Source organism: Arvicanthis niloticus, chromosome 16 (genome assembly GCF_011762505.2).
Source record: "Arvicanthis niloticus isolate mArvNil1 chromosome 16, mArvNil1.pat.X, whole genome shotgun sequence".
Lineage (NCBI taxonomy): Eukaryota > Metazoa > Chordata > Mammalia > Rodentia > Muridae > Arvicanthis > Arvicanthis niloticus.
This window is the reverse complement of record NC_047673.1, coordinates 43,905,219-44,049,397: the sequence shown is the minus strand read 5'-3', so window position 1 is coordinate 44,049,397 and position 144,179 is coordinate 43,905,219.

The following is a 144,179-nucleotide window of genomic DNA, read 5'->3' as shown; positions in this document are numbered from 1 at the left end:
ATGTGTAGTAGGTCTGTCCTACTGATAGGTGTTGACTGAGCATTCTGGTGACAGTGACTGGATGTCAGTGTTTGCTTCTGTTAGGAAAGGAAGTTCTAGCTGGTTTTGTTTATATGTAAATTTAAAAATACCTTTAACATTATTAAACATTGAAAACATTGTGTCTTATTAATTAAAGGCATTTTGTGGGAAACATGTTAGCATTTTAAAGTATACACTAGCAGTACTACTCTTTTGACATTAATTTTAGCAAATGTATTCAAATGTACCCAAGTGCAATTTAAGCACTATAATAATCTGGAACTTAGAAACATTTTCTAATAAATTCTTCAATAATGGTTAACATGTTTCTTTTTTCTCTTTTATTCATATTCTTCTCTTTAGCAAACTTTTACTCTATGATACTGAGAGAATGTTATTTTGATCTTCTTTAGTGATAGTGTTAACTACTTGAAAAACATTAATGTGAGTGTATAATGCGCGCCTCCCATGTCGCCCCACGCCTGTGGAAGAGAAACACGAGAGACAGTATTTGGGTAGTTACTGCAAAACGAGGCTTTACTCTGTAACACAGACGAGGAAAACGCGGAAGGGGCCTAGCTTAAATACAGCCTAGAGTGACGTATTCACTTCTGATTGGCTGTTCGCTCACCACCCAATATTATGCCTCGGGATTGGCCATGACTTTGGCGTGCCTTTTGCCTTTTGCAACTGCGCAGTCAGTTGTTTACTTCTGGAGAAGACACGAGGCCATCGCCATCTTGGGATGGCAGATTATACCACCATTAACAGCGGCTTCCTACATGAGTGTGTGTGTGTATATACATACACATAGTTATACACACATATATATTTATGTATATATGTATATATACATATGTATATATACACACACACACACACACACACACACACACAAACACACATATATGTATATATAAACTAATCTCTTTGAAATTTATCTCCAAAGTTTCAAGTATTTCTTAAGAGGGAAAAAATAAATTATTTACAATATATATCATATCAGTATCATTACTTATAACAACAATAGTAGGTCATACAGTTAAGAGCAAGACTCACCACAAGCCTATGCATTATTCTCAGAATTAGACATTCTCATCAGTCACTGGTAGACCTGGGCAAATATTGTGGAATTCTCATAAAAACTTAAGAGGAGTCAGAACATCAAAATATTTGTATCTGATCCTGGGCAGATACATAGCAGTACAGGCCTAAAAGCAAATGAAGATGCTCAATCTGTATTCTTTTTATTCTTGGATCTATTTTTATTTATTAATTTCATTTTACTGAAAATGGATACTCCTCTCATACAGTACATCCTGACCAGAGCTTCCCCTTCCCCACTCCTCGCACACTCCACTCTCATCGCCCTTCTACTCCAGATCCAGTCTCCTGCCATTTTCTCTTTAGACAAGAGCAGGCCTCCAAGAGAAACAGCCAGACAGGACAAAGCAAGAAATAATAAAACAAGATGAAAACCCTCAGAATCAAGACTAGACGAGGACCTACCAGGAGGAAAAGAGTCTCAAGAGCAGACAAAAGAGTCAGAGACACTCATGGCTACTGGATATAAGTCATGGTGAGACGAGTGTAGAGAAGTGCACAGGGCAGTTTTTGGAACTCTTACTAAGCTCATTGTCTGATTATCTCTGTTGTCAAGGCTTTACGCCATAGTAAGATTCTGGGTAAGATGTGCCTTTGTTCTATGAAGGGCAATCATGAAGACGTAGGAAGTGCACCTCAAACTTGGACATGACCTGAAGCTCACTTTAGAAGGGTTGCATATGGAGAACACACCTGATGCTTAAATGCAGCCCTGCCTCTATGTAGAGTCCTGAGCTCCTCCTGACTGAAGAACAATTCTTTCTGAATACACCTCAAATTGGGAATCTCAGGGAATTGCTGCCAGTGCATTTTAATCTGTATCCTGAAACTTTCCCTAAGTGTAAATTCTTCAGTTCTGCATTGCTTCCAGTTGGCATTTGCAAACTTTAGTTTGGGCCAAGATGGCACCTATCCAGTGCTATCTTATCTTATACCATTTACATTTTCTTTATGGCTAAAAGGTTAGACTTATATCTGTGTATTTGGGGGGGGGTAACTTTGATAACTCTTGTCAAATTTCTGTTGTCTGATTTACTGACTTATTGGATATTAATATATTGCCTCTCATTGTAGCTTAAATGTCTATCTTTTTCATAATAAACAACTTTTTAGTATTTCCTTTTCAGCTTTTAATTAGTTAGTGCTCTTTTAGCTAATTTCCATCATAGCTATTTACCACACACCATACTGTAACACCTATAAGATAATATATCTGCTTTGATGTCTGAAATATCTGGATTTGGATTTTGGTACCTTCACTTGGCCACTATCAGAACCTGAATCAATTATATGTAGTTTTCTAACATAAATTTCTTTGCCTAATCATGTTTGATATGGATTGAAATGCATATGTACTGTTGCACAAGATATTTAAAATGGTGTCATTCAATCTGGCTTTTCTTAATCAGCTGCCATAGTCCCCACTAGCCTAGGCCTGCGGCCACGAGCCAGAGGCAGAGGTGTGTGCTCCCTGCTGCTGCAGCTTAGGGGACGGAGAAACTGGCTCTGCCACCCATGAGACACCAGCATGGGAGATGGCTCTACCAATCTTCCATGTTATCTCTACAAGGCTGGGCAGTGCCCAGATCATCCCACCATTCACAGGGGCCCAGTAAGAAATGAGACTCTAATGCTTAAATATTAATCAAAGGCTTTATATGTTTGGTAGTGCTCAATAACAATATGCCCAGACAATTAGAGGTGTTTTCCAACTAGCTAACCTAAATATAAGCTGTTACCTAGGACTGCTCTCCATACCTGTGTATCTCTTCATCCTCCTACATTTCTGCCTTTCCCTCCTATTCCTTCTCCTCTTCTTCCTTTTTCTCCTCCTTTTCCTCTCCTTACTCTTCCCACCTTAGCTCCTCCCAACTTGTGGGAAAAATATCCCACTACAATGTACCATATATAACATGTATTTAACTCATTCAGTATTCCAAATAATTCTATATGGTAGATACTATTATCATCCCTATTTTAAAGAGGGAAACGCTGATGTAGAGATGAGTGAGACATTTGCTCATAACCATCAGAATAGCTAGTAAAGCCAATAGTTGTTAAAAGTTAGCACATAGTTGGTTAAACCAATATCCAAATTCTGGAGTTGGCACCAGACTACAAACTGTAATTCCCAGCTTTGCAGCCTTTTCCTCAGAAACAAGAGGTTGGCCAGGCCTTTCTTTCAGAATTGCTGTGGGGAATTTGTGTAACGGGCTTCCCAGTGCTGTTGGCGCACAGCTGAGTGATTATCTCCGTGAAATACCAAGCATGTGGAGCGCTTCAGGAACTGTACCAAACTGTACACAGTACAGATTCCAAAGTCTGTTGGTGAAGCACATGTTCTCCTTTAAACAAATTATCATATAAAGCAACGAGTCTTGTTCCAGTGTCTTATCTGGAATAGGAAACAAAGGCTCTGGATAGTGCACTTAGTGTTTAAGGTAAGCTTCGTGAGAACTCTCTTAGTTCAATCATGAAATTCATTAATAATCCTGAAAAAAATGGAAAAGTTTATTTTCATTTTTTTTTTTCTGGCATCTGATGTAAGAATGACCAGAGGTAAACAGCCAATAAGAAAATTGACCAAAAGTTGGTGTGAATAACAAAAAGCACCAGGAACTGAAGATGCCGTTTATCCTGGTTGTGATGATAAAGAGGACATTCAGGTCTACAGCATCATGTATCGAAGGAAGGGAGGATGCTGTTCACAGAGGCAGGCCAGCAAGGAAATCATGAATAGGAGACATACAGATGTTCAGTCTTAATTGGGTTACAAGAGGTTGTAACTTATGCTTCAAAGGAATGTGACACAAACTATGATTTATTTATTAGGCTCTGTGCAATTACTAGGGGATTACCCCTAATCTAATTCTCTAATGCTAGACTGGCTACTTCCTCAGCTGTACACTCCAAACACTGACTGTTTGAATTTTCCTGGGTTATTTCTGCTCCAGAAGTCTGGTGTCCTAGGGAGGCATTTCATGTGTTGCTGGTCCATCATGACTAATGGAGACCTCCTGTTCTGTTTCCTCTTCCTCTGCGCCTGTGGTCCCTACCTGTGACCCACTAGCCCAGTATCTCAAACTGTACCTCTCTCTCTATTCTTCCCAGTATTGGCTGTAACCATTTTTATTTATCCAATGGTTTTAAATTGGGGAGTAAGGCTTGCACAAGAAAGGCTGGTATACATGGCATTTGCTTGTCTTGGGGCAACCAGATCTTGGGGTACAGAATTTAGCATATGAATACACCGGCACCAGACCAACCCTCCATAGAGGGTTAGTGATGTCTTGGAGGAGGTTTATAAATTTAACTGTTACTTGGAATATAAGAGGTGAGGAGTTTTAAACCATTGCCTTTTTTTGAGTGCACAGAACTCCAAAGCTATTTGACATTGTCACTGCTGTCAGCAAAACGAGGCAAACGTCAGATTCTGTAGTATAGCAAGGCCATAGTTAGTATCCAGAATGTGGAACAGTGTAGGAGATCCATCACAATGTAAGATGTCTTATTAAACCCAATCAGAAGACCAAGGTCCTATAGAGATAAACAGTGTCACCTCAAGTGCTTTATGTCATTTAACTTCAAGAGTAGTATTATACAGACCTCTGGATTTTTATACTTGCTTATAATCATGAAATTAAATATTTATCAAATTAGGATCTAGCTCACTGGGAGGCTCCAAGGCCTGACCTTATTAATGATGCTATGGTGTGCTTACAAACAGGACCTTAGCATACCTGCCCTCTGAGACCCAACAAGCAGCTGAAAGAGTCAGATGCAGATACTTATACTCAATCAATGGACAGAAGCTGCTGGCCCCTGTGATTGAATTAGGGAAAATCTGGAAGTAGCTGAAGAGGAGGGTGACCCCATAGAAAGACCAGCGGTCTCAACTAACCTGGATCCCCAAGATATCTCAGACCCTGAGCCACTAACCAAGCAGCATACACCAGCTGATATGAGGCCCCAACACACATACAGCAGAGGACTGCCTGGTCTGGCCTTAGTGAGAGAAGATGCATCCAACCCTTGAGAGACTTGATGGCTCAGGGAGTGGGGAGGTTTGGTAGGGTGCAGTGAGGTCAGGACATACTCTTGGAGACAGGGGAGGAGGAATGAGACGAGGAACTGTCAGAGGGTGGACCAGGAGAGGGATAATGACTGGACTGTAAAGATTAAAGAATGATTTTTTAAAAATTAAAATATTTACTCAGCTTTTTTCTCTTTATATCCATAGTTTTAACATTTTATATTTAATGTGTAATGGCCGAAAGGGGGAAGGGAGGAAGTAAGGGTGAGAGGAAAGGATTGTCCGTGGGCAAGTCCTGTGCTTCCTCTCCTCCTGAGGTAGTCATGTTCCATATAGAAAAAGAGACCCAAAAGTCTCCATGAGATCTGAGAGTGACAGTAGGATTCCTTTAGTACTTTCCTACTCCCATGACCACTCCTACTGCATTACAGTTTCATAAAATAATACTTGGACTTTGCGGTTCTATTAAATCATTGGTCTTACTTAGAGGAAATTGTTTATCGTCATGTAGTCAATCACTTTCAGGATCCTTCGAGAAAAAGCAGCCAGCTCAGACTTGAAATCACAATAGAAAATTAGAAGCCTAACAAAACTCCTAATTTCATTTTTTTCAAATTATTAGCCATGTATTATGGGAGAGGTGACTCTGTAAGCAGCAGGATTTCTCATAGCTGTATTGAGATTTATTCAGTCAACAATGGCTGCTGAGTGCTGTTTGCTTAGTACACTGCCTGCTAAGTAGAGTCAGAACTACAGGGACTTGGGGTGGATTTTGCTCTTGTGGGACTTAGGTATCTAACCTACACACACACACACACACACACACACACACACACAATCAAAGCACACTCTGTGCAAAATGTAAAAATAACCAAGGCAAAGGGATAATGAAGTGTGGTGAGGCAGGTGAGAACAGGGGTAACTTAGCAACCTCTGCTAAGTTTAAGCTCCACACCTACTCCCTTGCCAGCAAAGCACTTAGCAACCTGGAACCCACTCCATTAAACTGCATCCACACCCCTCTTTAAATAAAGCCTTACAGTTCCACTCACTCACAGCACCCTAGAATGGTTAGTACACTCCTCTGCCTCTTTGTGGTCAAATACATGTGAGAACATATCCAGGATCAAGCGGCAATGCACCAATGTTCTATCCTGGACTGGCTTAAACCTCCCTCATGCATAATAAGGAAAACTGTATCTTTTGAGTGAACATTTAAGTGAAAATTACACATTTTCCACCTTATGCCTATATATAATTGAGGATGTATGCATCATGGATAAAAGGCATGCACAGTGAGCAAAGGATTGCATTGCCCAAGCCTGTCTATCGATCAAGACACAAGGCCACCCAGCCTCTGGCCTCAGTGGGTCTCAACCTTCCTAATACTGTGACACTAAAAACAGTTCTTTATGTTGTGATGACCTGCAGCCATAACATTATTTTATGGCTACTTCATAATTGTAAATTTCAATACTCTAACGAATCACAATGTAAATATCTGATATGCAGGATATTGAATATGCAACACCCAAAGGGTAGTGAACCCCCATCCCCCGTTCAGAAACATGGTTGTAGGGTTCTCCTCTAAGAGCTGTGAGTTTACTAGCCTGGCTAGTTTGTTAGATTTCCAGTATTTTCTTATTTAGGAACGTGTGTGTGTGTGTGTGTGTGTGTGTGTGTGTGTGTGTGTGTGTGTGTGTAACAGTAAAAATAAAGGGAAGCCATAAATTTGAAAGGTAGCAAGAGGCGGTAGATGGGAGGGTTTCGACAGGGGGAAATAAAGAGGGACATGATGTAACTATAATCTGAACAGAAGAAGAAAGAAGGAAGGAAGGAGGGAGGGGAGAGGAGAGGAGAATGCTTCAAATGGCAGCCCACTGCTGTTAAGTCTCGCTCAGCACTTGCAGAATTCTTCTTGTGTGTCTGGCCTGGACTTTTGCTTTGCTCAGAAGTGAAACTTGTCACTGCTTTGCTATTTGTGTGCATGTTTTCAATCCTTCAAATAAGACACCAAGAACATGGACACCAAGTCAAGACAACACCCACTGGAAACACTGTAAATACTATTTTAAATCAAGCAGTGGGGCTGGCAAGATGGTTTGGCAGGTCAAAGGCACTTGCTGATCAGCCTGGTGACCTATGTTGGGTCCCCAGGGCAAACAAAGTGGAAAGAAAGAACTAATTTCTGCGGTTTGTCCTCTGATCTTTTTATGCAAATACACACATGTGCACAATTAATAGTGTGGATTAATTTCACAGGTAATATCTGGAGAATATAGTGTGTGTGTGTATGTGTGTGTGTGTGTGTGTGTGTGTGTGTGTGTGTGTGTGTGTAAAACGTTGCCATAAACAGAAGTGAGTTTTCAGCACTTGGTTTTCCTAATTTGTTTGGTTTCAAATTTTGTTTCTTTACTTAAAAAAGTACCCAGCCATTATGACTTGGGCTCTTGTATTCCATTTTATTTCAATGAGCTGGAAATACTTAACACAAACCAGAAACACTGTGCAAAGTTCGGGGATATTCTATCAACTCTCATTTTTTCTACAAAGGCTCACCATTTGGTCATAGCTTGTCATTTGGCGTCCTCTGGTGGTCTAAGCTGGTAGAAACAACAGCCAGTGTTTTTCATACAATGTAGAAGCATGTGCATTATCTTCCCCTTTCTCTCTCTCTTTCCTCTAGCCCTCATTTCTCTACAACCCTGTCTAAAATGCACAATTTTCATCCTGAAAAACGAATGCGCATATGTTATGGATAGTTTTGTATCAACTTGACACAAGCAAAATTCAACGGAGAAGAGGAAAACTTAATTATTAAAATGACTTTATATGATGAGATGCCAGCAAGCCTGTAGGGTATTTTCTTAATTAGTGGTTGGTGGAGGATGGCTCAGCCTATTGGAGGTGGTGCCATTTAAGGAATTATGGTTCTGTGTTTTATGAGAAAGCAGGCTGAGCAAGCCATCGGCGCAAGTCTATAAATAGTCTCCTATTTATAGACTTCCACAATCTCTGCCGCAGGATCTGCCCTCTTTAAGTTCCTGTCTTGACTTTCTTTGATGATTAACAATGATATAGAAGTATAAGCCAAATAAACCCTCTCTTCCTCAAGTTGCTTGTGTCATGGTGCTTCATCACAGCAATAGTAACTCAAAGATAACGTGTGTGTGTGTGTGTGTGTGTGTGTGTACATACACATATGCACACACGTGCACAATTTAATTTAAAAACATTAAAGAAGGGGCTGGAGGGATGGCTCTGTGTTTGCAGGCACCTGCAATCCTGACACTTAGAAGGTAAAGGCAGGAGACATGAATTCGAGGCCAGCTGAGCTGCAGGAGCCCTTGTTTACCCCCTAAGGGGCATCATTGTGAAAAGAAGCCACTGGAAAACAGTACAGTAAGGAAGGACGGTAAGATATGTCGACACTGAGGCTTATACTTCCTGTCACTTCTTACTTTCTTCCTTTTCTTATCCATAGATGTTAGGTGTTTTCTTTTTAAAAACCATTTCATTATTTTTCATGTGTGGGTGTTTTGCCTGCATGTACTTCTGTGTGCTACGTGTGTGTGTGTGTGTGTGTGTGTGTGTGTGTGTGTGTGTGTGTGTGTGTTGAACCCATGGAGGCTATGTGAGGGAATCAGATTTCCTGAAACTGGAGGTACAGATGGTTGTGACTGGCCCTGTGGCTGCTGGGGATTGAACCAGGGTGCTCTGAAGGAGCAGCCAGTGTTCTTAACCACTGAGCCACTTCTTCAGCCTCAGATGTCTCTTTAAAAGCAGCAATACGCTAGATTAAAAAAGTATGATCAGATACATTACTCTTCTTAATTGGTGAGTATCAAAATATGTGGGCATATTTGCTCCCTCTGAGTTTGGTATATAATGTGTTTCTGTGCTTATTTTTCTTCGATATTTTCTTTTGAATTAAGAAACTTCTACTTATTTTTTATTATGTCTTATCACTCATTGATTTAAAACTTTTAGTGTTAAGCGTGATATGTTAACCACAGGTGTGATAGATTCATGAATTAGCAGCTTTTAGTGGTTAAGGGTGAGAGGAATTCAGGACATAAGCATCATGACTTGAATTTTTTGTCCGGTGACCGTATTCTAAGTCCCTAAGCTGTCCCAGCAGTTTAGCCCTTACATTGTTTTTGCCACAGTCATGTGCTCTTGATCTGCAAGCTGCTCACATCCATTCCCCCTGCCCCCCACCCCGTTAGGTAGGACATCGTTGTCATGGCAATTGTTCTTGTTTACATTTCCTTCTGTATTTCCCATTTTACCTACTCACCACTGCTCCTTGTTTTTCAGATTCCTTTCAATATCTACTTCATGGATGTGTCCTAGTGAGTGATTGGAGGAATTAGTCATTTTACACCTTTTCTCACCTTGAGCAATACTCTGAATAACGTTTTGATAAGCATTACTGAGAGCTTGACAGTAGAATGGCTTGTACGTTCTCTCAACGCTTTTAAGATAACGTTCTTGTTTGTATCTGTCTTTGGCCTTCTGTTTCAGCTCCTGAGAATGTCTCTCTTAGCCTAATCATTGTCTTATTCTGCTGTTCCACGACTATTCCAAAGGTCATTTCTCTCTTAAATTGTATTTCTTGATTTAAAAAAGTAAATTCTTTTTGTGAATTCTGAAGACATCTCATTGTTTTTTTTCAACTCTCGCCACTCTCCCCTCTTTTTGATCTTATAAAATTCCGAGTAAAGGAATTGGTTTTAAGATGTGGGCATTTTTGCTACTGGACACTGGACTACACTGATAAACTCTCTATTGAGAGACTCATGATCAGTGATGGACATACTGCATGATGGGTAAATTGGGCTCTGTTCCATGATGATCTGATGATCTTGCTACACAGCCAGGAGGAAAATCCAGGCAGACATTTTGCCTTTAGTTCATTGGTCAGTCATCTGTATGAGAACATGCAAATAAATTTAAATATGTCTGGGCCATTTGTCTCTGGGACATTCTCCAGCACTCTTCTCAGCTCAGCGTCCCTGATGCACTGACCATATTACTCCTATAATAGAAAAATGCTTTCTGTGCTTGGATGACAGCCTATTTGGGCAGCTGTGTCAAAGATCTATAGACTACATGGCTTCAACACCAAGAATTCATTGACTCAGCTCTACAGGCTAAAAGTCCAGAGTCAGTGTGCCAGGAGCAGCGTGTTTTCTTCCCACCGAGTGACACCTGAGCTGATAAGAACACCAAATGAAACCAGACACACCCTAGTTGAGAGCAGTGAAAATCACTGCACAAAGCAGCAAGAAATGTAAAACAGCAAGGCAGCGGGGCTCGGCTCCCTGTTTACAACTCTTCAACAACTCAACTCAGAGATGCTGCAAAACAGAAAGATGAACTTAAAACTTTTCTGGTAACAGTTTAATGACCTGAAGTTGGAATAGACAAAGAAGTAAATTCAGTGGAAGACATGGGAAGGGATGCTGAGAATCGAAAGGGAAAGGTCAGCAAAACAGATGGAAAAATAATCAGTATAGACAGCAAAGCAAATCGAAGAAAAAGTCAGCCAAGGAAGCTGAGATTTTGAGTAAAATCCAAGTAGAGAAAAACAAATACACTCACCCAAGCAGAAGAAAGAGTAGTGAGTGGAGAGCAATACCGACAAAATACTCCACTAGTTGTCAATAAGGGAGACGATACATGAGCACAACATCCATGGACTCTGGGATACAGTGATACAACCAAAAGAACAAGATAAAGACCAACAAGGTAGAAGGAGCTGAAAGAGACACTAAAGGCATGAGTAATCTATTCAATGAAATTACAGCAAGGAAGACATGGGTAATCTATTCAATGAAATTACAGCAAGGAAGACATGAGTAATCTATTCAATGAAATTACAGCAAGAAACTTCACCAATCCAGGGAAAGAAATACACACTCAAACACAGAGAGGTATTTTGAATCCCAAATGACATTACCAAGGCAGAATTACACTATGACGTTTTATAATCAAGATGACAAAAAATACAGAACCATGGAAAATATTAAAAGCTGGGAGGGAAACATATCAACTCATCTTCAAATACAGAAATGACAAAGTAATATCAAACATCTCATCTGCAGCATCCCTTTCCCTCCAGGAAACCCTGGAGGGACATAGTTAAGCCCTGAAAAGAATTGACTACCATCCAGTAAATTTGTCTTTTAAAATGGATAGAGATAAGGGCATTCAAGACAAACATGAAATAAGACAGTTTGTGATTACCAATCTTGATATACAGGATATGCCATGGGCTGCAAAGAATAAATATTAAAAGATTCAGTAAATAAATGGGCTAATAAACAGAATAGCTAGTTTTCTTTCTATCTTTAATTTTGAGATTCTGTTATAATTACCTTACTCTTCCCTTTCCTCACTCCAAACCCTTCCATATGCCCCTCCTTGTTGTCTTTCAAATTTGTGGAGTCTTCATTCATTAATTGCTCATACATGTATATATATATATATATATACACACACACATATATATATATACATATATACACAATTACATTTCTAAATATAACCTGATGCTCAGCCTATACAATGTTAAAATTGTATATGTGTTTGTTTTTGGATTGAGAAAGACTATTTCTCAAGTTCTCAGCATTCCTTGGTTCCTTGTAGTTCTCTGTGTAGGACTGAGGTTTCTTGATCTTTCCCATATCCGATTTTGCATGTCTGAGTAGATAATTTTCAAAAAAAAAAAAAAAAGTAATGTAAATTGCCAACACATCCTTTTAAAAGTATTCAGCAATACCCTCTTACCCAGTCAGAATGGCTATAGTAAAGAAAATCAATTGAAGATGTAGGGAAAGAGGAACAATGTAATCCATTACTGGTGGGAGTATAAACATACACATCTACCATGAAAACTGGTGTGGAGAAATGAAACTGGAACTATGACCCAGCTCTACCACTCCTGGATCCATACCCAAAGAACTTCAGCATATAGCAAAAATACTGGCACCACACTTTCTGCTGCAGCAGTCAAAACAGCCTGGGAATAGAACCAACCTCGATGTCTGTCAATAGATGGAAGGATACACAGAGTGTGCTACATATAGAAAATCTACATACAGTTTTACATAGATGTAAAGAAAATCACAGCATTTGTAGGAAAATGGGTGGAACTATAAATCAATGTATTAATCAAAATAAGCCAGACTCAGACAAATACGATGTATAGTAATCTAAGTTCTGCATCTAAAAGAAAACATATGTTATTTGTCTGAGTCCTGCATAGTGCAATATATATATATATATATATATATATATATATATATATATATATATATAGTGTGTGTGTGTGTGTGTGTGTGTGTGTGTGTGTGTGTGTGTGTGAGAAAGAGAGAGAGAGAAGAGAGGGACAGGGAGAGAGAGAGGGAGAAGAAGAGGGGGAGGGAGGGAGAGAGAGAAGAGGGAGCACAAGTCATGAAACTAGACAGATGACTCAGAGGGGAGGAAAAGGTTTTAACACAGGGAGAAATAGACATAGAGGTGGTAATAGAACTTGTGTGATAAAATAAAGCAGAGAGAGAGGACTGTCTTGGGAAAAGAAATCAGCTGGTCAGAGAGCTTAACCCCTCTGTGTGTTCTGGGCAGTGGGAGAAAAGAACAAAGTCTAATGATACATACATATGAAGATGTCACAGGGAAACTCATTACTTCTTATGTAACCTAAAATTTATTTTCAGATCTTGATTTGCTATGTGATGTGTGTTGCACATCACTATCGTTAACCACCCTAACTCTTTTCAGCCATATTTGGACATGTAAATACCTTAATTTCCAAGGCTTTCTACAAGCTTCAGCCCTGAATTCTGAGTCCCTACTTCTCTTCTTAGTCATGGCTTGCTGAACAATTTATTACTTAAAATTCTTTCTGTTTTTATAACTGTGACCTGCCTTTAAAAAAAAAATCTCTTGGTCTTTGCTCATTTATTTGATTCTATTTTATTTATCAGTTGACTTTATTTGACTATTTTATGTATTTTCCTTTTTTTTTTTGTTTCCAAAATTTCTCATACCTGAAGTCATCTTTATTTCCTCTGCTGACTCTGACTTATGGTTTATGTATTTCTATTTCAACCAATTTAAGTTTATCTCTGACTAGTTTACAAATAGCTGAGGAGACTTTGGTTATTTTACTTAGTTTTGACAATTACTTGGGGGTAACCCCTAATCTACTCTTCTAACTCCTAGCCTGGCTACTTTCTGATCTGGTGTACCCCAGATACTTGCTGTCTCTCCTGGCCATGTGCTCATTGTCCATTTCCCCTCATGGTGGCTTCCTCTCTTCCTTTTCTTCTTTCTCCTCCTATCTCTTTCCTCCAATCAGATCACTCCAAACCCATCTACCTCTAAGCCCTCCAGTAATTAGCTGTAGCCAATTTTGTTTAACCAATAGTTTTAAATCAAGGAATGAGATTTGTACAAACAAAAAGCTTGTAAACAAGAGATGTCACTCGTAGGCCTAGACCTTTAGGTAGAGAATTTAGCATTCCAGTACATAGCAATAGACCAACCCTCAGCTGGTATTGTTGGATCTGCAGAGATGGCTTAGTGGTTAAGGATGCTAGCTGCTCTTGCAGAGGATCAGAGTCATTTCTTAGAAGGTTCACTGGGCTCCAACTCCAGGGGATTAAGGGAGCCAACATGAACTCAGGCTCACACATGTATACGCATAAATACAAGCAAAATACATTTAAAAAATTTGAGGCCACATTTGAGATAACAGTGTAAAAAATGCTGACTTGCTAAGGCTGATGAATTTCCTCTAAGGCAGTGGTTTTCACCATGTGAGTTGCAACATCTTTGGGAAAGTGAATGAACCTTTCATAGTGGTCACCTAAGACCAAGGGAAAACACAGATGCTTACATTGTGATTTATAACATTAGCAGCGTTACAGCTATGAAGTAGCAATAAACATAATTTTAAGGTTGGGGGGTCACCACGACACATGTAAAGGGTCACAGCATTAGAAAGGTTGAAAACCATTGCTCTAAGGAGAATCTTCATTTGCTTTTGCCTTGATCCAGTTTCCTTCTCTGTCCTAGAAAATTATGAGACATTTGCAAGGCCTTAGATTCTATAGGCATATTCTAGCACTATAGCCCCCTTCACCAAAGATTCTTATTTTAATTATTTAAGGACAAATGTAAGGTACAAGGAACAACAGGGAAAGCTTATGCCTGCAGATTAGGCATAGGTCTAACTAACTACCTGTGGCAAGCCCTACAATAATATCAGAACTCTATGTATGGGTCAAGGGGAATAAACCATGGGCCTACCCACCAAGTAAAGAACCTCAATCTGTCAATAAACAAAATATTTGCCTTAGCATGTGTTCCCTCCTCCCCCACAAAATAAATACAAAGTACAATAAAATCAGTTTTAAAAAATATAGTCAAAGGCAGAAATAGAGTTTGGCCACGGCTTTATGACTAGTTATAGAAATAAAAGCTGTAGTGGCTGCTTTTATTTCTTGCATGATTTGGTGTATGCTGACTTTTTCTGGTTCCTTTTGCATTGCTCTTGGTATTTGCTTCTTTAGTTCATGACTCACACAGTATTAAAGTGGTGATTTTGAGTGACACTGTTTTATGCTTTAAGCGAATCTTGTTTCTACCCACCCATCCAAGGGAATCTTTAGATCCGAAAATGGAAGACACACACACACACACACACACACACACACACACACACACACACACACACAGAGCAGTTAATTTTAAAATGCCTTGGCTACCTCAAAAGCTGGGCACTCCTAAACTTTCCCCTGCTATTCCAGGTCTAATCAGGGAAGTGGCCAGTGGGTGCTGGCATCTTTATTCATCAATTATAAACCAATTGGAGACAAAGAACTTTAGAGTTTGGACACACAGATTCCCTGTTGAATCAAAGCATTAGAACCAAGCTCCAACATTAAAGTGAGGGCTTCTGTGAATTGGAAAGGGAATGATGAATTTGGGTTTCCCATTTCATGGACAAGGTGGACATATTTGTGCTTATATCAAGGAAAGTTTCATTTTCCTAGAAGAAAATATGCCTTAAAAGTGAATAGTGGAAGAATTTTTTTTGTATAGCTATTGTGTTGACAAGTGGAGCAATTGCCAAGGGAATGGAGTTACCTACACAAACATTCATTCTCACAGTCCCTATCTTGAAGAGATGCAAACTCATGTATTCTCAGACTTGTCTGTGTTCAGTGTTCACTGCAGGTGATGATTTATATTCTAACAAGCTGAGGGGCTCACACAAGACTGATTCAGGCTTCCATCGTGGAAGAGAGAGGCACAAATGGAGATGAGTTTCCGTATTAACAACAGTGTGGTCACATCCTGACCATGGCAGAAACAGCAATATCACTTTCTATCCAATTTTATATTATCATTTTGGAAATTGTTTCTGCCATTTCTTTTAAAGCTTTTCAGCACAACAACTAAGACTTTGCCATTAAAGAATGACATTTTCTTTATTATTCTTTAATCTTTTTTTTACAGTCTAGTTGTTATCCCCCTCCTGGTCCGCCCTCTGACAGTTCCTCATCCCATTCCTCCTCCCCAGTTTCTAAAAGGATACCCTACCCCCCACCCTACCCCACCTGACCTCTCCACTCCTTGGGGCCTCCAGTCTCTTGAGGGTTAGGTGCATCTTCTCTCACTGAGATCAAACCAGGCAGTCCTCTGCTGTATATGTGTTAGGGACCTCATACCAGCTGGTGTATGCAGCCTGGTTGGTGGCTCACTGTCTAAGAGATCTCGGGGATCCAGGTTAGTTGAGACTGTTGGTCTTCCTATGGAGTCACCCTCCTCCTCAGCTTTGTCCATTTTTCTCTACTTCAACCACTCTTTAAAAAAAAAATGTTCCCTTTGCTCTTCCAACAGAATGGTGAGACTTTTAGGTATCCATTTCCAGAAGCTGGAAAGAACCCAGATATTCTTCAACAGAGGAATAGATACAAAAAAAAACATGGTACATTTACACAATGGAGTATTACTCAGCTATTAAAAATAATGAATTCGAGAAATTCTTAGGTAAATGGATGGAACTAGAAATCATCATCCTGAGTGAGGTAACCCAATCACAAAAGAACACAGGTGGTATTTACTCACTGATAAGCGGATGTTAGCCCAAAAGCTTGGAATAGCCAAGACTCAACACACAGACCAACCACATGAAGCTCATGAAAAAGGAAGACCAAGTGTGGATGCCTCGGTCCTACTTAGAAGGAGTAACAAAAATACTTAAGGGAGCAAATATAGAAACAAAGTGTGGGGCAGAAACTGAAAAAGGAGCCACCTGGAGAACATTTCACCTGGGTATCCATCCCAGGTACAGTCACCAAAGGTAGACACTGATGTAGATGTCAGGAAGTGCATGCTGACAAGAGCCTGATATAGCTGTCTCCTTAGAGGTCTGCAAAAGGCTGACACATTCAGAGGCCGATGCTCACAGCTAACCACTGATCTGATCAAGGGTTTCCCAATGGAGAAGTTAGAAGACAGAAGGAGCAGAAAGGGTTTGTGGCCCCATGAGGAGAGCAACAATACCAACCAACCAGAGCTCCCCAAGGTCTAAACCACCAGCCTGGGAGCACATAGGGAGGGACCCATGACTCCATCTGTACATGAAGGGAAGGATGGCCTTGTCGGGCATAGGTGGGAGAGGAAATTCTTGGTCTCATGAAGGATGAACACCGAGTGGGGGGGAATTCGAGGGTGGGGAGGTGGGAATGGGGGGGTAGGTGGGGGCACATCCTCATAGAAGCATGAAGAGGGGGGATGAAATAGGAGGTTCCTGGGTGGTGGGGGGAGGGGGATTAGGGGATAAAATCTGAAATATAAATATAATATCCAATAAAAATATTTTTTTTAAAAAAGGAGGAGAAACTGTAATCAGGAAACTGATTTAAACTAACAGTGCAAAAGAAAAGAAGCCATTGGTCGCCAGGGATTAGGAATGTGAGTAAGATATTATTCGGAGGAAAGTTTTGGAAGATACAAAACTGTATTGTATTTTTAAAAAAAATTTGGTGTCGGTTACATAAACCCATATATGTCTTAAAATTCATAGACTTGCAATAAAAAGAAGTAAAAAAAAATGCTCCCTTTGCTCTTCCAACAGAATGGTGAGACTTCTAGGTATCCATTTTAGTCATCATTTTCTGTCTAAGCATAGTATTTAAAAATGCTTAAAATTGGAAGCACTGGCCAATACTGAGTAGGTGACAGCTGGTGGGCTGACTAGGTATCCTAGTCAATACTCAAGTGTGAGGATGGAGCTCAGGTAGTGAATGCAATCTATTTTATATCTTGGAGAGTTTTCTTTTAGCAGTACCATTTGTGACTGTGACACACTGTAGAATCACTTGGGAAGAGAGTCTCAGTGAGGGCTTGTCTATATTGGATGGGCCTGTGAGCCTGTCAGGATGGATTTGTCTTAATTGATTGATGTAAGACCAATCCTACTGTAGGTGGTATCATTCCTTAGGCAGGGATCCTAAAGAGTATAGAGTGGAGAAAATGAGCTGGTCACTGCAATCCAGCAAGGATATATGCCTGTATATAGATTTCTCTCTGTTCTCGATGATGACGTGATGCGACATCTCAAGCTTACTGTAACTTTCCTGTTATGGTTTACTGTGTGACTGTGCACTCAGCTAAGACTCCTTCTCCTGTAGTATTTTTAAAAAATGATTGGGTTATTTTTTTGAAATTTCAATATGATTACATCATTTCCTCTTTTCCGTTCCTTCCTCCAAATTCCTATGTTCCCCCTACCTTGCTATCTTTCAAACTCATGGTTTCTTTTTCTTGTTTTTGATGTTGTTATTGTTGTTGTTGTTGGTGTATGAGTGTGTATTCCTAAACATATGAACACGCTCAGCTCAGTCATTCAGTTGGTACTGGATACCCAATTGGAGGGCTCGTCCCCAGGATAACTAATACTCAGTATTCCTTAGCTGCCTACACTCTTCTTTCTAGGGCTGAGGCTCCTGAGCTCTCCTTATTGTCTCTCCATATTAACATGTCTATTGGAAACATCCTTGCTCAGGTTGTATTTAGATTGACTTGGCCTCAAACTAATTCTGGCAATCTATTCTAATCTCCTTGCTCCTTCTCCTTCTCAGGCTCATTCCCTGGTTCTGCCTTCACCTGCAACCATTCACAAACCATCTCAGTAAAACTGCTCCATCTCCTTCTCCATATACCTCTGCACATTTCTCTTAAGTTGCCTCTCTTTCCTGTGCCGTTCTCTTGATAGTTGGGTATGTCCTATCTCTGATTAAATCAGTCAAATCTTTCTTTGTCTGACCCTCAATTAGAGGTCACTTTCAAACATGGCTTTGTCCTTCTATAAACTACACTTACCAACCTTATTTGGGATTAAAGGTGTGTACTAAGGCTGTGTCAGCATCCCAGCCAGATCACACAGACCTAGAAGGCCTTTGGATGTGATCCCTTGCCAGAGCAACCATGTTGCTGGATTAAAATTCCTCTACATAATTGCTAATTTATCAATAAAAACCTAACATAATTTCTTTGATTAATATTAAATTAATGCTATACACACATATCAAATTTAATCAAAGATATTGTTTCTTTTGCTCTTCCACCATATCTTTGTGATAACCTTTTTACCATCCAGTACTGCTTTTCAATTTAGTGGAAAATACTGTATTTGCATCACTAAATTACATTACTTATTCTTAGTCTCAGTTTTCTTATTAGTTCAATAATAATTCCCCCCATGCAGTGCTATGGAAGCACAACACTTTTTCTATGACAAGGTCCATTATATAGTAGGTAATCAAGTAATCCCTTTGTGTTTACCTTCATATGTTTTATGGTCAGAGCTAAACAATTGGGGGAACTCTCTGGTGAGCTAACGTAAGACTTAGGTCCTATTAAGCTTGTGATCGATAAGACAAATAAGATGATGAAAAAGAATAAAGTCACTGATATCATTGAAATCTAAAATTTTCTCAAAAACCAATAGTTTAGGGCTATCAAAACATCATCTCTCTTAGAGTTTTACTACTGTGAACAGAGACAATGACCAAGGCAACTCACATTTGATTGGGCTAGCTTATAGGTTTAGAAGTTCAGTTTATTATCATCAAGGCAGGAACATGGCAGCATCCAGGCAGGCACAGTGCAGGAGAGCTGAGAGTTCTACATCTTCATCTGAAGGCTGACGGCAGAATATTTGCTTCTGGGCAGTTAGAATGAGGGATTTAAAGCCCACTCCCACAGTGACATGCCTACTCCAACGAGGCCTCTCCTTGGGCTGAGCATATACAAGCTATCACTGCATCTCACTGTAAAAGGTGATGTGATATTTATTCAAGTAACTGATGATGCAGAAAATTGCAAAAAGGGGAGGAACTACACTACCTCTACAAGCTGGGGGAAGACACATTGCCTTCCCATTACTCATTATTGAAAGCTACACTCAATGTGTTATATCTCCAGTATATAAATATTTAATTAGTGTGTTAATAATCAATATGTCCTAAGTTTTACCATGTAAACATGCTTCAGACCTCTGATGACATTGCAAATGGTAGCAATCCTCCCACATAGAAAACAAAGAAAGAAAGAAAGAAACCCAGAGACTTACATTTGTCAGATATTAAACATGATGAAGGCTAAGTCTCACAGACCCACTCTGGTTATTTGTGAATGTACAAAATGCATGCCATCTCTTTAAATATTGATTCCTTGATGGCTTCATTCTCTCTCTAACCTCACTTTATATTCCCTTTAACCTAGAGAAATAACTTATGGCATTGCAGGTCATTCCCACTGGAACTACTTTGTACCACTTTATCTGTAGCATTATAAACTTTATAATAATTAAACCAACAAAAACTCTTTTAGGCAGGTAAAAATATTATTTATAAGATTTTATAGATAAGTCAGCTGTTGTAAAGGGAGTTAACTATCCACACACAGACTCTGACTTTGTTTAGTCAGTGTGTCAGAAAGTCTCATGTCATATAAAATATGCAGTATCCTCTGGAGACATAGGATTTGTACAACCCAAGGATTAAATAATACTCCCACTTCTTTGCCTTCATTATACTAAAATTTGGTTTTGCATATCACATTAATGAATTTATGGATTACACTGTATTTTCAAAATTTAATTAACTACTTGATTCCATCAGAATTGGTTGTGTCATTTTGCAAATATAAATAGCCCCAAAATTTCAGTGGCTTGTTAGAACGTACTTTTTTTAATCGCAATACGTATCAGAGAAATGAGTCAGGTCCTGATCTTTGTAACTGAGCCTCTGTCCTTGGCAATCTAATTATAAACACCCAGGAATTTGAGTTAGGAGAAGGAAGTACAGGATGGGAGATAAAGAGGCAGATGAGGACGAGAAGGAAGAAGAGGTTAAAAGAGAAAGAGGGGGAGAGGAATAGGAGGAGTGGTAAGAATAGGGTATGGTGACTGAGGCAGCAGAGTCTTTCAGGTCATTGTTGAGTGGATGGGTCATATGTACGTACAGTCTATAAAATATGAGCACAAAATAGTTATAGAGCCTCTCCTTCTGTTTCTTCATTTGTCCACCCCGCCTTCAGTTGTTTATCAGGGATAAATAACATCTGTTTTTGGCAGGGGTTTTCTTTCTAGTGGCATGTTATCAAAAAACCAAGTCAGTAACTTGGCCCTGCCACCACGAAGAATTAGCTTTGATGATTGTTTCAGTATTCGCCTGCACAATGAAGGCACATGTGTCATAGAATAGGGTGATGGGATTTGTATAAACTGACCATAGCTCCAACCAGCTTGGGAGTCAGTTTAGGAAACATCAGGGAAAAAAAAAACCCAAAACAAACAAAACAGAAGGAAAGGCCTGGAGAGATGGTTCAACAGTTAAAATCATTTGTTCCTATAGAGGACCCAGCATCCACATAGTGGCTCATAATTGTCTGTAACTCCATGTCTAGGGAATGTGACACTCTCTTTTGACCTCTGTGAGCGTGAGGCACGCATGTGGTGAACCTACATACAGGAAAACAAAACAGCCATTCACATTCGTATAAAACAAAGATATCTGAAATAAGGAGAGAAGAAGAGAAAGAATAAAGTTCAGGATGGAGACCTCTGGTGTCACATGGCCTTAGTTTTAGTGTCTGGAGGAGGAAAGTTCAGAAGATTGTAGGATTGTATTCAAGAACACTGAAGATAAGGACGGCGGCAAAGTAGAAACCTAACGCTGTAGATGAAGTAGTAACTCAAGGTTGAGTGGATGAGTAATATATGGATAGCATCTAACCCCTTAAAAGACCTCCACAGATGAAGCAACCTCTTCTGTTTTGGATGAGTGAGCTGAAACCCACTCTCTCCCCACAAAGTGAGTTAGTAAACGCAAGTGAACATGCTGCTGGGTTACTTTAGGCCTCTTTGACTCAGTAGCTCAGGGTTTTATTGCTTTAGATTCTTTTCAATGAAAAGTAACATTTTGACCAGTCCACTTCTTCCCCATTAAAGAACATTTGTCGATGTCTGACAAAAATTTGGATATCAAGAGATCAGGGTTCAATACTTTGCTATTTTTACAATCATATTGTTTGGTATCTGATGTAAGTAAGATAAAGATACATTTAACAAATCAGTATTGTGGAAAGTTAACACTTATTTCGAGGGCGTTTCCACATTCCGGTTGATCACTGTATTAGTTATTGAAAGAGCAGCAATCCTATATAAGAGAGTGAATAAGAAACTACAGCATTTCTGGCCGATGTCCACTAGGTGGTGGTATTGAGCTCAAGATTCAGTTGGCTGCATATTTTAATTGAGGAATGTGACTACAGAAAACATTTTAGTTTGCTGTTTTCTCCTTGTGGATTACGCCCTAAACCTATGCCTAAGATATGTTTTTTTTTTTTTTTTTCAATTTAGAGACATGTATAATGTTTGAAATTTTAACTTTAAAGCTTTTAGCATTTCAAGGGTGTGGTATGGTAGTAATTTTTTGTTGTTGTTTGTTGTTGTTGAAGGGCATATAAATGAACTTTTCCCATTCTTCCCAGGTTTTTGGTTTTGTTTTCACATTTAAAATGTACTTTAAATTCAAAATGTGGCTATTTTACCTTTTGGACAGAACATAGACTTCATGTTCAGACTGTAAAAGACTAGACAAAGCTAAAGTATTTCCTATGATTTTTATCAAGAAAGATAACATATCAAATGGATGTGTGTCTAAAAATGCCTGTCACTGAGATCAGACATTCCAGTTCATTGCCTTGTGGCATTCTGAAGAAAACCCCAAATGCTAAAGAGTAAATAACGTTTCTTTCCACCAATTCCACCAGTTGATGGTGAATATATCCTATAACTGGGTTTACAGCTCTGTGAATATGCTGTGGCAGAGTGATGATGAGCCCGATGGTGAAGCCCACTTTTCTTTGTTATACTGGTGAAGAAACTGAGCAAAGGAGAAGTCTCTGAAATCTTTATGGCTACTCTCTTGTCTGCCCGTCTTTAACCCAATTCCTGCTTGAGGAAGGAGGAGGATCTTTAGTAAGTGCTCGTAAACACCTACCTACCTCTTTACTAGAATTCTCACAAGTAGAATACAAGTGACAGGTGAAGAATACTGTGTCCCTTGGAGTACCTTGTAGTACTTGTACAGACCATGTAGCCCTGCAAAACCACATGGGCTGGAGCTCTCTTGCTTACACTCTCTGTGAAAGTGTCCAACTTTCTATGGTTATCTGACACTCTGGCTTTCCATCAAGAAAACAAAGTTAAGCCAGAGCAGGGCACATGTTTGTAGTCACAGTGACTTGGGTGTGACTTGAGAAAATTACTGCAAGTTCAGAAGTGTGTATGTCTCGGGAAGAGCTCAGATGAAGTAAATTAACAACTGATAAGCTGCTGCATGAATGAATGAAAAACTAAACTACAAAGGAAAATCACATCGCAAAATGGAATTAAAAATTCAACTTTATGGAATCGTCCTGTAATCTAACTGAAATAACATCAGGCCCTCAGTAAACTGTGGTCTTCTTATCTCACTAAGAGATCACTTTGAAATGTAAAATGCCTTTAAAAGCTCTATCTGAGACATGGAAGGGCAGCACTTGGTGTTGTGGACTGTTTTTCATGTGGAAGTTAGGTTGTGTTTGACTCTCCTAATGGCCAATCATTTGGCTGTAAATTGGCACAGCCTATATGACTGATTGCAGAGACCTGGCCAGACTCAAGCTGATAGAAATCCAGAGGCTGCAGACATCAGCATGAAGAGGTAGAGAAGCCACAGGCAGCAGGCACACACTATTTTTAGAGGTTGTGTAATTGCTTTTGGCCCAGTTACTTTTAATGGGATTTACCATGATGACACCCACACAAAGTCACTCACTATGCTCTTGTCCATCCTGTGACATTACTTTTTCAAGCCTAGAGAATTATGGACAGTAATGTTATGTTTTATGTTGTAAGCAAGGATGCATGCTGAAGTTGTGACCGCTTACACGCTTGCATATTTGTCGTTCCATTTCTCAATTTGCCCAGCAGATGGCAGTCATTCCCTTTGGAATCTAAATGTTAGCTCATGAACGTTTATTCCTACCTGCTTAGGACCAACAGAGGAGAAATCACCTTTAGTTACAATAAGTGACAATGATCTGTCACAATAACAATGTCTCTTATTAGCCTATCCAGAACTTGAGGGATTTCACATCCATACAGTGATGAATTTTCATTCTTATTTTCTCTGTTAGGTTTTGTTAACCTCTATCTCATTTTTTTTTTTTTAAACTGTGTAACCAGGAAGTAAATGAGAAACCAGAATTTAAATTTATATTTGTAGTAAATAGTTTTTTGTATAAGAAAAGAAACACAAATCTTGGATGCCAACGTGAGGCTATGATTTTGCTGTACAGTTTAAATACATCATATGGTTTGTGGTATATTGTCATCATTCCAATACTGTGATAGCACATAGCCCTCATCTCATATTCAGTCATTTGAACTTGTCATGGGTATGCAAGATGAGAGTAGACTTCGAAGTATCAGAGCAATGCAAGCTTCACTTTCAGGAGGTAAGTTTGGATCAATATCCAGACATGGAAAAGGGCCTTTCATTCTCTTTGGTTACAAGTCATAAAGATGGCTTTAAAATGTGTATACAGCAAATGCAAAAGCCAATGGAGTCTTATGTAGTTCTCAAAATGTGTTTTAATCCTACCTTCTCTAATAACAATGAACGGTTTATCCTCCATGTTCTGTGTCTATGTTCATTAAAGGGGAAACACTTTTGCCAGCCTTTCCTTAAGATCTCTACATTGTACTGTTGAGGAATGATTTCTCTGTAACCTCTGGTGATCCTTGCACTTTGCATTAGTTTATAGAACCTGTTTGATTAAATGAGACATTTTCACAAAGGACTCGGTGCTTATCTAGTGACTCTCTCTGATGGATGCCTGTTAGCAATGCTTCTCAGAGGGTTCCCCTCAGTCTGCTTCACAAGTCCTCATTGTTGGCAGGCTGCTTGCACACACATGAAAGAAAAATCATGTTTCTCTTCCATATATTGAGATCTGTTTCGTTTAATGTTTGATATATTTGTCTAGGTTTCATATATCAAAGGGGTATATACCATGCAGTAGTGACTTAGCAGCAAACTCCAATGATGAGAAGCAAAATATGTAAAGCTGGGGAAAAAGAGGGAACAATAAAGTAACCAAAGAGCAATGAGCTATTAATAACCTTATGAAAAACAACATGGTTTCATCACGAGGAAGAAAATACTCTTTTGCTAATTTTGGGAAACCTCACATGTAAAGTTAGCATGATGGTGAAGTTCAATAGACTTTGAGAACTGTTTTATACCAGGCCTTTTTCTCACAGACTTGATGGTACCTCAGGTGTTACATTATAGATGTGTCCATCAGAATTGATGAATGATGAGAACATTTCTCTTGCTTTCGATTTTTCTCACTTTATCTACTTTAGAGGTCATAGTATATACTACATAATCTAAGTGACCAAGTACTTGGGTTACCCGACATTTGCAGTTTGTGGGAAAGTGGGCAGATAGCAACCCAGAGGGGGAGCCATGGGGCTGTCCAAGCTGTGGGGGTGGTCAAGGGGGTTAGAGCTTGCAGGATGAGGCCGAGTGGGAGCTGTGTATGTTCCCCAGGGTGGACTCTGTACCAGTGAGCTGCTAGCATTTGAGAGCGCTGAATGCTCAACTTGGCTGACAATTGCTCTGCAGTGACCCTCTCATAAGAAGTCACAAGTGTTATCATGGTATCGTTGGCATGTTCACAATCACACTGCTCTCTGCATGAACTTGAATACTGAATGTGTTAATGAAGAACACAGGGGAAGTTAAAAAAAAATCCTCTTTTGATTTCTCTTCTTCCTCCCTTTGATGGAGTCGTCAGTCATTCGATCATGGTCCTGGTGGTATGAGATTTGAGGTCCCTGTGGTTTATTCTTTTTTCAGCATTGGGTTTGAAATAAAATACTTTAGAGATCTCTTGACTGTGGGATTAATAATCCAGACGCTCATATTACGAAAGGTTTGCTCAGTTAGTCTGCCACATGAAATATGGGCTTTTAAGATGCCGTATATAAATTTGAAATTGAAACACTGTCATAATCTCTGTCTATAGAATTTGAAGCTTGTTTTTAAATAATAGTAACTGTCCTCCTCCAAACATCCTGTCAGGATAGCTTATATCTCTGAGGACTGAGAGACTAAGCTTACTTCAAACAAGATGGCTGATCAGAACATAGTCCTCATTTTGTTTTCAGAAATTTTAAATTACCTCTGTCTAGATGTGCAGCTCAGCCTTTATATGGGTTTCCTAATATCTGGAGCAGGGCTTGTTCTTAAAACTGTTGCCTGCCTGTGAATTCCATTCCCCTAACTGGGTTGCCTTCTTTGGCTTCAATGGGGAGAATGTGCCCAACTCTCCAGAGACTTGATGTGCCGGGGTGGGGAGGGGACTTGGGGGGTGCCCACCCTGTCAAAGAAGGGGAACGAAGTATGGAGGGGAGTGACTCTTCGAGGAGTCACGAGGAGGGGAGGCAGTGATTGGGATGTAAAATGAATGAATGAATGAATGAATAAATAAATAAATAAATAAATAAATAAATAAATAAAATTCCTCTGCTTTGTTCAGAGTCAGGCTGAGAAGGAGAGAGAGAGAGCTGAGGGTCAGGTTGTTGGAGCAGTCAGTTTGGACAGCACAACAACTGGACACGGAGGTCAGGATTTAACTGCCTTCTAAGCTAGTACACACATACAGCAAAGTCTGCAGCTCCATAATAATACGTCATTTCCTTGCCAAAGGGCACCGAGGGAGGGTCAGATGTATTAACACACACTGCAGCTCTGTCACTGTTACCAAAAAACTGAAGACAAGGCTCTGTTAGTTTACAGAACCAGGGCTCGAGGTTAGAGTCAGCAAGAGAGGAGTCAAGGAGTAGAAAAGCTTGCATTCGTAGTGCATGGAAAACCAGGTGTTCATGTTCTCTCTCAAGTAGGAAGGAGTCAGAGGAAGAAATGGATAAACCGTTCTGTGAAGGGAGACACCCAGGCTAGACAGAAAGATGTAAAGAACATGGCTTCTGGGGCTGAGTGAGGGATCTGGATCCTTGGCTATACCTCAGAAAGGGTAGTACCATGGCTTGGCACTTGGCCTGGGTGTGAGGAGACCTGCTTTGGCCTAGGAGGCCACTCAGGGATACCCTTGGTAACTGTCCCCATATAAATGCATATTTAGATGCCTTAGTACCTTATTCCTGGCTTATGTTGTGTTGGTTTTGGATTATTGGAATTACCTTATACTCTCTACCTACTTGGATATTTTCTTCGCTAACATTACCTAATATATCTTGTATTGCTAGGTTATTTGCCTATAAATCCCTACTTTTACCCCATTTTTTTTACTTTGAAATCTAGTGAGTCTTACAAGCCCGACTCATGCTGGCTAGTACTCACTCCTTTCAGTTCCATAGTTTATTAGTTTAAGGGAGTCTCCTTAGGTCTAAGATTTTTTATTAATGGCTTCCTCCTTAGCCCTTGTCATTTAATAACCCTTAAACCCTCTTTGACTGCAAACTCCACCCACCACCTAACTAATGCTACCTTTTTAAAAGCCCAGCCCCTATTTTTTCCTATGTTCTATCTTCCATTGTCCCTGAGCAGGGTTGCGGGGTTCATGCCCAGTCTTATCCTTGCTGGTTTATGAAGTCTTCGTGCCCTGCTTGTCTTGCTTTCCTCTGCATTACTCAGCAGGAGTGAGCACTTGTTTAGCAACAATTCAGCTGCTTCCCTTTTTGATGTATATTCTCATCTAACATTGTTAGATGTTAGAACCTTGTTAGAAGGAGTTGATCATTATGAGTTCCTCTTATTCCAGGGCCTTTGACAAGATACAGTGGTTGTAGGAGACCCACAACAGTGACAAAATACTGGAGATGTAATAGAAATTTACATTTATAGTGGAGCATGGGAGTACACACCTTTGATTATGGCACTTGGGAGACAGAGTCAGGTGGGTCTTTGTGAGTTCAAGGCCAGCCTGGTCTACAAAAAAGAATTCCAGTATAACTAGGAGGGCAGTTACACAAAAATACCCTCTAGCAAAAAAAAAAAAAAAAAAAAAAAAAAAAAAAAAAAAAAAAAAAAAAAAAAAAAAAAAAAACCCAAAAAACAAACAAACCAAAAAACCCACAACAAAAAACAAGAAAACAAACCAACAAAAAGACAAAAACATTTGTATATTCACTATTTTAAGAAAATGTGCATTTATTCATCTTTTAAGAGGTACTAATTCTAAGGTTTTGTTACGCAATAAATTATACTTAATGGAGGTGCTAGTAACAATAAAGGCAATTTCACCAAGTTACAAGTTGGGAATTGAAAAATCTGACAGTTCCTTAGACCATGCCATTTGGCATGGCACTAAATACACTGCCATATCCGTTGGGTTTGGCTTTCTCTCTTGACAGCTAGGATTATATTACTGGTTTCTTTCCAAGTGCAAGAGTTTCATACTAGTTTTTATTGTACGCATTGAATTTTATTTATTTATTTTTTTAAAAAATCTTCAATCTTCCTTCCACAACATCACCCCTATATCTCTACAATCTACAGTGTAATCCTTCTGTCGGAGATTTTGGCCCGTGACCTGGAATGTGGCACCTTTGTTCTATTTTCTGTCACACTGTGCCAAGTGTCACATTTCACTCCTGAATTTTTAAAAAGATTTTGTGAAAATGTTTGTCTCTTTACCCAAAACTTTACTCTAAGCATACTTGTTCGCTTGCTTAACAATCGTTCTTACTGCCATAGAGGTCATAATTTCTGGTTTCAAGTTCTATAGAGATTTGGATTTCCTCAGCTTCTAGAACCTAAAAAAAATGTTATCATTTTCACTGCCATTAAAAAAAAAATGTGTTTAGTAAGGATCTTCAGCAGAAGGATCACCGAGAGCAAACGTGTCCTCTTCCCCTAGTCCTAAATGAGGAGAAGTGGGATCTTACCAACCATGCTGCTACAGGAGAATTTTGCATTCGAACACGATTTCTGTAAAAACTCTTAAATAGACTCTCATGGAAAGTTAAAGCAAATTTAGCAGATTTAGACTATTCCTTGCTGTACGTTTAGTGCGTTTCAAAACACTGATTTGTTTTTTCATCGCTCCTTTTAGTTCTTGAGAAAAGGGAAGCAATGCAGGATGAGGTATGAGAAAGGTTAAAGGAAACAATGCCAAGGAGTCACGGTTAAGCCCGAGATCTGCAGATTCCCATGGTTAGCAAGAACACTGCAGAGGGCTATGAGAGAAAAAGAAAAAAAAAAATCCAAGCTGTTTTCAAAAATAATAGTAGCCAAGAAGAAAGTCGAAAAATTTAAGGACCAAAATGCATTTCCACGTCATTCCATGCCACCTCATTTCCTTGAATTATGGCCGTGTGAAATTGATTTCTCTGTAGATTGGATTCACGGGCAGTTTCCTTTCTTACAAAGGCACACAGTTCCTTTTCCTCCCTTTAAAGAGCAGGAGTAGCCCTTCAGATTTATTAGCAGCCGTAACGTCCATCCTCACCACGGGAACCGGTCTGATAGAAGGTTTGCTAGCTGAACAGAGGTGGGCTACTGGGACCTCCCACGTTCTTCTCTGACCTGCATGCTTCTGATAAGAGAGGCAACCGCTGCCTTAAAACAATGCTGCCCAAGTTTACACTGGCAAGTGGCTTTTCCTTATTGGTGTGGAAACGTAGCCTGGGGACCTCTGTTTACTGGGTTTGCCATCAAATTTCTGAAATTGTGATCTGGCAAACGAGAGTTTCTACTGATTATAAAATGAAAAGTTCCCTGTACTACAAAATCAAAACAGCCTTTCTTCTTGGGAACCTGGACCTTCACAAACATTTTCTTTTTTTTTTTTTCACTGTTGCTAACCTTCTCTCATTTCTGCATGTGGATCTTGTTAACACAAGGTACAGCACTGAAGACCTTTCTGTTTTAATCAGCATAAAACTATGCTGGCAAGATATCTTAGTAGGTAAAGGTATTTGCTGGCAAGCCTGACCACCTGAGTTCAATCCCCCCGGACTTGCATGATCTAAGAAGAGAACTAACTCTCAAAAATTGTCCTTTGTCCTCCACAGCCACACTGTGGCACACTACAGTGTGTGTGTGTGTGTGTGTGTAACACACACAAACTAATTAAATAAAAGTAATAACAATTAAAAGTAACCTTTAAACATGAATGGTGATACTTCAGTATAGAGTTTGAAATAATCTGACCTTCCTCAGTGATTACAAATACCTAAAGCAAAGCCACCTAGCCACACTGGTTAAATTCACTATAAAGAAGGGAGACAGATACCCATCCATATTCTCACTAACATTTCTGCTTTCTTATTAAGCTTCTCAATTCATTTTAGGACAAAGAGACAACAACTTTGCTTTAGCTCTGAGTAAAGTCTATCTTGTGAGCTTCCTTTTGATGTGAGCAGACTCAGACAAAACTCTACATGGAGGATCCAGAAGTGTTTGGCTAAATATCCAAAATGGAGCAGAGGCTGAAGGAAAGGCCATCCAGAGACTGCCCCACTTAGGGATTCATCCCATCTGCAGACACCAAACCCTGGCACGATTGTGGATGCCAAAAGTGCTTGCAGACAGGAGCCTGGTATGGCTGTCCTCTGAGAGGCTCTGCCAGCACCTGATTAAGACAAATGCAGATAAGCACAGCCAACCATTGGATGAGCCCAGAGGATCCCAATGGAAGACTTGGGGAAGAACTGAAGGAGCTGCAGGGGATGGCAACCCCATAGGAAGAACAACACTATCAACTAACCAGGCCCCTCAGAGATCCTAGGGACTAAACCACTAACCAAAGAGTATACATGTGTGGGCCCATGGCTCCCGCTACATATGTAGCAGAGGACTGCCTTATCTGTCATCAGTGGGAGGGGAGGTACTTGGTCCTGGAGGCTTGTTGCCCCAGGGAAGGGGGGGTGCTAAAGGAGTGAGCCAGGAGAGGGTGGGTCAGGGAGGGAGTACCCTCTTAGAGGCAAAGGGGAGAGGCAATGGGGTGGGGGGTTAGTGGACAGGAGATTAGGAAGGGGGATAAAACATATGAAATATACATAAAATAAATAGATTAATTAATTCCTGGCTATTAAATTGAATTAATTAATTAGTTAGTTAATTCCTGACTGGTAAGTTGACTCAACAGCTAACCCTCTCTGGTACCCACAAATTTTCTCACCTCCACATGCACATGCCACAGTGAATGCTCACATGCAAGTATGTACATGCATACCTTAAATAAATAAATTCCACATAATGCTTTATGTGGCCTTGCCGTGTGAGCATAAGGATGTAATTATTTAAGTGCCACACCCTCAAGGATTTTGAATAGTTTTATAATCACAAGTTAGCACACTATGCATTGTGGAAAACAAAGGACATAAAGATAAAAGGGCAAATTAATTAACCATTTCACAGAATTAAAAGAGTTTTATAATTCCGATAGGTTTTATGCACACTACGGACATTTTCTACATAGCACAGGCTCCTCCTTGTTGTGATAATATTGAAAAATAACTTCACAGTCTTTCCAAGTATCTCCCTGTCTCCCATGTCTAACGTAAAGTTAAATGGTTTATTCAACAATTGCGACTGGATCAGCAGATTATCCAACTATTTCCCTGAGAGTCTGTTTTACAGCATGAACTTTTTGGCAGAGTTGGTGTATGGCTACTGTTTTTAAACACTATGCTTTGGTTCTTAGGATGGCATAGTTAAAAAAAAATTCCATGCACCAAAGAATAGGTATTTTTTTTAATTAATATTTTTGACCTCTAGGGTTTACTGCTAAAACAGATCAAGTTAAAAATCTGTGGCATTAAAGACATGGCTCACTTGTTAAAGTGCCTGCCATTGAAATATTTGGACCTCAGTGTCATTATGTATAAAGCTGGGTATGACTATGCACATCTGTAACACCAGCTCTGAAGGGAAGAGAAGTGAGAAGTGAGGATCCCTAAGTGAACTGGCTTGGCAGCCTCACTGAAACTGTGGGACCCTGTCTCAAACAGCAGGAGGTGGGCAACTGTCAAAGAAGGTGCACACTGTCAACCTCTAGCCTTCAAATACATGTGCTTATGTATGTTTTTACACCCATATGCACATGCAAATAAACATATGTAACACATACAAGTACACCATATATGACAGCATTATGTAGTAATTCAATTCATCAATACAGACTCAGCTGACAACCAAAGAATATACATAGAAGGAGCCATGGTTCCAGCTGCATATGTAGCAGAGGATGGCCTTATCTGGCATCAATGGGAGGGGAGGCCCTTGGTCCTGTGCAGGCTTGTTGTCCTAGCATAGGGGGATGCTAGAGAGTGAGGAGGGAGTGGGTGGGTGGGGAGCTCCCTCTTAGAGGCACAGGGGAGGGGGCATGGGGTGGGGAGTTTGCAGAGGAGAGGCTGGAAAGGGAGACAACATTTGAAATGTAAATAAATAAAATAACCAAAGAACAACAACAATAATAATTATAAGAATTATTATAAGAATAAGAATAAAGGTTGGATTGCCTACTCTTCACCAACTCCATGTAACTTTTTCCTCGCAGGTGTTACAGCTGTGACAAAACTATTGTAAGAGGCAATATCTTAGTGATTATCTTAATTGATCATATCCTTTGACTTTTCCTTCAAAATGAGAGTTTTATTTTTGTCTTCAGCTACTATTAACCAATTCTATGGGCATGTGAAAATATAAGGTAGTATGATTATTCCCATTTTACAAATGAGAAAACGAGACTCTGAAAGGTAAACTCTCATATTTACACAATTAGTAGCTGAACCAGCATTTTATCCTGGACTTATTCTTGTAGGTGAAGCTAGAATCCATGCCTGTGATCTGGTGTACTGCATCTATGTCATTCCTTTTATGGGGCACCAACACAGCAGTTTCTATGAGACAATCTTTGACTTTTTCATCTTTTAAGATAGGGTCTCACTATGCTTTGAACTTGAGCTTCTCTTGCCCCAGCCTCCTGCCTCAGATTATAAGCATGTCCCACCACACTTGACCCCAGCTCTGATGAGTACCCCTAAGTGAACTGGCTTGGTAGCCTAGCTGAAACTGTGAGACCCTGTCTCAAACAGCAGGAGGTGGGCAAGAAGGTGCACACTGTCAAAACTACCATGCATTAGCTCATTAAATCTGCACAAATAGGGCTTAACATTTAGATGTGAAGAAACAGGCACAGAGCTATTTATGGCTCCGTGATATCCACTGAGTTATCCTGAGAGAGGCTCACACTCTACCCTCCCTCCAAATCATTTTCTTATTGCCCCTAGGAAAGCAAATCCGTCAATAATGACTCCAGATATGTAATTTCACGTTATTTAGGTACAGCAAAAATGTACCCAATTTTCACCTCCTGAAGCTGTAACCAATTTTCACCTCCTGATGCTGTAACACCCAAGGAGCAATCACAGGTTACATTAAGCATACATGAAAAGCAGCGGAAACCTCAGGGAGTCACTTCTTGGGTTTGATTATATAATTTGAGGAAAATGGAAATATCTGATAAAACTGGGCTGGAAACTGTCATAGTTTAGGCTTTAAAGGTTAAATTCTATTTTGGTTTAAGCTGTTTGTGAAACTTAGTAGTCTTGAGGACCCTTAATCCTGAAATCTGCTTTAATTAATTTATCAAATCCCTTTGTATGAATATGTTCAGTGTTTCTGTGCACCTAACACAAACAGAGCCTTCTTAGTCTTTGTTAATCTTTAAATTAGGCTTAGTCATATGATCTAATATTCTGTGCATATAATCTAATTGGTGGAAACTTATCCAAAAGGGAGCTCCAGTCCTCTATTTAAATTTCCAGTTGTGTGAAGCCTCCTTAGAAGATTCTTTGTTTATATACATTTTTTCTTTATTGACACACACACAAAGCACTTGATGCCACATGTTTACACAAGTACTATAAGATGTAACCTACAAACATGCTAGGATTAATATTTGTTTGCTATACTCAGACTGAGGACATGCCCAATAAATATTGATAAAAGCTGACATTTTTGCTTCAAAATAGAGTCTATTTATGCTTAGTGCAACTTTTTTGTTTTCTTTTCCTTCCTTCCCTCCTTGTTTCTCTCTCTCTCTCTCTCTCTCTCTCCATATATATATATATATATATATATATATATATATATATATATATATATATATGAGGAGGTTGTGACTCTTACACGTACTAAGCATTGAGTTACACACCAGACATTTTAAGCTTTAAAGATCCATTGATAGTGCATCCAAACATTTAGATACATTCTTGTACCATCTGAATAACAACCTTGGCTTTAATTTTGTAATTTCTCTGACCAAGTCTCTTGCAATGTTTTGTTGCTGTCGTTTCATTCTGGGTTTGTGTATTTATATATTGATAGTATTTTACCATGCAGCTTGGGCAGGCCTTGATATCAGTCCCTGTAACCAGGCCTCCTAAAATCGAGGACTTCAGTGTGCATCATCATTCCTAGAATTGGTAAACTCTTCATATATTCATATATAAGAACAGGAGGTACAAGATTATATGTACTGACAAATGTATTGCATTACCAGTATTTTTTTAAAAGAATTTACATAGGAGGATAGCTAAACATTTTTTTCAAATAATCTTCTGAAATCATCTATTCACTAGTCAACTTTATAATTAAGCCTTTATAAAACCTTGTTTTTACAGTCAAGTAACCCAATTTTGAGTTAAATTTAACGTAAGTGTTATTTGTCAAGTGAAGAAACATTTTCTTTGGATGAAAAGTATGGTTAAGTACTTATTTGATAAGTGAAGAAACATTTTCTTTGGATGAAAAGTATGGTTAAGTACTTATTTGATCACACTAAAAGACTTTGACTCATTTAAAAGTTGTCCATGTGCACTTTGAAATAAAGAACCGTGGGTAGTATATTGAGTGAAGAATGGAGTAAAGACCAGCGATTGCTCTCTTGAACAAAAGTGTTAGAAAACTCAAGTCATTGGAGAGTTAAGAGAAATTTGGGGGTGGGGGGGAGGTTTATATATAAATTTAAAAGAGAGGAGGTAACTTTTAAAGAGGATAATTTGAGAATATAGCACTATAGATAGAGGGCCCATAGAAGATGACACGGTACATTATTGGAGATGAAGAACTTTGGGACAGAGGAACCAATATAGAGGAAATCAAGAAGTGTGGCCAGGAGGCACGCATGGATCATCTGTGGGCGGGTAAACAGTGCCAGCAGGAAGAGGAGACTATTGAACCAGGAGTCCCAGCTCACAGAATCTAATTGAACCTCAATTAAGGGGCTTTGAGATCCTGAAATGAAGATAGGAACGTTACACCAGAGGATAAGGAAGAACACAGGTATTTTGGAGGATGCTGATAATTTCGTAATTTCTTCCTGAGAATGTTTAAAAAGGAAAATAGGACCAACTGGAAGCGTTCAGTTTCTGATAACTGAATGTATCCTGGGCACATCCTTTAACAAATGAAGATTTAAAAATTGCTTGTTTCCTGAAAGCATAGTAAGGCAGAGTAGACATGACTCAAAGATGACGTGAGTAAAGTGGCAGAGGAGAGAACCCAGCCCAATTTTGTTGAAAGCTGTAGTTATTTTTTCTCCGGGTTGGTGAAAAATTGAAAAGCTAGGACTAAGAGGAAAGTGCATCATGGGAGAAACGTTGTAATGGTGGGATGTGTCCTCATAGGGAGCTAACCTTGCTGAAAGAAATCTCAGAGCACACTAATTTCCCTGTTACAAAATCTCACTGGTAAAACAGCTAGCATTGAATTAAAACTACAGATTCAAATCACCTCACGTATCACTTAAGATAAAGATCCTCGTTCTTTATGTTTTAATTTTAAACTCCAAATTTTATCCCCCTCCCCCGCCCACCTCCGACTGTTCCACATCCCATACCTCCTCCCCACCACCTGTCTCCACAACAATGTCCCCCTACCCCACCCTCACCCCCCACCCCACCCCACCCCACCCCAGACCTCTAAACTCTCTGGGTCCTCCAGTAAGAGCCTGGTTCTTAAAGGGTACATGATGTGGCTGAGATCATGTGAGAAGAAAAGGCTAAAACTTGCACACCAGTTGGTTTCGCTCCAGTTTCAAGCCTGTGTCACAGCATTATACCGAGTGCCACCTTAAAGAAAGCACCGTGTAAAGAATCATGTCCCCATTGCTCCTTGGAGTTCTTTGTTAGATTTATCTTGCCAGCTGCGTAAAACTCCAAATCATTGGTGCCATGCAAAGTCCTTGTAGATTTGTTCTAGGCTGTCTGTGAAGACTCATCTTCCACAACTCCATCTTCCAACCTATAGGTGAGATCTCTAAGTCTGTCTGCAGGTGCAAGTGCCAGAGACCTGACAAAGACTTCCTAAAAGGACGGGCTCAAAGATGGGAGCAACAGAGTTCTGTGTCTTTAAATCTTTCAGTGTGTGCCAGCTGTTGGTAGAGCTGAAATGAGTGCAAGCAAGCCTGTGAGTTTGCATTATACAGCACTTTGAGAGGACAAAATTCTTGTCGGCCATCCTCAGTTATAGAGGAGTAGCTAAGGAATGGTTTGCATAACAACTGGTTTACATGTGCGGCTCACTTTGGAAAAGTCAGCATCTTCTTTGTTCCTCAAGAACTCCCAAGGTTATTGTGTGTCGAATTAGGTTGCAGATTATCAAAGTATCAGATTATCAAGGATTCCAATTGCTTTCTCCAGCTGAATGGTTGCTTCTGTAGACAGAATGACCTCTTGAGTTTCCTACAGTGCCACCTTGCAGCCAAGATTGTTTTGGGAACAAGCATCCAATTTAAACTTGTGTGTTGCTTTTGATTGTTATGCTACTTTCTATCTAGAATATTTACTCTGTCCTTTAGAATTAATTTATTGCAGGGATTTGGAGAGATATAAGGAATTTCCTTTTTCAAATTTAAAATATTCCAAATGGCTTCTTCTAACTTTAGGACTTCCTGCTAACTTGTACTTATATTGAAAGTCTTATTTAGATTCAAAGTAAATACATTTTGGCAGAAAAGTCTTACATTATCTTATAGTTAGATATATAATACCAGTACCCACCTACAATGCCAGGTATGGCCTCTTTGTTAAGAAGTGACCACTCTTCAATAAAAAGCTATAGTTCTTCTTTCCAGATAACAAATAATTTGTGAACAGCAATTTAAAAGCATCCTTTCCTTCGATATCTTTCACATTTATGTTTTTCTACTGGTTGCCGAACAACTTATTTATAATACTCTTTGGAGTCTGAATGTCACTTTCCAAGTGAGACAATATTTGAATAGAAACTAAAAAATCCAATAGGAATTTCTTTTATTTCCATTTTCTGTTCACACTCAAACAATCTGTCTGTGGCAGTGCTGATCTCGCGTTTTCATGACTTAAGGACTCCGCTCTCCTGATTTATGTGTGCCAGCATCTTCACATCTGTCCTTGGCGGTGTGCTCACTCTTCCTGCTGTTGTCCCGTCTATTACCTCCTTAATTCACTAAGAACACTTTACAGAACTCATTTATTTCTTCATTTCCTCTCCTTTTTCTGCCTCATTGGGACGATTAGTTATTGCCTTGATAATTACGTTTTTAGGGCTTTCAAACCCTCTTGCTTTGTCATTCTAATGAGAGAACCAGCATGTAGAATCAAACTCTTGTCTTGTTTTTGCAGTTTTCCTCAAAGAATGATATGAAGTACTTACATGTCTGTTCCTCATAATTTTCCCATAGCAGATTTATCTCTTCCTTTGGTTAGGATTAATTCTTGTGCTACATCACCACATATCTAACTTCAATGTAAATATCGGCAAGGTCAAACCTTGACAGATGTTCCATTTTGGGTTAATGACTCTGTCAGGTTTTGGAGAAGGGTGCAGTTTGTGATCACTGCTACTTATTGATTCCGTGTCAGCCTCACTGTCTGCTTCTTCTTTCTCTTGGACTTATCCAAATGGACAGGCATATTTTGCTTTCTCCCGTGACACCCACTCCATTCTAATGAATCTATAATAATTACTTTTTTCATTGCTGTATCAAAATACCTGATAGAAAAGAAACTGAAAGGAAGAGATTTAGTTTGCCCCAGTTTCAGAACAGAGTCTATCCCATAGGCAGAAGGCTTGGTGGTGGCTGTGGCAGCCCAGACACAGACACCCACCTTCACCAGATCAGGAGTACAAAGCAGCACTTCTTCATATCTTGGAGGATTGGGAAACAGAAAAGCCCCAGTGTGGACTAGAAACAGCAGTCTAAAATCCTGTTCTCACAATCCCGTGCCGTTGGCTAAGCTACACTTCTTCCATATTCTACAACCTCCCGAAACAGCATGAGCACCCAGAGACTCAGCATTCAAACGTGAGATTCCAGAGCACATTTTACATTTAAACCCTGACAGGCACTCTCTGGATCTGTTTTTTCGTCTTCTTCTCTCTTCTCTTTGCTCCTCCATTAAATCTACTTTACTGTGGTAAGATTATATCAACACAGTAATTAGACATTGCCAGCACGTTGCAGATAAGTTATGATATGAAAGCCAATTTGGTCATATATACATTGCCTGTCTGTCTGTCTGTCTGCTTGTTTATCTTTCTGACAGAGAAAGAGCTTCGATTAAAATTGATAATATATTTTACTTGAAAATTGTATATAAAGAAACCTAAGACAAGGACAGATAAAGATTTCTGTCTTAATGACATTTATAATAATAACATTGTGGAAAATACTTTACCATAAAAATTTTGAATCTCAGTGTGTCTAGCAAAGGGCATTCTATTATAGTTAAAATTATATGTTTATGTTATATTGCCTTGATAGGAGGAAATGAAGGGCACCCAACGTTTGACTTTTAGTAGGTTGTCTTCCCTGTAAGCTTGGTTGTACAAGAATAACTTGTTGCCTATTACCTAAAATATAGAGTATAATTTTTAATACTCATTCTATTTTATGCTTATTTTAGAGAATCTTCCAGAGCAAAACCAACATTTAGTTACACCTCATTCTTCTGAAAGAATTAAGGTATGTAACTAGTCAGGAAGTGGAGGGCTAGTTGACACTGTTCCAACATTCTTAATGACCAGGATGTACACATGAATTTTCCTGAAGAGCATCACAGGGAAAGGTTATAGCAGACTGGCCATCTTAAGAATTTACAATTGTCATAGAGAAAGAGTACATTTTTCTAATGCTATTACAGTTTCATTTCTTAGACACCAAAGGTGCTTTCAGGGTCCTGTGTGCTTGAATCTGCTATTGGATGACAGAAGAAATGTTTTGCAAACCAGTGTTCTCAGCTGGCTTTTATCAAATTTTGTGGGGCAATAAAGGGATTCCATAGATAGCTTCTTTTCCTGGTGATATCTCATCTCTGACAGACCTGTACCATTGAAGGACCATGAACTTTCAGTTTCTTGATCTTCAAAATTATTTCTCCACCCATGCTCAGTCACCCACACCTAATTACATCATGTCTGAGGATTTTACCCATAACTCTATCACCCGCATCACCTACCAACAACGATCTCCTTCTCTGAATACCATATCTTATTTTTCTCATCCTTTTGTTTCTCTCGATATCAAAGACACCAGCTACTCTTGTACTTGCACCAATCTGACCCTGTTGTGTTCACAGTGACCTATTCAAAGACGTTCAGTCCTTTCTAAATTATACTCTTTGGATTCCCTACCCCCACTTTTGAGATGTGATTCTGCTGAATAGTACAAACTACTGCGAGTCTTTCAATCCTGCCTCAACCCTTCATTAGTGGGATTGTAGGCATGCACAACCACACCCAGCTCTCTGAACAGTATGATAATGAGGGAAGCGATCATGCTGAGAGAAAGTACATGATCATGACTAAATTGTAAACTACTAATGGTAAGTAATTCCAGGTGTTTTTTAGCATTTCCAGGACATACCTTCTCCATTTCCCTTTCCCCATTATTTTAAGTCATTATTACACTATTTTTTCTCAAACTTTCCAACCTTTCTCTACTAAGTTTCTATTGATGATCTTGCTCCCCCATTTCCCTAAAACAATTAAAAGAAACTGCCCACATTATTACATATGCCTGGCCATCACCACGACCTTGGTAAAGGCAGCCTCAGTGTTATGTACTGTTCTTCATCTGCTGCTGCTGCTCTCAGATCAGTATTTTGAAATTGCTTCTCGTTCCCCCACGAACCACTTTCCTTTACAATCATCTTCTTATGCCTTGATGCCACGAACCCTTCCACTCAGCATCCCCAATTCTCTGCCCTCTTAGCACAAAAACTCTTGACAAGTTCTCACCAAACTCAAATCATCCTTTTCCTTAGTTTTTCTCCCTTGAACTAACTACAATTTCAACAAGGGGTCTTGTCTCCTCTATCATGGAAGGGATTGTACTAAAGTCATCATGGACTTGTGCATTGACACTTATGTGATCGACACTTTTGTCTGCTTATTTTGTTCCTTCTTATTTTGTTTTGCTTTTTCTAACTTAATCTTCAAGCTACATTTGACAGATTTTAGGCCCTTTCTCAATGTATTCTTTCAGTTGTTTTCCAGGACTTGTGTTTCTCTCAGTGTTTCCACCTCTATCACTAACCATTTTCTGTCTCAGTCTTTCCAGCTCTTTGATCCTTCCCAACATTCTGGGCATCCCTGGGAATTCACTGTCTTGTTGTTTTCTCTTTGCTATTTTTACTTCTTAGGTCAAGTCACCCTTCAAAGGCCAACTCCCCAGCTTCTGCTGAACTTAGGCATCACTCATCTGACTTTCTATGTAACAGTCACCTAGGTAGTTAATAGCAACTCTAACTTTAATATATCCAAAAGGAAACCCTTGGTTTACTCATTCACTACCTACACAAATCTGATATACCTTTCCTCTCCTCATCTTATTGAAGGCATATTCATCTTCCCGTTCCGATTCACCAGGCCAGAATTCTCAGAGTTATTTTTGACTCCCCGCACTTCCCACTGCCAAACTAACAGGAAATTCTGGCAGTCTTTCCTTTGACATATGTCTTGAAGAGTCTGACTACCGTTTATTATTTGCACTTCTGCAGCTCTTTCCCACATTATGATACATTCTCATTGGGTCGTTTGCAATTGTTTTTCTTATCACTACATCTGACCCTGCCTTTTCACACTGCAGCGCGTTCTTTACACATAATCAGAAAGATCCTGTGGAGAATTAAGTATGATCACAACAGTAGTTTGTGAAGAACACTTTGGTTTCAAGGCTCTGCATCCCTGGCAGGGTGAACACTGTTTTGACTTCAGTTCCTGCTACTCACTGCTTTGCTTTATTTCGTCACCCAATGGGGCCTTGGTGCTGTGGCTGGGTCTACCAAACAGTGTGCCTCATGGCCTTAGTACATGCCTCATTTTACTGTTCAGAACTCCCTTGAACATTTTTATTTTATTTCATTTTGTTTTTTTTTCCCATATTGTCCTGGCTGGTTTTATGTCAACTAGACTCAATATAGAGTCATCTGAAAGGAGAAAATCTCAATTGAGAAAATGCCTCGAGAGCTAGGTGATGAGAGAGAAAGAGACAGGGGGGCCAGACATGGAGGCAGATGTTCACATGTCTCCGCCAGTCAAAGATAGTTGATATATCTAGATTGGGTATTAGGTTACACTTCTGATTGATATTGAGCATTACCAAACTTATAAAGCCATTGGTTAACATTAAAAAAATTGTATAAAAGCAAAAAGGAGAAGGGGGTATGGGATAGGGGTTTTCTAGGGAGGGAAAATGGGGAAAGGGGATGGCATCTGAAATGTAAATAAAATATCCAATAAAAAATAAATTAAAAAAAGAGAGAAAATGCCTCGATAGGGCATTTTCTTAATTAGTGATTGATGGGGGAGGACCTAGATCAGTGTGGTTGGTGCCATCCCTGTGCGGGTGGTCTTGTGTTCTGTAAGAAGCAGGCTAAGTGACCATGGGTAATAAGCTATTAAGTAGAACCCTTCCATGGCCCCTGCGTCAGCATCTGCCTCCAGGTTACTGTCCTGTTTGAATTCCTGTCCTGACTTCTTTTGATATTAAACTCTGCTGTGAAAATGTAAACTGAATAAACCCAACTTGCTATTTGGTTATGGTGTTTCATTGCAGCAATAGAAACAATAACTAGGACACCATATCACTTTTTAGGACTTGAGAAATCAGATATCCATTTATTTATATATCTGTGTTTCCCACCAAAATGTAAACTCCACAGGGTAAGTTGTATTCTTTCACTGTCATATGCATAGGGCCTATGAAATTACAAGGCAATAGTTAATCTTAACCATTTTAGAATGGATGTTCACAGTCCTGTAGAAGTGACAGGACCTATGGGCTGCCATTTACAGATGAAATCTTTATCTATTCTTGTACTGGCTCCAAAAGAGTTGATACAAAGATCTAGTAAGTTTATTAACAAGCATAAGTACTATGACTGGGCAAATAGTCATCTATTCTAAGCCTCTAAGCTATCTAATTCTTAGCTAAAAGTCCTGTGTTACTTGCAGTTTGAGTCTTGACCGAGCTTGCTCTGGTCCATGTGTCTTCATGGCAAATCCCTTGGTGATCTGTTTGTCATGACTCCTTCTGGGCTTTCAGTCTCCTTTTAGGACCCCGCACAATTGAGATCAGAATCTTAATTTCTCAGCCCAGTCATAGGCTTATCTGCTTTTTAGTAACCAACTAGAGATAACTGGGAGCATTCTTTTTACAACATTGATACAGGAGATGGTTCAGTAATTATGATATGGGTAGTATCTAGACTGTAACCAGAGCTCCAGGTAGAAATCACCATCTGAATACACAGAGTCCCAAACCATCTCCCCAACAATGACCCACATTTCATAACATGAGGACATTGTTAAGATATTTTGGTTCTCCACGGATAGGTATCAAATCTAAATTTTCAGCCCTAACCCCCCATATGCATACAAGTAAATCTGAATTGACTTAGCAGCTTTTACATATATATATAATATATATATATATATATATATATATATATATATATATATATATATATATATATTATATATATATGTATGTCTACATGTCTACATGTTTGTATGTGTGTTATGGTAGTAATTATTATAGAAGAAGAGGTCATGAATCTGAGAGAGAGTGAGGGCCACTCAAAGAGTTGGAGGGGAAGGATGTATGGAAATAATGTAAATACAATACTCATATATGAAACATGAAGCTCATGCATGAGTCTCCTGTATCAAACTATTAAAAAATATAATTGGTTTATTGCCTTTTCATTTACCCTAGATTCTCACACTAGCTAACTAAACGACTTTGTAAATTTTGTTTTAGAATTTAGTTATTAAACCAAGTCTGACAAAGGTTTAGGAACATTTTGAAGGTCAATGAATTGATCAGAAATGAAGAAAAAGCCCAAAGTCAGAATATTATTTAGTTGCCTCACTAAAAATGACTCTTTGAGATGTAATATTTCTGTTTAGTGGTGATGCTGTTTTTACATACAGAATATAGCCTATTATGTGGGTAGGCATGTTGGAAACAGGCAACGCATTTATGAGGGTGTAAAATTAAATGTGATGCTCATTACCTTGAAATGTAACTGTCAGCTACTAGTTCCTCAGTTTTACAATATATGTAGAAAAGACACAGATGTTCTATTACCTATTCCACTTAATTTCCCCTTGCTTTCCTTAGACATCATTAGCTTCTTCTCAGAATTATAGCCTGCATCTTGGGAAGGATGAGACAAGTGTAATTTCCTTTGAAAGCTTTCCTACTCATTTCCCAGGGAGATCAAAATATTAAGAACGCGAATATTGAATATTTTAAGGTTTTTTTCTCATGGTAATTTTTCAATGTATTACAAATTTTCAGTGAATTTGATTTGGTCTAATGATCTGCATTCTAGATCTGGGTTTGCCTTCGTTAGTCTCATGCCCTTTGGAATACTTTATGAATCCAGAGGTCCTTCCCCTTCTCTTCCAAAAAGTTGGCAGTCACACCAGCTCATGGAATAGGGGACAATTAAATGTTTTTATGCACAAAATAGTTTTGCAAATAATAAAACATCATCTTAACAATCAAATTTATTAACATAACAACTATTTGGATGTTGATCACAGGAGAAAATCACCAGGTATAAAAACTGATAGGGGCTTTTCTATTTTTTCACTTTTTAACTAAGAAAGCTGAAGCTGAAGAAATAGGCTCCCTCCAGGAGGCTAGACTGACAAACTGGGCTTATATAATAGTCTATGATGAAAACAGACGCCCATCTAATTTACATATTTTCCACTGGTATTAATAGTTTTATGTTTTATGACATTGGAAAATTAATAAAAGAATATTTAATGACATATGGAAATTGTTTCAAAACCAAAATTCAATGCCCATAATAGAAATATTATTTGAGTGCTGTTATTCTTACTCTGTCTGTATCTCTCACTGTAGACATCAGCTGTACAGCTGGGTAGTTGTGAAACAGAGAATGAAATTATTCTCAAAATTAACCTCAAAAGCTAAGAAGTTGGGGGGGGGGGAGAAGAGACTGAGCTGACATTGTTTCAGTGATACTTTTTTTTTAAAGAAATTATTCATTCTAATGTTTCCCAAATGAAGAGGGATAGTGTGCATTTACTCTTAAAAATATTTTGCTTTGTATAGTTTCTGTGAAAATGATATTCTTTCTGGGACTGTATTGAACAATAATGTAACTAATTAACTAACTGAAATGGCTAATACTATAAGCATGATAACTATTAACTACTTTTTAAAAGTTGATGTCTGCCATAAATCCATTCCTCCTAATTTTCTATCACAATAAACATAATACCATTAGGGTGATTGTTGTAAGTTTTGCCAGTGAATATATGCATTCTTAAATTTCTAAGCAGTGGGCTCAAATAAGAAAATACAATGGAAATCCATGATGTTGACATATTATTAGATATGAATTTTACTGGTATTTTTAGAGAACTGGTAAACAAACCTTGAAGTGTTTGACAATTTTAAGAATTAGGAAAAGAAATTCTAATAATTGCTGCCAAACAGCCAGCTCTAATACCTGGACATGTTTGATGAAACTCTGTCAAGTTGTATTCATAATATAGCGCAAAAGGGCTTCATTCCTTGAAAAGCAAGTCAATGTTTGTTTTTTCATTATTTGTGCAAGTGTTAGGTGCAATTAAAGCAATAGCTTATGTTATGTGTCCCATTTATCTCACAATAGATTTTCTATTTTCAGCTAATGAAGGCTACTGTGTGCCATAATGTTACATAAGTCCCTACTATACTTTCACTCACTCACATTACAAGGTCCTAAGAATTCTTCAGCCACACACTCTGGATGCCATTGTTGGTTTATTTTACCTGAAATTACACGATGCTTGTTTCTAAGAATATTTTGAAATCTGTTTTGATCAATTAAATCTTTTCAAACCTGAAGGGTCTTTGCTGAAGTGTTGTTATCAGAGCAATATATTATAGTATCCAAGAACAACAAAAAAAATGTGTACTTAAAAAAAACATTTTTCTAATTCTTTGTGACTCTCACACTGCACATCTTCCTTCATTCCTTGTTATCCTCCTTCTTCCCTCGCAACCCACCCTTAAAAGAAAACCACAAAAAGTAAATATAAAATACCTCTCCATTCACCCAAAAACTATAAACAACAACAACAAACCTTCCAACCAACCAACCAACTAACAAACATCTCACTGTGAAAGCTGCAATATGTCCCAGAGTCACATAGTACACACTTTGCCCAAACAGCCTCATATGCAAGTGTTCATTGCAATGAGCCACTAGTCTGGTTCATGGCCTCTGGCTTCAACTACACTATCTCTACTGGATCCTTACCAGGACTCCAGTTGTTGTCTTGTGTCATGGAGATCCTGCAACTTTAGTTCTGTAGGACTCTCCAGCTTTCCCTGGGTGAGGGGTGGGTGGGTCCACCTTTCCTGAGAAATGCATACCCAAGGAAACAGCCTCATTTTGAAAGTATTTTTGCAGTTAAGAGTTTGGTAAAAGATGGTTTGTGGGCTACAGAGATAACTGTGGTGGTTTGAATGAGAATGAACTCTATGACCTCATATTATTTGAAATCTTGGTCCTCAGTTGGTGGAACTGTTTGGGAAGGATTAGGAGGTGTGACCTTTTAGGAGGAGGAATCACTGAAGGTAAGCTTTGAATTCAGTTTCCAAAGCCCCCTGCCATCCTTAATGTGCTCTCTGCTCCTTCTTTTATGAATATAAATGTGAGCTTTCAGCCCTTTTTGTCACCATACCCTCGCAGTACCATACCTTTCCTCTATCATGATGGATTTAAACTCTCTGTAACCATAAACACCACTAATTACTTTTTAAAAAATAAGTAGCCTTGGTTATGATGTTTTACCTCATCAATAGAAAAGTAACTAAGTCAATGGCTCAGCTGGAAAAATACCTGAGTTTGGAATCTTATTACCCAAATGCTCAGACTATAGCTACAGCACTTCAGGATGTGAGGGCAGTGAGACTGGTGGATTTCTAAAATTTATTGCCAGCCTTGTCAGCTCAATGAGCTACAGGTTTAGTGAGGAATCTTGTTTGAGATATAAAAATCCCAAACAACAAAAAATAAAACCTGGCCACACAATCTTTGTCATGTCTTTGAACAATGTCAATTGTTCATGTTAATGAACAATGAACCATTGTTCATGTTAATGAACAATGAACCATTGTTCATGTTAATGAACAATGAACCATTGTTCATTGAGGTGAAAGCACATTTTCAAAACATTTAAAATGATTGACTTGTAGTAACAATTTAAGTTGAAATGTCATAATGTAAAACTGCAATTTACACATTTTGGAGTCTAGAACTAATTCTACATTTTAAGGATAGAACTATGAGTCTGGGAAATGGACTGGATGGGAAATAGTGGGTGATAAGAATGGGAGAGTAATATGAGGGAGACAGAGAGACAGAGAGAAAGAATATATAACAAAATTGTCAAATAACAAAATTAATCAATACATCATCATCATCATCATCATCATCATCATCATCATCCTGAAGTGTTGAAATCCTACTGTTGTAGCACACTGCCTAAGACTAATGATACAGGTCTCGGTGGCTTTAGGATTTGCCTTGTATGTTCTGTATAGAGAAGTCTGGGGCCACACAAGCCATTATCCTGTTGGCTTGTAAAGCAAGTGAAGTAAAATAACAATTGTGAGTAATCAACAGGCAAACAGAGAAGCAGATTTGATGGATGCTTCTAGTAGACATTCTAGCTGTTTGGAAAGTCTTTGTTAGAGATAGTACAGTGTTCAGCTTTGAAAAATTTCAGGCAAAGAGTGAATGTCTTTTTAGGGGCATCCTGTGATGCTAGTTACATGAATAGTATCTGATATTGAACTACCACAGGTAGTATTTACCTGGAGGTATCTTTAGAGTTTGTCTTCAATGAATAAATATTTAAAGAATGCTCTGGGTTTCATGTTTTAGTTTCCTCTTTAAACGACTTCCTTCAATCTTCTAGTGGTCCCGTCTCCCTGCAAGTCATTGCAAGTTGGGGGCTAAGAACTTGAATACATGAACCAAAAGGGGATATTTCACATCCAATCAACAATAGTTCCTTTTTCTATTCCATAGCTGAGAGTCACATTTAAAATGAAAAGTCAGATTCTAATAACAATTTGTCTAAAACCCTGTATCAATTTCTTGTCTCACTAAGGCTTACCTCATATTAGAAAGCTTAATAAATTTTGACTACTTGCCTTTTCTCCTGACACTTTCTAGTCCCACCACACAGCTCTGTCTACAAACCCTTGTCATGCCAAGCAGACTCTTGCATTAGAGAGCTTAATCTTGGTTGTTTTTGTGTCTTGGGATACTGGTGCTTTATTATGGCCTTATCTTCTGACTCCTTCAAGCCTATTCAAATTTCATACCAGACAGTTACTGGTGGCTTCTGTAATGCTGAATCCCAAATGATAACAAACACCAGTTGCATTCCAGCAACAAAGATGCATGTAATGCAGGAACATCATTCAATCTGAGCAGACTTGCTTGTTCTTCACATTTGGGGTCCTTGACTTGTCTTCTTTTCAGTTACAGGTCAGCTAGGCTCTTCCTGTTTATCTTGGATGGTCAGACTCATAAGTTCAAAAGTCATGTGGCTTTTAGCTAATCTATGGCCTTGCCTAGGATAATTAGGGCTAGTAGCTTTAAATCTTCTCTGAGCCCTAGTATAGCTTTGTTTGTGAGCAAAGAATGAAGCGTGTGATATTTTAAGCAAGTCTTTCTCAAGCTTCTGCTCATCTTTTAATTTTTCATTGGCAAAAACAAAAACAAAAAACAAAAGACCCAAACAACAACAACAATAACAACAGCAAACAAAAACAAAACAGTGATCAGTAAAAGAAAAGCATACAACAAAGCCAGCCATGTGGGAATAGATGGGAAAAACAGATCTTGCTTTTCCCAGTCAACTGCTGGGAAAATTGATCTTGCTGTTTAGTAAAAAGTATTGCAAAGGCACATGGTAAAAGGGCTGGGTAATGGAGGGATGAGGAATTATACCAGTGAGACAATCAGTCAACCACAGTATCTTATCAGTGAGCTTTTTCTGGCCACTCAATATAAAAAAGCAACCTCTTTCCCTGACTCACTTTTTATCACTCCAGTACAGCTTTGTTTTTATATCTGTGTCTGGCATTGTATAGATCTTGGTCATGGTTTAATCTGGGAAACAGAGACACTAGGAGATATAAATCGCATGTAATTACCTGCCTGTGGGGGCTGACTAGGCAAGTCAGAACTCCACTGGAAAGGCTTCTAGTTTGGACTCTCAGGAAAGAGCTAAGGCTGTATTGTTATTGCTGTCTCAAGGAAGAGGCAGCTCTACTCTTGTGCTTTTCAGCAGCAGATGGAATCAGGTTCACCAAGATTATGTAGGGCATGTCTCTTGTTCAGTTAACTAACATTTACATATGTATGTATGTATGTATGTATGTATGTATGTATGTATTTAGCACCTGTATACTTTATGAAAAAAACTTCACAATTAATGGAATTAACATTTAAGTCAGTAATTGGGTACTATAACTTAGTCAAGTTGACTTAAAGCTGACCATCAGAGGATAACATTTCTGCTCATTTGTTCCTACAGAAAAGGTGCTCACAGGATGTGAGCTGAGCCTTTTCCACAAATCTTTACTATTCTAGAACTTGGAGTACTTCTGGAACAAACTGTCTCTAAAGACAGGTTTGGAACAGTGTACTTAGTTGAGTGAGTAGTATGGCTCACCTTTCACTTATTTTTTTTTTTTATTTAATTTTATTACTTTCAAATAAGCAGACGAGGTGATAACATTATTGTGGCATTTTCTAACCGTATTTTAATAGATTTCCCTCCACCATAATCTCTTCCGTCCTCCTGGGCCTGACTTGTAGGTTTCGTTCCAATCTCCTGCCACTTCCATGTCCCATGGAGCCTTTAGCGACCTTCTGTCCCTCCTACTTTACCCTTTCTTGGTATCCTTTCTAGTTTTTCTGATCTTTCCTCACCAAACTCAGGTCTCATGTTGATTCTCCACTGTTGGGTCTGGTATGATTTAGTCCCTCAAGCCTCTCTCCAGGGCAGCACACATGTTAGGTAGCCCTCTACACTCTCATTTTATCTACAGCACAATTTATTTAATGTGCATCCCATCCTGACATTGTAACTTTCTGAAAATTATTCACAACTGAAATAGTCAGTGTGCTGTGATCAATGTTTAAGTCTCAGATAGAGATATTTTTGATCTGGTAGTTACTTAACTACTTTGCTTTGTGAACTTTTCAAGTGTGTTTCTCAAACTTCCCCCAACAGTTGGAATTATAAATTTCTTCTAAATATATATACATTCAATTAGCTATCAAATTCCTCCCTAGTCTTACTCCTCACTCTTCTTTGGTAGGTGCCATCATTGTCACTCTGGGAGTTTATTCTTCCACCAGCAAGCAGCACACTTTGATTTCATGCTTTATTTCCCCATTCTCTCCATGACTAATTTCTTGTTCTTCAATCCTCACAGTTGTTTATGTCACCATTATAAATTATAACTTTTGATGTCAAATATTTCCATCCTCATTTGCTCTTCATACACTCAACTTCTGTTATTTATGTCTTATGTCTTATTTATGAAACCCTTTCTACCAACGAGGTGAAACCACAAGACGGTTTCTACCCTCTCATATTCTGTGTCACTTCTTTGAAGAAATGTTTACCCAGGATATTTTCCCATTTTAATCAGGTAATTTATATTTTGGTATTGAGTTTCACGTATTTCATGCATATGTTTGGAATGCTAATCATATTTTTGCAAACGTTGTCTTTTTCTTTTGTTGCATACCTGTATAGAAACTCTTTTATTTGATCTAATATTATTAGTTATTTTTCTATTTGTTTTTTTTTTTTGTTTGTTTGTTTTTCGAGACTGTGTTTCTCTGTGAAGCCCGGGCTGTCCTGGAACTCACTCTGTAGACCAGGCTGGTCTTGAACTCAGAAATCTGCCTGCCTCTGCCTCCCAAGTGCTGGGATTAAAGGCGTGCGCCACCACAGCCCGGCTATTTTTCTATTTGTTAACCTGAGATTTTGGTGTAAAATTTAAAAGCTGTTGCTGAACTCAGTGTCACAGAGTAGGTCCTCTACTTTCACTGGATGTGAACGAATATTGACAGAATATAAGAAAATCAAGCCTTGAAGCCAGTCAATAGATAGGAGAAGTGGGTGTTTCTTTTTCTTGTTTTTGTTTTCCTCCCCTCATCCCCACCTTCCACCCCTGTATTTCTCTGAAGAAGTTTCTCTCAAGCTCAGACAAACCTGGTGATCTCTCTGTAGCCCAGGCTGTCCTTGAGCTCATGACCACTATTCCTGGTTAAGCAGAATGTTTTGAAGAGTTAGAGTACTCTTGAGTAGTAATCAAACTGGACATATTTGACCTTGCCTAAAATCAAGTGTAAGAATCTGTAGGAGAGTTACTTCTTGGTCTATAACATTTTAAGGAATATATTTAACAACAACAATAATAACAACTACAAAAACAATGGCAACAATATGGTTTTGAAAAATGGGAGTTAAAAGGTGGGAGTGGGTGAATGGGTGGATGGGTGGGTTAGCACCCTCATAGAAGCAGGGGCAGGAAGGATGGGATAGGGAGGTTCCAGAAGGGATACCTGGAAAGGGGATAACATTTGAAATATAAATAAAGAAAATATTCAATAAAAGAAAAAAAAAGAAATAAAAAATGGCTCAGAGAAAAATGCTTTCAACAAAACTAGACAATAAAATAACTCTCCCAACCACAGCAAATTGGTGGGGAGGATCAGATCCTATGGCTTCGTAGGAAGAATTTCTATCCAGGACAGGAAAAGGAGAGTTCTGATAATCTTACAAATCTACTTAACTTTGGGTGGAGGCACTGTCTGTCATGCAATAATCTTTGCTTTTGTTGCCTGCAGAATCTCCTTGAGACAAATGCTACTTTTTGGAAGAAGGGAAAAAAATCATTTTGAATTAATGAACAACAATGAACAATCTACATTTTACAGCCACTTACAGTGAAAACGATTCTTAATTTCTCATTTCTAGAATCTTCAATGTAATTGGTTACTAATTACTTCACTGAAAAACTAAGCAGCTCTTAATGCTTGCTGAGACACCACGGAACATAGATGTGATTACTAAGGGTGTCTTTTCCCAAACAAAAATGTCAAATCCACATTAGCACTCTCTGAGAATTCTCTGAATTTTGGATACTGTTGTGGTTAACTGGAAAAACAAATGTATGGAGTTATCATTTTTCACTGATTAAAATACAGGTTTGACTGACAATAGAGAATACTTAAAATAAAATTGACCAGAGCATGCTAATCTGCAATTTTTGGGCATGTATATAATTTATTTTTTGCTACAATTGTTTAATGTATCTGCATGTAATCATTAAGTGAATGTTAGATTTTTCCTATTACTTGAGGAGACACAGATGCTTCATTAAGTCCAATTTAATTTGCCTTGGACCAGCAGTTCTCCACGTGTGAGTCTTGATCCCTTTTGGAGTTGAAAAACTCTTTCATATTTGTTGCCTAAGACCATCAGAAAACACAGATAGTTACATTAAGATTCATAACAGCAGCCAAGTTACAATGATAAAGTATAAACAAAAATAACTTTATGGTTGGGGATCACCACACATGAGGAACTGTATTAAAGGGTTGCAGCATTAGGGAGCACCACTGCCTTAGAACTTTACAGTTGTTTAGCTTCCAAGAACATACACATTTGTACATTCAAACTAGAGTAAACCTGTGCAGTTGATTTTCAGAACACAGCTAAAGGATGATGGACTCTTAACAAATGGTAAGTTTGCATTTCCAATTTCAGGAAGTCTGCAATGCCATTTGTTGGAAGATATAAATCAAATATTTTTGATACTACTTGAAAACATCTCTAAGTGAATTATTAATCACCCCAGATCATATAGCGGAAAAATCTTTGTAGATAATATAAATATCTATGACATTCATATTTAAGGTAACAAACGAGGGCTGCAAAAAAAGGAAAGAAGATAAAGGAAGGCTCTGGTCGGAACTATCTTCCCGATATTTCCCCTGAGATAGACCGAAAATTTAGATAATTAAATTTAAATCTGAAGGGCAGTTTTGCTTTTTTTTTTTTTTTTTTTTTTTTTTTTTTTTTTTTTTTTTTTTTTGGAAGATTTGCTGCTTCTTTTTCATCAGACAAACTAACTGAAAAGGTAACTATCTTTTGTTTTCAGCTGCATCTAGTGTGCTTTGTACTGTAAAACAAAGGCCCTGCTCCCTTTGGGGACCGCTTTGAAGTCAATCGAATTCCTCCTTTTCAAAAGGTTTGCTCTGTTGAGGCTATTGTGATGTTTGGATTTAACTACGTGGTGAAAAGTCGCTGAAGAACTGAAGGGTATTCGTGTTAAAGGAAAGGGAACCTTGTTCTCAGGCTCGCAGCTGCATCAAAGCTTCCCCAAGAGCAGAATCCCAGGCCGCACCCAGCCCTGGCTGGGTCACAGTCTGAACTGTCTGTTGTCCCTGGTATCTATACAGCCCGGAAAAACAGACAAGAGCTGACCTACAGGAAGACAGAATGTCAAATCTGTGAAATCTAATCTAACAGCTCCTAAACAAACCATCTCCTTCACCTGCCAGGGAAATTAAACACAGACAAAAGGTTCTGGCAAGTTTATCTTACTAGGTTTGGCTTTAGGAAAAACAGTTTAGTTCCCCAAATTTTGCTGGCTATCTGTGAAACAGTACTCCAGTATTCCGTAGTTTAGCTCTTGTGACTTACTCACTATTGTAATTTATTCCTATCTTTACATGTTACTTGTTGAACCTTTTATCCTTTGCTCTGTTCTATATGCTTAGTTTCTACAATCTGTCTTTGAACTAACATTTTAACACTACAGTGAAGAACTCACTTTATCTTCCTTATCAGTTGCCCTCTATTGACCTGCTCCAGCAACTCCATCAGACAATGATACAGTTTCATGTTTGTATATTAATTAATAATTTGCTTTATGTATATAATGCATTTGATCGTATCAATCCCCCATTTCTTCTTCCCAAGCGATTTCCCTTTCCATATAAATGTCTCACTGAAATAATTATACTTCCTTGCATGAGTCTGGATATAGCTCTGTGCAGGCAGTTCACCAGTGGTAACACCACTGAAGAACATAATTCTCTTTCATCCAGTAGCTAGAAGCTCTCCATTAGCTCTGCACGGAGTGTTGGGCCTCAGTACTCTCTTCCCTCACATTTTTTTTTTCGTTAAATCATCACATAAAGCATAGGAAATTTGTTTTTTTTTTTCAGTTTTTTTCTTTTATTGGGTATTTTCTTTATTTATATTTTAAATGTTATCCCTTTTCTAGTCTCCCCTCTAGGAACCTCCTATCCCATCCCCCCTCCTCCTGTCTCTCCATCACCTACCCACCCTATTCCACCTTCCCACCCTGGCATTTCCCCTACACTGGGGCATCGAACCCCTTCAGGCCCAAGGGCCAGGCCACTCCTCTTATTTATGTTCAACAAGGCCATCCTTTGCCACACATGTGGCCAGAACCATGGTCCCTCCTTGGTTGGTGGTATAGTCCCCGAGAGCTCTCGGGGGTCTGGCTGGTTGACACTGTTGTTCCCTCCAAGGGGCTGCAAAACCACCCAGCTGTTTCAGTCCCTTCTCCAACTCCTCCATCAGGGACCTTGCACTCAGTTCAATGGTTGGCTGAGAGCAACCACTTCTGTATTTGTCAGGCTCTGGCAGAGCCTATCAGGAGACATCCATATCAGGCTCCTGTCAGCAAGCATTCCCAGCATCTGCAATAGAGTCTGGGTTTGGTGATTGTATATGGGATGGATCCCTAGGTGGGGCAGTCTCTGGATGGCCTTCTGTCTCTGCTCCACACTTTATCTCCATATTTCCTCCTTTGAGTATTTTGTTCCCTCTTCTAGGAAGGACAGAAGCATCCACACTTTGCTCTTTGTTTATGAGCTTCATGTGGTCTGTGAGTTGTATCTTGGATATTGCCAGCTTTTGGGCTAATACCCAATTATCAGTGAGTGCATACCATCTGTGTTCTTTTGTGACTGGGTTACCTCACTCAGGATGATATTTTCAAGTTCCATCCATTTGCCTGTGAATTTCATGAAGTCATTGTTTTTAAAAGCTGTGTAGTATTCCATTGTGTAAATGTACCACATTTTCTGTATCCATTCCTCTGTTGAGGGACATTTGGGTTGTTTCCAGCTTCTGGCAATTATAAATAAGGCTGCTATAAACATAGTGAAGTATGTGGCATTATAACATGTTGGAGCATTTTCTGGATATATGTCCAGAAGTGGTATACCTGGGTTCTCAGGTAGTACTATGGCCAATTTTCTGAGGAATTGTCAGACTGATTTCCAGAGTGGTTGGGGAATTTTTAAAAAGAAGTTTTGTGTACATGCAGATATTTGTGATGCCTGTTTATTTTTCTCTCTTTTGATAAATTTTATATATTGGAATGTAATCAATAATGTAATGGCATTAATATGTAGAGCCTTTGAACTCACAAGCAAGACTAGTAGCCTTAGAAAAGAGGCTCCACAGAGCTGGCCTGTCCCTTCTGTGGGTGAGAGTACAGTAAGAAGACACTTTTATGAGTGAGAAATCTAACCATAAGCTGACACTGAAACTATTGCCACCTTGATCATGCATTTCCTAGGGTAACTGTGAGAAATAGATTTCTCCTGTGTGTGCTTTGTACCCTTGAAGGTCAGAAGAGGGCACCATATCACTTGGAACTAGAGTTACAGATGGTTGTGTGACACCATGTTAGGCTGAGAACCAAATGTGGGTCTTCAGCAAAAACATAAAGTAGCCTTAATGGCTGAGCTATCTTTCAAGTCACGTTTCTGTTGTCTGGAAGTGAGACAATCTGTATTATTTTCTTAGGATCAACTTGGGATGTCCAGATTTTTCTACACTCTCCTTTCTCTGGTATCTATCCTGAAATGTCTTTTGTATGTATTTCTCATTGTCTGGAGCCTCGAATTTAAAATGCTAATCCATTTGAGTTGATTTTGTATATGGTGATGGATAGGAATCTAGTTTTAGCCTTCTGCATGGAACATCAATTTTTCCCAGTACTGTAAAATTCAAAAGACTATCTTCCAGTTCATATTTTTAGTACATTTTTTGAAAATCACTTAGATGTAGAAGCATGTCTTTACACCTATTGTCACCATTCTGTTCCATTGGACCATGTTTCCGTTTTTAAACCAATTTAATATTATTTTCATTACTACAGCATAGAAGTATCCTTGAAATTGGGTAATTTAATGTTCCCTGCTTTATTATTGTTCTAAATATTACTTTGGTTAGATTTTTGTTTGCTTGTTTTATATATATTTTAGTGCTTCGTTAACTTGTCATTGAAATTTTGATAGAAATTGTACTTAATCTATAGATTGTTTTGAGTAATATGAACATTTTAACAATGTTAATTTTACAAGGAATGACTATAGGGTGTTTTATAATTCGTTGTGTTTTCTTCTATCTTTTTACATGATTATTTTCAGTTTTCAATGTAGATAAGTCTTGCCTGTTCAGTTAAATTTCTTTCCATATGAGGTAATTTGCTATTTGTTTACAGTCAATCTGATGAAGATCATATGCTGACTCTGTATGCCGCACACTCGACAGCACTTACTACTTCTAGAAGATACTTTTGGTCTTCCTCTAACCATGCAATCACAGAATCTGCAATCATAGCACTCGGACGTCTACCTTCCAACTTGGACACCTTTTTCTTTCTTTCTCTTGCTTGATCAATCCAGCTGAGATTCCTGAGTTAAACTGAATAAAATAGTAACTAAAGAAAATGTCATACATTTGAGGGGGTGGGGAGCAATTGAAGAAAGATGAGGGGGAGTGGAAATGATGGGTTTATGCATGAAATTCTCATATACATATATACATATGAAAATATATGAATATGAAACTGTGTCTTGTGTTAGACTTTAGAAAGTCTGGGTACTGGTTCCACTTGGCCTACTGTTAGACACAGACAGGGCATGGGCACTTTGCATTAGTTTGAGATGAGTCCCTTTATATACTTTTGTTCAGCATGTGCATCATGAAGAGATACATTTCTTAAATAAGCTCTATTAAACACAGATTCACACACATGCACCAGCTATAGTTTATCAACTGCTATTAATTCTGTTTCTTTAGCTTCATCATGTACCCATTACAACTTTTGGAATTAGAATCGGATAACTTGTTTCTTTCATTGGAATTTCCCATTCACTATCAATTCAAAGTTTTTCTCTTCACAGCATAACTTCATCCACATTATCAAGAGAGAGAGAGGGGGAGGAGCAAGTGAGAGAGAGAAGGCCATATTATAAACACTGTTTCCTGAGTATAATCATAGCACTTAATGGGACTCTGCTTAGTGAATGGTTATCTAATCAACATGAGATTGCTGATGGCTTTATAATTCCTTCAACTAATGCAGTCATATGAATACCAAGTAAAGTGTGTATAAAGAAAGATTGAAGAGATAACATACATTAGTTTACAGAAGGTAAGTGTCCTGCTTTATGCAGTCTCCTGTGCATCTGGATTACTTGAGATCTAGCACAGGAGTCTCTGCTTTACTCCAGGTTTGTGCCTGTTATAATTGATAGGAGTGATACATTTTTAATATATTTTTATATTAAAGCATTGCTATTAATATTTCACAAAATATAGCAAACAGCTCATAAAAGCTGAAGTCACTTGGGGAGGGAGGGAAGGAGAGAGGGAGGTGTTGTATTTTATAAGAGAAGAAGGGAGCCAGGAATATGTTTTATAGAGCTAGGTATGGTGAGGTGGGAGGGGTGCCTCTGTGAACCCATGCTGAGGCATTTCTTCCCCCTGAGGTACCAGCCATACCACCAAGGGAAGACAAGTATAGTGTAGAGTATAGGAGGGGGAAGGAGGAGAGGGAGCAAGAAAGAAAGAGGAAGAGGAGAAGAGAGGGAGAGAGGGAAAGAGGGAGAGAGAGAGAGGGAGGGAGAGAGAGAGGGAGGGAGGGAGAGAAGGAGAGAGGGAGAAGGACAGGAAGAGGCAGTGGGAGAGAAAGAGGGAGAGCTGGAGGGAGAAGGAGAGGGAGAGCTAGAGGGAGAGCTAGAGGGAGAGCGAGAGGGAGAGGGAGAGGGAGAGGGAGAGGGAGAGGGAGAGGGAGAGGGAGAGGGAGAGGGAGAGGGAGAGGGAGAGGGAGAGGGAGAGGGAGAGGGAGAGGACAACTATGTTAGGTACTAACCTTTGTTTGTAACTTTAACTACTTGGCACTAAGGAAGATCAACATAGGTTTACTTTAAACTCACACTTTACACTGGAAAATTGAATCCAGAGGCAAAGTGTTGTTTTCTTTTCTCACAAGTTGTTTAGCCAAAATATACAATCCAGGAACAGGAGTTCATTAGTGAAAATACTGCTTAAGTACATACCTGGATATAAATATGTTTTCCCATACCTAAAATACCAGAATCTCTTTCTAGGTCAATATGTATATTTTAAATTATTTTTATTTTTATATTACTTAAGCTCTATAGTGGGCTGATCTATTTATTTTAAGGACTATAAAAATAACTATTTAAAACTAGTATTTGAGGCATCACTAAATAGTTTTTAAAAAAATATTATGCTTATAGAGAAACATCAGTATATTTGAAACACCTAGTGTTGAAAAGACATGCTACATGTCAAGCTTTAAGGAATTCACTCCTCTACAACTTAACTTAATGCAATCTCTTAGCTATTACATTGTTTACTAGTAACTACATTGGTGTTATAACTGTGAGATAATATTAGGAGGTGTAATCAAGGAAAAGAGGTCCGTAATGGGCTATTCATTACACAAGCAGTAGCTTAGAATAATTGTATAGTAATATATCATCACAAGTGCAATTGCCTTAAGATGATTTAATACGAATTCCTTATCAAGGTAAGAGTGACCTAAACGGAAATGGTGCAGAAGGAAGAAAAAGAGTGGGTTCACAGCAGATGACTTTCAAACTGAAGTCCAAATGCCAGTAAAAAACATGTGAATGTGATTATTATTTTTCTTCTCAGTGCTATCAGATATGTTTAAATCCCTGGGATATGTAACCTGAGCTACAAATCTCTCCAGGGCCTACTGCTTCTTGGTCCTCTGGGATTTCCTGTTGGAATCAAAAGGAAATGTCCCTACACGCTGTTTTCAAAGATTTAGTCTATGATACCTACAATTTCCAGCTCTAAGACATAAAAGAAGCCGAAGCTGTCAAACCATAATTTCATCATTTCAGAACTTGTTGCATTTAAACTAAAGGCTCCCAGGATATGTTCCTCAACAGGTAACATATTAAGAAATTTATATTTAGCTACTTTAGTTACCTGGTCATTTAACACACCACAGACCAAATTCCATTACAAAGTGCTTGGGTCAGAGGTTAGAAGATAAAGGCACAAGTGTTAAGTTTCAAACCGAAGACAAATTGCTGACCTATTTAACATCTCCAAGTGGACCTGACCTTCAGGTTCTTCAGCATCCATTAGTCCCTATTTGTTACAGGGTATGGCTGGCCCAGGCTGACCTCTATGCTGAACTCTCCAGCCTAGGGGCTGGATTGCTTTTCCCCCAGAGGCTCTTCCCTAGATAATCTAGACATTTCGGGTACCTGTCTTTTTGTGCCTTTGGCTTCATGGCTGCTACACCTGGTTCTCTTTCTCCCCTCTTCCTTCCCCTCTTCATCTCCCCACAAGGCCCAGCTCAGTCTGGATGTAGCTACTCTTGACCCTTTCAGATGTCTCTGCCTCTGGTTACACTCTCCCTTTTATCTTCATTAAACTCTCCTTCACCATACCTAGGAGCAGTCCTTTCCTTTCCTTTCCTTTCCTTTCCTTTCCTTTCCTTTCCTTTCCTTTCCTTTCCTTTCCTTTCCTTTCCTTTCCTCTGTATTCCCTTTATTCCCACATTTAAAGAATAGAGCCTTTTCAGGATTAAAAAGGAAACACAGTATCTTAATTGCATGACCTATATACCTATGAAGTAAGCAGGCTGGACAGCAGCCGTCCTGAAAAGGACCGAGTACCCGGTGATCAGAGTAGATGAACACACAATGAATTTCTGATATTCTTACCTCTCAAGGTGTAGAATTAGATTAGAGTATTTGATCCTTCTTGATTCTTTTCTTTTCCCTTTCACTTTATTAATTTCTCTCTTTTAAATATGAAATCTTAAGCAGAATCTTGAGTTTTTAACAAATACCCATTCTTTCCTCTGTAATTCAGAGAATAGTTACTGAGTATGAACTACATGTCTGATACTGTTTAAGGAGCTGATACATGGAATACACAATAGGCTGAAATAAATGTTGACATGGAGACAGGATTGAGGATCAGGAATTCTGCCTTTTTGGACTCTGAAACTGTATGTTTGATTAGTGTGCAATTTGAAAACCACTGAGATCCTCTTTTGTCTCACAAGTGATAGTACAAATTAAATAAGCATCATAGACTCTACTTGATACCTTCCCAAATTAAGAAAAGAAGTGAAATAAATACACAAAGAGTGTAATAGAGTTTGGGAAGGGAGGGATGAAAAAGGGAAAGCAGAGGAGAGAGAGGAGAAAGAGAAGAGAGAGAAGAGAGAGTGGAGAGAGAAAGAGGAGAGAGAGGAGGGGAGAGAGAGGAGAGAGTGGAGAGGGGAGAGTGAAGAGGGGAGAGAGGGAGAGAGGGGAGAGGGAGAGAGGGGAGAGGGGAGAAGGGAGAGGGGAGAGGGGAGAGGGGAGAGGGGAGAGGGGAGAGGGGAGAGAGGAGAGGGGAGAGGGGAGAGGGGAGAGGAGAGAGGAGAGAGGAGAGAGGAGAGAGGAGAGAGGAGAGGAGAGAGAGAGGAGAGGAGAGAGAGAGGAGAGAGGAGAGAGAAACACAGAGAGAAGAGAGAGGAGAGGGGAGAGAGGAGAGAGGAGAGAGGAGAGAGGAGAGAGGAGAGAGGAGAGAGGAGAGAGGAGAGAGGAGAGAGGAGAGAGGAGAGAGGAGAGAGGAGAGAGGAGAGAGGAGAGAGGAGAGAGGAGAGAGGAGAGAGGAGAGAGGAGAGAGGAGAGAGGAGAGAGGAGAGAGGAGAGAGGAGAGAGGAGAGAGGAGAGAGGAGAGAGGAGAGAGGAGAGAGGAGAGAGGAGAGAGGAGAGAGGAGAGGAGAGAGGAGAGAGGAGAGAGGAGAGAGGAGAGAGGAGAGAGGAGAGAGGAGAGAGGAGAGAGGAGAGAAACAGAGAGGAGAGAGAAGACTGCTAAAAGAGGGTGGAGAAACAGGTAGTTGCCACTCAGGATTTACATGGATACTTCTATTCCACAGTGAAAATACATTAACCACTTGCCCTTGCAGCCAGTCAAAGATAATTTCCTTCCCTTCTTTCTTTATGAAGTCTCCAAATAATGTGCCAGGTGTTTTCTTTCTCTTTCAAGGAAAAAAAAAAGATAATCTCTGAAATTGTATGACCTTTAACTGATTTATGCCCTGGTTTGAAAATTTAGCTTAGAATCTAATGGCTAGCCTGACTTTATATTGCAATAATATTTTATTCCCCACACCTGCCTTCTGGAGCAGTTTCGATCAGGAATAATGGGGTGGGGGATGGTAAACATTATGTGTTCAGCAAAGGTCTTTTGATTCCTAGCCAACATGGAAAGGGAGAACAGCTATTACCACAGGGTAGAGCCTTGCAGGGAGTCTGGAGTCCTGCCCTGGCAACACCAGGCTCCGCAACTCTATTCTCTTTGTGGTTTTCAAAAGACTTGATCTTTCTAATGTTACATACTGAAATCCAACTCAATAGACACTCTATTTCTGAAGAACTTTGTAGGCTGAATTATGGAAAATTTTTGTGGTTGTTGTCATGGTTTTCTGATGAAGGAGCAAAGCTCAGAATAAATTTTTCTCATTTGCATAATGTTTGAATATTCTCTGACAGTGAGGTTGGAACTGGATCTTCTTTATGCTACAGGGAAAAGAAGCATTATTTCCAGCAGCCCGATGATGTCCTGGGGACTGAAGATACTGTGGAGGCTTTGCTTATGTGCATGGCCTGACCCTGGATTATTGATTGATACAGAGGTTTAGGAGTGAGACAATCAGAAATAGTATTTCACAGTTGGGACAGGTGAGGGTTATTTTACCTTTGACGTCATTTGAGAAGGGGTAAAAAGGTTTAGTGAAATACCTCACTTCCAGTACCCATCATAACGGAAAGATTTCTTTGAGCTGAGATCTTAGCTGGCATTATTTAGAGGGAAGTAGCTGTCTGAGAAGTGTATTAGTTGCCAACACATCAGAAATAGCCACTGAGTAGGAACCTGAAGGAATGACATCAGAGAAACTATCTTAGGTGGTGAGAACAGCGGCAAGTGGGGATGCAGAGTAGAAAAGTCCAGAGTACCCGCCCGGCACATGGCCTTAGGATGATTCAGGCTTAACTCAGTTCCCGTCTTTACAGAAGTCACTGGACATTTGTCATGGGAAAAGTCCCAAATGTTCCTCAGATAGCATCACCTCGCATCAAATATTTAGAGTTGAGGGAGAAAGCTCTCCTTCTTTACAGTCATCTGCTACCCAACTTAATTTTCCTATTTGGTAAGACAATTTTACTTTCCACCTCCTACATAGTTTCACAATAACTTTGTATCTGAGCGTTCATAGAATTTTAGACAGTGGAGGATTTGAGAGTTTAGTCTTTCTATTTCTGCCTCTGCCTCAGATGTCTCAGACAGTAACTGAGATGCACGGCCATTGAGGACTTTTCCTTCGTCAGTAATGCTAGCAACCCCCAGCACTATCTGCTATATGCTTGGCAAAACTTCCCCTCTCCTTTGGCACATAAGTGTGCTCTTTAATACGATCCAGTCAATCAAAGTTAAGCCATCAGTCACTTCTAAGCAGATCAGGCATGGTCCAAGTTGAATGTCTGTAGACACCACCATGTATCTGAAATGCTAAGGCAACAGCCTCTACTGAAATAGCATTTTCTTCGGGCCTTGTTCTTACTTATTATGAATCTGAGTTTGTAGTCTTGAAATGTTAGAGAGACTTGACAAAGTGAAGGAATGATACGACCCACACAAAATAGTTAAGCAATGGACACTCAGTCTTTCATGACGTTTAGATAACATTCAAACTGCATTTTCCTAATATCCTGCGTTTCTACTCGCAACCTTTTATCAACCTGTAATGGAAGCAATTGTTTGAGTTTTATCTGTTTAATATCTTGCCTGCATTTTGCCTTCATCTCCCTTTTCACGTCCCTTTGGTACAGGGTATATGTTTGACTTTATCTGTCGGAGTCTCCTTAGAGAAGAGACATGACTCCAGATGTTCAGAGAAAGGAACAGCTGATGCCAGTTTTAAGGATCACTGAGTTTAGCATCTAGGAAGCCTTCCCAGAGGTTCTTCAAATTCAGTGGAGGGAAAGTCCAAAGATTGCTTTGGCTGAGTCATGCCCTCCTCTGTCTACACCACAAGACTGTAATGACACATCTTTTTATCTGGGAATCCCCAAACTGTTAGAAACAGGAAACATCGGATGCCTCATTTCCCAGTGTGGCTTGGACAGACAGCTAATACAATCTGGCTTGATCTGTTCTTATGTGTGGCCCAGATCATATTTACCACACAATCATATTCTGTTCCATGATCTTGCATACGGTCTGGAGTATCCAACATCCTAAATCCTAGTTATTGCAGTTAATTAAACATTTTAATGGGAGTTTCTTACACTGAAATGTCTTACTTTCTTCAATTATTATTATCATTATTATTATTATTATTATTATTATTATTACTTTTGGCTCACATGGGATACAAAAGAATTCAAAAGTGATGATCACTTCTCTCCTCTGACAGTGTACATATCCACTTTCATCAGTTGGGCTTTATGGGCTATAATCTGCACAAAAGCCAAATGAATGCTCTAGTGGTTGATGTGAGTAATATCCTTTTGAGTTGTTGGTTATGGTAGTTCAAGTGACTCAAAATATGATACAGGCAACTGTCCTTGGATGCCTTTCAGAGTTTGAAGGTAAGTTTCTATTGTGAGAGACACCGCATAATTCTGACTTAAGATGTGGAAAGTTTGAGTTGGATCAAGCTTGAAAATCTTTATCCTATGGTCTACCTTTCATAGTACCAGTGCTATACTGACAAGAAACAGAAGCCATCAATAGTCCTACTCAGCTGTGATGTCTATGAAACACAAGACTGACCAATGTGGCAATATATATCTAAAATTGCAATTGTGGCACCAATATCTTGGTTGTCACCTATGCTATCCAATTATAACTGTTTAAGTACCATTCAACAAGAGGGAAATAATAACTAGTCAATTGCATGCAGCAGATAGGGCCATGGATTTATAGGAAGACCTATTATCAGCATTTTACTAAATCAGCATCATTCCTAACTATATTCTAAAATTTATTCTTATACCTATAGAAGGTATATTCATCAAAAAAGCTTCTCTTTATTAGATTAGACCATCACTGCAAACCACAACCAGCCATAGTACATATATCATATAACTGTGGGAACTCCAGCTCGAATGGATATATCTACAACACAATTCCTGCACCTGTAGGTTATAGAATCTTGAGAAAGAGGACATGGGACAATTGTAAAACCTATGGGACAAGAAAGACAGGAAGTCGGCTGTGAGGTTGTGACTTCTTGAAATGACAGGAAAGCTATACCCTTGATGCCTCAACAACAGGGCTGTTTAAAGAAGACCTAAATCATGACAATACCAATAGGTAGTCTAACATGAAAAGGGAAAATCTTTGTGGGTCACATCCCTAGATATTGAACTACTGAAAATTATTACTGTTGAAAAGGGGAGAATTAGTCACTCTCAGGGTTAAGCTTACTTTGTGATTATATAGCTGAGAGTGGTCAACCCTAAGAACATATACATAAGCTTCATAAAATGGCCCAGCAGGTTGCATTTATACATTTATGCAAATATACAATAATAATAATAATAATAATAATAATAATGAAAAAGAGGATATCAATTTGAGAGTATATGGGCGACATAAGGAGGGATACAGGAGGGGTTGGAGTAAGACAGGAACGGGAAAATTTGATTAGCTTTTAATTAAAGCAAAAATTGTCAATACAGTATTCTTTCAAAGTAAAACAGATTTTGTTTTCTCTGACAAAAAAATAAAAAGAACATAAAGTTGGGTGTGTAGAGAAAGGAGGAGGTCCCAGAGGTCTTTGGGGGAAGGGGTTCAATATGATCAATATAATATAAAACTCTCAAAGAACTAATTTGTAAAACAGAAGGGTTAAACAGAAGAATTCAACATAATGAAATAGCAAGAACCTTCCTGAGGGATCAGGGTTCTATGTGCACGGGAACTGGGAAGACATCTTTCAGCTGTAATGAGGCATTATAAAGTTCGCTCTGCAAGTTCCTAGTTCAAAAAGCAGGCAGCTGGAGGATCACCTCTTCACTGTTCTCAGCAAGCTCTCCCTGTTTCTTTCTGGGAGAGGGGACATCACCCAGCTGTGCTGTGACTGGAGCTTTAAGAAGTCCGAACACCAACCAGCCTTGCCACTGAGTGGGATTTTTGTCTTTGTTCTTTGTTTTTTGTTTTCCCTCATGTTTTTGAAAACTGCTTCAGTCCAAATCAGGTTTTGCTTCTCCTGAGATAATTCCTAGCATTCTTAAACAAGTTTCAAACCACAAGTTCCTGGATCACTAATGAGCACTGTGTTTCCCAAATCGACTAGTGAGTTCAGCAGCTACACATTTGTTCCCTCTATTTGATTGCCTTTGAATACAGGTCAATGGATTGTTTGTATATCAGGAGGTTAGCTATATCCTTACAGTCATGACATGTTTGTGGGGGATGAAGAACTATTAAAATAGAATGATCACTGGTCTCATTCTGAAGTGATTGCACCCACCTTCTCCACCTCGGAATATTAGATACACCGTTTCTACCCAGAGGACAGAAAACTCCCAGTGAATAAGTCTGTGGTCATGGCAGGTGATGTTGACTCATTTTAACAAGGTAAACAGTATTTTATCTGAATGAATTTTGCACAGGAATGCTTGAGGATTCATATTTTCAACAAAATGACACTATCAGAGACTGACTTTGGTATACACACTTCTCTCTTTCTTTTCTCGTATATGCTCTGTGTACCACAGTCTTATACTGGGTCTCCTGGAATTAGGTATTCAGGTAACACACCTGGCTTGGTTTCCTGAAATTTTAGTCCACTTTGGACAAGTATTTAATTATATCAAATGTGGTTAAGATAATTAAATTATGATTTACTTTTCTAGAATACCCCAAAAAATCCCCCCTAAGAATCTCTTGTATTAATAAATTAATCATTTAAAATCATCTGGGGATGTCGAAGTATCTTCAGATGTGCAAAGTAGACTCCAAATTCTAGCCCATGTGTTCCCTCTTTTTTGTTTTTACTCTCTCTCTCTCTCTCTCTCTCTCTCTCTCTCTCTCTCTCTCTCTCTCCCTTTCCTTTCTTTTCCCTTTCTCTGCCTCCCTTTCCTCCCTTTTGCTCTCCCTTCCTTCTAACCCCCTCTCTCTTTCTCCCCCTTTTATTTTCTGTCTCCAGGGCAACAGATTCAATGAATATTGTCTGACAGTGAAAAACAAACATATTTCAACGTACTCCAAACACGTACAAGATTTTTTTTTTCCAGTAAAAGAACCACACTCCTTTTGGCCACGGTCCGTGCTGTCTTTTCGCTTTTCCCCCAAGTTCACACTTCAGGCACCTTTTAATGCTATGTGGCCACCACCTATTTCCTGTTATTGTGTTTCTTATTATAGGCTGCCCTCTTCCAGCTCTTATCTTTCCATCACCATTTTAGCCAGTTTAGTTGAGAAGACTTAGCCAGAGGCAGAGAAAACGGATGACTTCTATCAGACCAAGAACCGCAGCACAATCTTTTAAAATAAGGGGTGAATGCCCGCCTGCCATGCTCACCACTGTGCTTGTGGCTTTCCTGTTGCTGTTTTTCCCTCTAAGTCAGAATGAAACTTGGTAAAATTTTCAGACTTTTAGCTTTCCCCTCCTACCTTTTTTTCCTCCTCTAACCTAAGGGCAATCCTGAATTTTGTTGACATGTCTCTTTTACATTATTTTTGGCTAAACCAAGAAACAAATTATGTTGAAAAATATTGTGAGTACATGTCTCCGTCTAAGATTTCTAGCCCAATATAGCAAACTCCAGAGGTTTGGATTGTTGAGATAATACTTAAGAAAGCATCCAGGGCTTTGCTGATCCTCTTAATCGAATCCTATTGCGGAGCAGCTAAAGGCTTTCTTCTCTAGAACTGAATGCTAACGCGGGACAGAGTGACTTGAAGGAGTAACCCTGTGAGCTACTACCTAAGTGGGCAGGGAGCTCTGAGCCCCATGAGCAGACAAACAGCATGTCTGACTGAGGAAATCAAGCTTGTATGCATTTCCCTTATCAAGGGTCATTTTGCAGAATACTGTCTCAAGCATGGTTATAGAATAAAACGTCCTATTTCCCTTGAGAGGAACTATATATTTTAATCAGAACGCTAGTCAAATTATTTTAATAATCTTGTTTTACCTGTGAAAGTTATTTTAAGGGAATTTTTTTATTTAACAAATTCTTAGCTCATGAACATTAACAATATAACCTCTCTCCCCCTCCCCTCCTCCCCTCCCTCCCTCTCCCCCTTTCCCCTCCCCTCCCCCTCCCTCCCCCTCCTCCTTTCCCTCCCCTCCCCCTCCCTCTCCCTCCCTCTTTTCCCTCCCCTCCCCCTCCCCTCCCCCTTTTCCCTTCCCTCCCCCTTCCTCCCCCTCCCCCTTTTCCCTCCCCTCCCCTCCCTCCCCCTCCCCCTTTTCCCTGCCCCTCCCCCTTCCCCTCCCCTCCCCCTCCCCTCCCCCTTCCCTTCCGTTCTTCCTCTCCCTTGCCTTTCTATTTTATCTCTCTCCCTCTATATAGGATGAGCTCTAATGTAGCCCAGGATTGCCTTGAATCGTATTGCTAAGGCAATCCTTAAAACTTTTGATCCTGTTGCCTCCATATCTTAAGTGCCAGAATTAAAAGCAGTCTTCTGGATAAGATGCAATGACAATTATTTATAATCATGAAAACAAAAGAAAATAATCCTGACTCCTATATAATTAAGGACACAGGTGAACACATATTTTCATCTAAAAATGTACTGTGAATTTCAACACAATGGCATCATACATTGGAAACCCAGGTGGTCAGTCAACATTCAATATCATAAATAACACTTTAGGTAAATTATGACATCATTGTAAGAAATGTATCAAATCCTGAACGAAGAGGGAATTTCCTTCTACCAAAATAGAAGGGTCAAAGTAGAAGCAAGGGATTTTAGGACATAGTTCAGGGAGTATATGAAAAGCTAGAAAATTGAATTATACTATTTTCTCTATGTCTATACAGTGAGTGAAGTTTCTGTTACTTGCTATTCCATATACCATAAACTCAGTGCTGTAGCTTATCATTTCAATTTATGATTATGACGGATTTGTCTAAAGAGTAAATATATTAAAACATGTGCAACACATAGGACAGTTCAAACATTGCTCAGAAAACAGTAAGATAATCTATATTACCATTGTATTTAGCATTACTTTCATGTCTGTCCAATCTCACTAATAATGTCAAATCCTAAGAAAAAGAGAAGTTGATCAACTCACTAATTTATTTACAAACATTTGTTAAGAACTCACTATGTATCAAAGATAGGAGAACAAAAACTGAAAAGGTCAAACAACCCGGAAGGCCTTAAAAATGCCAGTTTGAAATAAGAGAAAAGCAAATACATTTCCTCACAACAAAGCAAATGGTGTAAACCCACCAAATGCACATGAGAATGCTTAGGGCTGGAGCAGAAGACATGCTGTCAATGCTGATGTCCCCACAAAAGTACTGCTAAAAACCAACAGGGAGTTAGTCCAATAATTTCTTGACTCATGAACATCATTAGCAACTTAACAAATCTGACACTTCATAAATAAATCGATAATAGTAAGACTGAAATTGTCATCTCTTTGTTTTAGTTTACTTGAGGTCCATAATTTTTTAAACCAGTCAACACTTCCATTGATGACAATTCCATCTTTCATTATGGCACCAGTCTTGACACCAAATTGACTCAGCATTTGTCTGCTTACCTTTAAAATAGGGGAACAAATTAGTATGCCATGGTGAGTCTGGAAGAATTCTTCCATCTGCCACAAGAGTGGATGTGGCTAACAGTAATAGGGAAAGCCTTCAACCAGCATTAGTCTAGCTACTTTTCTCAATTTTCTGAAGACAAGGTATTTGTTACTGAAGTTTCTACAAACACTAACATTGTCTCTTTATGTTACATGACAAGAAGCTGCCTCCTCTATACAAATTGTTCTCAAGATCTCTGTGTAATACTGTCACACTTGTTCACACCTTATTTGTTCTTCATAAAAACCAATTCAATGAATTCTTCTTGCAGGCACATTTGCCCTATATTTAACTCCTCTCAGACTTATAAAATCTCATTATATGCATACATACATACATACACACACACATACATTACATACATACACACACAATTATTGTGAGGTATACATTGTCTTTCACAAGTAACATTCAGTGATTTATGGTAGATAGAGAAATTGGGACTTTTCTAAGAAAAGACCTTCTTTACATCTGATATTTCATAAGTCAACTGATAATAAGACTTACCTTCCTGAAAAACATGATTGAAATATACATGCAATTTTACTCTTTTCTCACTTATTTCAGTGTTTCTGATAATTAAAATGGGTAATACGTCTAGATTCTTTTTTTCTATTCAACCTGACTTCTTTTCCATTAAATATTTTCAAGGGAAAATAAAAGGATGAAACTGCAGTGGACCCAAGTTTACTGAAGAAATATACATGAAAGGCCGCCATGTTCATATGCTGTATAAGACTTTGTGGTTGATGGATTGCTCTTGAATTTTTCCTTTTTAGATGTAGTACAAGCTATTATTGGGCTATCTGGCTTGCACACCATTGATTTAAAGTAAGCTTAATAACACATCCTGCGTAAATTCTATGTCCATGACATTATTTTACCTTCTTTTGCTGCTACTACAGTTAGTCACAACATCTTTAAAGAAACATTTTATGTGATTGATAATGAATAAGAACACGTGTTTTCAAGCTTGACATGCTGAGCTTGATCCCTGAAAATCACCTAACAGAAGAGAACTCAGTGTCCTTTGGTCTCACGAAAGTACCAGAGCACGCATGTACTACCCATCCCCTAACACACAAAACATAATAAGACACCTTAAAAATAATGCTCAGAAATAATATTCCCATTAAAAAAATATTTTGTCTCTAAATGACTGCTACCTTTCAAACTTTTTACTGAACCGGTGAACTGATAAAAAATTGCATTAGGATGTGAATCCATAGTTGTTCCCTTTTTTTTATTCTTACACAAGAGTAGAAGATTAAAACCCTGCCAATCTCACTAGTGAGTTGTGTTCAGCAGTAGCACCCACATCATACCCCACTTCTCCTTTTGCTCCTCAGCATCTAAAATTTTCTTTTCTTTATACCTAATTTTAGGGAGCTGGTTTGGATTACAGTCACATAGAAGCTGAACCATCTCCAACATCTACATCAGAATGTAACTGTAGCTTGAAGTAAAGGTCATTGGTGGGGCAACAAGTTTCTATTGCTTATTCTGGCTCCCCCTTACCCTCTTTTTCTGTCCTCAAGATCATTTGGAAGAACCACTACTAATTTATCTGCTCTAAGCTGTGAATGTGGATGTACAAGTGATTTCTTATTGATTAGCACTTCCCTTGATGAAGTATCCAAGTGTCATGTGAAACAAAATGGACTTTGCCCATGATGGATGGGACTGGACACTCCACTGGGGCACCACTGAGCCAAGACCACAGTGCTTTGGCTCCAAATTGCTCATGGAAACTTTTAATTGGCTATTTCATAGCCCTTGCCAATTGTTCTCAAGACGGGCCCTTGAAATGGAACTGAGATGAGCTTATAAATTTCTAATGCTGAAATTTGTTTAAATCAATGATGTCTCTCTCTTTCACCCAAGATTTCTCATCTTTCTGGTTGTGTATGATTGTCTGTGGCCATTCTTCAACATAGTTATTTAATTGTTTAGTTAGATTTGATTTCACATTGATATGTATGTGATCACGTCACATAGTTTTAAAATTTTGGCACTTTGAAAACTATTGCCTCTAATGATTTTGACTTTCTAATGAGTTTTTTTTTTGAATAAATAAAATCACCACACATGATGGTATCTTTGCTGTTCATCACCAGTATCTTGCATAGTCATCCATACAGATATATATCTTATTATTTCTTTGATTAATATTAATATTAGTCCTATAAAATTATTCTGTTGTCTTTGTTTTTTTAAATATATCACAAAGTTCTGAGCTTGGTATTTGCCTAACACTACATTGTAATTCTAGAATTATCGGGCATAAGATAATAGAAATGTAAACTTTTTACTCCTGAACATAATCTTTTGAATTTATTCATCCTGTTGTTTCTCTTTAAGTTCACTACTCTCCATCTCATTCTTAGACGCATATTATAGGATTTTGTTTGTTTGTTTGTTTCTCCTTGCAATGTATTATTGTCCATGTGTCTATGTCCTCAACATTTACCATATTGAAATCTAGTCTCCAATGCATTAGTGTGAAAGGCAGAATTTTAAAAGGTGAGTAGCTAATGAAGGAAGAGAATTTGTAAGTAGGACCAATGACCTCATAAAAAGAATTGGTGAGCTTCTTCATCTTGTCTGCAATGAAAGGACACCACCAAAGCATCAGGCTACCACAAAACACTGAATCTACTAGCAGCAGTATTAATCTTAAACACTACAGTCTCAGGAACTCTCCTCAATACATTTCTAAAATAATCTTGTGTGCTGGATATTTTCATGCCATTGTGAACAAGCTAGAGTCGTTTAAAAAGAGAGAACCCCTATTGAGAAAATGTCCCACAAGATTGACCTGTAGACAAAACTGTGGTGCATTTTCTTGTTTGATGATTCACATGGGTGAACCCATCCCACAGGGAGGGGTAGTCTTGGGTGCTATAAGAAAGTGAGCTGACCAATCCACTAAAAGGAAGTACTCCTCCATGTTTCCTGCATCAACTCTTGCCTCCAGCTGCCCGTTCTGATTTCCTTGGAAAATAGATTATGAGCTGTAAAATGAAACAAACCTTTCCTCTACAAGTTGATTTTGATCATTGTATTTTATCACAATGGTTGAAACTGTTAGATACCTTGTATTAGACATTTTTGATAGCATCCTGAAAGCATGTATACAATATTCTATGAGAGTTTGTCATGTTTTAAAAACAAGTTTCTGTAAATTTGCATTGAACTATTCTCTTCTACAAAAATATGCCTTTCTCACTACTTTCTAGTTCATTATGTAACTTTCCCATTCAATTCTCTTGATTTCTTTTTGGTGAAAAATTATGTAACATGAAAATAATGATACTATTTATGTTTTTCTTTAAATATTGCTATGACTTTTCATATTTCCAGTTTTGCATTGGCTACTATATGTAGAGTACTTAAGATGTGGTCAGAATTATGATATTTACAGTTTTCAGACTTTCTTGGCATCATGTCTAGTATTTCATTGTTGGAAAATAATTATTTTTAGTTCTTTTGTTGTGAAAAAGATATTTATCCTGTTGAAGGCGTTTGATGTTGTTGTTATTGTTTGTTGTTTGTTTTATATTCAACATAGAAAACTCACTGAGGTACTCATAGTGATGGAAAATATTTAAGAATTGGAAATATTTATTATAAATGTGATTGTTAGGATGAAAATATGCTAGTTTGTTACTCTCTGATCTTCTCTCCAGCTCTTCCACATCCACACATAAATATTCATGTTTTTTTGTAGAACTAAAAGGAAAACTGTGTTCTGTTTTTGAGCAATGCTTTGGAAAACATAACTCAGAAAGCAAGATATGTGAGACCCAGAATTCAGTAGGAATAGGAAATTGTAATAAGAGTTGAATGCTAGATCATAAAATTAGCCTTCTGATGTGCTATCTTGGTATGAACAATCTTTTTCCTATTGGGAAATCTGGACTACAGGACTCTGGGAGCAGATGTTTCTTTCATGTAGCTCCTTCTCAGTCCAAACACTGTACATGTGGATTTCTGCTCCTAGATAGTGGATTCCTTTAAATAAATGTCTCCTTGGTGCCTTTTGATGTTGATTATTTGAAAATCAAATTTCAAGTTGAATTTTGTCTAAATAAACTCGTTGGAAACATCTTTATTGAAAAGTAATAACACATGATATTAATAAAATAAAAAAAGAGGATTTATGTACTTAAAAGAATGTTGTCTGCATGTGGTAAGTATAACCAGAATTGAACTCAAGTCTTCACAGTGACATTTGTTAGTGCTTAAATACAGGGAGAATGACTTAAGTTCTCTATGTTTCAATTTACTTATTTGTAAAACCATGCTAATAGCGCCAACTTAAACACATGCAGCAAAGTTTAAATGAGATTAAGTCCATAAACTATGTAGTTCAGTGTTTAGTGTATGGTCATCAGTCAAAGATTTAACACATATTGAGTTAGGGACGTAGTTCATTTGGGAGAGCATTTGCCTAGTATTCATGAAGCCCTGGATTTAATCCCCAGCAATGCATAAAGCTAGGTGGGATGATGCAGGTCTGTTATCTTAGCAGTCAGGAGACATAGAAGCAGGAATTTCAAGATCATCTTGCAAGAGTGTTGAAGGCAAACTTGTATTATATGACATCGTGTCTCAATGGATTAGCATATAATTGTATGCACTATTAATGTGGTTGTTGGATCTTTTGTTTTTATCTTTTGTATAGCACTGAGAGATAAGCAAGAACACATGGCTGGAATAGAACAAAAAGCTATGAATTCTAAGAGTTCTAAGGATATGATGAATAATACATGGGGACAGAGTAGATCTATATAGAGAACCAGTGTCAGACCCCACACTTGACATAAGTTAATGTCTGAACTTTCCATTCTACATTTTCCTACATTTTCCTTTTCCCCACTGTTGATGGTTTTGAGGTGGCTGGAGACTTTTTTTTTCTATATCTTTGATATTTACAAAGCATTTGAAATTCTCTGTTGTTAATTTTCTTAAGTTAATATCAAAAGGTTTCACACATGTAAAAATTAAGGTTTTTAAATGACACCTGAAGAGATTCATAGGCTTTACAAAGATGCAGGGTCATGCTCAGGTTAAGAACAACTTCACTATTTGTGCCTTTTGTCAAATGCACTTAAAAAAATCAGACTCATTCAATAGCATGCACCCATTACCTCACATTTAACAGCTTTGATCCTTATAAACCAAATTTCATAAATAATTATTTATTTATAAAAGTTGCCAAGTTTTTTCTTTATTATTTCTTTAAGATGTTCAAAGTCTGAGAAGTTTTGACCTATTCCTGGGTTGTTCTTTATTTTCAGGGTTTGCAATTGAGCCTTCATAGAACAATGAATTCATAGCCGTTTCCTATTATGTCTGATTGAAATGTATCTCAAAATTAACTAAACACAGATGTAAATAAATGGAAATAGAAATGAAACTATCATTATTATCCAAAAGAAGGTAAAAAAAATTAAAAACCAAGGAGGCCTTTGCAACAGATACCAGATACCAAACAGACTTAACTAAACTCCTAGCTCTATAGTTTCTATTCTACCTAGTAATCAACCTGCATGATAATATGGTACTTCTTTTTTGCCATATGAAGTTTTATCTTAAAAATTAGCTTTGCCTAATTAACTGTCCCTGCTTCTCATAACATAATGTAGACTCTTTACCTGCTTCCTTCTTTCTTTCCCAGTATCTTTCTGTGCCAGAAAATTATGAGCTTAGATAATTATTAACTGTAATAAAAAGATAGAATATAAATTATCCATGGAATGATTTATTTTATAACACTACCTCATCCATCTCCACACTTCATCTGTATAACTTCCTTCCATTTGTGACTCATATTATTTTTATACAATTCCATGGAGATAGGATACATGAATCAAACAGTTTATGACTGAGAATAGGTTCCTTTTGGAAGAACTCGTATAAAAATGTGTAAATATCTCTGCATTCATGGTTCATTAGTGTTCTGATTCATTTAGGTGCTAAATTTTTAATCCACATGAGATATTTCTAAGTTATCAGTTCCAAGTTTTAATTCTGATATGTCCTTTCTGCCAAATTTAATGGAAAACAGAAAGGAATGTGTTGTAAATTCTACTGAACCTTTTAGCAAAGGAGAGGGCGTAAGAGTCGCCTCCGCGTCTTATTCCCTTTGTCAGACATGTAGGTTAGGTCATATTATAAGTGGGTTATGTGCTAGATGATGATTTTCTTTCTGATTCAAAGAAAACAGCAGGAATCTTGAGCTGAAAGCCCCGAGAGAGGGGTTATTCATGGCTTTTTAATAGAAGTAAGTGGCGATGTGTTCTTCCAGGTCATCAAAGGAAACTACTCATGGAACTTACTCAGCCTGTCGAGACATACAGTTAAAACTTTAGTCAAAATGCAGTGAAGCTGGGTGAACTTCCTATGTCTTGGGACATCTACATGTTCAGGGATACAGTGAGCTTCATGGGGCCTCAGAATCCTTCACATAACATGGAAAAAGCTGTCAAACACCTCCAAATGGCATAAGAAGTGCATGGAAGAGAGACACATGGAGTCTGAGAAGGAGATAGTACCAGTGTGACCTACAACTGGACATGGGACTCAGTAATCAGCAGATAATGTAAGAAGATATGAGACAGTGTTCTCATCAGAGAAACTGGTCTTCAGTGTTAGTGGAGTCTGTGTTATCACAAGCCAGTTCCCTTGCCTTAGGTGGCATGGAGTTACAAGCCAATGCAAGAACCCAGACTATACCCAAGGAGGAAAGAAATGGGAACATTATATGGGAAGCCCTGAAAAGTGACAAAAGATACCCTGGCAAACTGAATTGGAGTTGATAGAATTATTTCATAAAGATAAGAGGAAGTTTATTTTCAGAAATCAGGAAAGACATATGACCTCCTTTGAAGTACAGAGAAATACATGCTCATCTTTGAACACTTGGTGATGTGAGCGTGTAAATTACCAGTGTGATGCTTCTGAAACAAAATTGAGTATGAAAACTGCTTTCTTTATCATGTAATTGGTTGGAATCCTGCCTTTAGTTAATCTAAGTGTATCACAGTGCACAAGTTCATCATGAAAAATAAGTTATCCTATATTTTTAAGGAAAAAAACCCTCAGGATTAATAACACGAATCCTCTTCTGTTTGTTTATTCATCCTGCTCTCTTTCCTCTAGCTTTACATGAAAGCAAACTAAGACCAGATTTCAAATCAATATCATGACTGCATTAGAACTTGCTTTCAAGTCATTATTCTGAATTTCATTAGTGATATTAATATGAAGGTCAGATTTACAGGAAAGTAACGTTCGTTTTTTTTTAAGGTATCACCAAAATGCGTGTGTAAATCCTTTGTTCACTAATGAGAATCCTCCCATGTTTCTGGTTTTGAAAAGCCTTACACTGTGGATGGATCGTCAATCAACTCCCAGCAGCACTGAGACCTTAGATTGCTGTATCCATGGCAACATACCAAAAATGGTGACACAAATTAATCCATTTGTGTGGAATTCTCAGTTAGAGTCCACTTTCATCTTTCAGAAACTATTGTTAGGAAGTGATAATGTAAAATACTGAGCAGCAACAAAACAGTGATGTGCTGTCCACAGGACTTTCTGCATGGAAATACTGGGATTTCTCTTCCTTTGTATCTGTAAAAGATGACAGACAACTGTTAGAGATTTGATATTGCTCCCGTAATATTCCCATAATAACAAAATCTACATTAATTTAATGCTCATCTCTAGATTTTTAACTTTCTGTAACTAATATTTTCTAATCCACAACTAAAATGAGTATAAAGATTTACAAAAAGGTAAAATATAGGAAAATAATATTTATTTGCCAACACTATTTCTGTAACATATAAATAATAGGCAGCAGTAGAGATAATGCAAACATCAAACATAATTCATTACTACTTTAGTCTATTATATGAACAGATTAATTCAAGTACATGTATTTTTAGGAAGTTTCTAATTTTTTTTTCATTACTGTCCTGTTTGACTTTTATAGCTCTGATAAGATACTGCCAAAATCAACTTGAGAAAGAGGAAATATTTAGTTCATCTTATAGTTCATCATGAAGAAAAGTCAGGGTAGAAACTCAAGGCAGAACTGAGACAGAAACCATGGAGGAGTGCTGCTTACAGGCTTGTGTCCCATGACTTACTGTGACTGATTTCTTATATAGCCATCTGGCCAGGGTAGCACTGCTTGGTGAGCCTGGGACCTCCCCTGTCAATCATTAATCAAGAAAATGTCTTATACACTTGCCTGTAGGCCATTCTGATGAAGGCAACTATTATTCCCAGATAGGTCTGAGTTTGTGTCAAGTTTATAAATAAAGCAGTGCAATTGCAGAATGTGTTGTTTTGTCTTGTTTTGTCTTTGACATTAGTTCTGCATCTAGACTGTTCTGCACTTCAATGACTACGTATATAATAAAAACCTATGGGTTTGTTTTTTTTGTGCATTTAGATGAATGCCTTTAAAACTCAATTGTCATTTGGGAGACTGCTGCTCACTCATACCACCATACTCCCAGGCTAGTAAGGGTCCTATCCCCATGCTTGGTTGTTTGTTAGATACTGCAGCTTGTACACCAGTCTACCATGGGGAGTGCCCCAGATTTCTACCAATTTGTACAATCTTCATAATACCAGGCCAAGTTCAGATATCTTAGCATACAATGCAGCCCTCACAGACCCAGTCTTGAGTCACATTCTCTTATTTTCTTGGCTACTACTAAGTTGGAATCAGCACTGTCCTTCTAATAAAAAATAAAACAAAACCAACTACGTGAGGGATTGACTGACCAACCTGCCATATGTGATTTGAAATCAATCTAACTTAGATAACAACAAAAGACCAAATTACTCTCAACTGTCTCAAGCTGAAACCTCAAAGTAGACACAGCCAACAAAGCAAGCCCATATGCCCAGGTCAAGTCACACAAAACAATGTAAAAGGTCAAAGCAGGGCTCACCTACTCTCCCTACCAAAACCTCTACTAATCCCACAGGATTGTTCTCAAATGAGAACTACCTACATGAACCGCAGGACAGAATAAAACACAACAATTGTAACCATGATCAAATAATTTAAGGACTTTACCAAAGACAAGAACGAACATCCCAAGAAGCTTAGGATAAATAAACTCCTGAGTGACTTTGAAGAAAACACTCTAAGGTGGAAAGAAATGAAAAAGGCAATGCAGAATATGAAAGGTGAATTCAATGAAGAAAAATACTAAAGGGACTCAACCTGAAAATGAAAATGAAATTGAAAATTCAGCAACCCCAATTTAAAAACTCTGGGAAAGTCTTACCAATAGAAGAAACCAAGTAAAAGCTTTAATATTGGGATGGATGAATTAAAGGAACTGGATCAATTGAGAAAAAAATATTTTTAAAATTAACCACGTGATAGAAATATGCATGAGTTTTGGTACACAATGTAAAGACAAAATCTTCAAGTCAGAAGAGAAGACTGTCAGGTCAATGGCATAGAGCAGGTCTTCAAAAGGATCATAGAATAAACTTCCCCAGATTAAGAAAAAAACGTATCAATACAGATTTAAGAGGCATACATAGTATCAGATAGGAATGGCCAGGAACACACTCTCTGTGGCATCTTATAGTTTAAACACTAACTATACAGAACAAAAAGAAGATATGGAATGCTGCAAGAAACAAAGCATATTATATATATATATATATCAGTATAGCAGATGACTTCTCAAATGAAAGACAATAAGGTCCACAATATAATGTTTAGTCTAAAAGAATCCATCTCTACCAAGAAAACCCCAGAGAAAGTCCTGAAAGCAAGAGCCTGTAAAAACTAAACAAAAGAAATGAGAAACAAAATACAAAAACAACAAAAATATGAACAGCAAAGCTATGAAAAAAAGGGCTATCAACTTTCATCTTTCAATAATGTCTTTGAGTATTAATAGCCTTAATTCTTCAAGAAAAAGACACAGGTTAGAATGTCTACAAGAAAAAAAACTCTTTTTGTTGTTTATAAGAATCTCATCTTCATGGATAGATACCAACTTAGAGTGAAAGTATTCCAAGCAAATAGAACCAGGAAACAAACATTATTATCTAATATTTGACAATAAACTTTAAACATAGTCAATAGAGATAAAGAAGTTAATAAAAAGTTAACCAGGAAAAGTTAACCAGGAAGACACTATAATTCTCAACATTTACACACTAAACTGATACATGAATTTTATAAAAAGCCTAGTATTGAAATTCATGACAGAGATTAACCTAATACAGCAATAGGTATTTAATTCTACTTTGTCCAATAGGTCACTTGGTTAAAAACAGAAACATAGGAATTAAAATACATCATAGAGCAAATGAAACCAACAGAAATCTACAGAATATTACATATAAACAACAAAGAATATATACCAGCAATCCGATCCCAAGGGGAGGATGACTCTCCTACAGTAGGCATCCATCAGCTGTTAATAACTTAAGTATACTTCTTCCTCTCCTTTCATGTTATCACTGTTCTACTATCCTCTCTAAATAAATCATTTTCATTGGTTGGATGATCATAGATTTTCAGATATGGATTTCAGTTACCTTTTGTTTGGGTTAAGCAAAGAAACCTATTTTAGTTCACAGAAGGCATGGTTATCTGCACGAAAAATTCAAAAGCATTGGCAAGTAAAATTTTTTTCCCAACAACCAGGTATAATAATGGCATGGGATACAAGAAAAAACAAAATACTTTTTTTTTTCATATTCTAACATAAGCAACTGAAATTTAAAATTTGAAAACTATCTTACACTTTAATATAGCATGCATCAAACTGATGTGTTGGGAAGTACATCTGCCAATCTACATTTCTCCATGTAGAAAGTTACAGAACTCTGATGGTGGAAAGTAAAAGTTGTTAAGCAATTGGAAAGCAAGTCCCTGTACACTACTTCAGAATGTCTGTTTTTAAGCTGTGAATCCTTATAAACAAGTGAACAAAATCAGTACAGCCTAAACACAATCACAAGTGACTTCACAGATGTTGAGAAACTGACAGAATGATTTTTTCCCATTTTTATTAGATATTTTATTTACACTTCAGATGCCATCCCCTTTCCCCATTCCCCCCCCCTAGAAAACCCCTATCCCATGCCCCCTTTTCCTTTTTGCATTTATAATTTTTTTTAAAAAATGTTAATCATAGGCTTTATAAGTTTGGTATTGTTCAATCAAAGGTGTAACCCACTATCCAACCTAGATATATCAACTATCTTTGGTGGAGATACATGAACATCTGCCTCCCTGTCTCCCCCTCTTTCTCTCTTTCATCACCTACCTTCTCCTTTCCTTCTCCTCCTCCTCTTCTTACTCCTTCTCTTCCTCTCAGTACTCCTCCGACCTTAACTCCTCCTACATATCACCCTTCCTGATAAAATGTAACTATTCTCTCCAAATACAATTAGAGCATAATTATGCCAATTTGTACCAGTGAGGTACAAGATAGTCCTAATACCCAGTCCATCCTTTTGTTGACTAACCAGCACCTCTGTCATCTATCCTAACTAAAACATTTAGTTTTGAACCTGGCTTTAGGATGAATGTCAGCTGACAACCATCCTCTCAAATCTTTTCTCTCAAGGTAAATAGCCAGGATTGGCTATGAGGCTATAAGTTTTCAACCCCGTCAGAAATCCAGAATGACTGAGTTAACTATAATTGTGGGAAGCACAAAGCATAGCTTCTAAAACCTAGCCAATTTATAGAGACCTCTGAATACCTGGACACTCCCTCTACTACAAAACGTTGGAGCATCTGTTCTCTCGCCTTCTGGCCCAGGATCATCTGACAGACCTTAGTGCTGCAGAATTATTAAGGGCTGATTACTCTGTCTAGGCAGATATAATCAGTCGACTATTCTGCAAGTGTGTCCTTTTCTGGACAGTAATTTGTCTGTAGATGGGAAGAGGCAATTCTTGTCTAGTGGCTGTCTCACCACAAATGGAGTAACACCAAAGATGCTCATTTTCTTCTTAGAATTCAATATAGAAAGCTGTCAGGAGAAGACAGGTCTCTAATCAAAATGAACATTAATACAGAAATGCTTGTCACATCAATTCTGTAGATTTCTGATGTTTTGAAAACCAACTATCCATGTAAGGTAATCTGGACTGTTGTCTGTTAACTCCACTCAGCTATCTCTAAATAAAACATAGGAAACACCCTAACAATAAACTCCAAGCCATGAATTTGCTATAGTCCCTTAACTCACAGGCTGTCCATCTCAAATCAGTTAAAAAAGTTACAGAAGGACTGGGTCTAAGCTTTGTATTCCTAAATGTTATACTGGTACAATGCCTATGAGAGTAACAATATTCATCTCCCTTTTATATCAATAAGAAGCTCGTACCAATGAAAACCTTAAAGTTTGTAATCAAAGTAAGTTAGTGCCATTTAAGAATTTATATCTTCATCTTGATAATAATTGTACAGATTTCTACTAATAGGTTATGGCTATGCAATAAATCCTAGCTAATCCTCTCTATTCCCACAAAACCACTACTTTTCCCTAGAAAAACAGTCCAACATTTACCACCTTAGTCCCTAAGCCCAGGGAATAGGGGCACTGACTCTTCATTAACTTCTTCAAGCTGATTATGGGCGTTGAGATATTAGAAGAGGAGTGGGGGGAAGGGCAAATTGAGAAGCCTCTGATGCTGTGTCTTCACTGCCTCCAGATGGAATTCCCGGACCTCAGAGGTTTGAGCAGGTCTCCCCAGCTTGCTTGTTGAGTAGATATACCAAGGCTGATTATTCTGCAATATATAATTCTCACAACAAATTTTAGTATCAAGATAGTTTTTTTTAAGAGGGCTGACATTTTATTAAGGATGTTGGTTCTAACCACTTTTCTTTTTTTCCCCTCTTTTATTGGATATAATATTTACATTTCAAATTTTATCCCCTTACTGCATTCCCCCCACCACCAAGGAACCCCTTATCCCATCCTCCTGCTTCTATGAGGGTGTTTACCCACCTACCCCCTACCCCCCCTCCCCACTCTCAGATCCCCCCCCCCCCAGTGCTCAGCCTTCAAGGTACCAATGACCTTGTCTCCCACCTATGCCCAACAAGGCCATCCTTCCCTACATATACAGCTGGAGTCATGTGTCTCTCCATATGTGCTCCTAGGCTGGTGGTTTAGACCCTGGGGAGCTCTGGCTGGTTGGTATTGTTGCTCTCCTCATGGGGCCACCAACCCTTTAGGCTCCTTCAGTTTACTCTCTAACTTCTCCATTGGGAACCTTTGATCAGATTAATGGTTAACTTCGAGTGTATCTGCCTCTGGGTATGTCTGGTGACTGCACATGGAATGAATACCCAGGTGGAATGGTCTCCATACAACCTCTTCTTCAGATTCTGTCCCAAAATTTGTCTCCATATTTGCTGCTCCCTTGGGTATTTAGTTACTCCTTCTAAGAAAGACCTAGGCATCCTCACTTGTTCTTTCTTCTTCATGAGCTTCATGTGGTCTGTTAGTTCAATCTTTGTTGTTTCAAACTTTTGGGCTAATGTCTGCTTATCAGTGAATAAATGCCATGTGTGTACTTTTGTGATTGGGTTACCTCACTCAGGATGATATTTTCTAGTTCCATCCATTTACCTAAGAATTTCTCGAATTCATTATTTTTAATAGCTGAGCAATATTCCATTGTATAAACGTACCACATTTTTTTTGTATCCATTCCTTTGTTGAAGGGCATCTGGGTTCTTTCCAGTTTTTGGCTATTATAAATAAGGCTACTATGAACATAATGGAGCATATGTCTTTGTTTTATGTTGGGGCATTTTCTGGGTATATGCCCAGCAGTGGTATAGTTGGGTCCTCAGGTAGTGCTATGTCCAATTTTCTGAAGAACCGCCAGACTGACTTCCAGAGTGGTTGTACCAGCTTGCAATCCCACCAACAATGAAGGAGTGTTCCTCTTTCTTCACATCCTCGCCAGCATCTACTATCACCTGAATTTTTTAAAATTTATTTATTAGATCTTTTATTTACACTTCAGATGCCATCCCCTTTCCCCATTCCCCCCCCCTTAGAAAACCCCTATCCCATGCCCCCTTTTCCTTTTTGCATTTATACATTTTTTAAAAAAATGTTAATCATAGGCTTTATAAGTTTGGTATTGTTCAATCAGAGGTATAACCCACTACCCAACCTAGATATAACAACTATCTTTGACTGGTGGAGATAGATAAACATCTGCCTCCCTGTCTCCCCCCTCTTTCTCTCTTTCATCACCTAGCTTCTCCTCTCCTTCTTCTTCTCCTCTTCTTACTCCTTTTCTTCCTCTCAGTACTCCTCCCACCTTAGCTTCTCCTACACATCACCCTTCCTGTTAAAATGAAATTTTTCTCTCAAAATACAATTAAAGCATAATTATGCCAATTTGTACCAGTGAGGTACAAGATAGTCCTAATACCCAGTCCATCCTTTTGTTGACTAACCAGCACATCTGTCATCTATCCTAACTAAAACATTTAGTTTTGAACCTGGCTTTAGGATGAAGGTCAGCTGCCGACCATCCACTCAAATCTTTTCTCTCAAGGTAAATAGCTATACGTTTCCAACCCTGTCAGAAACCCAGAATGACTGAGTTATCTATAATTGTGGGAAGCACAAAGCATAGCTTCTAAAACTTAGCCAATTTATAGAGACCTCTGAATACCTGGGCACTCCCTCTACTACAAAACGTTGGAGCATCTGTTCTCCCGCCTTCTGGCCCAGGATCATCTGACAAACCTTAGTGCTGCAGAATTATTAAGGGCTGATTACTCTGTCTAGGCAGATATAATCAGTCGACTATTCTGCAAGTGTATCACCTGAATTTTTGATCTTAGCCATTCTGACTGGTGTCAGGTGGTATCTAGGTGTTGTTTTGATTTGCATTTCCCTGATGACTAAGGATGTTGAGCATTTCTTAAGGTGCTTCTCGGCCGTTCGTGTTTCCTCAGTTGAGAATTCTTTGTTTAGCTCTGTACCCCATTTTTAATGGGATTATTTTGTTGTCTGGCATCTAATTTCTTGAGTTCTTTGTATATATTCGATATTAGCCCCCTGTGGGATGTAGGATTGGTAATGATCTTTTCCCAATCTATTGGTTGCCGTTTTGTCTTGTTGACAGTGTCCTTTGCAATTTGATGAGGTCCCATTTGTCGATTCTTGATCTTAGAGCATAAGCCATTGGTGTTCGGTTCCTGAACTTTTCCCCTGTGCCTAGGTATTCGAGGGTCTTCCACAACTTCTCTTCTATTAGTTTCAGTGTATCTGGCTTTATGTGAAGGTCCTTTATCCACTTGGAGTTGACCTTTGTACAAGGGGATAAAAATGGATTAATTTGCATTCTTCTACATGTTGACCTCCAGTTGAGCCAGCACCAATTGTTGAAAATGCTGTCCTTTTTCCACTGGATGGATTTAGCTCCCTTGTCAAAGATCAAGTGACCATAGGTGTGCGGGCTCATTTCTGGGTCTTCAGTTCTATTCCATTGATCATCCTCTGACAGAATGATTTTAAAGATTATATGAAAGCTAAAGATTTCTGCAGAACCCACCACAAAATCAAAGGAAAAAAGTCTAAGTATTCATATTATCGATCTTCATTCTGTAATATAAAGCACTGGAGAGTAAAACAGTGTAGCATCAGTGCAATCATTGACAGTTATCAGTGCAAATGGAATCATGTAATCTTTGACAATGTAATAAAGAATATAATTTTTAACAGATGGTGCTGGGCAAATATGAACATCCAACAAAGAAAGGAAATGCAACCAACACAGACCATACATATTCTACAAAAAGCAAAAACATATTGTAGACTCTTGTTTAAAAAGAAAGAGCATCTCATTTCTATAGTCAGATACAGGAGATGTTCTACAGGACCCTGGGTTGGTGGTTGTTAGATTGACTACACACTCATCAACCATGAAAGAAAGAAGTGCTTTCTGTTGGATTTTGTTAAAATGAAAAGGAAAAAGAGAAAGAAAGTTATTTATCGGTGAAAGAAAATACTAAAGCAAAGAAAAACAAGCCAGAGATTGGGAGAAAATATTTGTGAAATATCTGATTAAAGACTCTCCACCCAAAGTAAACAAAGAACTCTTAAAATCTGAACAAAAAGAAAACAAACAATTAAAAACTGGGCAAATCATTTGAACAGACACCTCATGAAAATACAGATGGAAAATAAGCAGAGGAAACGATGCTAAGCCTTCTATGTCATCAGAGAGGTGCAGATGGAATCAAACAAGGAGATGACACCACAGACCTGTCTCCAGGAAACTGCAGCCACTACTGTTCATTGCTGGTAGCAACACAAAGTGGTACCAAACTCTATGAAGATCAAGTGTCATGTTCTACAAAGGTAAACATAGTTTTGTCATATATGCAGAAATCTTTCCTTAGCACTTGGCCAACAAATGTAAAAATGCATTTTTTCCCACAAAAGTCTGTATGTACACGGTTTTACATAGCTTAATTCATAGTTGTTAAAACTGAAGAATCAATGAATGGAAAGGCTGAGCATAATGGTTGCCCATGTAATGCCAGGATTTAAGAAGGTTACCCTAAGTTTTAGACCAGCCTGAGATGCATAATGAGTTCAAAGACGACCTTTGGCACTTAGTAAAATTCTGTCTCAAACCAAACAAACAATAACAAACAAACAATAACAAAGAAAACTGACTATATTTTGAAGCTGTTAAGCCATGGAAAGACATGCCTAAGTCTTAAATTCTTAGTGTCAGTAGAAGAAGCCAATCTGAAAAGTTATCTAATATATAACTCTGATTGTGTGGCATTCTGAAAAGGGCAAACTATTGAGACAGTTAAAAATATCCATTGTTGTTAGAGATTAATGGGAAGAAGTTGAAATGGCCCAGTACATATTTGGATCTTTAAATGTTGTTAAATAATTCTATATGAAAACTTAATTGGGGGATATGGTGCTGTATTTGTCAGAACTCATAAGTATTTGTCACACATAAAGTAAACATTAAGGAATATGCATTTTAATGAAAGTTTTCAGAAATGTGGATCATTCTGGGATAAAATTAGATAGGCTGTCACCAAACAATTAAGCTACATTATAAATGTGTGAAACATATTGAAGTGAGGGAACCAAGATTGCTACCCAAGTAACTTTGGAAATGGGGCCACAATACTCAATGGAAGGATATGGCACAAGTACATTCATGATAATACCATTTCCCATGGGACAAGAAAGATGTTACTGAGAATATTAGACAGAAATTTAAAAGTAGATGAAATGATGGAGAACGGCAAAAGACAACTACCTAGATTTGCATATTTGATAATCATGAATGGAAGATTGACTGATCCATGTATAATGGATTCAAGTTACCAAAATCAATATGAATTTATTTTGGGGTTAGTTTAGATACAGACATTTACAGGTAGACATTTAGATATGCATCTAAAGATGAGTTATTGTACATACATATATTTCTTTGTTTTTTCCACTGACATGGCCAAGAAAGACTAACTCCAGTGACATCCATACCTCCATACCTGGTATCTTAAATCTAATACCTTTCTGAGAGGGGGGTGGGGGAAGAAAGGTGGAGGGGAAGAAGGAGAGGGAGACAGGGAGAGGGAGAGAGATAGAGACAAAGAGACAAAAACAGAGAGACAGAGACACAGAGAGACACAGACACAGAGAGAACAGGACTGAGGCATGAAATAAAGTGAACAGAATATTTTATGTTGGCATAAAATAAGACCAAACTTAAACCACACACAGGAAATGTCTCCACAGTTATGCAGCTCTGCCAGAAAGACAGAAGTTCTAAATTCAGGAATTCCTAAAGGCAAAATTAGATAAAGTTGAGTAACCAAGGCAATAAAGTGTGTGAACCTATACACCAAGATACCACATAAATATCCACAACTCCTCATGATGGAAAATAAATGGTAAGTAGGCCAATAAATAGCAGCCAAAGATGTGTTCCTCAGAATTCCAAATAATTTTGTCCTTGTGTCAGTGAAGCAGAGCATATCTTACCACTCCTCACAGAGGGCCTGAAAAGAGTTACTTTCATGTAAAGATTCTAGAGTGTAGTTTGGTGAAAAGGGTAACTTTTGGAGGGCAGAAGTCTCATGAGTACTACCTCAGTCAGGTTTTGGGAAGCCATCTTGACAGTATGTATGTCCAGTATGGTGCGATGGAATGGTATCTTGCTTTTCCTGGTATATTTTATTCCAAGTCCTTACTCTTATAATCATGAGAAAAAAGCATCAGACACATCTCAAATGAAGGTCATCTACAAGGTTCCTCAAAATTTGTCAAAGAGACATAAAACATGGAAAGGCTAACATATTCTTACAAACAAGAGTTACTTTAGCATATGGTGTACTAAATAGCTTAATAAACAGAAAGAAAGATAAAAATAAGAATTATTTATATATTTTATTATAATAAAAATTATTATATTTTATTATAATAAAAATTATATAGAAAACTATATAAATAATGGGTTTAGTAAATTAAAACTTTAATGGCAAAATGCTTTACACATGCAATGATTAATTTTTTTTTTTTGAGCTCTTGGTTTGCTTTTTCTTTTAAATCTGAGAGGACTAATGAAAATTGGAAATGGGAATTTGGCAAGTTTGAACCTTTATAGTCATAGGTATCATTATGTGCTATTTGGAAATCCCTTCTAATTCTTAAATTTTCTTAGATCACTTTTGAATTTTTGCAGATCTAAGAAAGACAGAAGAAAGTTGTTTTGTACAGCAGTGCCTAAATCAAAGGAGCTTGCTTCTTCACCTTCTCCTGGCACCCATTATGACAGTGCACTTTAGGGAGAAAATACTTCACTAAATCAAGATGGTACAAAGAAAGAAAAAAGCAAAGTTTCTGTCCCAGTGGAGTTTAAAATCTTAGGCTGAAGCATCGCAAAGGACCTAAGAAATGTGATTTTGGCTTCCCTGTCTCATCAGGAAATGTTAAACCTATCATTTTTTAGTATTGTTTGCCTACAAACATTATAGCCCAAGGTATGTTAGTACCTCTTATCTTAAAAAAAAAGCAAATAGACAGAATAATGTGGACAGGGAAAGTTCAGGATGCACCAACCCTGCACAAAGATCTGCAAGCAAATAAAGAATCTTAGGAGTAGGAGAAAGAGTTTTCTCTAGGAATGAGGACTGAAAAATGCATAACACAAGTAACATTATACACACTGAGTATGTTATATTTATGTATTTAGGAATATATATGTAATGCATAATCATGTATGTATGTAATACCAATTAATGAAAAAATGAAACCACACATTTGAAAGACAATGAGGCAGGCTATACGAGAGAGAATATCTGGGAAAAAAGGGAAAGTGATATAATTGTATTTTAATTTCAAACACTAGAAACAAGAAAAACACAAAGCAAACAAAGCTTACTTCTCTGGACCTAAAATTGTTGCCTAAAACTTCCTCTTTTTCTAGTTCCCTCCACATCTCTGCTTTTTAACAGCTTCCTACAGATGTTTGCACGTTCTTTGTAATCAATTTATCCTTTGAGTCTCTCCAGTCTTTCCTTCAATCTCATTACCTAATTGAAATTGCCTGTGTTAAGGGAAGCAGTAATATTATGTTGTCAAATCTTTAGTTTGTTTTGTTATTTGAGTTTGTGAACAGTGGAAGTTTTTTTCACCCCCTTTCTTTCTGAAGTGTGGTCCTGCTCTGGCTCCTCAGAATCTTCCCTACATGTTCACAGCAGCCTCACTTTTAACTTTATCTACTTAAGTTTTAACTGGCCCTCGTCTCCATTGTCTCTCTTTCTTGGCATTTTTTGCTTACTCTGTCTTTTTGCATGTACAAACTGTTGATATCCATATTTACTTCAGTTGTGTCATCTGGGAAGCTCATTAATATAGTTGACTCCTCACTTGATCTCTGTGTATTTCACAAGCTTCAGACTCAGAGTGAACTATTTCTCCCATTTCAATCTTCTCTTTTCATAGTAAACAGCAGCCTTGTCTACCTACCTGTTCTCAACTCAAAATAAGGAAGTCTCTTTCCATTAGCCCTTCCCTTCCTCCTGGTACCCAGGTAATCACAGAGTTCTGCATTTCTGTGTATATATATTTCCTACCCACCCTATCATTACCTTTGTTCATCTGGCTTTTGACAAACCTTCATTTTTATCATTTTTATTTCAGAATTTACACTTATCAATGTATAATTCATATTAAAAATATTCCTATAGCTCATGTTAAAAAAACAATAATTTTGTTATAAAATAATGTTCAAATTTGCTTAAAGTATATTTGATGATAAAATTTAATTATTCCTAAGATTCTTAAAAAATTAATGATTAGTAGACAAAAATCATTTGAGTATTTATTAAAAATGAGGGGCTGTAAGAGTCAAACTGATGTATTAATCATATTTGTAAATTTTATATGTAAAATTAAATGACTTTAATATATTATTTTTCATAGGAATTCAAGCTTTGCTTATCTTAATTTCATAGCAATTTTGTCATTATTCTTATATCATGAGCACTGATTTTTAGATGAAGAAATCAAACCACTGAGAGCTAAGAAGACTCAATGCTGGGTCATGGTTTTGTGTAGTGTATAATTCAGATGCTGATTTCTGTACCTCAGAGGTTTGTTTGCAGTCTGGACTTGGCCTTGTCGGTATTATTGACGTATCTCCTAACTCTTGTTCTTCATTACTTCTGATTGGTTAGTAGAGATGACCAGTCTTTAGCTGTGCAAGAGAATTAAGGTGGAACTTTCAATACTAGTGGGAGGGGCACAGGTTAGAGAAGGGTTGTCATGAGGGAATTGCCATGAGAGTCACCAGGAGGACATGAATGCAACAGGAGCAGCCTGGGCAAGACTAAGATGGCAGATATCAGGGCACGTGGCTGGGAAGTAGCCATCATAGTCAGGATAGAATAGATGAGGATCTGTCCAGCTATAGTGCTAGAAGCCTTTTCATAAACATAATAAGAACTCCATGTCATTATTTGGGAACAAGGGAGGCATAGACAAGCCCCACATAATACTTTTACAACTCAAAGCCATATTTGATGCCAGTGACATTCTAGAACATTGCTGACAGTCGTGACTAACATTGATGAATATTCTGTACACTTTGAGAAAATTATTCCTTTGGTTTAAAAAAAAAATCTGAAGTCATCTTACTTGCAAATATGTATTTGTTAAGCAGATGGTTTGTTCCAAGTACATCAAGTGGAAGGCAGGAAAAATCAATGTAAAAACCCTACTGGCTATGATGTGTCATATAATAGCTTTTAGCGAGCAAAGGCAACTGGCAATGTTATTAATTAATTGCACCCCATGGTGGAAATAAATTATCAGACTTTCAAAAGTAGTTTTACTTTGAGCTTTCTGGTGTGCAAATTCCGCACTATCATGAGTCTAGTAATATAATGCACTTTTAAATAAAAAACTGATGAAAGTAAATAGTGTATTCTTACCACACATAGTGAATATATATAGTGGTAGATATAATTAATATAATTATGGTAATCATGATGCAATGAACACCTATAACAAATCCTAACATAGAAATCAACAATGTATATATGCAATATTTATGTGTTGGCTATATCTTGAAGAGCTGCCATAACTAAAAATAATCCAATAGCTTATAAATTGTAGTACAGCACAGTCTGTGCAACAGACATGATTTTCAAAGCAGAAAATTTGCCAGGGTGCTTCATGCTGGCTGAAGCCTTCCTTCACTGTCCATAGTCTGCAGCACACTGGTTGATAACCTGCCTGGGAACTCATTCTTCAGTGCCATTGGGCACTGAAGGTACATGAGGGATTTATTTTTAATATACAAATCCCTTGAGTTTTGAGTTACTTTATATTTTGGCTGTGGATGTGATAAAGTGTTATTTGAGGAGGATTGCCAAGAACAAGTTTGGTTTCTCTCTCTCTCTCTCTCTCTCTCTCTCTCTCTCTCTCTCTCTCTCATATTAACCTATATTTTAACAATGTTTGAATTTGAATGGGGGAGGGTCATGCATCCCATTCTTCTTGCCTGCCATATTTATTCTGCCATATTCTGGGACTCACCCTCAAGACAGAATATCATTGACAAGGAGACTACTGTGGTCCAGTTGAGCTGTTTTACATTTGTTTTCTGAAAGCTGCAGAGCATCAGAACAGTATCAAACAAGTAGGCAGTCAATGAGAATCAATTTTCCATTTGTTTATCTCTGTGTTTCATCTTTTGTATTGGCTGAATTTCAAGGAAAACTTGAAAGCTTGATTAATATTGAATTCTCAATATTTAAAATAATTCAAAATTTAGAACAGAATACTTTCCTGTAAAACAACTCCTAGAATTTTGGACCAGAAGAAGAAAAATGTCCTAATTCTTATAGAGTTAAATATAAAATCAACCATTTTGTATCTTACTGTATAGTATTTATTACTGAATATGCACGTTTATTAACTATGTCAGACACTTCTGTTGCATGGGAAGGTGACTCACAGCAGGTTATCTGTGTTTAGAGAGTGAGTACAGTAGCGCCTTTTAAGGATGATCATGGAAAATAAACTCTTAGCAAGAATATGCTCAGAAAGCCAACCAAATTGTATCCAGAGTAATTAAGACAAACTGTAGATGATCACTGTACATGTGCTCTAGGAATGTTCTAAATTTTACTCACAGTGTATCTAGCTTATCTTCAAAAATAGAGGAGCCCTTAATGAGACTCTAGATACATTAGAATAAATATTCATTAAGTTGAGTATTTAAAACTATAAAATAAATTTCACTTACCTAGAAATTGTAAAATATGGTTTTACATTTTACATTTATATGATTAGTTCACAGAATTATACATTTGAGGTTTTTTTAAATTCCAGTAAGAAGTAATTGTAAATATTTATTCAAAAACAATTAACTTTTATAATTTGTTATTAGGAAAACAGATTAAACTTACTTGTCTATACTTCCTCTTCCTGCTAGAGTTTATTTATTAAGATGAAGATAAGTGTATTATACTTCATTTCATTTACTTTATTTTTTAAGATCCTTGTTTTCTAGAAGACCATGGGACTCTATTTCTTGTCTATTTCCTATTTTCTTTCTCTCAGTGTTCTCACTACTAGAAAGTTTATTTTTATTTTTTCTAATTGTTAAGATATACACATACATAAAAGACAAACCATTGCAAATATACACCTTAGAAAGGCCAATCTAGGTAATCTGTAACTTTCAATTCAAGTACTCAGCAAAACTGAAAGCAGTCATTAAAAGTAGTCATTAAAAGTATAATACTTTAGGTACCTTTCTCTCTCTCTCTCTCTCTCTCTCTCTCTCTCTCTCTCTCTCTCTCTCTCTCTCTCTCTCTCTCTGTAACAAGCACGCTTCCATGGCTATGAAACCCCAAGTCCACTTTACCATTTTTAAAACCAAAATAACAAATATAACATGTACTTTTTAAATAGAGACAAACATTTGACAAAATTTGACATCCATACATTTATTAGAATCTTCAATCAAATAGGTATAAAAGGAACTTACCTAAATACAATAAAGTCTACCTATGACAAGTTGACATTTTTATCATAGTCAGTTGACATTTATTTTCATTTCAGTAGATAAAGTCAATGTTTTCTTATAACAAAGCAAAAATAGAATAATAAAATTGCATAGCAATGGAACCCAGAGAATAAAAAGACAACGACAGAATGGGTAAGAGCTCTTACAACATATTTATTTAAGAAGGGAGTATTTATTGCATTATTTACTTTTCTGTTGCTCTCCATGCCCAAAAGCAGCTTAAGGAACAAAAAGTTTATTTTGTCCAGGACTGTATAAGAAAGGTAGCTGAATGCAAGTCTGGGAGCCAGCCCATATATAATGCTGCTCTTTGCAGCAAACTTCTGCCTTGAGTTCTTGTGCTGACTTCCTTCAGTAATAAATTGTAACCTGGAAGTCTAAGCCAAATAAATGATTTCCTCCCTAAGTTGCTTTTGGCTTGTTTTACCATAGCAACAGAAAAGCAAACTTGAACACAAGGAGAATGTGAATTGATATCTCAGTGAATTATGACTTTACATCTGCTTGGATGGTTATTACTAGGAAGACAAGAGGTGGCAAGTATCAAGAATGTGGGAAAAAAGCTGGTGGTATTAACCTTACACTACTGCTGGTTGGTGTGTAAATTGCAACATAAACTAAAAGTTACTTCCCCATATAAAACTGAGAAATTAGAACTCCATACAACCCAGAAATCTTTCTTTTGTGTGTTTGTGTCTATCCAAGGAAATTAAATATCTCAAAAAAGATGTTTGTATTCTAATCTTTATTTCAACACTATTTTTAATGATGGTATTATGGCAATGCATACCTGCAATCACAGTGTATGTGTGCATACAGGCATATGTATATTTGTGCACACAAACACACACACACACACACACACACACACATGGAAGAAGGAGAAATAGAATGAGAGAGAGAACCTACATATTTGTCATTAGGTGAATATATACATAACGAAATTGTTATAGATGTATATACATATAGATATATATATATACACCAAATGCTATAATGTTAAATCATAGAAAGAAAATCTTATTTGAAGTAACAGAGATAAACCATGATGGCATTAAGCCAAGTGAAACAACACATATCTAGACAGACAAATACTGTGTCATCTTATACCTGTATGAAATCTGGAAGTGTCAAGTTCATAGAAGCTGAGTATAAAGTGGTAGTTATCAGACCTGGGGGTGAGGCATTGGTACATATCCACGAAAGGGTACAAAGTTTAGTTGTGTGAGATCCATAAGCTCTAGAGCTCTGGAGAGCTGATGTGAACAAAATGACCAGTTAATAATACTAAGATCTACTGAATAGATCTTAAGTCTTCACCCCACCACTCTCTGCATGTGATAAAGTATAAAATGTTTCATATGTCAATTAGTTTGTTTGTGGTAATAATCTGACAGCATGTCGAAATACAAAAGCATCATTGTGTATACCTTGAATACTTATAATTTTTTTATATAAGCTTTCTCAAGTTACCTTGGAGCTGTACCAAACTCAGGATTCTCTCACCTCAGCCTTATCATTATGTATTATGATTGTAGATGTAACCACCAGGGCCGGAAGTGTACATGATTTTCAATTATCAGCTAGATTGAGGGCATGCGATACATTCATTTCCTCATCCTTAAATTGTCCTCACAGTTCTCTCAAGCGACAGTTTGGGTTAGTTTTGCTTGAGATGACTAAAATGTTTCATATCTTTTTAAATATGGGTTCTGTTCTGCTTCTTGTAAATGGCAAAGTTGACAGTAATAGACCCCGTGTGAGCATGCAAGTTTTTGAGGGGAATACTCAATTCAGGAAACTGACTGGATTTCTCACATCTAAGGCAGGAAACCTGGTGGTGGAGCTGGGAGGAAATGAGAGATCAATGTATTCAGTGGCATTATGCTGGGCTAAGTGTAGGCTTAGGTTTTACCTTCAAGATTCCTGAGGACATTTTGCTGAAATTCAACAGTGATTGTACAGTTGGCTTCTTATGTAGAAAAGCCACAGTAGGTGGTTCTAATTCCAAAGCCATGTAATGTTTTGATTTTGGCTACTGACTATGATGACAGCCTTCTCTTCAGTAGAACAGCTGCTTTAATAGCCAAGACTGTGTGGAGAGCAGACCTTCCTGGAACAGAGCTACATGAGGATTAAGTTTTAAGTAACTAGTGCCAGGCATAGGTTAGTAGTGACACATCAATAATAATGGAAACTACTTTTGCATGCTGGTTCTAGGAAGGCTCCGTGAAGAAGGAAAAAACGTTAGCTTTGCATCAGCGTGGCACCTCTCAAGTCAGGTCCCGCTGTGCTGTGTGTTCTCAAATTAAATATAGATGGCGAATTGCATTTGAGTAGAGTAATCATCCCTTAGCTGTGATAGGCCTAGGCTAGAGCAGCATGGGATGATGCAAACAGCCAGTGAAGTATGAGGTTGAAAACACATTGCAAGAAGAGTGAGCATGCTAACACGATAGGGGTGCCAGGAACCTTGGACTCAGAAGAAAAGAGAAATTAAGCAATTTTCAATGTAATGGATAGAAAATCAAGGTACTTCAAATGAAAAGAAGCTGGACTGTTCCTTTGCAGATTTCTTTCTTGTTGTTTTTTTTTTTTCCCCTCCCACGTAACAGTAATGTCTTCCTTCTCTAGGAGAAGGAAATGGGTAACCTGTGTGTATTTTCACTCTTTAAGTGTGCTTATCTGCCAAAACTTGCCTCTGGCTCAGTGATTGTTCCCAGGGAAAGTCAAGTTCACAGACCAAGGATGCTCAGGAGTTTCTCAGAAGGCCTGGGTTTTTTCCTAGAAAAAGTAACACTGAGAGTTGCTTTATATACCTTCCTTTAGAAAGATGTCAGAAAGAGGACTTGGCTACAGTTCTTGCCTACACTGAGAGACACGCTGCTATGATTCTTATCAACAAACTTCCTGGGTTCTGGGAATATGGTTTCTCTTCAGATAATTGTTTTTGAGTCTGAAGCTTATCTTATTTGCTAAATTGTATGAGTGTGATCTGTGGCTCTGTTCCATTATCCATCCTATGGGTAATCATGTGAATCCCTAGATCCTCTCTATAAGGCCTCAGAACAGCTTTGGAACTCAACAAACACACATTCTGAATCTCTCGGGGACTATGATTCATTCCAGTGTGGGACTTTCCAGGCCTTGTGGCCTGAGGAATTCAAGGCTTCACCGACGGCTCCTCTCACACAGAATGAAATGAATGATCAAGCCAGATAAAACCTGAGTTTGGATGGGGAAAACTGATGGTTTCTGGGAGAGGAAGGGTCAGTTTTCTTCAGGAAAATGGTCCCTGAGAGGTTGTCCTGTTCTTCCAGTAGATGGCATTCCACATGTGCACATAAAGGGTAACACCCAAACAAATCAGAGGTTTTTTTTTTTTTTTTTTTTTTTTTTTTTTTTTTAAATAAAGATTCCATGCATGGGAAAGACATAGTGCCAGGGGCATGGGAGAGGAACTGGAGGGAAGGGGCTAGGAGGAGGAGCTGACTAAAACACAGCATATGCTTTTGTGAACTAAGCAAGGAAAATATGAAAAAAATATTTGAATTTAATCTTAATTTTGATATCATGACTTTATTTAGACTAGAGTATTTTTTAGAAGTTATTTCTCATTTTTGAGTAAATTTGAAAATTAGGTGAAAGTTCATATTAATACTTGAGGCCCCCTCAGGTTTCTGTGGTCATCTCTTGGCACTGCAGATGAGTACCTTGACCTGTTTTTTTTTTTGCCACCGTCTGTCTTAATGCCACACATTCTGTAATCTCCCAATCTCAGGTCAAACTAAATGAACTGTCATCTTTTCTGTTTGGAAAATGTAGCCAGACATGCTTTAGGATAGGGCTTAGTAAGACACAACTGCCTTTGGATTTGGGGAAAATGTTGACTTTTATGTGAATTTAGCAGACAATACACTTTCAATCTACCATAAAACCCTTGGGTAAAATGTTGATGTCTTATTAGGCACTTCTGGAAGCTATCCAACAAGTGGATCAGCAGGAACATCCAAGAGGGCAACTGCTGAGGGTGAGTGAGGACCATGTAAGGAGGGCTTTGTAGAACAAGCTCTTGCTATGGAGTCATGCTTACAAATTTTATTATGCTGTTTTACAGAAAGGACTTCTGATAGCAAAGTTCTTCCAGTTTTGTTCTCTGAAGTATGTAATCTGTCTCAGAGTTTGGTTATGACCTTCAAAACTGAAAGTATGATACCGTGTTGGCTATTCACTCTACTTCCTCTTGTAATCACTCTTGCTAGTTCAGGGTTACTCAGAGTGGTCTGCTGAGGGCATTGCCTTTGCTTGAAGAAAAGCAAAACTAGGTGGCTCCATCACTAATCCTCCTTAATCAGAGCATTTTAGGTTGGAGATGCAAATTAAAACTACTTTGAGATTTCATGTTACCCAGTTATCATGACCAAAATCAAAAGAAATTTAAAAGACAACAAGGCTGCCAAGAGAATTCTTATTTTCCAGCACTGGGCTTGCAAACCAGGCTGAGCTACTCTGGAAATCAATGTGGCAAGTTCTTGAAAAGCTAAAAGTAAATCTACTATATAATTCAGTGTTGCGGTAAATCTTCAACTCAAATGAGGCTGGGAGATGTTTTCTTCTCACAATGTTTCAAAGCAAATATGGCTAAAGAAGCAGCTGCTAAAATGCAGAAGAGAAAACATATTTCCTAACAAATTCAGAAGTTCAGTTAGATAGTGCATTTAGTCTAATCATTTAGAGAACCTAATTAGTTTAAGGGAACTTTTAAGAGGAGTAGAAAGAATGTACAGACAATATTCCTGTATAAAATCTCCCAAATAAAAGCAAATATAAAAAGGAAAAAAAAAAGGGTCGGGTGAAGAAAATGCAACTCAATTAATATGAATACAAGCTGCATGCCTAGATTGGGCATATCTGCCACTATACTACTCTATTCCCTAGCTTTGAGATCCCTTATAACTTGAGGTTTCTCCAGACCATGTGCTTCTGCTCCATTTTCCTTCTACCTTTTCCTCTTCTGTCGTCCTCTCCTCTCTTCTCTTCTCTCCTCCTTCTCCCCCAAGAAGTCACCTGTGTACCTGATTCACTCTTTGTCTGCAGCCCCTCCCAGGAAAGCGAAACTAGCATCAAAGTACAATCAACACCAGGGCTATCCACAACAACCTAGTTATACAACTCCTTGGAATTCACCCAAAGGACTTGGCAAACTATGCCAAAGATACCTGCTTGGCTATATTGCTGTTTTATTCACAGTAACTAAGAAATGGAAACCATCTAAATATCTGTCAACTGATGATTGGATAATGAATGTATGGTACATACAAATGGAATTCTGTTGAGCTGTAAAACAAAACAAACAAACCCCAGAATGTCTGAAATTTGTAGATAAATGATTGACACTAGAGAAGATTATACTGACTGAGGTAATCCAGTCCATGATGGGCAAAATTGTAAAAATGTTGGAGGGATATTTAACTGCTTAGGGGGAAGAGAAGTCAATACAGATGGAGACTAATAGAGAGAAGAGATACATAACACTAAGGATGCTTGAAAAACCAATAAAGAAACATACATGTAAATATATATGAATCAATAGTATAAAATATATTATATAATATATGTTGCCTTGCTAATTAAGGTCGAATTCTACCATCTTCCAGATCGCCTTGGGGTTCGGTTCAAAAATGAAGGGACCCCCTTTACCAGCAGGGCTTTCTCGTTTCTGACCTTAACTCGAACATACCACTACCTGAAAAGTGTCACACAGCTTTGGTTAAAATTACCAATTTCCTTTCTCCAGATAAGTAACTGTTCAGCTAACACCTGAGATTCCTGGAATGCATCTCTTTGCTAATGAGGCATCTTGGTACCTTAAGCCTTCAGCATGCAGGTGTTCTGTGGGTTTTTTGTTTTTTTTTGTAATGACATCACTAAAATAAAGGTGCTGATCTTTATTGTCAACTATCTAAATGAAACTACTTTCGTATCAAGTACTTAATCCTCATTCTTCGAGATATCCAATAAAATATCAATAGTGATAATGAATATTTCTGATTCATCATAACCCAAGAAAAATAGTTCTGTGATACTTGATCATTTATTCTCCAAATAGTTTATGTTATGTAAAGAAAGTTTCTGTATCTATTTTGTTAAAACTGCTTTTCAAAAATTGGTGTTGAATTTATCACATGCCTTTCCTCTAACTAATCCCAGCATAGCACTTCCCATTTAACTAATCGCATGATCAATCCCATTGATCATTTTCACATATCCAATTATCTATTTTCCACTTATAATTCCTAAATATTAAATTCTTTTCATACTTAATTTAAATACCTCATTTTGCTCACATTTTATTTAGAATTGCATTCATCTATATAAACTAACTGCTAGGGTTTGCTTTCATTTGTACATTTTATGTGTACCTGAAATGCTCGGCTAGATAGCGGTGGGGCCAGGAAGAGCCAAGGAGGTTCCTGACTCCTCCTTAGAGAGATGACAATAGATAAAAGTTGTTGGCTTGTGCCTCCAGTAGACTCCTGCTCTGACAACTGCCATTTGTCCAGGGAAAGTGCCAACAACTTCACGCTTTGGGGGAAGGTTGTCTCCAAATGAACATTCAGTAACACAAGACTTATTCTCTATGACTTCTTTGTCTAAAAATTTGTAGACTATACCCCGTCTGAGATAAAAAGTGACATTTTTAAAAAATCCAAATGGTTTAAAAATCCATGCTTTTTGTAAGTCCTGGGAAGAAAGAATATTGTTGTTCATGCCTGAGCAATGATTATATGGGAAGTTAGGTGTTTCCCACTAGACATCTTTCCCATCAAATTAGATGCAAACCAGGACACTTATTTCTTCTCAGTCTCATTTTGATTTGTATTTTGGCCTGATATTGTATGAGAACCTTATGTTTTGTGTACAAATTCAGGTACAAGTGTTTTGTTTTTACTATACTAAATATATAATGTTTTCTTTCTGAATGAATGAATGGAATTTGTTCAGTTATTGTTATATTGAAAAACCAAGAAAACATAATTATCATAACTCATGGTGTCTACTAGCAGTATTAGAAAAAGTCCAGTTACTTTAGGCTAAAAATCACATGGGTTACTAAATAAATACAAACATTTCCTTGAGTGATAGCATTAAGCCAGTTGACAGTCTCTTGAAACTGTTGTTTCTGATTTAACTGATATAGACATGTGACCACATTATATTATACAGCATTTGAAGTGTCCATTAGCTCTAAATTCTGAACTATTAAGTTGGTCTAATTACTGAGAAAAAATGAAGAGCTATGAAATAGCATGTTCACAAGCTAAGAGTTCCAAGTTTTGTCAATGGTGCTGAGATAAATTCTTGAGTGTGTATCTACTGCACACAACACTGCAGTCCTTGGGGTTCATCAGCCATGTGTGTGATTCTCTCATCAGCTGGATCCCTCATTTCACAGTGGCAACTCAGATCCTGTTGAGACTCAGCACTCTGCAGTCTTAGTGTCCCTCTTGTCATTTAGATCTACTGATTTGTGGCTTTTTTGCAGATTAAAGAAAGTAACCTCAGACAGATCCAAGTTAGTATTTTCATCAATCCTTGAATTGCCATGAGCCTGTGAAACCAGAGAGGACTCAAGTGCTTTCAACATGCGTTTTATTTTCTTTTCAGGATAAATCTGTGTTAGGCATTTGCAGTTAGACTTATGGCAATTTGTAGTACATTAGTGGATTACAATCGTAACTGACATACTTGGTTTCAAAAATTAAGTTAGAGAGGCTTTAGCATCCAAACTTAACCATGTGTGTGTGTGTGTATACATATATATATGTATATATATAAATTCATATGTCATACATAAAATCATATTTGCAAATATATAAATCATATGATTATTTACATAAAATACATGTATATTATATATACACACATACACATATGTGTATACATAATATATTCACATATATAATATATATACATATATAATGCTTGAAGCAAATTTGCTTTCCCATATGATTTCATAATTCTTCATTAAATGAACCAGCTATCTGGACACATACAGAGACATGTTTTACAAAAACTAGAGTTTTCTGCTCAGGAAGTAATTCCTGTGATTTTTGCTATTTAAAACCAAGATACTTCATTACTCCCATTGCAGTACTACTTTACATTTGAGACAACATTTCTTTCTTTTGCAAAGATGACTTTCATGTTGTTTTAAAATGCGAGTGCATGCTTTGTGACAATACTCTAGCTTAGAAAAGTAAAATTCAGTTAGTTCTTTGGGATGAGTTTATTGCAAACCATCAAGGCCATTTTAAACATTGGTCACTTTCCCAGCACACATCCTTTAATCAAGAAAGGCCAGCTGCATCTTCTGAGGTCTATATTATCTGACTGTTTGGGGATTGTATACAGAAAGCCCTTGTCTTACATCCTGACTGTCTGTGAATGTCCTCCAATTCAGAAGGCACACCTAAAATGAAGAAACAATCAAGTGACTGATATTTTTCCCTGTTCACTGTGACTAAGAGGCGGAGGAGTGTTTTTATCCACACAATAAGAGGAAATCTCATTTCTTTGTAAGAGACTTCTAGTGTTATCTCTGCTCTCATTGCTTAAGGAGAAATTACAATAGTAAATTTTGTTTAAAAATAAGGATGATTTGATGTCATAAAGAATTGTGTTTTTTTTTTCTTAAGAAAAGCTCTGAGTCAACCAGATTTATTTTAAATAGTAATGTGACCAGCAAAGCTTGACGGTTGTCAGCAATATGCCCATGGAATGTTTATTTAAGCTGTTGCCAGTTTCATATGCCCCATTGCAGAGTTACAAATTGTGACTAATTGCTTTCACTAGTCTCTGAATTTACTGACATGATTTTTTTTTCCTTCACAAACTCAAAGCATTTGGAATTACTTGTCTCTCTCTAGACCTGAAAGGCAAAAAGAATATGCAGATGTTGGGTGTTTCATAAGTAGCATGTGTTCTTGTAAGACACTGGATTCATAGGTCAAAGACACTGTGATACAAGGGAAGCAACTTCTCCAGTGAGTGAGCTTCATGCCAAAGCTATCACACCTAAGAGTTCATACTAAGTATTATTTCCCCCAGAATGAATATATATAAATACTGTTTATTTATAAATATGCTGACAATTAATATCTACACATATGTAGATATTTATAAATTAAAATATGTAGATATTTATAAATATGCTGACAATTAATATCCACAAATATGTAGATATTTATAAATTAAAATATGTAGATATTTATAAATAAACAGTGATTTTTGACTGAATTAGCCATAGTAAAATTCACCAAATCCACGTAATTATTTTTTTTCTAATAAATATGGTTGCCATTGGGGAAGTATGTATTTAAAACACAGAAGACTATTTAACCATACCTCAAAAAGTGTATTGGGGGCTGGAGAGATGGCTCAGTGGTTACGAGCACTGATTGCTCTTCCAGAGGCCCTGAGTTCTGTAACACTGGTCAATTAGGCTAAAAATAACTGTCACTCTTGTCACTAGGTTTTATGCTGATGACACAATTCACATACCCACTCTCAGTAGCCTGTGGTCAGATAATGAAAACCGTCGGCATTTTCCTCTTGATTTGTAAAGAAAAAAGGCCAAGAAAAATGTACACCATATATTCTCTTTCTTCTTTATCATTAAGTCTGCTCTCTTTCTCCTATTTTTTGTGAATATAAAGGAGAAATATTAAACATGTAAGTTTGAAAATTAGGAGAAAGGAGAAACAGGAAGTAGAACATAGTCGTTAAAGGGGATTTCCCAAATTGCTAAGTTTCTGTCTTTAGATTTTCATATAGATTTACTTGTTCATTCTTTTCTGCCATGAGATAGGAATGTCACATGTGTTAACAATACACGACACTTCTTAGAATCCTCAGTTATCAAATATGGTGAAGACAATGAGTTTCCAAGCTTGATTAGTAAGTGCACACATTGTTTTTCTTCGTTTTTTTGCTAGCATCATTTATGTAATTATGTAAAAAAAATCATAATTATAATGGAGACTCCAGAGATGGGGAAATCAGAATTCTGAGCCCAATTCTCTTGGTATATGAAAGTCTTAGTGAAATCCAAATGCCAACCACAACTCTTTTGTGGTACCTTTTAGTGGAGACATGTACACTGATCTCATGGAGATTTTTTTATAAGGACATTAAATGATATATATTTGGTTAGATGCTTTAAATTATGGAAAACACTATAAAAAGTTTTTTTTTCTGAACAAAAACTGGTTATTCTGGTTATATGTTACTTTAACTTTTCTCTTCTGAGTTGGTTTTTTTTCAGTTTTGCATGTCTTTTGTACACTGATATGCTTATCAAATTATATATATGTGTGTGTGTTTATGATTTTTCTAGTACAATGAGGCAGACAAAAATCCTATTCATAAAAGCAACCAAGTTTTCCTTTTCTCTCTCTCAAGGTCTACCTCATGTCTACCTTCCTTCTGCCATTAAATCAAACATACTTATCATAAAAGATTAGAAATTAAAACAAAATAGTCAAAATTATTGTGAGAATTTTTTAGTATTTATGTAACAGATACTTCAAATGAGATATAAATGCTATCATTTAATTCTCAATTGCATCCCATGAGATATTTCTTCTTCAATGTCATGAGCATCTAAATATTTACCTAAACTTACCACTGTGTCAGTTTAACATATACAAAATTTTAAAATATTAGAATATATTATAAATTACTGATAGCTTTCTGCTTAATTCCATTATTTTAATTTAAAAACAGGAGGTGTCTTCCTTTCTATTCCTTAACAACTAAAGCATTGCTTCTTCGAACATGACCCAAACCAAATGCCTTCCAGAGATAGTTCAGAGAAGTTTCATTTTCTCAATTGGAAAATAGCAACTGATAGATGTTTAGATTACAATGTAATCTTGATATATTTGTGTATAGTATTAATAGAAGTCCAATACTGTAGCTAAAACCAATGTAACTTACATGCTTTTAACGAAGTTTCAATGTACAAGAATTCTGTGACTGCTAAGGATGATGAACACTCCTTGAGGCAATTTTCTTATTGGATATTTTATTTACATTTCAGATGCCATCCCCTTTCCCCATTTCCCCTCCCTAGTAAGCCACTATCCCATGCCCCCTTTTCCTTTTTGCATTTATACACTTTTTAAAATTGTTAATCAAAGGCTTTATAAGTTTGGTAATGCTCAATCAGAAGTGTAACCCAATACCCAACCTAGATATATAAACTATCTTTGACTGGTGGAGACACGTGAACATCTGCCTCCATGCCCCCCCCCCACTCTTTCTTTCTCATCACCTAGCTTCTCCTCCCCTTCTCCTCCTCTCCTTACTCCTTCTCTTCCTCTCTTGAGACATTTCTTAGCTAGTTTTTGTTTCTTCTATTGAGAACACTGTCTTCAGGAAAGGGAGACTAGCCTTTGTCAAGGTTGAGTCCTCTAACTGGTTATCCACTGCAATCATATAAGTCCTGAAAGTACATATACACGAATAACAAAAACAGGTTCTTCAGGTTGGATTGTGGGTGCCATAGCTGGATAAGAGTGTTGATTTCTCTTCTCCCTTGGCAGCCTACATAGTATTTTCCAGTACCATGGATTCTAGACTGCAGGAAAGTGGCATTCCAGTTAGATTCAGCTTGAATAATCTAAGCTCCGTGTCCTAAATGTGCAATATTTCCAGCAATGAGGGCTTATGTTCAACATCTGAGAGGTAGTCAAGGCAACAGCTACAGTCTTAATACAGGTGTCAGTTATACACTTTTCTGTAGGTATACCGATAGGATTCATAATGCAGCTTATCTGTCATAGTGACAGTAGAGATTGCCCTCCTGTCAAGTGGGCTTTAAGTCCAACTAGACAGCTGTCGGTTGCCACAAGCATGTGAGCTCTACTTATTTGTTTTTATGAATATATTACCAGGCTAGACATTGTTGTATTTATATATTTATGCATCCATATCTATGTATATATAGCAGTAATAAGAAAGGAGGCTATTGCTGTGAGAGTTAGGGGTGGGAGGAGTTGGAGGGGGCTTGAGATGTCTGGAGAGAAAAGTGATTATTTATATTTTTAGTTTAAATGTATAAAAATAAGTACATAAACATTATTTATATTCTTTGCACGCAGCATCAAAATATTGTATCTTGTTCATTAGAGTTCTAAAACATTGAACAATTTAGGCCTAATGATATGATTTCCTCAAGGCAGTTGGCTGTACTAACAATTTTATTTTAACAATAGTTTTGTTGAAGTAGACTTCAACTACACCGAGCTTTGCCTTTGTCGGGTGCACAGTTCATGTTGAGTTTGAACACATTCAGAATCAGTGTCATTGTCATCACAGCTGAAGTAAGGGACACAGCAACACTCCCTGGTTTCCTTTGTGTCTATCTGTATGATTGGAGCATAATAAAATGCCAGCTTGCTTAAAGGGTTTTCAAGTACACAATATGTGACTATAAACTGTAGGCACTGGGTTGAACAAGTCTCTATACTTATCTAGCAAGACTGAAATGAACAGCAGCCTTTCATTTTCTCTACTCTGGAAACCATTATTCACATCTCTGCTCCTGTAAATCTGCCAATTACTGAGTTCTCATGTAAATGGGTTCACACAGTGTTTCTCCTTCTATGACTGACTTACTTCAGATCATGTAATCACCTTCAATTTCATTCATAATGCTAAAAATTGGAGAATTTCCTTCTTTCATCAGGCTGCATGATATCCAAGCATCTGATTTCACAAATACACTCTTTTTTTTTTTTAACCCGTGAAACATTTGTTTTCATATTTTAGCTGTTGTGGAGAGTCCCCAAGTAAAGAGTGTAAGTTTAAATATTTTTAACTATAATTTTAATAGTTTTGAGTATGTAGAATGGAATTGCTGGAACTTTTAGTAGATTACTTATTTGCTTGTTCATTTATTTAGCAGTATAGGAACTTGAACCTCGGGATTCATGCTTTCTAGACAAGTACTCTACCACTGAACTAAATTCCTAATTCTCATTTTTAGCTTAGAAAATCTCCCACATTAGCATCAGACATTACATTTCAACCAAACATGTCGAAGGGATTTAATTGCCTACATTCCCATCAGCACTCACATTTTTTAAACATCCTTTTCATAATAAACATCTTAACAAGTATAAGGTTATATCTCACCGTACTTTTGATTTCTATTTCCCTGATGAGGTTAAATATCTTTTCATATATTTGTTGGTCATTTTTTTTGTACATTGGTATACTTTTTTTCCTAGCAAAATATTAGCTCAGTTTTTTTTTACCACCTATATATATTAACGTAAAGAGAATTAAAATTCAAATGTAAAGCATGAAACTTAAACTATGAAAAAAGTTGCTCTTGAGAATGAATTTTGGATATAACACCAAACATAGTCTGCCATAGGAAAGGTAGCCAAGTGGGATTATATCAACCTAAAAGCAGTGTGCACAGCAAAAGAATCAATCAGCCCATGGAATGGGAAAAAACACAATGTATTTATTTGATAATGGGTAACTTCAAAAATTATACAAAAAAGCTCCAAAACTCAGTAGCCACTTATCTTTGGACAGTTGACCATTCCCAAATGATTTGATCTTAGCAAGATACATCATTTGGGATTAGCTGTATTAGAACTAATATGAGAAATTAGTTATGACCATTTACATGCATATTTGAAAATTAAAAATTCAAAAGCAAAACTTTTGAATAATAGTCCCATGTTTTATTTCATTCAATGATAAAGTAAGTTGGCTTTAATATTTCACCAGTGAATTTTAATTTATTTCTTAATAACAAAAATATTTTGATTGGCTGATAAAATAGGAAATAATAAAATTTTCACTTCCTTTGTTTACAAGCCAATAATCTCTGTAATGGCTCATAGAGTACTTATCATAAATCAGCATGTAATATTTAAGATATCCCCATTATGCTTAATTAATGTCTTTTTTCTAGAGGAAATCTGTTTATGGCCCTGAATACAAATAAATCATACCATAATATAGTCAGCAATCTTCACCAGTTCTCATAGGACCAGAAAATAAGGAGACATAATGCAGTTTGGATTTTTGAACATTATTAATGATGAAAATGGGGCTCTTATATTTGGTTGAAAGAGATGATTCTCCAGACACCATTATTTCTCATTTATTTCAACATTACATATTTTTTCTTAATCCTGTGACTCTAATACACTGTTGTGAATGACTAACAACTTGAAGTACAAACAAGGAATAAGTTTTTTCACTGTCACCCCTAGCTGAACCAAGGTAAAAAGTGATTATAAACCACATTGAAAGAGGCATTCTGTAAATATTAGCCATATGTTCTAATATTTAAAACTAAAACATTTGGTATCTCATATATTACATCACAAAGAAATAAGTCTTAAATTACCATCTATTGGATAGTGGTGATTGTTTACCCGAATTCTGTTCTGAGATATGGTTATTTTAAATTTGAAACACATAGAACGATTTTCAAATATACCAGAAGGACTCTGTAACTCAGAGGCCTCAGAATATGGTAAAAGCAGAAAACTAAATCTCGGGTTATGGTCTCAGTTATGCTGCAAATTCCCTTTCCAAATTGCATATGGCACGTTGGCTTTCAGTGTCTCCATTCTACATCATCCTAAACTGTTTTTTTTTTTTTTATTCCAAATAACTGGAATATTCTTGTTATTTGAGATTTGGTTGACTCCAGTGTATGGCTCTAGTGACTATCAAAGACTATTATATTACAGGTTCATGGTCTGGATATAGATCTAGATATCTCTCATATATGGATTCTGCTCCATTTTCCCCAAATCGCTGTGGACACTGGGCTTGACTCTCCTTGATGTTTTCCAGATGTGAGCATCTCAGCCATCCTCACTCCTCCCTAGTCATCTATTCACAGCTTAGACATAAAATGATACGCATTAGATATGAAAACGTTTGATTCTCTGAGACTTCAGTTTATAATTAGTTTTTATTGTACATTCTATACAGCCGTTTGATTTTCTTTTATAGCACATATCAGTTCATACTAATGTGTTATTTATTATCGTAAGTCTGACTCTACCACATAATTGCATAATCCATTAGTGTAGATTAACACCTCTAATATAATTTGTATAGCATGAAAATTCAAAGTATTCATTGATTAAATTGATTGTGGAGTGAATAAATAAGTTAAACCTGCTTAAGTTTGCTCACTCTTTAAAATGTTAATAGAAAAAGAGAAATAAAGCTTAATAACTCCCCCCCATGATGTTTTCAGTTAAAAATTAGCATACCCTGTTTTTTTCTATTTACAGATTGCCCTTGTACCTTCATTTCCATTGATCTAATTTTCATGACTTTTCATTCACTTGTGTCACTCTCCTTTATTATAATGCAAATATATGTAAACCACTGTTGATGTCATATTTTCTACTTGAATATGAAAACCACTTCTCTCTCTCTCTCTCCCTCTCTCTCTCTTTCTGTGAACTGAATTAATTAAAGTGATAGGCAGTTTTATGGCCTTCTATCTCTTTCCAGACCTGCAATTTCTAGGAACCAGGGAGGAGGGCTTGAAGAGAGAGGTGTGCTTTGTCAAAACTAATTGTAAGCAATGGAGATCTGCTGGTGCTTTGCCTGCACAAACTGTCCTGCTGTGTCAAATGCCACATTTAATAGGGAAAATATCTAAGGGGAAAACATTAAAAGATGCAGACTGTCTTATATCTTCAAAATGTAAACCACATGTTTTTCATGATTTAACATACCTGGGTTCCATCAGCAACGTTCCATCCTGTGACCTTACAGTCCCCCCTGTTTTGACATTTTAAATGAATTGTTCTTCACATAAATGCCATGACCCATACTAGTAATTCTGACCCTGTTCTCAATAGTAACTTCAGAGTCTCACTACTGCCTGTATTGTTACCCCCTTTTCTTGAGCCCCAATCCATCTAAACAATAACCAATCAGTTGGGCTTATAGCCTGTGGGTAAAAACCTAAAGTATCATGCATAGCTCCAGTTGGGGATAGATGCACCAACTGTGTCTTATTTGGACCATGTCGTTAATAGGTTGACCTACCTATATCTAATTAATTCTGCCATCCATGATAAATATTGTATTAAAAATACAATTCATCAAAAAAATCAAAATTTCTTACTTAAAATTTTGGAGAACTTGGTATTTAAAACTGGATTTTAAAATTAAAGAACTAGCTCGCTTGGTCCTTGTGGCTGGGGCAGACATCTTGCTGGTCTGCTCCCATGAAGACACCACATCCTGAGACATCCTAGAAGAGCCACAACACTCAGAGCAGAGGGCACAATATCCTAAGACATTCTAGAGGAGACACTAAACTCTGAGCAGCAGGCACCATATTCTGAGACATCCTAGAGGAGCCACTGCACTTAGAGCAGCGGATACCTAGCTGGTTTGCTCCCATGAAGACACCATATCTTGAGACATCCTAGAGGAGACAAGGCACCCAGAGCAGCAGGAGCTCAGGCTCATAAGATCACAGAGACATCTGGACCCTGGGGAGCTCTGACACAAGCAAGATAACTGGAAAGACAGGCTCCAGTCAGAGACAGTGAGTGCAGGTAACACTAGAGTTAACCAGATGGTGAAAGGCAAGTGCAAGGACAAGGACATAAGCAACAGGAACCAAAGTTACTTGGCATCATCAGAAGCCAGTTCTCCTACCATAGCAAGCCCTGGATACCCCATCACACCGGAAAAGCAGGATTCAGAATTAAAATCACTTCTCATGATGATGATAGAGGACTTTAAAAAGGACATAAATAACTCCCTTAAAGAAGTACAGGAGAAGACAGGTAAACAGGTAGAAGCCCTTAAAGAGGAAACACAAAAATTCCTTAAAGAATTGCAAAAAACCCCACAACCAAACAGGTGAAGAAGAAATTAAGTAAAACCATCCAGGATCTGAAAATGGAAGTAGAAACAATAAAGAAATCTCAAAGGGAGACTATCCTGGAGATAGAAAACCTAGGAAAGATATCAGGAGTCATAGATGCAAGCATCACCAACAGAATATAAGAGATAGAAGAGATAATCTCATGTGCAGAAGATACCATGGAAAACATTGACACAACTGTCAAAGAAAATGCAAAATGCAAAAACCTTTTAATCCAAAACATCCAGGAAATCCAAGACACAATGAGAAGGCCAAACCTAAGAATAATAGATATAGATGAGGGTGAAAATTCCCAACTTAAAAGGCCAGTAAATATCTTCAACAAAATTATAGAGGAAATCTTCCCTAAAGTAGAGAAAGAGATGTCCATGAATATACAAGAAAACTACCAAAATCGAAATAGACTAGACCAGAAAAGAAATACCTCCCGTCACATAATAATCAAAACATCAAATGTACAAAACAAAGAAAAAAATACTAAAAGCAGTAAGGGAAAAAAGTAAAGTAACATATAAAGGCAGACCTATAAGGATTACACCAGACTTCTCACCCAAAACTATAAAAGCCAGAAGATCCTAGACTGATATCATACAGACCATAAGAGAACACAACTGCCAGCCCAGACTACTATACCCAGAAAAACTCTCAATCACTATTGATGGAGAAACCAAGATATTCCATGACAAAACGAAATTTATACAATATTTTCCCAACAATCCAGCCCTTCAAAGGATAATTGATGGAAAACTCCAACACAAGGAGAGAAACTACAACCTAGTAAAAGCAAGGAAGCAATCTTCCAAGCCCAAAAGAAGACAGTTACACAAACATAATTACACCTCTAATAACAAAAATAACAGGAAACAACAATCATTTTCCTTAATATCTCTTAATATCAATGCACTCAATCTCCAATAAAAAGATGTAGACTATCAGACTGGATACATAAACAGGACACAGAATTTTGTTGCATACGGGAAACGCACCTCAGTGAAAAAGACAGACACTACCTCAGAGTAAAAGGATAGAAAACAATCTTCCAAGGGAATGGTCCCAAGAAACAAGCTGGAGTAGCAATTCTAATATTAAATAAAATCAACTTTCAATCAAAAGTAATCAAAAAAGATAAGGAAGGACACTTCCTATTCATCAAAAGAAAAATCTACCAAGATGAACTTCCAATTCTGAACATCTATGCCCCAAATGCAAGGGCACCCACATACATGAAAGAAACTTTACTAAAACTCGAAACACACATTACACCTCACACAATAATAGTGGGGGATTTCAACACCCCACTCTCAGCAATTGACAGATCATGGAAACAAAAACTAAACAGAAACATAATGGAACTAACAGAAGTTATGAACCAAATGGATTTAACTGATATCTATAGAACATTTCATCCTAAAACAAAAGTATATACCTTTTTTCTTAGCACCTCTTGGTACCTTCTCCAAAATAGACCATATAAGTGGTCACAAACAGGCTTCAACAGATACAAAAAGATTGAAATAATCCCTTGCACCCTATCAGATCACCATGCACTAAGGCTGGTCTTTAATAATGATAATAACAATGGAAAGCCCACATACACATGGAAACTGAACAATGCTCTACTCAATGATGACTTGGTCAAGGAAGCAATAAAGAAAGAAATTAAAGACTTTTTTTGAATTTAATGAAAATGAGGACACTTCATACCAAAACTTGTGGGACTCCATGAAAGCAGTGCTAAGAGGAAAACTCATAGCTCTAAGTGTCCACAAAAAAGAACAAAAAGAAGCTAATATACCCAAGAGGAGTAGACAGCAGGAAATAATCAAACTCAGGGCTGAAATCAACCAAGTTGAAATAGAAAGAACTATACAAAATATCAAGAAAACCAGGAGATGGTTCTTTGAGTAAATCAACAAGATAGATAAACCCTTAGTCAGACTAACCAGAGGGCACAGAGACAGTATCCAAATTAATAAAATCAGAACTGAAAAGGGAGACATAAAAATAGAAACTGAAGAAATTAAAAAAAATCATCAGATCCTGTTACAAAGGTCTATATACTCAACAAAATTAGAAAATCTGGATGAAATGGACAATTTTCTAGACAGATACCAGGTACCAAAATTAAATCAGGAGTAAATAAACTACTTAAACAGTCCCATAACCTCTAAAGAAATAGCAACAGTCATTAAAAGTCTCCCCCCCCCCCCCAAAAAAAAAACCCAGGACCAGATGATTTTAGTGCAGTATTCTATCAGACCTTCAAGGAAGACCTAATACCAATTCTCCTCAAACTATTCCACAGAATAGAAACAGAATGAACACTACCCAATTTGTTCTATGAAGCTACAATCATGCTCATACCTCACAAAGACCCAACAAAGAGAACGTCAGACAAATCTTCCTTATGAATATCGATGCAAAAATACTCAATAAAATTCTTGCAAACTGAATTCAAGAACACATCAAAACAATCATCCATCATGATCAAGTAGGCTTTATCCCAGGAATGCAGGGATGGTTCAGTATTTGGAAATCCATCAATGTAGTCCACTATGTAAACAAACTCAAAGAAAAAAACACATGATCATCTCACTAGATGCTGAGAAAACATTTGACAAAATTCAACATCCCTTCATGTTAAAAGTCTTGGAAAGATCAGGAATTCAAGGCCCATACCTAAACATAGTAAAAGCAATATACAGCAAGCCAGTAGCCAACATCAAACTAAATGGAGAGAAACTTGAAGCAATCCCACTAAGATGAGGGACTAGACAAGGCTGCCCACTCTCACCCTACCTATTCAATATAGTACTGGAAGCCCTAGCCAGAGGAATTAGAAAACAAAAGGAAGTCAACGGGATACAAATAGGAAAGGAAGAAGTCAAAATTTCACTATTTGCAGATGATATGATAGTATACTTAAGTGACCCTAAAACTTCCACCAGAGAACTCGTAAACCTGACAAACAACTTCAGCAAAGTGGCTGGATATAAAATCAACTCCATCAAATCAGTAGCCTTCCTCTACTCGAAGGATAAGCAGGCTGAGAAAGAAAGGGAAATGACACCCTTCATAATAGTCACAAATAATATAAAATATCCTGGAGTGAATCTAACCAAGCAAGTGAAAGATCTTTCTTCTTCAGAGACATGAACTTCAAGTCTCTGAAGAAAATGATCGAAAAAGATCTCAGAAGATAGAAAGATCTCCCATGCTTGTGGATTGGCAGGATTAATTTAGTAAAAATTGTTACCTTGCCAAAAGCAATCTATAGATTCAATGCAATCCCCATCAAAATTTCAAATTAATTCTTCACAGAGATAGAAAGAGCAATTTGCAAATTCATTTGGAATAACAAAAAAACCCAGGATAGTGAAAACTATTCTCAACAATAAAAGAACTTCTGGGGGAATCAACATCCTGACCTCAAACTGTACTACAGAGTAATAGTGATAAAAAACATTACATGGTATTGGTACAGAGACTGGAAGGAAGGTCAGTGGAATAGAAATGAAGAACAAGAAATGAACCCATACACCTATAGTCACTTGATCTTTGACAAAGAAGCTAAAACCGTGCAGTGGAAAAAGGACAGCTTTTTCAACAAATGGTGTTGGTTCAACTGGAGGTCAGCATGTAGAAGAATGCAAATCGATCCATTCTTATCCCCTTGTACAAAGCTCAATTCTAAGTAAATAAAGGACCTTCACATAAAACCTAATACACTGAAACTAGTAGAAGAGAAGGTAGGGAAGACCCTCGAATACCTAGGCACGGGGGAAAAGTTCCCAAACAGAACACCAATGGCTTATGTTCTAAGATCAAGAATTGACAAATGGACCTCATATAATTTCAACGTTTCTGTAAGGCAAAGGATACTATCAATAGGACAAAACGGCAACCAACAGATTGGGAAAAGATCTCTACCAACCTTACAGCTGATAGAGGGCTAATATTCAATATATACAAAGAACTCAAAAAAATTAGACTCCAGAAAACTAAATAACCCTATTAAAAATGGGGTACAGAGCTAAACAAAGAATTCTCAACTGAGGAAACTTGAATGGCCGAGAAGCACCTTATAAATGTTCAACATCCTTAGTCATCAAGAAAATGCAAATCAAAGCAAATCTGAGATACCACCTCATACCAGTCAGAATGGCTAAGATCAAAAACTCAGGTAATAGATGCTGGTGAGGATGTGGAGAAAGATGAACACTCCTCCATTGTTGGTGGGATTGCAAGCTGGTACAACCACTCTGGAAATCAGTCTGGCAGTTCTTCAGAAAATTGGACATAGCACTACCCGAGGAACCAGCTATACCACTCCTGGGTATATACCCAGAAGATGCTCCAACATATAGCAAGGACATTTACTCCACTATGTTCATAGCAGCCTTATTTATAATAGCCAGAAACGGGAAAGAACCTAGATGTCCTTCAACAGAGGAATGGATACAAAAAATGTGGTACATTTACTCAATAGAATATTACTCAGCTATGAAAAAACAATAAATTTGAGAAATTCTTAGGTAAATGGATGGAAATAGAAAATATCATCCTGACTAAAATAACCCAATCACAAAAGAACACACTTGGTATTTACTCATTGATAAGTGGATATTAGCCCAAAAGCTTGAAATAGCCAAGATTCAACTCACAGACCACATGAAGCTCATGAAGAAGGAAGACCAAGTGTGGATGCCTACTTAGAAGGAGTAACAAAATACTCAAGGGAGCAAATATGGAGACAAAGTGTGGGACAGAAACTGAATGAGGGGCTGTCTGGAGAGCATTCCATTTGGGTATCCATCTCATGTGCAGTCACCAAAGGTAGACACTGATGTGGATGTCAGGAAGTACATGCTGATAACAGCCTGATATAGCTGTCTACTTAGAGGTCTCCAGAGTCTGAAATATTCAGAGGCAGATGCTCACAGTTAACTATTGATCTGATCAAGGGGTTTCCAATGGAGGAGTTAGAGAGAAGACTGAAGGAGCTGAAAGGGTTTGCCCCATGAGGAGAGCAACAATACCAACCAACCAGATCTCCCAAGGGTCTAAACCACCAGTCTGGGAGCACATAGGAAGGGAGGGACCCATGAATCCATCTGTATATCTAGGGGATGATGACCTTGTCTGGCATAGGTGGGAGAGGAGATCCTTGGTCCCATGAAGGCTGGACACCAAGTGTGGGGGAATTGAGGGTGGGGAGGTGGGAGTGGGGAGTAGGTGGGGGCAAATTCTCATAGAAGCAGGAGGAGGCGGGATGGGATAGGGGTTTCTTGGGTGGGTGGTGGGGAATGGGGTAAGTGGTTAAAATCTGAAATGTAAATATAATATCCAATAAAAATAAATTAAAAAAATCAAATCAAATCAAATCAAAGAACTAAGTAACAAATGTGACTCAAAAGAAGACTTCTTTATTGTATTATTACCCAACTGTACAACCTCAGAAACAGAGGATTATTTAATGATTACTATTCAAATTTCTGGTATCAAAATCTCATCAATTCTCTATAATCTACATTAAATCTTTCAGTGCTTCAGAGCTTTAAGGAAGAAGTACATTGCTTGTTAAGCATTGTGACAGGGAACTTTAATCCATTCATTTTGTTGGGACCTATTAATTTTTTAATTTGCAAGTTCATTCCTATGCCTCACAGATGGAAGTCTAATGAACAAGGGAATGGGGCTAATTCTGAAGTCTATGGGTGTGACCCTATCTGAAACTCCTAGCAGCTGGGGATATGGAACCTGAAGAGGCCACCTCCAGTAACCAGGTCTCCTGTAGTAGGCCTTGTGTCTGCCCACACAAAACAGGTTTTTTGTGTGGCCATTTTGTTTCCTTTGGGCTTATTTATTTATATATTTTTGCTTGTTCATTTTGATTTTCATTTTATTCTTTTTTAGGGATGATTTGAGGGAGAAGGTGGAAGAAAAAAAAACAAAGTTCAGTGAAGAGGCAGGTAGGGCAGATCTAGGGGAACTGGGGGAGGGGAAACATGATTAACATACATTGGATGGAAATGAGAAATACTTCTAAATTATATTTATTTGATTTGTGTGCTTGTGCACATGCATGTGAGTGTGACCATGCTTGTCAGGGCATTTGTGGGGAGGTTAGATGACAAATCGCAGGAATTAGTTATTTTCTTTGACAATGTGGGTCCTCGGTTTAGATATTTAGTGTCAGCAGAAAACCACTTTACCAGCTTAGACATATCGATGGCCCCCCTTTCTTCTTTTTTGCTGGACCCTGTTTTCCGCAATGTATATTGCTGCAGCCATAGGACTTACCTCAGACAGTTATTTTATGGATAATTATTAGTACATGTGAAGGAAATGTAGAAGTGTTCAAATCAAAATGAAGTCACTTGTGTCGAACCTAAAAACAAGGCAGAAAGTGAGAAGAAAGAAGAGCAGGAGGAAGAAGAAGAAACAAAGTTATAGAGGGTTTTTTTTCTTTTATGACTTCCTGATGGTGATTATCATAAAAGGCTATCAGAGACATGAATTTACATACACCCACTGTACACTTGTACAAAATGTGTAAGAATATTCTACAAGAACATCTGTCTTGAAACTGATGTTCACAGAGCAACATCTATTCTGCCATGGACTGATGCTATTCTTATTAATTATTGTAGCCAAGGATTATTATTCCAAAATATCTAATCTAACTCTTATTATTATCTTTAAAAAATACCACAACCTCACTGATGTGGATGGCAGGAAGTACATGCTGACAGGAGCTTGATATAGCTGTCTCCTTAGAGGTCTGCCAGAGCCTGAAATCCACAGTCAGAAGCTCACAGCTAACCATTGAGCTGATCATGGGGTTCCCAATGGAGGAGAAAAAAAAGACTGAAGAAGCTGAAAGGGTTTGTGGCCCCATGAGGAGAGCAACAATACCACCCAATCAAAGCTACCAGGGTCTAATCCACCAGCCTGGGAGCACATATGGAGGGGCCCATGGCTCCAGCTGTATATGTAGGGGAGGATGACAGTGTCAGGTATTGGTGGGTGAGGAAGTCCTTGGTTCAGTGAAAGCTGGACACCCTAATGTGGGGGAAATTGTGAGTGGGAAGGTGAGAGTTGGAGGGTGGGTGGGGGCATATCCTCATAGAAGCAGGAAGAAGGGGGATGGGATAGGGGGCTCCTTGGTGGGGGGGGGAGCAAGGGGATTACATCTGAAATGTAAATAAAATATCTAATAAAAAGCAAAACAAACAAACAAACAAAATACCACAACCTTTGGTAAAGGTTTATTTTACTATGTCAAGTGCATTTGTACTCCAATGTTCTGCTCTAAATAAAAACATATAATAATGCTTTAGATTGATCTATCTATGCACAATAATAACAGCAGTAATAATAGTAGTAATAATAATTATAAAGGTACATAAAAATATTGTAGGTAATTTGGCTTTATGATCATATATATATATCAATTTGATTTTAAAACTCTTATGAAACTACCATTTTAAGAATTTTCTGTCTATATTTCTCATTTTTTAAAAAATAAATAGGAAAAGCAAAAAGTAAACTCATTTCTTCTTAAACTTTTAACTAAGCATTCTCTATGCCTTCTGCTTTATTTTTTATGTATTCTAATGTAAAGGAAATGACTTCTTTGCTAAATAACATGATCCATCAACTCCAAACCTTCCTCTTTAAAAATCTACAGCCGAACAGAAATTTGGTGGAGAATGGAGCTTAAGGCATGCAATAACAATATAGCGCATTCTGTCTTGCCTCAGTAATTTGTTTTTCCAGGTGTTTTAAAGGGTGAATAAATACACCTTCCCTTCACTGTGCCAGCAAAACAAATGGTTCAATGAGTTTTTCCCACTAGATTTATTTTATTTCAAAATGAGATAATAGATTATTGACTCCAAGCCAGAAAGTCATCACAAGCTAATCTCAATGCCAGACCCCAAACAACTAAATGTCTCCTTTGTAATAAGCGCTCATATTGGCTGATGAATTAATTTTCATCCTTTTCATGCTTTATTTGTATTATGCCCTTGATTATGACTACCTAGACAGTAATAAGTGACTTCATTAAACCAAGTAGGTAATTAAATAACTACCTCGATACAGATAAACAGTTGAATATAGAAACCAAAGGTGCTTAGCCGAACTTAGAAGGTACAACCCAGAGCCATTGTTTCTGGTTTCTTGCCAAATTTTAATTACGTCTTCTACAAAAGCATCAGAGACTGTAATAATACCACTTTAAAATGAGAGGTTAGCAAAGTGTTGAGTGGTGATCTTATTAATACAGGTATCAGAGATTACTGGCAATTGTACAGAATCTTCATTCGAAAACCATCTGCTACATTTCCATTGAAAAAAATGTAAAAAATTAGAAGGAAACCCCCCTTTCTGGATGACATCCATACATCTGCTCTTACGTCACTGGACTTGCCTTGCTGATGTGTTACTGAGAACTCCCTTCCATTGATCATCTATTTTCTTGTAATAATTGCTACTACTCCAATCTTGATTCCTTCTCATTAGGTACAACTATGTCTGTTTAGTCTGAAAGCTAAATCCTTAGCTTGACTCCAGCCTCAGAGGGGAGACCTACTCATCAGTTCATTTAGTAACTTAGTTCATCCACAAATGAAAGCAGTAGTAGGAGAGAATGAAGAATGCATTAATATAATATAAAATACCACCTAAGTGCATGATAGATCTCCATGTTTAATCTCAGAACTTTAAGAGTGTATAATATCCAGGTCACACACACACTTACACACAAAAAAATAGGTAAGATGAATTTTTATATGAGTTGTAATCAGAGTTTACTACAGTGCACAGGTGAGGGGGTCGCTTCCAGTGTGGAGTATGAAGCAGGGTAAAGAAAGAATTTGAAATCTAATTCCTCATCATGGATTTCCCATGTTGGAAATTAGTATAGTGACAGAAAAGAGTAGAATTTGTTACAGGATTTTCTCTAAGGGCATGATGAAGTGTGACATTTAGAATGATTTAAAAGCCTCTTCAATGAGTATTGGTCTTGTTTCCGGATGCGTGGGACCCAATGTTCATGAATTTAAGATGAAGTAGTTGATTGAGTTGACCTTGAATACACTAAGGTTTTCTGGTAAGGGATGTTTTCTCACTTGTATTAGGTGACGATTTCTATTTTTTCTAACATTGCTTCATGTTTCTAAATGAACATTAGACACCTGATTACCTTGTGATTTCTTGGTTTTATCTGTTGACACAATGTTTCATTATTCAAGACTGATGTTTTCTCTCCTCGCCTAGTTTTTATTTCATGCTGTTCTCTTTCTCTTCTTAGTGAGTAAGTTAGTTACTTTGTTTCTTCCTTCTTTTCTTCCTTCTCTCCCTCTCCCTCTCCCTCTCCCTCTCCCTCTCCCTCTCCCTCTCCCTCTCCCTCTCCCTCTCCCTCACCCCTCTCCCCTCTCCTCCCCTCTCCTCTCCCCTCTCCCCTCTCCCCTCTCCCCTCCCCTCTCCCCTCTCCCCTCTCCCCTCTCCCCTCTCCCCTCTCCCCTCTCCCCTCTCCCCTCTCCCCTCTCCCCTCTCCCCTCTCCCCTCTCCCCTCTCCCCTCTCCCCTCTCCCCTCTCCCCTCTCCCTCTCCCCTCTCCCCTCTCCCCTCTCCCCTCTCCCCTCTCCCCCCTCCCCTCTCCCCTCTCTCTCTCTCTCCAATTCTAGCCCCATTTGAGCCACCAACTTCTCTGCCTTTATATCAGGTTTATGAAGGAAAAAAATGCAGTGTCATGATGATGATTCTTCCACATTGTCTGACTTTGTCTTTTCATTTAACTCTTATTTCACTGCAATAGCAGCAGCAGCAGCAGCAACAGAAGTAGCAGAAGCAGCAGCAGCAGCAGCAACAGCAACAGCAACAACAACAACAATAACAACAGCATCATCAACAACAGCAGCAGCTCCAACTAGAACAACAATAATAAAAAGAGCAGAAAGAAGCGTTGACCCCACCCCATCCCTGCTAACAACTCTTTCCACTTTATCTATGGCTATCTACCTTCTCTTTCACTCTCATGTTTTGAACTGAGTTATCTTTTCCTACCCCAGTTCAACCGTCGTTTTTGCAAACCACATTCTTTCACCTTATTCATGATCAAAGTGATTGCTCCAAACTTTCTCTCACAAATGACCTAAATTAAATTTTCTATCTGCAATATTACTCCCTACCGATATATACTATCCCTCATATTAAAAAACACAGCAGTGCACAGAACTATCTTGGTTTTGCTCTCTAAAACAAGTTCTTTGTGTTTCAGTGTATTGAGAAATAGTGTTTTCAAAAGCTGTCTGTATTTGCTTTTTTCTTCCGCCTATGCTCTCTGGAACATGTACCAGCAAAGAATTTATTACCAATGCTATTAAAATTGCTCTTGACCGTGACCTGGAATTTATCAAACTCAATGGTACATTTTTTTTCTTTTCTTTTTTTTTTCTTTTTTTGGAAAAAGTAATCATGTCTTCTTTGAAATGCTTTTATTGTTGGAAAGTCATGGAATGATGAGGAAGTAATAGACATAGTGATTATTTTCAGTATTTACATTAGATTTAAAAATAGTATAACAGTACTTTATAGGTTTCAAAGTAACTGTTTTAAAAAAAATGCATTTTAAACTAACCAAAGTAAAATCTTATTTGTTCTTACCTTTTTTTTTTGTAGAGAAGGAAGAGACATCTGATAGCTTTGATTTTGCTTAGCTGTTTCCCAATATTGCCCTTTTTATTTTTAAAAAATGTGCTTTTGTGGTATATATTTAAAACTCTGATCTCTCTCTCTTTCTCATTCTTTCTCTCTTTTTCTCTCTGTCCATCTATAGATAAATACAATGATAGAGTGATATGTTTATATATATATATATATATATATATATATATATATATATATATATATATTTAAACCTCTATGTAGGTATTGCTTTGTAAATCAGTATCAGTTATCTAACATGGAATTATTATTTGTGATTTGTATTGCTTCTTAATTTACTTTTAGCTTATGTTAACTTTTTTGTAATGAACTCACTTTAATTTTTCTTGCAATTTAATTAATATATTTAATTATGTTTACATGGAGTCCAGTGTGGGTCACGTGCATGTCAATGTACTTGTGTGGAGGTCAGGGGACATCTTTCTTGGGGTGATTCTCTCCTTAGACTGTGAGTCCTAATGACGGTTTGAAAGCAGATAGTCATGTGTAGTATTCAATATCTTTGCTCATTGAGCCATATTAGCAATCTCCATTCAATAATTCCTTAATTTATTTCTTCCAGTGACAAATTGTTTTAAAAATTTGCTTAAAGTATATACATATTTCGTTCTTATTCTGGAAAGTTCTAGTCATTGACAAAACTTCATGCTGTCTTTTAATTTCAGCTTTGCCACCTCTAGCATTTAGCGTAGCATGGGTAGTCAGCTCTCCACTCTTACCTCTGTAAAGGTAAATGTCTTTGTTTCTCTTTCTGCCCTGAATATCTTATATTTTTTCCATCACATATGTTAATACAATACACCTACTTATAATCACTATGTGTTTTTATGGATACAGATAGATCCTCTATCCTGCTTAAATCTTTTAAGAATATATTTCAGCAGAGTTTAAATTGTTAACCATTTAAATTTCAAGTTTTCTTCTGCCTTGTTTTTTTCTCTTTTATTAGAAATAATGTATCTACTTTTTATACTAACTCATTGCATTCTCCATGTCCCTTAACTTGTCTTCTATGTTTCTAATATTCTCCAGTTTTCCAATGCTTTGTATCTTTCTGTATTTGACTCTAAATATACCTTTCTACTTCAGAGTAAACCAATATTAGCACCCAACTATATGACCACTTCTATCCTGCTCTACAGTTCTTTGAAAACAATATTTTTATTTTGCCCCTGCCTCTCTGGACAATTTGTCTCATCAGCTCTACAAATTCCCTTGATAGTTCCTTGATAATTGACTGAGCAGCCCCTTACTTCAAGGTCTTAGCACATGTTGTTGCCATATTTGGGACATTTTCCTCCTACTATTCAGGTGAATTTCTTTTGATTTATCCGTTTAAAAGTACCCGATTGACTGCCTCTTACACATAGTACCATATAGCCCCCTCATGATTTAAATTTTCTTTTGCAGACTACAGTTCTCTATAGGACTGATTACCACCTGACTGTTCATTTTTGTATCCTGTGAATCTACAACAGCTTTTGCTCTGGGGAAACTTTTAAAATATTTTTGAGTGGGGCTGAAGAGATGACTCAGTGGTGAAGAACATTTACTGACTGCTCTTCCAGAGGATCAGGGTCCAGCACCCATATGGCAGCTCACAACTGTCTATAACTCTAGTTCTAGGGGATCCAACACCCTTATATAGATAAAATATGCAAGCATAACATCAATGCATATAAAATAAAACTATATAAAATTTAAAAAATATTGTGCATGTGAATGTAAGAACAACTCATGTACTCAATTATTTAAATTTTTTTGGGGTGGGGGGAAGGAGTGATGTTTCCTGTGTAGCACTGAGCAGAAGTGTCATACTTTTCTCTATAATCTATGTTGTAGCCATGTGAGAAGGTACAGATGAGAAGAGCATCTAGAAGGTTTGGAAAACACTAATTTTGTCATTAGTATGCTGTGTCATTTTGTCTAATTAAAATTTTAACTCTGGAGAGCTGACAATACAGCTAAATTGAGAAAGTTCTTGGCCTAGCACTCATGAGGCACTAGGTTTGATCATCGGCACAAAAACAGGTGTGTTGGTAGAACTGTAATCCAATCATTCCAGAGAGGCAGGTAGAAGAAGAAAGATGGTCGGTCACTCCATACTATTCTCCTCATCTACACAGTGAGTTTGAGATTAGCCTGGACTATATGTGATGGTGTCTCAAAAAAAAAATGCTAAATTTTCCATGCTCAGTCTCCATTTTATTTCCTATAAAATTATGTATTTAATGAAAGATTTCCTTATGGGTACAAAAAATATAGAATTTGATTGTGCAAATTCTATATTGTAATATGTAAAATGTGTAAGATTGTGCACACGACTGGTAGAAAAATCAAACTAGTAAACTGCAGTAAGTTCTCGAGCAAGAATGATGTATTGCTCCTAGTCCTGTCTGAGAGCTTCTTTGAAATGTCTAGAAACGTTGTAACTCTGAAGTGGGTGTGTTTTGCTGACCTCTTGTTGGCAGAGGTGAAGGATGCTACAGAGCATCAACAGTGCAAGCGCCCTCCAGGACAGAATTATCCAACCCAAAGTGTCAAAATAGTACAGTTCAGAAGCCAAAGTATATATAACAAATGACATTGCTCAGATTTTAGGACGAGACAAATCAGGATAGCATACCTTGAACCAAAAAAACAAGTGAAGACAGAATCCGCCAATGTACAGCAGAAAAGGAATGCCCTGTTCTCATAGTGGAACAAAGATAACTATCTGAGGAACACTGATAATAGAATATCATTACAGAGGTGGGTGGCATCGTGCATGGACTTGGAAGACAATGACCACAGATGGACAGGAGCTTATCTCAGCTTGCCTCATAACCATGTCTCTGGGGGCATTTGTGATTACGCACATCCCAACCTTTTTGTTCCTAATTGCAGTCTGTTATATCACAGAGGTGAAACATTATCAGATTGGGGAGGAAATAAATCTACAAGATGCTCCATCAAAGCAGTCTCTAGCCTTCTGGCACCTAGGTTCATCAAGCATTGATGAGGCAAACAGGAAGCTTAATGAAAATAATACAAGGAAATCTTTTCATCAACACCCATTCCTAATGTCTCAGCTATCAGTTCACTGTTATTGCTTCAAGAGGTGGAATCTGCACTGGCAGCCAACATCGGAAGCTCTGCTTTTAAACAAGTTGAGCAGTTATTTTTACCACACGGCTCATATCAGTTAAGTGGTGCTAACTTGACCTCAATTAAGATACAGTGCTTTTAAAATGTGTTTATATTAGATCCTCCCCACTCCCTAATGCACCATGCACAATAGAAAGACACACACGCATGCAATGAGCATACACACACACACACACACACAAGAATACTGTTAGACTAGGACTGTTTGCTCACAATTTAGCTATTTTTTCAAAAGAAATATGTACATAATATTTAAAGGAATTAAAAAATGTACTGTCTTATTGGTCAGTAGAATGATAAAATTAATATGGTATTAATTTTGTATTGATTCCCATTTTCTCTCAGCTTGGAGAAAAGTGAGTATTTTATGACATTTTCATTTTCTTATTCAATCTGTAAACAGAATGAAAGTTGAGAAGGTGAGGGCTTTCTCCCATGCCCTTTGGAACTTGCAAGTGTAGAAGTTAATAGAGCTTTGGGGCAGAGGATGAACCTGGGAGGATAAATCCCATCAGGGTGTGTTTCTTGAAGCAGCCGAGTTGCGTGATGGGTGTGTGAAGGCAGGGATGAGGATAGGGTAGGGCAGGATATCCTCTTCATCAAACATTATACATGGCTTTCCTCATCAGTAGCTCAGTGAGTCACATAAATTGTCCAAACTCAAACACTTAGGGGATTATAAACTGAACACACCCTTCCATTAGGTTCAAAGTAAAATTATCAGACAAGGAAACTTGTAATGTCCTGTCGAAAGAGTGTGGGGCGATAATGAAGATTTTAAAAAAAAAAAAAAAAGTCTTCTGATGCTTTGAATAAGGCAAAGGACTTTTGCAAGGTGAAAAAGAAGCATAGCAAGGTCTATGGTGGAAGAAAACATATGATCAGGCTTATTGGGATGATCTATGCTGTGCTCGCTTCGGCAGCACATATACTAAAATTGGGATGATCTATGCTAAAGGTTGTCAGTTCCTTTCTAACTTGTAGTTAGCATTTTCTTCTAATTCCTTGTGAAGAAAAGAAAGGATCTGTAAACATGACCTCAAAATACCAGCAGTCATTCTGAAAACACTGGTATTTGTAGGTGTTTGAAATGTAGTTATTTTGTAATAAAAATTATCAGTCACCCAATTTCTGCCACATTTGTCTAAGACAGAGAAAAGAAACCCAAAGAAACTAAGAATATGGTATCTGCTCCCTGGAAATTTTAAACAGAATTAGAGATGCTAAAAACAAAAGCTATAGTTAACATTGTTTAACTATAACTATCACTAAAACTGTAACAAACATTGGCAAATTATGGTCTATGAATCTGGCCCATGTCAATTTATTTTCCTAGTGTCTGTGACTGTTTCAGGATTACCACAGAGGGATTAAATATAGCAGTGTTTGTTGGCTGGCAATGCCTAATGTATTTACAATTTGGTGTTTTCATCAAAAACTCACCAAACCCTAGCTTGCAATGATGTTACATACACAGAAGTAAGTAATTAATATTCACATTGCAGTCTACAGAAGCAGCTGTGTATTACTCAAAGTTTGTAAATAAACTATGGTAACTTAAAGGATTAAAGAAAATTGGCAGTGTCACACAGGCACATGCTAATCCTGGAGACCATTTCTTTTATTTATGTACTCCATTGACAAGAGGTACAAATATCTCAATATGTATAGTAATATGGTAAAGTAATTACCTTTTTCCCATCATCAAATTAAATTTCATGTGCTTCCTTTTGCTGACAGAACCTTATATACTTTTTTTTTTTTTTAAAAAGCCAATTTCAAGTTTTTCTCACTTTTTTTTTTCTTGGAGCTTGATTCTTAAGACTATTTTATAATGACAGGAATAATTGTTTTAGTTCTCCTTTGTCTCTGATTTCAGATCCCCATATGACTTTTCAATGTAGTCCCAACTGGAATGCAGAATTCTCCTAACCTTGATTCAATTTTATGATTTACTTTGATCAGTGGGGTCTTGAGAGACATTCTACCGGCAAATAGAAACTATAGTCCTGAAGTAACGAAGGTTCTCCTATTTCAGGTCTTTGCTTTTGATGTGAGAATGTGGACAGGAGAGCCTACCTGAAGGCAAAGCAGAGTCATGTCATTGTGGATCCTTCAGTGCATAAGGAAGGAACTCTAGAAAATGTGAACAATAAAAGCTTATTGTTACACCTCAATGAGAACATATGGGTATTTTCTATGTACTGTTATTTCGTAACAAGTAATAGATACAGAAAGTATTTATCATAAAATCAGTATGTAGGATGCAAGAAATATGACTAGGTCAGCTTGCTTCCTAATTATTTATTATCATCACTTCTTCTTCATCCCTTTTTCTTTCTCTTTCCTCTTTTCTTTCTTTCCTTCTTTTTCTCTTTCATTCATTTATTATTTTAGAAACCATTTTATTCTGTGTTACCTACCCTCTTCTCAAATACTTGGGTTTAAGTGTTTCTCTCTCTTTAGCTTTCCTAGAAGCTGGCAACATATATGTATACTCACACCAAGTTTCTCTTAATTTTTTGTTTTTTGTTGCAATCTTATGGAAAGTCGATAATTCAGTCTAGACATTGACCATCGTTATCATCTGTCCTTGAATATAGAAATTTGATGTGAAGGAAGTCACATAACTTAAAAGTACCAGAGTTGGAAAAGAGAAGTGGGTGCCTTTAAGGAGTTTCTAAATGAACCCGAAAAGGCAAGCTCTATATTGAGAGATAGAGTACGTAAGGCTTGGAAGAACATGCAGTAGGTAAACGTACTTGCCACTAAGCATGACTACCTTAGTTCCATTCATGAGACCAACATTGTGAAAAAGAAAACCAATTCTCTCAATTTTTCCTCAGACATGCAGTCAGGCAATGTGTAATATATTTGCTTCCCCTGAAAAATAAATAAATATTAAAAAATACCTAAAAAGTAGGAAGAAGAGGGAAAAATGTTGGAAAACAAGACCTATAGTTATAACATGTAACTATTGAGAGCATACATAAAGGAGAAAAGGGAGGGTCTCAGAATCAAAAAAAATATAAGACAAGGTATTAAATTAAAATAATCTAAAAAGTATCAAGAATATAAATACATTAGGAAATAAAAATTTTTATTAAAGCACTAGTATGGTATATGTAACAAGCGGTCACACATTCACAGAGAGGAGATTACATGGGATTTGATAACTATCTATCATAGGCATCTTTATAACAGCAACAGAAAATTCCAAAATATTTGTTGGAGCATTTACTGTCAATGTCCTATGTTTTATATGGGAAATATGAGTGCAGAAAAACTAAGCAATTTCAGAAGCTGGCATATGTAATAAGTCATATTAAATTGAGTCTCCACCAAAATGCTTGTGGCCTTGTTGGCCTTGTTGCTGACTATATGAAGACTGCAATGGAGACTAATAAAAAAATGACTAAAACAAAGGCAACTTTTCACTTTCCTTTTAACAGCTTTTAAAGAGCCAGGAAGTATTTTCTTGACATTTCAGAGTACATATAATATTAAACTAGACTATACAGACTCGTTTCATTTAGTTAAGTCAATTCAATAGTGGGTTTAGAAAATTAGATCCTAACCATTTTATCTTTGCAAATATAGACAACTATGAAACTGGAAAGCACATAGTAAAATATTTTTATATGTTATATAGAAAGGCCTCTATAAAATCTTAAAGTATTTTGAAATTAGGCAACATGCTTTTCTATTGCCCATGACTTAAATGAGAACAAGGAAAAACTGAAAAATTTGATATGAATAAACACAAGGAGAGAGCATGACAGAATACTGTACACACTGACAATATAGTACTTAAATAAGAGTTTGTAGCTTCAGATGTGTATATCAGAAAATCAGAATGGCATAAATGAGTCTCATAGATTTCTATGTTCAGAAGTTAAGGAAACACAAAGTGATTATAAAAACAACAGAAGACAATAATAACCAAGCAGAAATCATTGACAAAAGCATAGAGAGTCCATATTAACAAAATTAAAATATGATTCTTTATAAATATTAGTAGTTAAAAATGCCTTTAGGTAGACTTAAACAGGGGTGAAAAGAAGAGGGATCACATTACAAATGTCATGAATGAACAAGTGGATATCACTGTGGATTTGGAGAACATCTGCTCGGAGACACTCCTGTGATCCCCTCTCCAAGTACTTGTGCCTTTAAGTCCTCCATCCTGACAGAGACAACTAGAGGTATGTAATAGAATGACTAAGAGAAGTATCTGCTGTCAATTTTACTCAAGTTTGTGACCCAGGGAACATTAGTGAAGTTTTGCCTATTTATCTTAAATTTAGAGTTTGTGTTTATGAAGCAGTAGATAATACCAAACCATTGAAAGAAAATACTGTGAAGCACTTTGTTTCAGTAAATTGTAGCAACTTGGAAGATATAGTAAATTTTCTTGAAAAAAAAAAACAATAAATAAGATAGAAATAATAAAAAAGAAATGGAAAAGTTGGAAAAGATTCTACCATAAATAGTTAAACATTCACCTGCTGCTAAAGACATGATATTAGAACAATTCTCTCAATATTCGATATCACACACTGCATTTATCAGCTAATGTGGTACATCTATCTACCAAATCTCCTTATTGACAATCACCGTGGTATGATACGACAGAAGCTCAACAATCTCACTAAGGTTTCTTAAGAACAAAGGTAAAAAAGAGGAGTACAATTGAAATGAGAAAAAAGGTAGATAAATTGACTTGCTGTGGTCAGAAGTCTTGGCTCTCTGCAGCATGAAATTTAGGCAAGTTGATTGTTAAGTTAATTGAAAAGTAACACTATTGCACTGGGAGGTAGGGTTGTCTTAACTCTGTGTTCTCATCCTGATGGAGGTGAAAATTGATTTTCCTAAAATCATGCCAAGGGGAGTTGATAGCTCTCTCACTCCACTTTTTGTAGAAAGGTTTTTCAATATTGATGCCAGAAGTTGGGTGCCAGAAGTACATGTTTACTGTCTCAGTTACTCAGGACACTGGTACCACAGTATCAGATCATCATTTCTAGGTTAGCCTGGGCTGCATAATGATATTCTGTCTAAAAACAAATTGTGTTAACTCTTGGCTTTGATTTTTATTTAGAGTAAGTTCCTTTGATAGCCCAAATGCCTTAGACAATCATACATGTGCAGTTTAACTACACAACAGCAAAAATGTTGAGATGTCTTCTCAGCTTCCCTCGGGAATGAGGTCCTGAGGAGATGCCATATCTTCAGAAAACAAGGTAGATTGTAAATGGAGCTCTTGAGATACATAAAATATTAAACAAAAATTTTAGAATTCCAGGACAACAGATTTCTATTTAGCTCAGAAAAGAAAAAAATTAAAATATTCTGCTTAACATGTGATAGCAAATATCCAGGAAATATTGCATTGGTAAACATAAGAAAAAAGGAAACTGACTCTTGAAACCACATCAGAATTACAAGCAGTTTAGAATTCTCTTCTGAACGGAATGGAAGGACTTCAAAGTAGACAGAACTTGTGTTCATCATTCTTTTCTGAAGCCATGTGCAGTTTATATTTCCAAAATGTTTTTTGGTTAAAAGTTTAGGACTTTGTCTTGTGTTCAACAGTGCTGATAGACTCAGTTCTTCCTGATTTGAGAATATTTCTGGGAATTGCTTGTATCTGATGTTTGCCTTTTAATTTGCTAAGACAGTCTGTTTACATGAGTAGGCTCACAAACTAAATCAAACTCTCAAATGTCATCCCCAACAGATTCTCTACACAAGCGTAAAATGTTAAACACAATATAAGAATGAATATTAATTCTTCTTCTTTAATTAAAACACTGTGGATTTTTTCTTATTTGTTTCTTTTTTGTTCTTTTTTAAAAAACCTCTTTATCTTCTCTTTAATGAAAGAAGAGTAGTATGAAAATCTAATATATCCAAACACATTTTAAATTTTAGTATCCATTGAAGGTTGAGGATCAAGATGACACTGGCATATTTCCAACTATATTTTTATCAAGAGAGAGAGAAAGAGAGAGAGAGAGAGAGAGAGAGAGAGAGAGAGAGAGAGAGAGAGAGAGAGAGAGAGAATAAAGATATAAACTACAGACAGTAAAAATTTTCTATTATTAAGAACAAGAATTGCTGATAGAGAAATAAAGAAAAAAATCACTGAGGGGTAATAATACTAGGACTTCTGGTGTATGTGTGGTGTGTTTGTGTGTTACAGTTTATCTTTTACCCTGCTAGCTCTCAAATAACTGAGACTGGATTATTATATTTATTTATTTATCAAGTTTAAAAGGCACAACAACTAAGTAGTATTACTCTATTTTAATCCTCAAAACTATTCTGGCTATCTTCCCACAAAAATTACCAAGATACTTGCATTTTATGGATTTCTATGTTCTAGATTTTTTTTTTAAATTGAGTCTCCTGGATTTTCTCCCCATGGCTGAACTCTGCTTTCTTTCTATCTTGTTTTCTCCCCTGGCTGGGAAGAAATTCAACCTTATTCTCTCCCCTGCTCAGTCATTGGCTCATCAGCTAGCTTTATTCATCAATAAGAAATAATTGGGGAACAATGTTTACACAACATTGAGACAGGAAATTTATAGAATAAGGATTGCAACCAGGTATGGGTGCACAGATATCCATGTTTGAATAACACAAGGATAATCTTTATATAAGGCACACTAACATTATGCCGACAAATGGCTGATCATGAAAATGTCCTACAAGCTCATCTACAGTCTGGTCTTAGAGAGGCAGTTTCTCAATTGACTTTCTTTTCTTTCAGATTATATGACTCTAGCTTGTGTCAAGTAGACAAAACAAGCCAGCAGAATAAGGTATACATCATATTAAGCTAGGATAGTAACAGCATGTGAGACGTCACTCAAAATATGACTAGATTGAACTAGAATGCTAATAGCATGTGAGAGTTCACTCAGAATGTGACTGGAGTCTTTGAATTATGACTTCATCCACTAATACTACAGAATCCATATTCATTGCATTAATTTATAATAGCATATGTGGGTAGACTAGTTTTCCTATAAACAATTTATAATTGAATTTATTCATCCTGCCTTTTTTCAAATTTTCAAAGTTTCTCACCTTTCAGTGCCTATTGCTGTTTTGACATGAGTATTTTATCTTGGATGACAAGCACATGGAATTTTTTTTCAGTTTTTGAAATTAAAATATAATTACATTATTTATCCCCTTCTCTTTCATCTAACTTTTCCAACATCTCCTGCTTGCTCTTTTCTATTGCTCAAATTCATACACTCTATTTATTTATTGATATTCTCTCTCTCTTTCTCTCTCTCTCTCTCTCTCTCTCTCTCTCTCTCTCTCTCACACACACACACACACACACATACACACACATACACACACACTTGTAAATGTAAGAGTACAACCTGCTTATGTTATACTATATTACTTAGATATACATAATTTCAAGGCTGACCACTTGGTATTAGATAACCAGCCACAAGCCATGGACTCTGAGGAAGATTACCCCTCTTGCTTTCATCATTTTTTTTTTCCTTTTTGTCAGTTGCCTCTAGTTCTTTGTCTAGGATTGAGGCCCTGAGAGATATCCTCCCTTCCGTGTTAGTTTATCAATTGGTGTCATTTTCCAAGTCTTGCAGCCATATTGGAAAGGCTAAAAAAAAAAAACAAAAAACAAAAAAAAAAAAAAAAAAGAAGGCATGGCTTCTGCAACCTTTCTCTAGAATATGAAATCTCACATCAATATGTTTCTTCTGGCTTCTACAATTTCTCTACCCTCTCTTCTCCTATGGTTCCCAAACCTCATGTGTAGAAGTTGTGTCATAGGTGGATTAGTTGTGGGTGAGCAATAGGCATTCACTTGTTATCTGCTTTTTCATTAGTTATGGTTTCATTGGTTTTCTTTAATAATCTCTGATGGAAGGACGTGCATAAAGAGTGAGCCTTCTCTCTGTGTATGAGAATAACTATTTAGGAGGTGTTATTAGAAATTATGTTGGTTTAGCAAAGTGGCAGTTACAGGTTCTTCAAGATCCATGACTTCAGTAGACTGGGTGCTCCATTTCCAGTACTAAGCACTATTTCCTTCATGCTCCGGGTTGTTAAGTCCAATTAGAGAGTTTTTACATATGGTCAATGTATGTGTGCTTCTGTGAACTCCTAGGCATATTGTGTTATGATGGTGGCATTGTAGTTGGCTAAGACCATTGCTTGTTTTCTTTCCCTAGAATTTTGCATGTATTTTTGTTTGTTTGTTTGTTGTTGTTTTGGTATTTTTTTTGTACCATAAAAGCTTGTCCTCAGGGAGGGCATGTGACATTAAAGAATAAATAGAATAACAAAAATGGAGTAGTGGGCTAAACTTAAGAGTGTTTTCTAGCCTTTTAACAAACTAATTGTTAGATGGAATCTCAGTGTATTTAATTGAGAGGTAGTTTGAAATGAAAGTTTTCTATTAGGAACCCATCAGATATATAGCCATCTATTTCCTGTTATTTTCCTTGAAACCTTATTTAGGATATAGTATGTAAAAATAAAATAGGATGAGAAACTGGATCTTCAATCTCTGTCCTACAACGTTCCCTGAGCACATTATGTCAGTAGAGTTTTCATTACATCTGTGAAACCTAACTTTGCTTCTCAAGGGCTGTTAGGAGGAACACAACCTTTCCACATCTGTGCTGTGATAATTGTTATTTAATGCTTATTGGCTCTCTTGTGCCTTCAGCCTGCCACCAATGATACATCTTTCACAGGATTTATTATTCAGTGAGGAATATCACACAGAGTCTTGGTTACTTTTCTGTACTCAGTTTACTTTTGTGCTTCCCCTCTCAGGATAAGCCTTGTGAGACTCCTCATGAAATACCTGCATTGAATCATGAAATATCCCCTCTAGGTGTAAAAAGATCATTATCATAGATAAATTGCAAACTGCATGTATTATATGCAAATTATGGTTTATTCTTTAAAATAAGTTGTCTAGAACTGGCAGGAAATTAACTAAATGTGCTATATTTACAGATTATTCCTTGCAGCAATATTTTTAATAGCAAAGACCAGAAACAGCTCAAATGTCCCTACTGGGAAATGTGTAGAGTAAATTATGATGCATCCACAAAGTTATAAAAATGAAATGAAGTGTCTCTCTTTATATAATACCATACAAATCACAGGATGTATGAAGTACAACATTCACAAGTGTTCACAAAATAATCGTGATGTATATGTGAAGATATACACATCAAAAAGCAAATAAAGCTCTCACTATGTGGGGAGGAATTGCACAGGGAATAGAGGTTGGGCTAACATCAAAAGTATTGTAAACATAATCACCATAATCATTGTTGTATTTTGACTTCAGAACCATGTAATATTTTACAAAATAATAAAGAGAAAAAGGAAATATATAAGCCATTTCCTACCACAAGAAGACCTAACTAAAATAAATGTAACATGATTAGAATACTGAAGTGCTAAGCAATGTGGACAGTTAGATAGATGAGTCAATTTAGTTTTATTGAGAAGAATCACCAAGAAGAAAAAAAAAGTTAGCTTCTCCTCCACACATCATTAGTTTGTAAACGAATTACTGAATTTTTGATATTTTCTGTGAATGATATATAAAATTATAAAATGTCTTCTTGTCCTCTGGGTATAGAAAGAAACTAAACAGCAGATGAATCATAAACCACAATAATTGCAGGATGATCAAAGTGAACCAGGGAACGATCTTTCTTCCCAGTTGCCTTTCTTCTTGGGTTCTTCCTTGCAAGGGTTATAAAACACATCATGTTATCAAATTTCACTTTCCTTTGTCTACTGGCCCATGCATTCACCCATGGCTGTCAAACACTCTTAGGTGGAGGATCCTGTCCATGTCTAGCTACACGGATAAACATTCTCTGGCTTTGCTTGCTGATTATCTTGGGATTTACAGAGTTAGCTGTTTCTGATGATTGTAAATCTTCCAAACTGTGTCTCCTTTTGAAAAATTATTATTACTAGTATTTTCAATGATTTTATTATTTTGAATATCAGAAAACATTCCAATAAGTGGTAAAGTTGAAATGGAAAAAAAAATGAAGACATTTTCTAGAAATAGAATGAAAGATGACAGAGTGTGATGGAGCATGCCTGTAATCTCAACATTGGGGAAGTAGAGGCAGGAAGATTAGGAACTCTTATGTAGCAAGTTTTGAAGATAACCTATGCTAAATGCCACATTGTATATGTGTATAGACACACACACATACAGAGGCAATGAGTATATTATATACATTACAAATGATAATTTATAGCTTATAATTGGTGAACAGTTGAAGAATTTGAAGAGTTGCTGGCAATTTTGAAAGGTTGAATAATGCTAAAGACAGTTGTCAAAATGAATACTGCTGTACACTGATCTGCCAGGGATTTGTAGCTGGAGACATGGTCATATAATATGAACCTTTCTTATATTTGTTTTATCAAAGTATAGAGAATATTAAAACATTTCTGAGAAGATCTCTATAAGAAATAAAAATCAGTGTATAAATTTGTAAGTTTTGTCATATTTAACAATTTTTACCTCATTTCCCCAAAAGAAATTTTACCAGTGATTACTGGCATATAATCTTTTTAATGCACAGAATTTTGAGTCTCATTGCTAGATAGAAAATAATTACAAAAGATAAAAATTTCCATTGTACTTCCTCCTATGACTATAGATACTTTAAAACTTTCTTGTTTTGTTAAAAATAAACCAAAAGCATTGCTAATTTTAATGTTTCCTTAACTAAAAATGAGAATAACAAAAAAATTCAGAGCTAAATGATATTGAAAGTATTTGTTATTTCAACGCATTTCAAAATTTTGCAAAAATATTTTTGAAATTTAAAAATTAGGTGATATCTCCCAAAATGATTAAATATTTTATTATTCAATTATCAAATAGGAGCGGGCATGGAGCAGTGCACCTCATCCAGCACCACAGCTGTACTTCCCTCCCAAAAGGCAGGCTTCAACCTGACACACAGAGGTTAGACATCCCCACCACCCTCCCTTAATACAGACCTGAGCAAGGCTAGCAGCCCAGGGCTGTACCCCACTGAGCTGGAACGATATCCTCTTTCATGTCCTTGCCTACACTAGCAAAGTCTAAGAGCAGCTCACCATATCGCACACTAAGAAGTAAGTAGGCTCTAACCAGACACACACAGGAGTCTCAGAACAGCCCACTATGTTTCCACCCCACCTGCATCCTTGGAGGTCTGCACAAACCATAGACATATAACTTCATCTGCCTCTCAAGAGGCATAAATCAACATGGGGCACTCTGGCAACCAACACAAGAGACAACTAGATGGCAAAAAGGTAAGACATCATTCTGCTGCATACAAGATGATAGGCACTTCAGCAACAAAGCCAGACACTACCTTAGTGTAAAGGGCTGGAAAAGTTTTCTGAGCAAACAGACCCAAGAATCAAGCTGAAATACCTATTCTAATATCTAATAAAATAGAAATTCAATTCAATAAAAAATTATCAAAAGAGATAGGAGAGGATACTTCATACTCATCAAAAGAAAAATCCAGCAAGATGACCTCTCAATTCTGAACTTCTATGCCCCAAATGCAAGAGCACCCACATTCATCAAAATTAACTTTACTAAAGCTGAAATTACACATTGAACTATACACAATAATAGTGGGTGAATTCAATACCCAGTCTCACCAATGGACAAGTCATCAAAAGAGAAAGTAAACAGAGAAACAATGAAACTAATAGATGTTATGTATGAGCCAAGTGGATTTAATAGATATCTAGAGAAATTTTACCCCAAAACAAAAGAATATACCTTCTTCTCAGCACCTCATGGAACCTTCTCAAAAACAGACTATATAATCAGTTGTAATGCAAGCCTATTGATGAGAATATTGACATAACACCGAGTAGTCTATCAGATAACCACGGATTAAGGCTAGACGTCAACAACAATAAACACATCAGAAAGTTCACATAGTTGTGTAAACAACTCTCTATTGAATGATAATGGTTATGGAAGAAATAAAGACAGAAATTAAAAACTTTATAGAATTCAATGAAAATGAACACACAATGTACCCAAATGTAGGGGATACAATGAGAGCATTGCTAAGAGGAAAATTCATAGTAGTAAGTGCTTTCGCAAAGAAATTGGAAAGATCTCACAGCTAACAACTTAACTTGTCACCTGAAAGCACTAGAACAAAAAATAAGCAACCATACCCAAGAGGAGAAAATGGCAGGGCATAGTCAAACTCAGGACTGAAATCAAACAATTAGAAAGAAAGAGTATAATACAAAAAATTAACAAAACCAAAAGCTTTGAGAAAATCAACAAAATACACAACTGATCTCCAAAATTCTACCAGACAACTCCTACAGCTGATAAACAACTTTAGCATAGGAGCTGAATATCAAATATACTAAAAAAAAAAAAAAAAAAAATCAGCAGCCCTCCATTATATAAATGATAAATGAACAGAGAAAGAAATTAGGGAAATAATATTTTTCACAATGGCCACATATAATGTAAAATATCTAGGTGTAATTCTAACCAAGCACGTAAAAGATTTATATTACAATAACTTCCAGTCCCTGAAGAAAGAAATTGAAGATGATATCAGAAGATGGAATGATTTCCCATGCTCATGGATTATCATAGTGAAATGGTCATCTTACAAAAGAAATCTACAGATTGAATGCAATCTCTATCAAAACCCCAATATAATTTTTACAGAACATGAAAGAATAGTTCTCAAATTCATATGACAAAACAAAAAACGCAGGATAGCAAAAACAATTGTGAACAATAATTAACATTTGGAAGAGTCACCATTCCAGATCTCAAACTGTACAACAGAGCAGTGGTGATAAAAGCTATATGGTATTGATACAGAGACAGACAGTTAGATCAATGGAATTGAATCAAAGACCTAGAAATAAACCCAAATATCCATCGAACTTGATTTTTGAAAAAGAAGCCAAAACCTCACAACAACTGGTACTGCTCTAACTGGATGTCTGTATGTACAAGAATGTAAATAGATCCATATTTATTTCATTCTACAAAGCTGAAATCCAAGTGTATCAAAGTGTATCAACATAAAACTGGTTACACTGAATCTAATAGAAGAGAAAGTGGAAAAGAGCCTCAAATGCATTGGTACAGGAGACAATTTTCTGAACAGAACACCAATGGCACAGGCCCTAAAACCAGCAATTGATAAATGGAACCTCATGAAACTGAAAAGCTTCTGTAAGACAAAGGACACAGTGAACAGGACAAAATGACATCCTACAGATTGGGAAAAGATCTTCACTAATCCTAGATATGATAGAGGGCTAATATCCAAATTATAAAAAGAACTCAAGAAGTTAGAAACCAGCAAACTAAATAATCCAATTAAAATATGGGGCACAGAACTAACTCGAGCATTCTCAGCACAAAAACCTCAAATGGTCAAGAAGCACATAAATCCTCAACATCCTTAGCCATCAGGGAAATGCAAATTAAAATGACCCTGAGATTCCACCTCACACCAGTCAAGTTGGCTAAGATCAAAAATTTTGAGGGACAGTATAGGCTGGTAAGGATGTAGAGAAAGGGGAACACTCCTTCAATGCTGGTCAGAATTCAAACTTGTACAACCACTTTGGAAATCAATCTGGTGGTTTCTCAGAATATTGGAAATAGTATTACTTGAAGACCCAGCTATACCACTCCTGGGTATATGCCCAAAAGATGCCCCCACCATACCACATGAATATGTGCTCTACTATGTTCATTGAAGCTTTATTCATAATAGCCAGAAGCTGGAAAGAAACCAGATGTCCTTCAGCAAAGAAATGAATACAAAAAAATGTGGTACATTTATACAATGGAGTACTACTCAGCTATTAAAAAATGACTTAAAGAAATTTGCAGGCAAATGGATGGAACTAGAAAATATCATCCTGAGTGAGGTAACCCAGGCCCAAAACAACAGACATAGTATGTTTTCATTGATAAGTGGATATTAGCCATAAAGTACAGAATACCCATCATACACCCCATAGACCCAAAAAAGTTAAACAAAAGGTAGGGCCAGGTAAGGATGCTTGAATCACACATTGAAAGGGAATCAAAACTCTCATAGGAGGCAGAGGAAGGAAAGAAACTAGGGCGACAGGGGAGGGGGAAGGGAATGGGGAGGTAGGATCAGGTCAGGGGAGAGACAAGAGAGAGGCTCAGAAGGCCAGGAGGAAGAATGGAAAACCACAGCTGCCTGGGATGAGAGTGGGGGTATCTTTAAGAAGTTCCAGAGACCTGGGATGTGGGAGGCTCCCAGGTGTCAATTTGGGTGACCTTAGCCAAGCTGCCTATCAGTAAGGACATGAAACCCAAAGAGGCCCCTCCTGTAGCCAGGAAGGATCTCCAGTAGAAGTAGAGACAACAACCCAACCACAAAAATTTCTACCCCAAATTTGTCCTGTTTAAAAGAAATGAAGGGATGGAACAGAAACCGAAGGAAAGGCCAACCAATAATCAGCTCAATTTGAAACCCAATCCATGGGCAAGCACCAATCATGATATTATTAATGATACTTTGTTATGCTTACAGACAGAAGCCTATCATAACTGTCCTTTGAGAGGTTCCACCCAGCAGCAGACTGTAACAGAAGCAAATACCCACACTTAAGTGTTAGACAGACGTCAGGGACACTTAAGGAAGAGTTGGAGGAAGGATTGAAGGCCCAGAAGTAGACTAGAACCTCATATGAAGGCCAACAGAGTCAATAAACCTGAACCCTTGGAAGCTCTCAGAATCTGAGTCACCAACCAAAGAACATACACAGACTGGTAGCAGAAAGGCAGCTCAGTCTTCATGGCTATCCTGTATGGCCTCAGTGGGAGAGGATGAACCTAATCTGGCAGATACTTGATGTGTTGTGGTGGTGGGGATACTTAGAGAGCATCCTACCCTCTCAGAGGAGAACAGGAGGGGGGATAGACTCAGTGTGGGATGAACTGGGAGGAGGAGCATAGTTTGGAATGTAAACAAATAAATACATTAATTAAAAGTTATGTAAATAGATTAATAAATGGGATTTTATGTATTTTTAATTATGCTTGATTTTGTAAACTTCCAACTTTGCCTTTCAATATTGTACAGGTAGTTTAGATGAATATATATATATATATATATATATATATATATATATAATTAGTAATTCTATGTATGTTATTGATGACAGTTTTAAAACTGTGCAATAGTTTAGAAGTGTTTTATATCAGGTTATTATTTCTTGCACTGATTATCATTTTTTGGAGATGAGGATTTGTAATACTTATCATTCCTCATGAATGCTTTAACCCAGCTATAATCCTGAAGATTTATTCATCAGAAACAGCAATTTGGTAAATGCCCTACTTCTCTTATTATCTAAATGTAGTGCCCTAAAATATCAGCAGCATGCATTCTAAGATCAGTTAGAGGACTCTAATCTTTTGTTGACTTTTTCTTTATCATTGCAAGAAAGACCCAGAAAAACCCAGTGTGGAGCATGTTTAAAAAACAACTGAGGACAGTTAAAAGAGAGTAGATGCTGACAACATCCTTTGATGAAATAGTGTGTTATGGGAAGGACCAGTGAGAAAAGACCAGTCTGCACAAATACAGTCATAAAAGGCTGGCTTTTCTAAGTCAGTGACAGGTGGAAGGCTCCTGTGGCTCGTGCTTAAAAGAAGTTTCTGTGCATGCGTGTGTGTGTGTGTGTGTGTGATCATATTTCCTTCTCAGAAAGCAATAATAATAATAATAATAATAATAATAATAATAGTAATAATAATAATAATGTTGATTTGACAGTATTATTTTTAGGATTTAGTGATTTAAAACATTTACACACTTAAAACAATGCCTGAGACCTAATCAACTTTCAATAAATATTATGTAATGCTCCCATTTCAGGAAGGGGAATGAACTGTGGCAGATTGCCAACCTGACAACACAACAATGTAAGTATAAAAGAAGCATAGTCTTCATTACCGCCCTTTGAAATGTTTCCATGAAGGGTAAGTGGCAGACCACCTTACCATGTTTAAGAGCTATATACATTTAGCAATTGTACTATTTCTATGATGTAGATTAAAACATAACATTTGTTGTCTTACAAAGCTATTAGAAATTTTCTAAAAGTTCTTAAAAAGGACTGCTTAGTTGTTAAGGTGATGTTCTCTTGGTCAAGGGTATTAGTTAATCCACAAAAATTTCATCAAAATTTTTTAGTTGTATGGCAGGAGTTTATGGTGTTCTTGTATACATCTAGGGATCTCAACCTAACTTACACTCGCCTAAGCTTTCTAAATTGTGTCTTCTGAAGTCCCAGTCCAGTGGCTTTTTCTGGTATTCAGTATGAGAAGCTGATATCTCCTGGGCATAGTCCCAGGCAATGGTGAGTTATGTTTTCCATGGTGAAGACTGTAGTCTCACCTTTGAGGTAGAATCACATTCTGCATTTCTAATGTTTCCAGGTGGTCTCCATCTGGAACCTGCTGGGAAGATTTTCTATATTAAGATCCTATTTTCCCATGTCACATCTCTGTGTGCCTTACCATTCCTCTCTGAGATTCCTGAATCAACAGCTTGTTCTTCAATCTTAATCTTAGCATGTGTTTCTTATGGAAATTCCAAAGTAAGGCATTATCTTCATCCTAAAAGTCCCAGACACTTAAAAATGACATTAATTTTAAGGTGATTTGACTAGTGTTTTCATCAGAAGCCACGGAAAAGAACTATATGCATTTAATTTTTGTCTTAAGCTTTGATATTGTACTTCCAAGGACGTACCAATGTTTTATATTCACTCAAAAAATGTATGTCTTCTGCTTACATGTGTCCAAGTGCAGAAGAAAATGGGGATAAAGTTGAAATCCTGAATCCCAGAATCCCCACCTTCTTTGTCATTTGAAGATACACAGTGATGTGGGCTGGAGACACTTTCAAAACCAAGTCAGGTTAATTATTTTAAGTCTTCCAGTACTTAGGATGGAGCTGATGGGTGTTGTTAGCTGAGCTGTGCTGGATCTGGAGGGAGAAAATCAATTTTTCCCACTCTTCTTTTTCTGAGGGAAGATAAGTAAGGTTTGGAATTGTCTGGATTCCAGGGCGGTAATTGAAGCCACACTCAAGACGGCTGTAGCAGCTTACCTGTGGAGGAAATATCTTCTCTATATCTGGTCTGGGTAACTGTGGCTTTGCACTTTCCTATTGAGTCACTTGGAGACCTTGGTTTAAGGTTTGAATAAAAGAAGGGAATAGGCCTTAGAGGTATTTTTGTTGAGGAGTATTTAGATGTTGGCAAATGTGGGGAAAAATCAAGTACAACTACATGATTCAACAAAACTCATTGTAGTTTAGTTCTGGCATGAAGTTCAGATAATAAGAAAGCACAGCACTTCCTACTCTGCCAGGAGTGTACACACTGGGCATTATGAGGACGATGTATAGCCGGCCATGCCAGAATCAGAATATGTGTATTTTTAGAGCTTCCATCTTAATTGGCCTCCTGTATATAATCAACTTCTCTTTTGCTGAAAACATTCCAGGACGAGTGACTTCGCTTATACAGAGTAAACAGCATTGGAACGTTTAGATTAAAAACAGCTTATATTTTCCTTTTTCATTCATATCCAAGCCTTGGCCACTAAGAAGATTATTAAACTATAAGATGTTTAAAAAAAAAAATGACCCTACCAAAATTATGCCAGGGGATAGTTAACTTGGATGAGGCTATGCTAAGAGCATTTTGCATTGTAAGATTGGAAGTCTTACACTGAGATAGACCATTCAGAGTATTTCCATTTTTTCTTGTTCAGTGTATATATTTTTAAGTAGTACATTTCCTCCCTCACTCTTCCCAAAGAGCTTGAATACCAGGAAATACTAGGAAGACCATAGAGAAGAGGTGTTAAGCCACATGCCTATCATAAAAGAACTTATCTTAATCCAATCAAAATGAAGCAAAGGATCCAGATACATAGCAGAAATTCCTACTGCAGAGTGATGGTACAAATACAAGAGACAATTGTGAAACAGGGCATGTGACATACTGTCTCACATGTCTCACACATCCACATGGCATAAAGAGGCTGGGTAGAGACAGTTCATTTCTCCCATCTTACCTGTGTTTGTTATATTGATATCTTTTTTCCTAGAGTCCTGAGGTGAAATAGCCTTAGACTATAAATAACCTGGTATGTGGCATTCCTGCTTTGCAGGATTAAATGATTCTGAGGCTCACGATTCTACATATGTATGAAACTGTGTGAATTAGGCTTTTGCAGATTTTTTTTACACACACACACACACACACACACACACACTGCCAATTTGCACAACTCTTGAATTTGTAGACTTAACAAAATTGCTGTGGGACTATTAGGTCAATAGCTAATAGTGATGGAACTTCTAACTAGACTTGAAAAGGGAATTATCTAGAGTTAAAAGCAATTCAGGTATCCTAACCCCAGTGAACTTTCTCTATTATTTAAAAGAACCCATTTCCACTTTGTAAGAGGCTCTTGTGTCTTGCTTAAAGACTCAGAATCCCACTGGCTGCAGGGGATTTCATTTCAATAGGAAGCAGTTAACCCTACCACAGTTGAGATCTACAACTAAATTATATCCAGTCGTTACCAAGGAGTAGGAGTGAAGATGTCAAAGAGAAATTACAGTAAAGACCAGAAAGATGTGCCTTACCCTCCAAAGGCACTGGAACAATTTTCTAATTCATACCAGCAAAAGTTTGGAAAATTTCTCTGGACTTGAGGGAAAATTATCTGGCAAAGAGGGAGAAGTGTAGATTTAGATTGAGTTAAATCTATCCATACCAGTGCCAGAATTCTAGATCTCACATGACCTCGACAGCTGGAAGTAATTATAATTACTTGGTGTCAACTGGCTCTTGCTAGAGCACCCGGAGATGGCAAACCTTTTTGGAGTTATATCAGTAAAGAAACCCCAAAACATCAGTATGTAAAACAGGGTAAACTTCTTATGGGTGGCTGCCTTCTCTTCACTGCACTTTGATCCAGAGTAAGTTATGAAGAAAGAGCATCTATTCATCACTGCCATGGTAACTATACTGCTGAGATCAGTGACCCGTCTTGACTGATTGTGGCTGAAGCTACAGGAAAAATGTTGCAAGTGAAAATACTCCCTTATTTCAATGGGTAAAGGAAGTTCCTGGGGTGACAGTAACCAAGCGATCACACTCAATCATCAGAAGACAGCCTTGATTAGGATGAGTGGCATCAGGCACTATGTGATAATCAAAGAGGCCTGCGCTGATCTGTAAGGCTACTGGTGCTACTTAGATAACTTAGGATTCCTGTGGTGAAAACAGATGGTGAGCTCATTACTGCCTGACTTGATTTGTACATCTGAGAAAGGACAGGTCTGGTGATATATCTGCTTGAGACACAATAATCTTGCAACCTCTCATTACATTCCCAGTGCTTTTTTTCAGGGAGGGAGACGATAGACATACAAAAAAGTGCAATAGCTACTTAATAATGGTCTGAGAATCTTAAAAAAAATTCTCAAAGGTTCTAAGTTGCTGGTTGCTTTTAGGAATAGCTTTGTGAGAATTATTAACAAAGCCTTTATGTTAAAAAGGTAGTTTTAACATACTTAAAACCCAATTCCTGATGGCTAGCCTACTAAATTAAATCATCATTTACTTTTAAAAAATAGTTACTTTATGTATTTCTTCTCTCTCTCTCTCTCTCTCTCTCTCTCTCTCTCTCTGTGTGTGTGTGTGTGTGTGTGTGTATGAAGGTCAGAAAATCAGAGAACTTCTCATAGGAGCTGGTTCTATCCTTCAACTATTAGGGTTCTGGTTATGAACTCTGGTCATCAGGATTAGCAAGTTTAGTGACATACTGAACGATGTTTCTGTCCCCTCATGTCATATTTCAACAGAGGTGTGTATAGCTACATGTTTATAACAATCAAAGCAGGCAGAGGGCTAAGGTAGTAGACTCCAAGAGATTTCACTCTGCCTTGGTTATTACCTGGAGTGCCTGCAACACCAAGAGAGTAACTTCAAAGCCAAGAATTTGCTTTACTTTTCTACAAAAACATTTGAGTCCAGCTTTTGTGTTATAATAAGGACAAGTATTCTCCAGTGCTTTATACATTTTGGTTATTAGCCCTCTATCTCTATCAGATATAGGATTATTGAAAGTTTTTTCCCAACTGTAGGTTGCTGTTTTGCCCTATTTCAGTTTCCTTTGCCTTTTGTCAATTGTTGATCTTAGAGCCTGAGCCATTGTTATTCTGTTCAGGAAATTTTCCCCTGTGGCAATGTGTTTGAGGCTATTTCTCACTTTCTTTTCTATTAGATTAAGTGTATCTGGTTTTATGCTGAGGTCACTGATACACTTGGACTTGAGCTTTGTGCAGGGTGATAAATATGGATCAATTTGCATTCTTCTACATGCAGACATCCAGTGAGACCAGCACCATTTGTTGAAGATGCTTTCTTTCTCTACTGTATGTTTTGGCTTATTTCTTGAAGATGAAGTGTCTGTAGATGTGTGGGTTTATTTCTGGATCTTGGATTCTAGGATACGGTATGGGAAGATAAATGAGAGAAGCCTAGAGAGCCAGGAGAATAAATAGAAATATGCAGCTGTCTGGGATTGGGGGTGGAGGGAACATCTAGAAAGTCCCAGAGACCTGGGATGGGGAGGCTTCCACAACTCAGTGTGGGTGACCTTAGCCGAAAAGCCTAACAACAGGCATATGAAACGTGAAGAGACTTCCTCTAGTAGTTAGATAGGGCCTCCAGTGAATGGATGGGTACATTAAGACACCTTCAAAAATTTCGACCCCAAATTGTTCCTGTCTAAGAGAAATGCAGAGACAAAAATGGAACAGAGACTGAAGAATAAGGTGATCCAGTGGCCGGCCCAATTTGGGATTCATCCCATGGTCTGGCACCAAACCCTAATATTGTTATTCATGGTATGTTGTGCTTGCAGACAGGAGCCTAGCATGGATGTCCTCTGAGAGGCTCTATCAGGGGCTAAGACAGATGCAGAAACTCACAGCCAAG